The 121,896-nt window shown below is 43.2% G+C and overlaps 2 protein-coding genes and 1 long non-coding RNA gene across 18 annotated transcripts in view; 2 read left to right on the plus strand and 1 right to left on the minus strand.

Moving 5' to 3' along the window:
* The window catches only part of kmt5b (lysine methyltransferase 5B), a 10,496-nt gene extending 8,034 nt beyond the window's left edge, over window positions 1–2,462 (plus strand). For all 14 annotated transcript variants that reach the window (XM_061815825.1, XM_061815832.1, XM_061815835.1 and 11 more), the window contains one exon: window positions 1–2,462. This exon is cut by the window's left edge and continues 2,863 nt beyond it. The gene's annotated coding sequence lies outside the window, so the exon portion shown is untranslated.
* Window positions 2,463–38,382: 35,920 nt separating this feature from the next.
* Window positions 38,383–109,347, plus strand: LOC133498671 (CD82 antigen-like). Its single transcript, XM_061815841.1, is given in 10 exon segments — window positions 38,383–38,569; window positions 73,376–73,448; window positions 79,810–79,882; window positions 97,091–97,212; window positions 97,454–97,528; window positions 100,580–100,678; window positions 105,473–105,530; window positions 105,533–105,645; window positions 105,729–105,812; window positions 108,424–109,347. Coding segments are annotated over 9 exon segments (765 nt in total). The 5' UTR covers window positions 38,383–38,569; window positions 73,376–73,385; the 3' UTR covers window positions 108,502–109,347.
* On the minus strand, window positions 105,826–112,477 carry LOC133498672 (uncharacterized). Of its 3 annotated transcripts, none has more exons than XR_009794430.1 (4): window positions 112,324–112,477; window positions 111,479–111,607; window positions 111,062–111,217; window positions 105,826–106,228 (listed from the first exon to the last, which is right to left on the minus strand). It is a non-coding gene; the product is annotated as an uncharacterized LOC133498672 (long non-coding RNA). The 3 variants fall into 3 exon arrangements; XR_009794432.1 differs by having other exon boundaries at window positions 105,828–105,967; window positions 106,055–106,228; window positions 111,062–111,607; XR_009794431.1 differs by having other exon boundaries at window positions 111,062–111,607.
* Between the last annotated feature and the right edge of the window lie 9,419 nt (window positions 112,478–121,896).

The raw sequence follows: 121,896 nt of genomic DNA on the forward strand, positions 1-121,896 counted from the left end.
CTTAATCAAGCTACTTATACTTTAAAACCTCTAATTCTAAAAGTAATGTACAGAAAGACTGGCATATTTTGAATAATCATTTTTTTCCCCATTTTTTTCTGCACACCCTTAATTTTATTTTGCTTTCAGCCATTTTGCAGGCAAAAAATGTGATGTTCAATGGAGTTTGAGGAAGAAAGCTTATGATGTCAGACAAACCTGGCTTGGAATCATTTCTGTTCTCAGTGGTGCTACTAGTTTCATTGCATTCTTTTGTCCAATGGTGTGTTATATGTGGCAGCATAATGTCAGACTTTGAGTCCAAGTACTTATCCCTTTTATTTTGTTATTCATAGATTTTTGTTTTAAAATATATTCAGTCCAACATCAAGAGGTGCCTTAGCAATTTGATTACATTTTTAAAAATATTAAAAATGACTGGCTTCCCCCTTGAAATATCTGCATCTAACACTGTCAGTCTCTTTGTCTATTGTTTTTCTCCTCTGGAAGTTAACAACTACCCAGTAGATTGAGGGATCAACTTCAGTAGACGGTTACTTACTTTTCAAGTTATGTACTGTTCATATCACCAGCAGCTACTCAACATTCTAAAATGGGCTTTGTCTGTCTTTTCCTTTTGTCTTATTTTCTGCATCCTACTGCACTGTAAACTGTTCCAGATGTACCGTTTGTGTGCTGTTTGTCCAATAGACAGCTGTCAGTTTTTGCTAATGTTTCAAAAAGGAAAACATGTAAATAATTTGCAAACATTTAGCGTGTTACGTTGTTAGTGGGAAACCTGTAAAAATAAAACTGGGCAGTGAAGATATTGTCCAATATATAAATCACGTGAACACACCTTGTACTTATTTAACAATTTTGAATACTCTATTTGAACAAAGTTCCTTTGTGACTCATTTCCAAAGTTTCTCTTGTATTGAGAAATGTTGCGTCGCAGGAGTCAGAATTTATATTTAGGAATCCATTTTAGAATAAGGGGGTAGTTTTGCATTCACTTGACTCTCATTGTCACAATTTTACTTTCCCCCAAAACATTTGTTTTATACATTATGTGGACAAAAACTTTATTCGTATAAGGTGACGGGACTGTGTTTTGTGAGTGGGTTTTCACTTCACAAAGGTAATTGATGTTGGACCTGAGAGGTCTTGGTGGCTCACCATGTCTATATGTAGTTCGGCCCAACGGTGTTTCATGGGCTCGAGGTTGGGGTTCTGGGTGGGCTCTTCACTATAGTCAATAGAGCATGCCTTTCTGGACCTTAATTTATTTAGTTTATTTCCCCTCACCCACCCAGCATGGTGGTGCAGCTGTAAAGCGTTGTCTTCACAGTTCGCAAGTCCGGCGTTCACTCCTGGCCCCGCCTGTGTGAAGTTTGCATGTTCTCCCTGTGCCTGTGTGGATTTTCTCCGGGCACTCTGGTTTAACTCCCACATCCCAAAAACATGCAATATTAATTGGAGACTTTAAATTGCCCCGAGGTGTGATTGTGAGTGCGACTGTCTGTCTCCATGTTCCCTGTGATTGGCTGGCAACCAGTGTTGGGTGTACCCTGCCTTCTGCCCGTTGAGTGCTGGGATAGGCTCCAGTATTCCCGTGACCCTTCTGAGGATGAACGGTGAAGAAAATGGATGGATGGATGCATCCCCCACTGGGATATAGGTTTGATGGAACAGAAAGAGCCTTTTGCAAATTGTTCCCACAAAGTAGGATGCAACGTATATAATTGTTAAAAGTTCTCTAAGATAACGAAGTAAGATTGAGGGGTCTTGTCTGATTCCTGATGAGTGTGTCTGGATACCTATATATATATAGGTCATGCTAGAATTGGAGGACAGGCACAAACATTTTTGAGGAAAAAAAAAAAAGATGTTTTTGGTTTTTTTTTTTTCCCCAAGAAAGGCAGGGAATAAAAGGATATATAATTCTATATAACCCTAACTCTGTCACCTATGGACATGACCAAACTATCGAAGTCTGTTCTCTCGAACTTTGTCTACAAAACATCTAATTTGGCTGTCCCTCAAATGAGGTCTTTTCTAATCCTTTTCAACCTGCTCACTCCTAGAGAGAACCTCAACATCTTAATTTCTGCCAACTCCAGTTCTGCTTCCTGTTGTTTCTTCAGTGCCACCATCTCTAATCCGTACGTCAAGGCTTGGCTCTCCACTATTTTATAAACTTTGCTCTTTATCCTAGCAGAGACTCTTCTGTCACTTAACACCCCTGACACGTTCCGCCAGCTTTTCTAACCTGCTTGGACCTGTTTTTTCACTTTCTGAGCACATTCACCATTGCTCTGGATTGTTGAACCCTGTTCCACGATCGCCATTGTTGTAGCTTTGTTCCTTGTTTCAGAAAGGAAAGTGAAATGGCCATAAAATGCTGAGGAAAGGCAGCGGTCAATTACCTTTTCACAGAGGCTCAGAAAGGTATGTTTTTTTTTTTTTTTTTTTTTTTTTTTTTTTTTGTACCTCAATAAATTAAATTGTCATTTGGTAATTGCATTTTGTATTTCCTTGGGTTGTCTCTGAGTGATGATAAAATTGGTTTGCTGATTTGAAAACTGAGTAGTAGATACAGTTGTGTTCAAAACAGTCCAATGTGAATTACCGGATTAATCCACATTTTCAATATACAGGTATTTTTGTAATGTCAAAAAGTTACCAACAGGTGCAGTAGATTACCAGAAAAGTAACAACCCAGCATTCATTATATACGCATTCTTAAGGCTCTGCAATTAGGCAATTTGTTGAAAGGGGTGTTTTCAACCTATTTTTGGGACATCGTGATTTTCATGCATTATATCCTTCAGTATATCAAAATATTTAAGTGTTTTAATCTGATTCTGATTCTGTTTTTTGGGACGATCTACTAAGACAAGCCAAGTACCGTCTTGCAAGCAGCGCCCTATTTTTGGGACGAGATTATAAATTAGTAAAGTTATCATATAACTTAACCATAAATTAAAAAGAAGTATTTCCTTGATTGTGGACTGTTGGGAAAATTTTATCTCAGTTAGGCAAAATATTGCCACCCTGCCCATGAATGGGTTAAAAAAAAAAATAGCAATCTGTCATTGAGTGAACAAGCTCAAAACTATTTTGTACAAACATTTTTGTTTCTAAGATTTGCCAATCCTTTGAATCAGTAAACTATGACCACAGCTTTTTATAACTGCTTCACATCTATGTGACATGGAGTCAACCAAGATTGTGGCACTTTTCAGCTGTTATTCCACTCCAAGATTCCATAATGACATTCCACAATTCATTTACATTTCTTGGTTTTGCTCCAGAAACAACATTTTTGATTTGATTGGGCTAGCCACTCCACGACATAAACTTTGTTGGTTTGGAACCAAGACTTGCATGATTACAAGTGTGTTTGGGGTCATTGTCTTGTTGAAACCTACATTTCAAGGGCATGTCCTCTTCTGCATAAGGCAACATGATTTCTTCAAGTATTTTGGCAACCCTGTATCCAAAAAACAGAAATCAGGAGGGGGACAAATACAATTTCACGGCACTGTAAATCAAAATACTGCTGAAACTAAAAATTAATTCAATTGATGTGAATAAATGATTAACACAAATGTGAAAAGCAAAATATTTAACTTTTGTGAAATTGCGCAATCGACAACACTGAGAATAAAACCGTGATTTGTTTGTACTGTGTTAACAGTTTTGTTTCAAACAATGTTTTCAAAAACTCAAAGCAAATTTGTTGATATAGCACCTTTTATACGTTAAAAATGTAACAGCAAGTGTTTTATAGAAATTACAATAAGAGATACTTACCAGGTGGCGGGGTGGGGGTCACAGTGGTGCAGCTGTAAAATGTTGGCCTCACAGTTCTGAGGTCCAGGGTTCAATCCCTGCCCCACCCGTGTGGAGTTTGCCTGTTCTCTCTGTGCGGGCTCTCCGGTTTCCTTCCACATCCCCAAAACATGCAACATTAAGACTGTTGTTTTTCTCTATGTGCCCTCTGATTGGCTGGCAACCAGTTCAGGGTCTACCCTGCCTACTGCCTGTTGACAGCTTGGATAGGCTCCAGCACTCCCGCGACCCTTGTGAGGATAAGCAGCAAAAAAAAATTGACATCGATGGAATCTTCAAAGGTATTTGACACTTAAAGGAAGACCCGCCAAACCTAAACCCTCCAATGTGAAGTCATATTATTATTATTACTTATATTTTGGACAGAAATTGGAAAAAAAAAATTGAAAATTAAGAACATTTTTGAAATCCAAGTAAAATCTGGATATGTGCCAGCTTTCACAGATAAACACCGGAGAAACATCCTTTACCCCGCCCCTGACGTCGCTGGTGCATAGCATTACAGACCATTCGTTATAGCTAAGCTAAGATGCTGACGTGTTGTGCAACAAAATTGAGAAAACACCCAAATTTATCCTTCTTTAACCTCTCGTGGGGTTAACCTAACAGGATAAAGCTGTGGCTGTCACAGTTGAGGCTCGTTCACTAGCCGGGGAAATCTGCACACATATAATCATTACTGGTTATTAGCCGCTTAGTTATAGGCTCTCTTGCTGGTACTGTAAGGGCAACAACATACTTTGAGGCAGCACGGTGGCGCAGCTGTTCAATCCTGGTCCTCCGTGTGTGGAGTTTGCATTGGACTGTTATTGTTCGTCATCAGCACCACGTCCCTCCCAACATGTTGACTTGCGCCTGAATGTCTTTTGGCTCAAACGCATAAACATTGTACATTGTTGTTTTTGTTTTGTTTCTCTTAATGGCAGTTTGTTGGCTCTGAGCGCACAACACTTTCTGGTTAGTATTTACTGTGATCCGCGCGTGCAAAATCCCCCGCACCCCCGCCGCCGGTCGTTCGCGAGAAGCTGACTGCTTGAAAAGTAAAATTTTCGGGGGGGGGGGGGTGTAGTCTGGCCACACTTGCTGTATAATCTCTACATCGAAACCAACTCCTCAGAAAAGCATCAAATCTCCGCAGTCCATATAATAGGACTGTTATTGTTTGGTGTTAGTGCCACGCCCCCTCTCCAACATGTCAAGTTCTGGATGTGTGTATTCTGGCCAAACGCACAGGCTTGAGCATTGTACATCATGCTATTTTTGTTTTTTTTTGTAATTGTTTTTCACAAAAATCGGCCACAAAATGCCAGATAGTTGACGTTTTCTGTTCGGTGAAACGTATCCACAAGCAATGGGGGTTCAGAACAGGAAGCACTGCAGGCGTGGCAAACGCTGATTGGCTCATTGGAATGTCTGAGCGAGAGAGGAATTTTGATAATACTTTTCCAATTTAGAGATGTTTCTTGGTGAAATCTGTGGATAACTCTGGCATCAAAAGAAACACTGAACCCTCATCTACTAACTTTTAATGTGTGCTCCCATTCCTATTAGTTTGGACAAAGTGTTCCTTTAAGACAAGAATGACTAACTGACAAGACGTGTGTTCAATTTTCCGATAAGAACGAGTTGGTGAGTGACTGTTTGGTCTGCTCATTACTGCTGTGTTTATGTGTGTGGTGTTTGGAATCTTGGGCAAATGTTGAATGAAAGTGCATTGTTTTTCGCTATGGATAATTTTGTCGTGTCGTGTGCTGTTGTTGCGGGGAATATATGCTTTCTTTTTGAGGATTGGTGTTTAAACGTATTGGTGCTGTAATACAATGATATTAAAGGTCTTCTGACATGTAAAGCATGATTATTAGTATGTTTTTAATTGGGGAAAAAAAAAGTCACCCGGAATGGACCCATCTCTTTTTTTCACCGCACATCAGGATGTTGTTCTGAATGGATTTTTGCATCTCCCGCCATGAAAATCCTCTTGAGGCATTTGTGTTGGAGAGCAAGCAAGAAATTGTTTTTTGCAGTCGCGGGGTCGAGTGTTTATATTGGTTTATACCTATTGTACCATTGAAAAATTCCTTTTTTTTTTATCGTGTTAGCCAAAATGCCAGCTTGTCGTATTGCTGGATTTTGTCATGGTCCTGCTGGTCCAGCCCTGGCTGTGCGGGTTCCCACACGGCCACGCTGATTGGGAGGCGCCTCATGCTTGTCATGCCCCTGTCTTCCAGCCCAGGCTGGGCGTGGGCAGCTAATCAGGAGGCGCACACCTGCGCCTCATCGCGACTGATTGAAGCCGGTATATATAGGACCCCGGGGACGACTGGTCCTTCGCCAGATCGTTGCAACTCATGCCCCTTTTTTGCACTCCGTGTGTACCGACCTCCGCCTGTTCTCCGACCAACCCCGTAAGCCTGACTCCTTTGACACTCCTGCATTCTTTGATTGAGCTCCCGTGTACCGACTCCTGCCTGCCCGGGGACCCGCTCTCTACGCCCAACGTCCTGACTACCGCCACTGCATCTGATTGTTTGTTTGATTCCAGACCTTGGAACAATAAACGTTTTTCCCGAATTACCTCTGCATCTCCCGAGTCCTGCATTTGGGTCCTCCCTCCGTATCAATGGGTCGTGACAGATTTTGAACACTCGGGAGGATGTATTCACTCTTCACACTTTTCTAAAACACCCGGTTCATCGTGAAAAATGGATTGCACAGGTGCAAAGGACAAGAGCTTTGTTGGTTCTAAATGACAGGTCGGTGTGTATAGAGCTATTTAAAAAAAAAAACAATAGTTGTGGTGGACTAATTTGTCTCACAGTTTATTGCATATGTTAAGTGTGAATTGAGAATAAATCCCTTTGGTCAAACCGGCAACAAATAACAAAGCACTTGTATTGCGTTTAAAATAGTTTAATCACCCACATAATACAATACAACCCAAAACAATAAAATAAAAGTACAAAGACAGTTTGTTGTTCGTAACACAAGCTAACTACCTAACTAGATGTACAGTCACCAAACTCAAACAACTTCCCCAGCAATAATAAAAAGCTCCATTTGTGTCTGACGATTTAATCCTTCTCTCAGAACGTGACAAATGATGCACATTATATCGGTAGTGTCCGTGTACTTTTCCAATAGCAGCAGGATGAATAAAAAGCTTCGTCAGTGTCCAATGACATAATCCTTCTCTCGGAACGTAACAAAAGATCCGCGCCCTATCACTGGTGGCCGCAGCTATCCACTGTTTCACCTGAAGCGGAGGTGGGTCGTCCCGGGAAGCTGGCTTCCCTGTGCTGTTACATGTCTGATGGGTGAGGAGAAAGGAGTACTCTCCCCCACTGGCCACCAGTGTCTGGGTACCCCTGAAGTAGTTACTTCTCCCGGCATGGGTCCTCCTGAATATGCAACATACACAAGTCATTCTGAATATTTGATCGGGTTCCTCGTCCGCCTGTCATGGAGTCTGCTGTCAGTTAGAAGTGATCCGCATATTGTCTAATTTGGCTAAAAAAAAATAATGTAATATGGCCCCGGTCACTTTACTTGCTTCTGGGATGTTCTCTTCTTCAAAAAAGAGCTTCAGTCTCAGAAGGGGCGTCAGATAAAGCCAAAAAATTTTTTGTTCATCTGCCATCGCAGGTTGCACAGCGTCTTCTCAATGGCGACTGTCCCAGTGTGACATCTGCAAACGACGTTGCAGGCAATATGGCTACCACTGGGATGTCGAGTGGGACTTCCGCATCTTTGTGCATGAATGACACGCTCTCCGCTCATTTTTTTTTCGTATAGACGTTGATGTGAATAATATTATATGTAGTTTTCATAATATCTGTTTTAAAATCTATGTATGGATGGTAGTTGAGCTTTAATTTTGTATTATGTAGCTGTTTTGTTGTTTTTTTTGTTTGTTCATAAAGTAGCTTGAATGAGTCTCAGAGACGTGAAAGGGAGTAGCATACCCATAACAAGACAGTTTCCATCATGTGTATCATCATGTGTACCGCTGTGTGTGTGGAGGTGATGGTGGTATAAGTGAATGGGTGGCTGTCAAAGTCTTAGAATAGTGCAACTCAACGTTCACACAAAATCATGATGTTGATTGAAGTAAGTTATGAGATTGGATAACGGTCAGTGTGCATTTAAAGTGAAGTAATACAATTTAATAATTTCAACAAAGACGAATAATTAGGTCATCCTTAAAAGGATTTTTTTATGGCCATTTTGGTCTCATATGACAATAAAACTTCCTCCCATGACTCCTCTGTATTTTCAAATGGTCATTGGCCAACTTAAGACCGGCCTTGTAGGAATTTGCGAGTTTGTATGCGCGTGTACGCTGAGCGAGGAAGGGATGACCAATGATTAGACTAAGTTAACAGCAAATGGATTTATTACAAAGGAATGTGCAATACAGACGTCTGGGTCTTATCTCGGTATCTGCCACACACGAGGCGTGTGTCTTCTGGCAGGATAGCCCAAAGAAGACAAGAGCTGCCCAGTAACACAAGGTTTTTATATGTATAGGTCCATGGTAAAAGTGGTTGCGTCCCCGCAGTCTGGTCCTGGGCCGGGATGGTAACTTTCCGCTCCTTATTTGGTGTTGTTCGTCTCCACGGCAACGCCTGGGAGAGGAGGATGCCACCAGCCGGTTTTCTGCGTACAAAAATCAAGGACAACCATCGGCTCCACAACACATCCTTGTCTGATTAGCAAATGGACAACACTTTATCTGTTGATTAAATGTATAAGGTCATATTTAAGCAAATAATAAAAGTAAAATTTTCTTCAAGCTTGACATGTGCTTGTTTAAGCATGGGGAACCTTCTGTGCCATGCATGATTTTAAACCATGGTGTCTTAGTGTATTACCAACAGTCACCTTGGAAACGGTGGTCCCACCTCTTTTTTTTTTTTTTTTTGCTGATATATATATATATATATATATATATATATATATATATATATATATATATATATATATATATATATATATATATATTAGAAGCAGCCCCTCCTGGATATTTTTAAATCTGACTGTATTTTTCTTTTTTGTGAATAATCAGTGGTTTCATCATTAACGTCATCCTGCTAATTAGCACAAGCCTGGTGTTCGCAACAAGACCAGCCGTCAAGCTGCCTCCCTTCTCTAGAGGGTGTCAATTCTAGAATCAAAAATCTGCCATCTTGAAGTCTACGTGGATGTAAATGAACAGTCGGGAAATGAAACCACTCTACAGATTCCTCAAAATGGTGAGCAGAGGTGTGCGAACAGACAGACACCTAGCTCAACAACGAGGACTTGAAGTAAACTGTGGAAGGATAATGGACACCCCAGCAATTCTCCCTGGACTTTACGAGGAGCAAAACCCAAACATGTGGGACATTAAAAAAGGAAGGAGATTACCGAAGAATCTGGCTGGCCTGCGTTGCGGGCCGCCTCAACACCAAGTGAGCGGCCATGGACGGTCGTTACAGCGAAGAGCAAGATAAAAGAATGTGAGTCGCTGCAAAATATTGATGTCAGACTTACAAATAGATTTGAGGCACTCTTACAAGACCCAGGCCAAGAATGCTCATCCACCACCATCACTGAAAGGTATGAAATTAAATCATCGAAGAAAAAATTGGGACCCAAACATTAATAGTTTGTGATGGAGCCATCAAGGATGTGAAACACTTTTGCAGTGAGAAGAACACCAAAGTACTGTGTTTTACTCATGACACGGTGTCTGATCTCTCTCAAAAAAACAACAACCTGGATATCACTGATCAGCACCCAACTGTGAAATCTGTCATTATACACACAGGAGCCCTGGATCTTCTCAACCAGCAATCAGAGGTACTGATCTCCTCACAAAAGTGCAACGGATGGATGCTGAGGTTTTTTTTAAGGGGACCTCTCCCACTTGTACGATCTGGATATGAACGTTTCTTGAGGTTCCATCAATTGAATAGGTTGTTAGGAAAGGTGTGCACTACACTATCCGTGAGATTCATTGACAATTTCTGCCTTTTTTGGGAGCGTAAAAATTTTACAAAGCAGATGGTTTCTATCGAAATAGACATGGGGTTAAGTTATTAGCTGCCAACATTTTCTACTGTGTGGGTCATTCACCGCCCTGTAAAGAAAATGTTGACAAAAACCAAGGACAAAAGGATCCAGTTGTTTCCAAACAATTGGAGGAACAAGAGATAAGGCGAGACAAGGTGCACACAGATTCATTTGCGTCATCCAAACAATCTGATGAGCAAATGACAGATGGAATGTACCAGAACTTTAAATCTCCCATGTCTCATTACAACCCTGTACGTCTCTGTTCCCTCAGCCGACATACTCTACATCCGAGTTTCCCAGAACAATTTTAAAGTACAATCTACTGATTCACTATTGGTTCTGTGTCTCCTGCAGGTATCCTTGGCGCTCTCTCATTGGTCTCCTTTGGTCCGCCGGATGTTGGCCCGACTCCTCCCCTGCAGAATCGCGTGCTGGCTCCTCCTGGTGGTTTCCTGACAGTAGTTTTTCCACCAACTGCCTCTGAGTCCCCTAAATCACTAAATGTCCTGAATACGTGAAAGAAAAGCTTACGGAATAGAAAACCCAGTAGAGCTATGAGATCCTCTGACTCAGGTCAAATAGTGGAGCGCAGAGTCCAAAGCAAACATGGTGAAGCAGCATTTACTATTATGCAGCACACAAATGGAATACGTTGCCAACAGAGGTGAGGTCAGCCCCAAGTGTGAATGTTTTTAAATCCAGGTTGAAAACTCCTTTTTTTCTCATGCTTTTTAGAATATATCCACTTTTTGATCATATTACTTGCACTGTGTACAGTTTGATTGTCTTTTTTTTAATATTATGTTTGTAATTTTTATTGTTTATCCCATTTTACATGTTTAATCTCTTTGTTTTCAAATGCCTTGAATCATGTGAAGCACATTCAGTGACTTCGTTTATGAAATACACTATACAAATACACTTGCTTTGCTTTCACCAAGACCTGTCGTGCAGTCCTGGGCTGATTCCTCACCTTTCTCAGGATCATTGAGACCCCACAAGGTGATATCTTGCATGGGGCTCCACTCTGATTGAGATTGACCATCATGTTTAGCTTCTTCCATTTTCTAATGATTTCTCCAACATTGGACCTTTTTTCACCAAGCAGCTTGGTAATTTCTCCGTACCCCTTTCCAGCCATGTGGAGTTGTACAATTTTGTCTCTGGTGCCTTTGGACACCTCTTTGGTCTTGGCCATGTTATAAGTTTGAGTCTTACTGATTGTATGTAGTGGACAGGTGTCTTGATGTAGCTAATGACCTCACACAGGTGCATCTGATTCAGGATAATACATGGAGTGGAGGTGGACTTTTAAAGGCGGACTAACAAGTCTTTGAGGGTCAGAATTCTAGCTGATAGACAGGTGTTCAAATACTTATTTGCACCTGTATCACACAAATAAATAGAGAAAGAATCATACATTTGTGATTTCTGGATTTTTCTTTTGAGATTATCTCTCTCACCGTGGACCTGCACCTACAATGAAAATTTCAGACCCCTCCATGATTTATATGTAGGAGAACTTGCAGTACACACGCAGACATTTTTTCCATAACCAAGTGAAAAGTTCACCTTGAACAACTGATTATAAATTTGTCCAAATTGATTGAAGAAAAGAAAAACAATCGTGTGACAAAGCCTGAAGGAATTTTAATTATATGTATATATCGCATCCATTTTCTTAAACGCTTATGGTCGTGGGGAGTGCTGGAGCCCGTAACAGCTGTCAACTGGTTGCCACCCAATCGCAGGGCACATAGAGAAACTGCCGCACTCACAATCACACCTTGGGGCAATTTATGTGTGTGGATGTTTATATATATATATATATATATATATATATATATATATATATATATATATATATATATATATGTGTGAATAATGTTTTGGTTTTTTTCTCCAGGTCAAGCCAACTACATCAGCGAGGTTCATCTCCTGTCCTGTCATTGGTGAGCATAGGTATAGGTGCCTCTGTGAACAATAGAGTTGGTCCTGATGACCTCAAGAAGATCTAGAAGATTGTGATGAACAATCTGACTATGACACAGAAAATTATGATTTTGAAGACTTGTCCGATCAAGACTATGAGTCATCATCAGCAGAATCTGACCCTCCAGACAATAATATGCCCCGATGGGAGGACATGCCCCATGGAGAACCTCCAAAAGACACCAGTCCGGATCAACAGACAAAATTCATTGTTTTTGAAAATTGCCTAAAACAGCTTTTTGTGCAGGTGTATCGATTGTAGGGATAGAGATGTAAGATCTTTTGTGCATGACAAATGTGGTACTCTGCTGAAGGTAATCTACCGTTGTAGTGCGGGCCATGTTGGAGTGTGTTACTCTCAGCCTATGCACAATGGTACGGCTGCTGGAAACTTGCTGCTCGTAAATTCTACAGTTTTAAATGGACTGACATGTGAAAGAGTTTGGGAACTTTTTGACAGACTGTCTGTACCTATTATGTCAGAAAACCACTTCTACACACTCCAGAATTCCTACATAGTTCCACTCATTCACACAGAATACTTGCAACAGAAGGAAGCATTGATAGCGGCATGTGGCAAAGAAACTCTCACTTAAACTGGTGATGGTCGTTCCGACTCTCCCGGCTATTCCGCCAAGTATGGCATAAATTCTTTGATGGAAGTTACATCCGGGGCCATCCTAACCTTTGCTGTTGAACACGTTGGTCTTTCAACAACGTCATAAGCAATGGAACAAGATGGATGTTACAATGCCTTGAGAGACCTCGAGAGCCATGGCCTTCATGTTTCTGTCTTAGGTACAGATAGAGAAACATCAATTGTGAAACTGCTGCGTAGCTTTTTTCCTAAAATAACTCTCCAGTTTGATGTATATCAATGAGAAAAGTGTCAGGAAGATGTTGATAAAAAAAGGGCCAATCGCCGTGGATGCTTTGAGTTGCATGCATGGATCTGGTGTATCACCAACCATTTATGGTATTCTTGTCAGAACTGTGACCAGAGACCTGAACTGCTTCTTGAAAAGTGGTTGTCACTAGTTTACCATATTACAGACCAACATGAATGATTTGATCACTTCCACCATTGTGATCATGAGCAGATGGAAGAACAGAACAGACGAAAAAAAGTGGCTCAAACCCGGCACACTGGCCCACAATGCTGTCAGGGAAGTGGTTATGGACAAGTCACTGGTGAGAGACATACAGAAGCTCCATCTTGCAGTGCCCACTGGTGGATTGGAAGTGTTTCACTCACTGATCAACAAGTACTGTCCAAAGAGACAAAGCTTCTCTTACAAAGGAATGATAGCTAGAACAGAACTGGCAGCAATGGACCATAACAACAACCTCAGTCATGCTCAAACAAAAACTGCAGATGGAACCCCGTGATATAATACAGTGTTTCCAAAAGGCACGAAGGAGTGGGTGGCTAAACCAATCACAGAGCCAAAGTCCTACCAAATGGCGCCATCGACTGATGGAACGAGTTGTTCACCTCAGGAATGGTGAGCTTGAAGTTCAAGACATCTGCCTGCCTCAAAATATCCCACAGAACATAGCATTGAAAGAATGACAAGAAAAGTCCCTTGTTGTGCAAAAGCATTTGTCCCGGTTCACTGACAAAAATAGTAGATAATCGAACTGGCTTCTAGTATTCTTTCTGAAGTATTAATGTGGTTAAAGAAGTGTTGAATGTTGGTCAATAAAATATACGTCATTATGTCACCTGTGTACTTGTTTTGGACCAAACCATCAAAGGAGTCATGTATGTGCTACAAAACCAATATTCTTTGGACACGAATTGCATGTATGTAAAAGTTTGTTCATTCTAAAATAAACTTGAGCCACGAGTGTACTGGGATAGTTATGCTTGCTCATGCACACATTTTATTTACACGTTTATCACTAATCCAAGCGAAAACAAACATATCAAACTGGGTATTAGTCTTCATGTTTATACATAGTCAATATATGGCTTCGTGATATCCTTCATAAACACTATCTTCAGGGAACCTTCTTTGAATGCTCTAAACCGCACAAGATGGGATTGGGATCCTATTCTTTGGTCCAAGCTTTCTATATATCAAATAGGTAAACTGATAATATGCTGCCAGTCTGGTAGACCTGTCAATAGATTTAAATAAACATTTTTAGCTACTGACAGAAATCTTTCACACATACACGCTATGCGTACTTAAATTTAAAAATTGGTTTGCAATTTGAACCCCCCCCCCCCTTGATCTATCCATCCACTTTTATAGCCATCTATCCGCACGAGGATCACAGGGCTCTAGATAAATTGAAAATCTTCCATAAATAGGGTATAAATGAATTTGAAAAATGAGCTTGGTACTATAATTACATTTGAAGCTGTCGAGTTATAATGACTATTTGTAGTTGCTCCTTTTGGTTAAAAAAAAAAAAAAAACTGTAAAGTGTTGGCCTCACAGTTATGAGGACCCGGTTTCAATCCTATATCTCCCTGTGTGGAGTTTGCATGTCCTCCCCGTGTCTACGTGTGTGTACCCTGTCTCTTTCCCGTTGACAGGCTCCAGCACTCCTGCGACCTTCGTGCAGATAAGTGGCAAAGAAAATGGATGGATATATATGTGTAATCACTTTAGGAAGTCCCAATTTTTGTTTTGTTTTGCATTTCATATTCCAGATATATATAAACCATTCAATAGGCCGACGCTGTACTCATAAAATAAGATCGCGTTTTTGATCACTTTTGGACAATGCCCATAGCATTCATATAGCATTCACGTTGCATTGATATAGGATTCCAAGACCGTTAGAAATGTGTACTCACTGATTTTCCACTGGATGTACAAGTGGTCCTTTCATCAAACTGTCATGGATCGTAAGTAAATTGATAAGTAACAAACAACTTCGTATCTATCCTAAGAAGTTATGCAACTATATTGATTATGATCCAAGTTCATTCCAATACGCTCCATTTTTTTGTTCGACCTTTTCAAACTCACGACAACACTGGCATTCCGCCACAGTTGGGATTAGGTCACAAAGAGAACACGAACACCAGTCTTTCAAAACAAGCCTGTTTGGAACATCTCCGAGGTCCATGTTTTGTGTTTGTTCTGCTCCTCCATCAGCGTCAGGCTCCGTCTCCAAACTGCCGCACACTGCCTGTGTGTACTCTGGCTCAAACGCATAGACTTGAAGACGTACATTATGCTATTTTTGTTTTGTTTGTTTGTACTTATTTTTCACAAACATCGGCCACAAAATGCCAGATAGTGGACGTTCTCTGTTCTGTGAAACGTATCCACCAACAATGGGGTGTCACAACAGGAAGCACTGCAGGCGTAGGAAACGCTTATTGGCTGTCAGTTTTCTAGCTGGGCTCATTGAAATGTCTGAGTGAGAGAGGAATTTCGATAATGATTTTCCAATTTAGGTCAGTCAACATTGAATGGTGTCATCTGCTGAAGAACTTGCAGCATAATGTAATTGACAGAAAAAGTTTTTAATTTGGGGGCGGGGGGCATTGTTTATTCTTCATTTTATTGTAATTGTCTCATATGATTATCACTAGGTGGCACTGGTTTGCATAGCTCCCTCACAGTTCTGAGGACCAGGGTTCAAATTCACGCCTTGCCATGTGGAGTTTGCATCATCGACCTGTGCCTGTGTGGGTGTTCTCCGGGCACTCTGGTTTCCTCCCACATCCCTAAAAACATGCATTAATGGGAGACTCTAAATTGCCCCCAGGTGTGATTGTGAGTGTGAATGTTGTCTGTCTCTATGTGCCATGTGATTGGTTGGCAAGCAGTTCAAGGTGTACCCCACCTCCTACCCGATGACAGCTGAGATTGGCTTCAGCTCTCCTGCAACCCTCAGTCATGGCCTGTGTGAAAAAAGGCCCTGGTTAACAACGTCTGACCCAGCACTATTAATCTGTAAGGCACCGGTGGGAATTCAGCAACTGTGGGTTGAAGACAAGACTTGGGCAGAAAGGGAAGAGGAACGCACCGAGCCTAGGACTTAATGTGGGGACTTTGAATGTCGGGACTATGACAGGAACAGATGGTAGTTGGATCGACATGATGATGATTAGGAGAAATGTTGACACAGTATATTGCGTGTCCATTAGAGCAGGTAGAAAGGCAATAAAGCAAAAAATTTAGAGGCAGGTTTTAAATTATTTTACCATGATGTAGAAGAGAAGAACAGAATAAAAAATGGAAAGACAGTTGGTCCTGGTGACATACTAGTGGAGGTATGGAAGCAATTTGGAGAGGTGGCTGTGGAGTTTTTGACCAACTTATTCAATAGAATACTAGCGGGAGAGATGATGCCAGAAGAATGGAGGAAAAGTGTGCTAGTCCCCATTTTTAAAGGTCAAGTGTCATCCCGATAAACATTCTAAAATAGATATTGTAATGAAAAATACATATGACATTATTCACTTCAATGTCTATACGAAAAAATAAATATGAGCGGAGAACGCGTCATCCATGCGTAAAGTTGCGGAAATGTCATTTGACGACATCCAAGTGGTTGCCATATTGGCTGCATCCCCTGTCCGTGATATCACCCGGAAATTCGCCATTGAAAACACGCGATGGACCCTCCTATGGGAGACGAACACGCCCCTTCTGACACGGAAGCTCTTTTCGAAGAAGAGAACATCACACAACCGCGTGAAGTTACTGGGGCGATATTACCCTATTGTTTTGAGCCATATTCAGATCTTATGCGATCACGGCCAAACCGCCTCCCCGTCCGATCCACTTCCGCGGCGGTGATGAGCCATCGCGGCTTGTCGCAGCAGGTCGGGGTGGCTCATTTTCGGTGCCGAGGTGGCTTATCATGGCACCGAGCTGGGCCACTTTAGCCACCGTCAGCAATGAACACCACCGTCGAGCCGGGGCGCTTTACAGTGTTGCTGTCGCACGCGGCTAAGTGTGGCATTGTCAGCAGTGTTGTTCAGAGCCGCCGCAGTCTGCGAGCCCGACGTGCAGCCTTCGCCGAGGCCGTGAATGGCCTACACAGCGTCTGGCCGGGGTGGCTCATTTTCAGCGCGGAGGTGGCTTATCACGCAGCCGAGCCGGGCTGCTTTAAAGCGTTGTTCATAGCCGCCGTCCGTGATGAACAACACCGTCGAGCCGTGGTGCTTTATGGCGTTGCTGTTGCACGCGGCTAAGTACGCCATTGTCGGGAGCGTTCTTCAGAGCCGCTGCTGTCCACAAGCCCGACGCGCAGCCTTCGCTGAAGCTGTGAACAGCTTATGCGGCGTTCTTCAGAGCTGCCGCCGTCTGTGAGCCCAAAGGCTTGCCAAGGCGATGCAGCAGCTTTCGCCGACGAGCCCGACGCCGTCCGACGCGCACATCGACACATTATCACGCCTGTCATATGTACGCGGATCTTTTATTACGTTATGAGAGATGGATTATGTGGTCCGCCCCAAACTATTATTTTTTTAGTAGCTGGATACCTACCTGTCTTTGGAACAAAACAAAGCTCTCGTCCATTGCACCCATGCAATCCATTTTTCACAACAAACAGGGTCTCTTGCAAACTTATGAAGGGTAAATCCATTCTCCTGAGTGTTCAAACAATGGCCAGCAATGCAATGAGCCGGCATTTTGGCTAACACGAAGGAAGAATGAGCTACCTTCCCAGAGGTAAAACTAATAGAAACAAACAAGTCCACTTGAGGGCGGTCCTGCCATGTACGTCACTTCCTGCTCCTTCTCGAAAACAAATCATTCGAGAGGATTTTCATGGTGGGAGTTACAAAAAGCTGTATATGTCAAAATCATGTTTTGTGGTGAAGAAACACATGGGTCCATGTCGGCTGAAGTTTTTTCCTTAATAACATACTAAAAATCATCCATTTCATGACAGTGGTCCTTTAAGAAAAAAGACAATATCAGAACTGCAGAAACTACAGTGGATCAAAGATGATGAGCCACACAATGAAGTTATGGGAAAAGGTAGTGGAAGCTAGACTAAGGACAGAAGTAAGTATCTGCGAGCAACAGTATGGTTTCAGTAAGAGTACCACAGATGCATTATTTCCCTTGAGGATGCTCGTGGAAAAGTACAGAGAAGGTCAGAAGGAGCTACGTTGTGTTTTTGTAGACCGAGAGAAAGCCTATGAAAGAGTACCAAAAGACGAACTGTGGTAGTGCATGCGCAAGTCTGGTGTGGTGGAGAACTATGTTATAGGACATGTATGAGGGCAGCAGAACAACGACGAGATGTCCCGTACTGCATCAGGGATCCACGCTGAGCCCCTGTTTGCGATCGTAATGGATAGGCTGACAGACAAGGTTAGACTGGAATCCCCTATGACCATGATATTCGCGGATGATATTGGGATCTGAAAGCAGGGAGCAGACAGAGTAAATATTAGAAAGATGGAGGTACGCAATGAAAAGGAGAGGAATGAAGATTAGCCGAAGTAAAACAGAATATATGTGCGTGAATGAGAGGGGCGGAGGAGGAGGAAGATTGAAGCTCCAAGGTGGATGACTTCAAATACTTGGGGTCAACAATACAGAGCAAGGGAGAGTGTGGTAAGGAAGTGAAGAAACAGGTACAAGCGGGATGGAACAGTTGGCTAAAGGTGTCTGGTGTTCTATGTGACAGAAGAGTCTCTGCTAGGATGAAGGGCAAACTTTAGAACAAGGACAGCCAAAGTTGGATGTTTTAAGGTTAGAGAGAGCAGACTTGAATGGTTTGGATATGTTCAGAGGTGAGAGAGTGGGTATATTGGTAGAAGGGTGCTGAGGATGGGGCTGTCATGCAAAAGAGTGAGAGGAAGACCAAAGAAAAGATTGATAGATGTTTTGAGGGAGGACATGAGGATATTGGGTGTTAGAAAAGAGGATGCATGAGATAGGCTGAGATGGAAAAAGATGACACGGTGTGGCGACCCCTCACGGGATAAGCCAAAAGAAAAAGAAGAAGATGTCGATGAGAAGAGAAATGGAGTAGGGGTTATTTTAAAGGAAAAGTTAGCTCATGTAATGTTTGTGTTGTAATGTAGATCAAACGTCATGTCATGATCGTTACATTGCCCCCCCCCCCCTTTTTTAACACTCACTCAACAATGTAGTTCAACCTCACAAACATTAAAAGTTTCATAGCAGTGTTAAACACAAACGAATATTGGTCGAACAAAATATCAATAGTGAACTTAAAGAAAACAATCGAAAAACAGCAACACGAATAAGTCACAATTATAGTCCTGCAAGTAAGCTAGAGGGCGTCTCTTACAACCTGCAGGATACCTTTGTGCTTGTGGTGTGGTATGTTCTTGTGTTGATGTGTTGCTTGAAGAGGCATTATGATGGTTCTTCTAGCCACGATCGAGAAACATTGGGATGTGCAAAAGATCCGGAACCATCTTCCTGAAGAATGACACAATCCTAACGATGGAGTGCCCTTGTCTGGAAGCTGTCACCATAGAGCCTCCGATTTTCACATAGTGTATGGCATGTCGTTGTATGGTGAGGTGAACTTGTTCTGTTTGAACTGACAATACAGCACCGTGTCGCCAAGAGTGAGTGTGTGTGGTTTTGCATGACAATGAGAATCCGCACCTTCTTTCATTTGGGCTTTAGCCTTGTTATCTCTTGACTTAACTGTAGCATCTGAATTTTCACTTGCAGCATGCGTGAACGATGGAATCTTTGTAAACATCTTTTGTTGGATTCGCGGTTCAGCAGAGGAGCTCTCAGTTGTACTGTGAGGTGTAGATCTGTACTCATGTAGGAAGATATTGAGATGCCGTTTCCAGGGCAGTTCTTGACTGTTGGCAACACGAACATCTTTCCCCAGTGTTTGCGTGAATCTTTCAGCTGTAGCATTAGCTTGATTCCACAGAGGTGTGATCCTGTGATGTTGGAATCTGAGATAGACTACAAACTGGGAAAATTGGTCGCTGTTAAATGTGGGACCATTGACAGTTTTTAGAATTTGTGGAATCCCAAACATAGAGAAGACTATGTTCATGACAGGAAGGACCTTGTTGGCTGAAGTTGATCTCATAATCTCAACAACCGGGTATCATGTGTCATCATCAATGATGGCGAGAAGATACTCTCCAGTCGGAAGTGGTCCAAAGAAGTCTACACTACTACTACGCTGTGCCACGAATTTCTGGTAATGCTGACATCTTCAGTGGCTCAATGTGTGTAACCAGTGTGTTAACTTGACATGCAAGACAATTGTGGACTATTGCTTCTGCTTCGCGATCAATGTCAGGAAACCATGCCTTGGTTCTTAGCAATGCTTTTGTCTTGACAATGCCCTGGTGTCCTTCAAGCTCATCTGCTACGGTGGGCGAATCTTGTGGTGTACATTATTACACTGTCGTGACAATCTTGATCAGGCCCAGTGCTTTAGATGTCCTATAACTTAGAATATTGAAGCAGTCACTTTTAATCACATAGAATCTGCATTGTACCACCTTCTGTCCCTTTTCCAAATTGCACTTGAACGCACCGCTAACAAATAATGAGACATTAGAGCAAAAGGGGTATATTTTGATTATAGTGGGACTCAGTTGTGGATGTGGCATCAGTTTTTCAAAACCCGTCTCGCTTATGCAGTTTGCTGATTCACCGGAATCTATCAAACCAGACAATTTATTGCCATTCAGCATAATTTAATAATAGTCTGTGGTAGGTCAGAAGTCTTGTTGTCCACCACTGCAAATACATATGCATTTTCACTTTCACTGCTGGATGAGTTGTGCTCTGTGTGTTCATCTGCAGTCTTTGTTATGTGATGGACTTTTCTTGAGTCTGTCTTTGTGTTGGTTTTGTTTGATGTCTTGGATGGATGTTGAACGGCACTGTCTCTCAGGTGATTTAGTTTACCACAGCCTTTGCATTCCTTATTCTGAGCTCGGCATTCACTTTCATGGGATATTTACCTCCACAGTTTGTGGATTGAGTGGTGGAAGTGAAACGCTTTTCCAGCCATCTGTTATTCTTTTGAGGCTTACTTTTATCCAATGCATTGACTGAAGCTGCTGTGTCATTTTCTATGCCTGATGCTTGCATCTCAGACAGTTCCAGTGTTCTCCCATAGTCAAAATGCAATGCTAGTTTTAGGCCAGGTTCTCTCAGTGCTTTTCTGCATACACTGGATGATGTGCAGGTTTGTATAATTTGAGTTTTGATTTCTGCATCAATATCTGCAAACTCACAATTTTTGGCCAACATTCTTATTCTCCATTCTGGTCCTGGGCCGGCATGGTAAATTTCCGCTCCTTATCTGGTGTCGTTTGTCTCCACGGCAACGCCTGGGAGAGGAGGATGCCACCAGCCGGTTTTCTGCGTACAAAGATCAAGGACAGCCACCGCGTTCCACAACACATACTTGTCTGATTAGTAAATGGACAACACTTTATCTGTTGATTAAATGTATGAGGTCATATTTAAGAAAATAATGAAAGTGCAACAAAAGTAAAATAGTCTTCACTTTGAACCCATTTGGTCCAACGAGGTCCAACAGAGCCTGGATCTGTTGCTGTGCCGAATGGTAGGAGAGCTGTGTGCACCGGAAAAGACATGCTCTTTGACATCTTCGCTTTAGGGACCTGTGTTAGCTGTAGCGTCTTAGCCATTAGCTTTAGCGTCTCGATTGTTACTCTTTGTCCGTATTTTCCCCTAGTCCGTCTTTCTTCCTTTTTCCATTTTTTTTCGACAGTGGGCACAATTCCGTTTACTCCTCGTCGCCAAAGTAATGTTCGTGTTGTAAGGAATTCAGACTGAGAGCTTTTGAGGACATTACCTACTGCCTTTATTGATACATAACCACTGACTGCTGAATGCTGACTGTATCTTCTCTACATCCAAACCAATTCCTCGTATGTTCAGTAGATAGCAGAGTTACACATCAAATACATCGAAACATCATACACATCAAACATCATGTCATTATTGTTACAGCTCAGAATCTTTGGGCAAGTGAAAGAGTATCAGATTAAGTGATGAGGCTGAAATTTGAAAGTGAGGGTGTCATCTATAATGGGGTTAGTGTTGATGCCCCACAAGGACATTGTGACCTAGAGTTTAAAGAGAAATTCTGGAAGGCACTCAATAGTTGTGAGCATCCCAGACAGAGAGAGAGTCGTGATTGGTGCAGACTGTAATTGTAACAGTGTTGATGAAGGAAACATGGGTGATGAAGAAACAATGGGTGAGTCCAGCATCATGGAAAATAACTTTGAGGGACAGATGGTGGTAGACTTTGCAAACATGATGAAAATCGTTGTAAAACACTTTTATTTTTCCCCAGAAGAAGTGGAACATAGGGTGGCCTATGAGAGCAGAGGTGGAAGCACAGAGGTAGATTACAATTTGTTCAGACGATGTAATCTAAAGGAGGTTACTGCCTGTAAGGTATTGCTAGGGGACCGTGTGGAATGACAGCAAAGAATGATGCTGTGTAAAATGACTCTGGTCGTGGGGAGGAATATTGAGGAGACAAAGGCAGAGCAGAAAACTGAATCGTGGTAGCTAGAAAGGAAGAATGTCGTGCAGTTTTTTGGGAAGAGGCGAGACAGGCTCTTTGTGGTAAGTAGGAACTTCCAGAAGACTGGATCACTGCAGCCAAGGTAATCAGAGAAACAGGCAGGGTAATACTTGGTGTCTTTTTCTTCCGCAGTAAAGGATGGATTGAGACTTGGTGGTGGATTATCAAAGTACAGGAAAATGTACACGAGTTTACCGAAGAAGATGCGGGACACTTTGATGACCAAGATGCGTCATTGGGCAAAGGTAGAGTTAGATAATAAAAAAAGAGAACAGGTTCTGTACAGGTTGACCGGACAGAGTGATAGAGATGGGAAAGATGTGCAGCAGCTTAGGTTGATTGACAGCAGGGGTACCCATGCTAGGATCTTGTTCGTGAACTTCAACTCTGCGTTTACCACCATCATCCCTGAACTCCTCTCCTCCAAACCTCTCCAGCTCCCCGTCTCGCCTGCCATCTCCCGGTGGATGTCCAACTTCCTGACGGGCAGAACACACCAGGTGAGGCTGGGGGACACCACCTCATCCACGCGCACTATCAGCACCAGGGCACCCCAAGGTTGTGTCCTCTCCCCTCTGTTCATCTCGCTTTACGCAAACGACTGCACCTTGTGGAACCTGAATGTCAAACTCCTGGAGTACGCAGATGACGCCGCAGTCATCGGCCTCATCAAAGACGAGACTAAAGCTTTGGTGTAGTCAACACAACCTGCCGTTGAACACTCTAAAGACTGTAGAGATAATTGTGGACTTCATGAAGCATCCTTCACCACAGCTGCAGCTGACACTGTCCTACTGTCTTGTGTCAACCGTCAAGACCTTCAAGTTCTTGGGAATTACCGTCTCAGAGGACCTGAAGTGGGAGACGAATATCAACAAAAAAAAACCAGCAAACACTTCTTGCGGCTTATGAGGAAGCACGGCCTGTCACAAGACCTGCTGAGACAGTTCTACACAGCGGTCATCCAATCAGTACTGTGCACCTCCATCACCGTCTGCTTTGGGACCTTCGGCATCCTGGCCACCAGCTCTTCCAGCTCCTTCTGTTGGGAAAGCGCTACAGATCAATCCAAGTCAAAACTAGCAGGAATTCGAACATTTTTTCCCCTCTGGCAAATAAGTCAATAAATTCTTGATCACCGAACCCACTATTTTTTGGCTTCCGCCATTGTTGGGACACACACTCACCTCCTGCTGGTCCAATCAGTATTAGTATTTGTAATATATTTTGTGGACTATCGCACGATTCATCACTTTAAACAGCTCCCTTTGCACAGTTGTCGTTGCACTGGTTGAGAATGGGAACCGCGAATGGGGAAAGGGACTCTGTACAGGCTTAACACAATATGGGACGTTGACACACTCTTATCTCCTACCTGTTCTAAATTAAATAGACCTTACATCTTGCTCATTTGGAAAGGCAGTTTATCCTAATGACAGTTTATCCTAATGACTTTGCTGTGGTGGTAAGTACCTAGGAGAGGTGGCTGTGGAGTCTTGATTGTCAGATTGTTCAGCAGAATTCAATTGAGTGAGAAGATGCCTGAAGAGTGAAAGAAAAGTGTGCTGTGCTGGTGCTCATGCTTAAGAAAAATGGCAATGTGGACAGCTTGGGAAGAATAGAGGAATACAGTTGATGAGGCACACAATAAACTTGTGCAAAAGTGGTACCTGGAAAGAGTACCACAGATCCATTATTTCCCTTGAGGGTGTTGATGGAGAAGTATAGAGAAGGTGATAAGGACCGACATTATGTCATTGTGTCTTTGTAGATAGCCTATAACAGAGTACCCAGAAAGGAATTGTGCTACTGTACTTCATGCGGAGGTCTGGATTGGCAAAGGAAAAAACTTTTTTTTTTTAATATGTATCGCATCTTTTGCTGACCCAGCCTGTCTGTCAAATTTTAAGTCAATGTGGCCCCCGAGCTAAAAAGTTTTCCCACCCCTCCATTATACAGTACAGTACCTACAGTATGTAATGTATGCCAATCTGGCTTTTTTTTTCTCTGATTGGTCCATGTTGCACCGAGGATCATCACTCGCCATGTATCAATACACCTTCCCATAATGCAGTGCCTACAGTATTAATGTATGCTGGTCTGGCTTTTGTTTTTTGGGTGGGAGGGGGTGCGAAAAAGAAATGCAATGCACTGAAGCTGCAATAGGTGAAGCGGCAAGTAGAGAGAGATTACTTTATTGCTGTGTTCAAAAGGAATCATTCACTGGGCAAAGTCGTCTGGGTCAATGTTTGGCCAGTTTGTTCTGTCACAAGCAAGCGGCATGGGTTAGGACCTAAATGCAGGACTCCGAGGCAGTGGCATAATTTTTGAGGGTAGTTTAATTCAGGCAGCTATCATAGACAGGTAAGCAAATTCAGTGATTCAGTCACTGAACTGAATGCAAGATATCACTTCGTGCGGTCTCACTGATCCTTAGAAAGGTGAAGAATCAGCCAAGGACTACATGACAGGACTTCGCCAATGACCTGAAAAGAGCTGGGACCACCGTTTCCAAGGTGACTGTTGGTAATACACTACGTCATGGTTTCAAATCATGCATGGCATGGAAGGTTTCTGTGCTTAAACCAGCACATGTCAAGGCCTGTCCTAGGTTTGCCAATGACCATTTGGATGATACAGAGGAGTCATGGGAGAAAGTTTTGTGGTCAGATGAGACCAAAATGGAACTTTTTGGTTATAATTCCACTAACCGTGTTTGGAGGAAGATGAATGATGAGTTCCATCCCAAGAACACTACCCCTACTGTGAAGCATAAGGGTGATAGCATCATGCTTTGGGGGTGTTTTTCTGCACATGGGAAAGGACGACTGCACTGTATTAAGGAGAGGATGACCGCGGCCATGTATTGTGAGATTTTGGGGAACAACCTCGTTCCCTCAGTCAGAGCATTGAAGATGGGTCATGGCTGGGTCTTTCAACATGACAATGACCCTAAGCACACAGCAAGGAAAACCAAGGAGTAGCTCCATAAGAAGCATATCAAGGTTCTGGCGTAGCCTACCCAGTCTCCAGACCTAAATCCAACAGAAAAACTTTGGAGGGAGCTGAAACTCCATCTTTCTCACCGACAGCCCAGAAACTTGTCTGAGCTACAGAAAATCTGTGTGGAGGAGTGGGGCAAAATCCCTCCCGCAGTGTGTGCAAATTTGATCAACTACAGGAAACATTTGACCTCTGACATTGTAAACAAAGTCTACTGTACCAAATATTATATATTATTTTCTCAGGTGTTCAAATACTTATTTGCAGCTGTATCGCACAAATAAATAGTTAAACAATCATACATTGGAATTTCTGGATTTTTTCTATCTCTCTCATCGTGGACATCCACCTACGATGAAAATTTCAGACCCCTCCATGATTTCTAAGTGTGAGAATTTGCAATTTAGCAGGGTGTTCAAATAGTCATTTTCTTCACTGTATGTCTCGTGGCATGACTGGTGGACCACACCTGTAACTTTATATCTGCGGGCATGACTGACCACACCTGTACACCTGTCTCTAATGCAATAATTAAAACCCTTCATATTTCATAATAATGCATTAAATTTATATAACGCTTCTCAACACTCAAAGAGAGTTGCCACTAATCAGATGATTTAAAACAGTGTCGTGCAATGTTCCCTCTAATTTTTTAACGTGTTTGAGCAAACACACTAAGCCCATGAGCGCCCCCTTTGACCACTGTGAGCAACAGCAGACATATGCACTGTGGTCCATCTACGTCATCCATTGAAGTTACATGGCTCATTAAAAAATTCAGATTATATTCCCATCAGAAGATTTTTAAGAATAATTTCATTTTTGCTAACTTACACTGAAAATGTCAACAAACAGAAAAAATACATTACAATACAAATAGATACCAAGCCAACTATTAACTATACATATGAAATGTCGCCTCCAACTTTGTTTCATTTTTTTTTAACCCACAATGATATCCCCGTCTGTTTTTTCTTGGTGTAAAACTGAATTATTGCTTGCAGAATATCTTTCACAATGCATCTTGAAAGCTGAATGATGCTCCCAAACAGTTTTCGGGTTAATGTTAGGTTGCCTCCTATATTTAAATACAGAATTAGCTTTTTGTGCACTGTATCTAATCTGTGCTTTCATCCTTGATCCAGGTTGTGCCAAGGTGGAATTTTAACATACATCATCTTATCCTGTACTTTCTACTTTGGCTTCAGATCAGACATTTTTTTTTACTCAAAAAAAAGAAAATCTTGTCCGGTTTCACCACTTTTCTTCTATTATTTACATACCCCGTTGTTTGAAATTATGAGTGTAACCCTTTAAAAGGGAGGAGGCCTGTGTCAGGTAAACAAGGAAGTAGCGTGTGTGGCCCAGTGTGGCCGAACAGCAGCTCTTTGTGAGAGGCAGTGTGCTTCCGTGTTTAAAAGAAAAAAAAAAAAAAAAACACATCATGCTGTAGTTCACTGCTGGATCTGTTTTCCTCTGAGCTGAGAGTGTGCGACAAGTGTGCAAATGCGCAGTTGCGCAGCTTAGAAGGAACATTGGTGACATGAGTCTCTTGGTACCCTGTCATAGGCTTTGTCTGGATCCACAAAGACACAATGTGACCTTCTGACTGACCTTCTCTGTGCTTTTCCCACAAGCATCCTCAAGGCAAATAATGGGTCTGTGGTACTCTTTCTAGGCATTAAACCATACTGTTGCTTGTGTGGCCGGGGCAGTCGGCACACCCTGACCACACTGCGTTGTGTTCTGGTGTATAGAGGGAGACTGGACACAGAGAATGCTGTCCAGATGATGTTTTATCCCTGCATCATATGAAATTAATACAAAAGCAGAGTGTGAGCTTCATGCCATCCAAAAGGCCACCTCTCACAGTCACTCAAAGCAGACTCACTTTATGCTCTGCAACCTCACAATGTTATGAAAAATAAAACAATTAATGAATGAATAAATTCTCTATTAAATTAATAACAATTCATAAGACAGTGCTTAATGCACGGGATTAAAATAATAGAACCGGATCACCATGTGACTGGATTAGCATAAATAAAGAAAATACAAACAAAACTATCAAACCAAAATACATATGCATAAATAATAAAAAAATCAAATAGACATTTGTCACAGGAACACTTCCATGTTAGTCAGCAATAGATTTTAAATATTGAAGACTATTTTACTTTTATTGCACTTTCATGATTTGCTTAAATATGACCTTATACATTTAATCAACAGATAAAGTGTTGTCCATTTGCTAATCAGACCAGGATGTGTTGTGGAGCCGGTGGTTGTCCTTGATTTTTGTACGCAGAAAACCGGCTGGTGGCATCCTCCTCTCCCAGGCATTGCCGTGGAGACGAACAACACCCGATAAGGAGGGGAAAGTTACCATCCCGGCCCAGGACCAGACTGCGGGGAGGCAGCCACTTTTACCATGGACCCATACATATGAAAACCTTGTGTTACTCGTCAGCTTTTGTCTTCTTCTTATGCTATCCGGCCAGAAGACACACGTCTCGTGTCCGGCAGATACCTAGATAAGACCCAAACGTCTGTATGGCACATTCCTTTGAAATAAATCCATTTGCTGTTAACGTTTTGTAATCATTGGTCATATCTTCCTCGATTATCGAACACGCATAGGGTCCAAACTTGCAAATCCCTAAAATATGAACTCGAATTGTAATCTCGGAACCCAACCAACTGTGCACATACCTGCATCATATGAAATGAAATCAAAAGCAGAGTGTGAGCTTCATGCCATCCAAAAGGCCACCTATCATAAAAGTTACAGGAGAGGTGGATTAGCACCTGCGCCGGGGCGTACCCCTCCACACTGGTACAGAGAAAGCACACATCCTTTATCTTGTCAGAAGGGAGGACCATGGGTGGTATGAAACCTATGGCATGACATCGGGGCTTTCCACTTAGACAAAGGGTTTCTGTCTCATCCGGTTCAAGATGACAATGGATTATTACAAAGTGTCCTGTATGCAGTTCAGCAAGGTTAGCCTACGTGCAGAGATGCACTCAAGGACACATCTGGCTTCAGAGCAGAGCTCCACTGGGGACAAGAGGAAATGAAGCAGTCATGACAAAATATGGGCTTTGGGTGAGGGTTAGACATACTTCAACACCCACACTCACATACACACACATGCAGGATGCAGGAAAAGCTGCACGGGAAACCAGCTTGCTGCCTTACTCAAATACAACAATACAGTTCGTTATGTGAATTATAACTTTCACAACATGTCACCAAACAACGTTACTTGAACTTTTTGACATGAAATGATTAATAAAATTTATGAAAACAACTTTTTGTTACCTCAGTCTCAGGTACATACCACTCGCAGTCAGAATCAAAGCAGACTGACTAGACGGGCCTGACGTTACATCACTTCCACCGGTTTGCAAAATAAAAGCGCTGACTTTGCAAATAAAGAAAATATAAAGTAAAAGCCAAAATAAATAAACATGTCAGACTGAAGATAAAATTACAAGAGTGAAGATAATCCAAAACACAATGTGAGCAATTTTGGTGAAATTAAAAAAAAAAAAATTAACCAACTCACTTTTCTCTTGTATGTTACATTTGCAAATACTTACTTCTGTCTTGAGTCAAGCCTCAACTACTCTTTCCCATAACCTCATTGTGTGGCTCATCAACTTTATTCCTCTAAAGTTCCCACAACTCTGCAAATCGGCGTTGTTCTTAAAAATGGGAATCAGCACACTTTTCCTCCATTCTTCAGGCGTCTTCTTGCCCACAAGTATTCTGTTGAATAAGTTGGTCAAAGACTCCACAGCCACCTTTCCAAATTGCTTCCATACATCCATTGGGACAGTATGTCATCAGGACCAACTGCCTTTCCATTTTTCATCCTTCGTAGTGCCTTTCTAATGTCCCCCTTACTAATCATTGGCACTTCCTGGTCCTTCACACTTGCCTCTTCTACTCTTTCTTCGCTCTCATTTTCTTCATCAACTTCTCAAAGTATTCTTTCCATCTATTTAGTGCACTACTGGCAACAGTTATCACATTTCAATCGCTATCCTGAATCACATTTACCTGCTGCACATCCTTCTCATCTCTATCTCTCTTTCTGGCCAACCTGTAGAGATCCTTCTCTCCTTCTTTCGTGTCCAACCTGGTATGCATGTAGTCATATGCCTCTTGTTTATCTTTTGCCACCTTTACCTTTGCCCTAAGTCGCATCTCAATGTATTCTTTTTGCCTCTCTTCAATCCTCTCAGTGTCCCACTTCTTCTTCGCGAATCTCTTTCCTTGTATGACTTCTTTTATTTTGGGGTTCCACCACAAAGTCTGCTTCTCTCCTTTCCTCACAGAAGAAAAAAATCAAGTACTTTCCTGCCTGTCTCTCTGATCACCTTGTCTTTAGTAGTCCAGTCTTCAGGGAGCTCCTCCTGTCCATTGAGAGCCTGTCTCACCTCTTTCCGAAAGGCCGCACAACATTCTTTTTTTTCTCGGCTTCCACCACTCTACCTTTGTCTTCCTAATCTTGCTACCCACAACAAGAGTCATCCTACACACCACTATCATATGCTTGTGAGCTACACACTCCCCTACCACTAGTTTACAATCCATAACATCCTTTAGATTACATCGTCTGCACAAAATATACTCACTTGTATGCTTCTACCTCCACTCTTGTATGTCACTCTAGGTTCGTGCCTCTTCAGAAAAAAAGTGTTCACTACAGCCATTTCCATCCTTTTTTCAAAGTCCACCACCATCTGTCCCTCAAAGTTTCTTTCCTGGATGCCGTACTTACCCATCACTTCTTCATCACCCCTGTTTCCTTCACCAACATGTGCATTACAATCTCCACGAATCACAACTGTCTCTCTGTCTGGGATGCTCAGAACTACTTCATCTAGTTCCTTCCAGAATTTCTCTTTCAACTCTAGGTCACATCCTACCTGTGGGGCATAGCTGCTAATAACATTACACACAACACCCACAATTTCAAATTTCAGCCTCATCTCTCGATCTGATACTCTTTTCACCTCCAAGAGATTCTTATCCAGCTCTTCCTATAAAATCAAACTGATTCCATTTCTCTTCCCATCTACTCCATGGTAAAATAATTTAAAGCCCTCTCCAAAAGTTCTAGCCTTACAACCTTTCCACCTGCTCTTTTGGATGCACAGTATATCAACCTTGCTCCTAATCATCTTGTCAACTAACTCCTGAGCTTTTCCTGTCATAGTTCCAACATTCAAAGTCCCTATACTCAGTTGTAAGCTCTGTGCATTCCTCTTCTTCTTCTACCTTGCTTACCTTTCATGAACGGACTGGTTTTTCCCTTGAAGTTTAACATCCAGCTCGTTCATGTATGTCCACATCCATCCATCCATTTCCTTTGCCGCTTATCCTCACTAGGGTCATGGGGAGTGCTGGAGCCTATCCCAGCTGTCAATGGGCAGTAGGCGGGGTACACCCTGAACTGGTTGCCAGCCAATTACAGGGCACATTGTGACAAACAGTCACTCTCACAATCACACCTAGGGGCAATTTAGAGTGTCCAATTAATGTTGCATGTTTTGGGAGGAAACCGGAATACCCGGGGGAAACCCACGCAGGCACGGAGAGAACATGCAAACTCCATACAGGCAGGGCCAGGATCGAAACCGGGACCTCAGAACTGTGAGGCCAACTCTTTACCAACAGATCCACCATGCTGCCCATTATCAGTATCTATCTCAAGTAGCTCCAAAAAAAAATCTCCTGTTTGACCTCCCACACACGTTGACATACCTTCACTAAACTTAACCAGGGGACATTAGAGTGGTAAAGTAAGTCCGTGTCCACTCAAGGTCCCACCCCAAAAAAATAATAAATCAAATAAAATAAAAACAAAACAAATTGGATAACTACATACAAAAAAAAAACGTGTCCAAAAGATTGTAGTGTTTGCACAGATCCAGAGATAATACCAATGCTATTAATTGATAATGAATGCAAAAAAAAAAAAAGTTGGGGGATTCTGTGTATCCATTAACTTCTTTTGAAAAACTAAAAAAACATTGTTTTTTAATGGCGTGTCACTCAGAAATTTCACATGCATCAATTTGATAGGACTAGAAACAAATTGGGAATTTTATCAGCATTGATGTGTGAAGCCATTTTTGTGCCACTGTCATGGTGGTGCGGCAGTAACTGTCTTTTTGATTCTTTTTTTTTAACGCCGGATGCCTTTCCTGATGCAACCCTTCTGCATTTATTCGGAGAGAGAGCTGGAGCCAATCCCAGCTAACTTCGGCCAGCGGCAGACTACACCCCGAAATGGTCGCCAGCCAGTCGCAGTGCAGATGTCGACACCATCACTGAGCGGGAATCGATCTCACGCTGCCTTCACTCGAAATGTCCGACATCCCTGCACTACACCCCAAAAAAAAACAAAAAAAAAACAAGTTACTGTGCTTTAATAACCTTATTACTGCCATTTGTTTATTCAACCTATGTCTGTTTATGAATTAACATCTACTGTACACGCAGTTTTTTCTGAACACTGGCATAGACTGAGCAAGAGCTGAATGACATGGACAAAAATAGCAGAAAGAAACACGTGGATACACCTTACACACTGTAAAAGGTCATCTCATCTGAGTCACCTAAGGGGAAAGGTGAGCAAAGACCAGCATACGGTGGGTGCAGATTTATAGTATCTGAAAATACCTGAAAGCTGGTGAAGATTTAAAAGACACTTGACTCATTTCGGGTGACTTGGTCGACATGACTTCAAAATGGCTAAATAATATGATGGCATGTTGGGCTGCAACATTGACAGCCGGAATGATATTTTTGTTCATATGCTACTTCTGGACACCTGTAAAGCTGACAAAAATACATAACAACAGAACCAATAACTATACTCAGTCAACTATGCTTACCACACATAAGATAAAGAAGCGCAACCTCATTTCAAATAACATTGGTAAACAACTACGCGGGAGTCACCGAGGCATGAGAGGAGGACTCCATGTGTGCCTCCCAGTGAATCAGTTCAGCACTTTTTCAATTCCTTGGCAGAGTCTGATTGCAGCCATCTATGGGCTTATGCTAAAGGAAACCCCCACTTTCTTCTCACCATTTGCCAATTCAATGCTACCTTAAACCGGAATGCCATACAAAAGAGTACGTTTATTATAGAGGGAGTATTTTAAGCGAAAAAGCCTGAGGAACATTTTTTCATGATTATGATTATCTTTTTTTTACAAATGGGAAACAAAACTGGTTGTTATTAATGTACAATGCAGCTAACAAGGTAAACTATAGTTACATCACATGCATGGGCCCTAGGCAACTAATGTGTGTCATTCCAACAGAAATCCCAACATAATGTACCCTGGAGGTAATGACTAAAACAACTCCTAACACCACTTGTCAGAAATGGAAAAGTGTTTATCCAACAACTAAGGCAATAAATGATAAACTGATATTTTCTACTAATGTTGCATTGGCTAATTTCTCCTGTGTTAGGTTTACAGGGACAGATTTTAAGGTGGGAAGTCTCAATAAAACATGGTGTCATGATATCCATCTGCAAACTGCCCCACTCCTCCCATGCAGCGATTTGTTGTGGTGGTGTGTTGGTCAAAAGTTGTATAACACACTGATAAATGCAGCAGGAATGTGTGCACTGGTATCACTGCTCTTATCTGTGACTGTGTTTCCATCAAAAGCAGAGGATATACAATTGGCCCCATCCATCTTTGGACCTCCGCTTGGGTTCTCCCGAAGGCGAAGGTCCTCTTGGAAAGATGGAGATCTGACATACATTGATGCAAATGGCATCCCAACGGCATACCAGATGAGTATAAGTTGGTTAACGAGATTGCTGCAGGGTGGGAATCCATCTTGTTACGGATAACCCCGAATAAAAATGTTGACAGAATCAACTGCATTCATTACAATGTACAGAAACTAGGTAATTATACGGAAGCAGGCTTTCTTGCCATAAGGGAACAACCAACTGCAACCTCACTCATGACGTTCCAGCACCACATAGCAGTCGACATGCTCCTGGCTGAGAAGGGTGGTGACTGCTCAATGTTCGGTGACCAGTGTTGTTTATTCCAAATATCACAGCACCTGATGGGTCATGCACAAAGGCCATTCAAGGCCTCCACACCCTGAACCACAAGATGAAGGAGCACTCTGGTGTAAATACATCAGCCAGGTCTGAGTGGTGGAAGAAAAAAAAAAAAAAAAAAACTTTGGCAAATCTAAAAAATTGGTACTCTCTGTCTCAGTTTCTATAGCTGTTTGCAGCTATTCTTGCATTGTGTGGATGTTGTTGTATTCCCTGCATAAAGGCATCACTTAACCAACATATAACCACTGCTATTGCCCCGAGAAATTCAAAATTGGCACAAATATATCCATTATTGGCACAACAGAGTAATGACAGTGATATTCTTGACCACGATGATGACGTTATGACTTCTCTTCCAGACCTGTTCTCTGATCCAGAAGATTACAAGTAATTAGTGCTATATTTTCTTCTGGGTGTAAGCCGAAAGGGTGATCTATTAGATGATTTAAGGATTTGAGCAAATGTTGGATAAACAGGAGGATAATGTAGAAATAATTGTAAATAGTATTAAGTAACTGCTTCTGACTGCAAAGAAGAAATGCTTTGCTCCTCTCCAATTCAGTTACTGTTTCTGCCTGCAATGAAGAAATGCTTTGCTCTGCTCCAATTCAGTTACTGTTTCTGCCTGCAATAAAGAAATGCTTTGCTCTGCTCCAATTCAGTTACTGTCTCTGCCTGCAATGAGGAATGCTTTGCTCTGCTCTAGAAAATGTGGTAGCAAATGTAGGATAAACGGGGGGAAATGTAGGAATAATTGTGATCATAATTATCATACATTTGCTTCCAATAAAGAAATGCTTTGGTCTTCCCTAGATAACGTGGCAGCCTCCTAGCAGGAGATAGCAAGAACAAAAACATCTAATCATCAGAACTGTTAGAACTGCTGCCTGTTAAAGAAATGATGACCACACATGTATTCAGCAATCTTCCACACATGCACACGCACATGAACAAACATTTGTTTCAAACTGTTTTGCTTGTCGTCTCCTTTTTGTAACATCTATGTAAATAAGGGGCATCTTAAAACTAAATAAATAGAGGTGCTGAGGAGAGGATAATCAGAGAGTGCAGTGGTGAATTGTACGAGACAGTTCCTCTCCTCTCTCCTCGTGAGACATGAACTGGTGTCTTTGCCTCCTTTTTTGTCCTGTTTAATGAATGTCTGATTGGTGAACCTGACAGCGTCAGTTTCTTCAAGAAAATGAATAAACTGACGATGGTGAAGTCCTCTTGCTCGAATAAAGTTAACAAGTTTCACAACTGCCCTAAGTACGTGGTCAAGCTGCAACACAGATTTACACAGTGCTTCTTGGTGAATTATGTAGTGTAGAAAAGTCACCTACTGTTCAGGATTGTCCTCTTTCACCCTGTCCTGAATTCTTTTGAGCATCCCGTTTTTTCCCTTCAGATTTGGTTATCCATCAGTAGTAACGTTGGCGAGCGTACTCCAAGGTAACTTGTGCTCTGTATGACCGCTGACACACTTTTAAATAAATCCTCTCCACGTATTTTTCCATTGTTACAGATCCAAAACCTCCTCAGTTATCTTGAAATTCTCAATAGCAATCAAATAAATCAAAATACTTTAATGTCATTATATGACAAGATGACGAGTGCTTCTCCATAAAGTCCATGCGTGAATAAAATAGAATAAAAATAGAACATCTTAGGTAAAAATGACAGATAAAATATATACATCTTGGCACAGTGATTGCTTAAGTAAATAAATAAATAATTGCATAGTGTGTATTTTTCGGTTTTACACTCCCTATCCAGGTTTTGGTAAGATTATTAAAACCAAGAAGAGCAGACAAAAGTACAGTTCCATCATATTACACTACAGTACTGTTATGTTCAGTGTTTTTAAGCTCAAGGAGTTGATGGCTTTGGGGAAAAAGCTGTCTTTGAATCTGGTTCTCCATGTTTTGTGTTACCTGTATCGCCTGTAGGGGAGCAGGTTAAACAGGTGGTGACCAGGATGTGAAGAGTCCTTTACAATGTGCGTGGCTCTTTTGTGATAGCGGGAGTTGGCAATGTCCTCTCGGGAGCGCAGAGAGCAGTCAGTGATCTTCTGGGCACTATTGATCACTCTTACTCTTGCAGTATATGATGATGCTCTCCACCGTGGTTCTGTAGAAAGCCAGCAGTAGCTTAGTTTCCAAGTTGTTCTTCCTGAGCACTCTCAGGAAGTGGAGTCACTCCTGGGCCTTTTTCACCACCGCTGTGGTATTTACAGTCCAGTTGATTTTGTCTGTGATGTAGACTCCCAAGAAATCTGAAGGAGTGGACCCTCTCCACACACTCCCTATTGATGAGCAGTGGACCCGGGTCCATGCCGCACTTCCGGAAGTCCAAGATGATTTCCTTCGTCTTTGTGGTGTTTCGTGTGAGGTTGTTTGCACAACACCACTTTGACAATTTTCTAATCACGTCGCTGTTGGCAGACTCATCTCCTTTTGAGATGAGCCTGATCATGTTGATATCATCAGCAAATTAGATAATGGCGTTGCTGGGATGGGCTTGTTTGCAGTCATACGTGTACAGAGAGTATAACAGAGGACTCAGTACACAAACTTTGGGGGACCCAGTGCTGAGGATGATGGGTGAATTAATTAATCCCTCTGATAAAAATTAAAAGCTGTGGTGTTCTTTATCATTGCTTTCGTCGAGGGCCAAAGAAGATATCATTTTTTCAAATTTGTTCTTGCTCTCAGGACATAAAATGCTTGCTGTCTCTATCATGCATTCTTTAAGAAACCCCACTTCGGAGAAAGACGTGCTGGCTTTTGCTCGTTTGTATCCCAGTAAATAACTTGTCTTCATGCTTGATTCTTGGAAGATGTTCAAATAAAGGTGTTTTGCTGAGCCTGCAAGCTCGCTACCAACCTGTTAGTGGTAGCGGTACGTTCTTCAAGTGTCAATGTCTGTCATTACAAGTGAAAATGGAATGAATGCAATTATTCACATCACACCTTAATTCTCTAGCAATCTTTGGGGGGCCGGATTAAAAAGATCAACGTGCCGGATGTGGCCTGCGCACTGTAGTTTGCCCACCTCTAGGTAAAGATGGACGTAAGCGGACGGGGAAGGATGATCGGGAGCTAACCTTGCTCCATGCAAAGTTAAAATAAAAAAACAAATTATTGTCATTTATATCCTTGCCTTTTCTACTTCAAAATACACGACAACAGACAATGCACATAGGGCTTCAGTGAATATGTTCGGTGAACGTGAACCTCTGGGATGGATCATTCACAGAATGAAAAAGCACTTAAATGATTCTCCTTCATTTTATTTATTTATTTTTCGAGCCGCTTCTCCTCAAGAGGGTTACGGGAGTGCTATAGCCTTTACCAGCTCTCAATGGACAGGAGGCGTGGTACACCCTAAACTGGTTGACAGCCAATTGCAGGGCACATAGAGACAGACAACAACCGCACTCACAACCACACCAAGGGGCTATTTACAGTCTCCAAATAATGCATGTTTTGGGATGTGGGAGGAAATCGGCGTTTCCGTGAAAAACACATGCAGACATGGGGAGAACATTAAAAACTCCACATAGGTGGGGCTGGGATTTGAACCCCAGTCCTCACTACCGTGAGGCCCATCCTCTTACCACTTGCATCACCGTGCCGCCATTTTTATTATTTTCTAAAAACGAACTGAATGATTCCATGGTTAAAGCTTTCGAATCAATTTTTATAAGGAATTGGTTTGAGTGGTTCACTACACCCCCCCCCAAAAAAAAAAAAAAAAAAAAAAAAAACACTTAGGAAGACCGCAATACAGCAGTTGTCAGAATCCGGTGTTGTACCTAAAAGAGTTCAATGAACTAAAGATCACGAACTCATTTATATTTCAGAGGAAGGTAAACTGAACTTAGTTCTTTCCTGGCTGATGAAAGCAATTGAGAACACGCTCATTCTGTTACCGGTTAATGATTTTTGAACATGAGTTGATTTTCATTCAAGAGTGCCAGGGTTTTGTTTGGGAATTTGAGGACAAACCTGCCTGAATGCACACGAGCCTTCATGTGTTGTGTAAATGCGAGGTAAAGTGTTCCTTGTAATATAGCTCATACATACATACATACATATCCTCACAACGGTCACAGGAGTTCTGCAGCCTATCCCAGCTATCATCGGGCAGGCAGTGGGGTACACCCTGATCTGGTTGCCACCCAATCACAGGCCAAATAGAGACAAACAGTTGCACTTACAATCACACTGAAAGGCAAATTAGTCTCTAATCAATGCATGTTTTTTTTGGATATGAGAGGAAACTGGTGTGCCTTAAGAAAACCCACACAGACACAGGGAGAACATGCAAACTCCACAGGCAGGACCAGGATTTGAACCCCAGTTCTCAGAACTGTGAGGTCAAGGGTCTAACCAGTAGTGTCCATGGTGCCACCTCCAACTAATCCAGTTCTCCTAGAAACTGAATACAAGGAAAATTATTTGTCAGAATGCTTTAGTTAAAACTGTATGATCACACTGCGATAATATAAAATTTACATTTTGTAAAATAGGAATAGAAACAATATTTTGTCAATATACTCATCCAGAGTTAAAAAGAATAAAAAAGTTATTAGTCTTGTAATTTTTTCTGTTATACTGTCATTTTTTTTTTTAATTGTCAACTATCAATTTTTAGATTGTGAATTTTGACCTGAAGTTCACGGTTGAACTGAACTTTTAACTATAATTCACATAGAAAATGAATTTTCCCTAAACAGTATAAAAGTGTAGCTATTGTGTGCAAGTCCCCTATTTTGAATCCTCCTCGCGATGCGGGTATTCGGGGGTTCAAGGAGGATTGTAGTGGGATAGCTCATTCCCATATCTGCCACAAGGAGGAGATTCCCCTGGTGTCTCGGCATCTTGAGCCTCCCTGACTGCTGTTAGTGAACGGTTGTCGGCGTCCGTCGTCCTGTCTGGCCATCAGCCCCCTCAGACCAGACCCAAGCTATCGATCTCTCAGTTTCTCCACACTTCTCAAGCGCAACTACCTGTCTCAGCACTCCTTCTAAATCGGTAAGTAATCTAGTTTCTTCTCCGATTTTGTCTGAGTCTCGAACACGGTACAGCGTTATTTTTTAAACGGGTATTATTTATGAATACACGGGGGGCTTTGTACAGGTTGTTACATCTGGTTTATCAGCGCCCAATTAAAGTTTCTTGAAATAAGCTTAATCTTTCTTTCGCTTCACGGGATCTTAAAAAATGGCGATGTGGCGCTTGGAGACCAACTCTATCGCATCATCTGGTCTCGCCATAAGAACGCTTCCTCCATTTTAACTGAATTTTGAATTTTGGATGCAAAAATCCGAGTTGTTGACATCCTTAAAACAGACTTATGGAAGGTGGTAAGCAAAGGCAACAAAACAGTGAGACTTTAAGGCAGCATCACTTATCTTGAATGATACCTCCATGAATAGTTTTTTGATACTTGGGAGATACATGCACTAAATGGTCACATAAAAGCTACAAATGTTTAATCTTGAGTCTTTTGATTAAATAACTTGATGGATGGATGAATTGTACCTTGAAGAACAACTCGTACTATACTCTTGTTTCTCGATGGGGAATGACACCTTATTGTCTGAAATTTTAAGTTACTGTACGACATTTACAAGCAAAGCAAATGTCCATCTACACGCAGTATTTTTGCTCCTATTTACCTTCATGCTAGCATTAAAGAGATTGTGGTCTGCTGGGTGAAACAAAGAAAGATGGTATATTCTGGTTTGTCACCATTATCTACAATTTTCCAGAGACTCAATGCCCCAGAAGAAATTCAACTTAAAGAAACAGCGTGTGGCTCACTGTGACTTTGAGTGAATACAATTGCTAAAATATCTAATACTGATACAACTGGATGTCAAGACTGTTGTCATACCAACAGAGCTCTTAGTCCTATTGACTGATTTGGGTGCTGAGCTAACCAGCTGTGTACAGATGGAAATGTGGGTCAACATCGGGGATGATGGCACCAGAGTAAAGGCCAAATTTTTCTCTACAGCCCCGTGGGCCTCCCTGGCAAGTTTTCCACCACAGCATCCTTCTCTCTCAACATCTGAAGCGATAAATCAGTGTTGCCTTCCCCCGATGTGACCTTATTTACCTTTCCATATCCTGCAAACAAAGATATTGCGTGCATTATGCTGTGTGAGCGTTCATACTGTTACCAGTTAACTTTTTGAGGCAAGCAGCCACTAATCCTCTGTTCTAAAGAACCTGAACACAAGTTGAATCTGATTCCTTGTATAATGAAAAGTTAAACGCCATAGTCTACAAACTACTGTGCCCCAAAGCTGGAAAGAACAAGCGCCTTGACTGGCAATGGACAAGTACATAACCTGTTTCCCCTGTTAAGTGGAATTGGCCTGAAGCTGTTTGTAGATTTGGGGGCATGGTGGTGCAGTTGTACAGTGTTGACCTCACAGTTCTGAGGACCGGGGTTCAAATCCCGGCCCCGCCTGTGTGGTGTTTGCATGTTCTCCCCGTATCTGTGTGGGTTTTCTTTGGGGACTCCAGTTTCCTTCCACATCGGCAAAATATGCATTACTTGGAGACTCTAAATTGCCCCTAGGTATGATTGTGAGTGGAGCTGTTGTGTCTTCAAGTGCCCTACAATTGTCTTGCAACCAGTTCAGGGTGTACCCTGTCTCCTGCCTGATGACACCTAGGATAGGCTCCAGCATCCCTGCAACCTTCGTGAGGATAAGCAGCTCAGCGAATGGATGGATGTTTGCGGATTGAAAGTTCAAGATGCTCCTCACAGTTTTCTTCTCAGATTAACAGGGCAGATGTAAGCAGAGTATTGTCCTCGATTTTTGCTATCATTTATTTTTACACTAAAACTATTTGTTAATACAAATATGAAACAAATTTGACAACAGGTGGTGTTGTGATTATGAGCAAATCAATATTAATCATTAAGATATTTGTGAAGAGGGAAGAAAACACTTGATACCTCATGATTTGATTCATTATTTTGAATCAGTGCATAATTACTTATTGTGTGACTACTCAAACCATCCATCCGTTTTCTTAGCTGCTTATCCTCAAGTGGGGCGCGGGAGTGCCAAAGCCAATCCCAGCTGTCATAAACCAGGAGGCGGGGAACACCCTGAACTGGTTGCCAGCCAATCACAGGGTACATGAATACAGACAACAGTCTCACTCACACTCTAAATTGCCTATAGGTTCCGAGGACCAGGGTTCAAATCCTGGCTCCGCTTGTGTGGAGTTTGCCTCGTCCCATGCCTGCATGGGTTTTCTCCGGGCACTCTGGTTTTCTCCCACATCCCAAAAACCTGCAACATTAATTGGACACTCTAAATTGCCCCCATGTGTGATTGTGAGTGTGGCTGTTTGTCTCTACGTGCCCTGCGATTGGCTGGCAACCAATTCAGGGTGTACCCTGCCTCCTGCCCATTAACAGCTGGGATAGGCTCCAGCACTCCCCATGACCCTCGTGAGGATAAGCGACAAAGAAAATTGATGGTTGGATGGATAGATGGATATTACAATGAGAAAATTTTACACAGAATACAGTATTGCTGTGCATTGGTGTATATTATGTTTAAGGGTTTAAAAGGTGTTTACAAGTATGGTAGGTTTTTATAAGAGTATTATTAATGGTGAAATAAAAGATTACTAAGAGTTCTCAATGTTTCATACAACTATGAAATAAATATATGTACTCATGTATGTGTGTGTATATATATATATATATATATATATATATATATATATATATATACACATACACACACACAGTATATTAATAAAAATAGACTATATATTTGGACTCTACTTCAGCAATTTAACTTATTATAGGGGTGGTCTGGAACCTGACACCTCAGATAAACAAACAATCTGATTTATTACAAATAGTATACTGCACCTCAAGCAAAACTCCAGCTGTTATGTTCCATAAGCAATGTTCAGAGAATTCTCTTTATTGTCTCTAAGGGTTTATGATGTCTGTTAAAGCCCAAGTGTCATCCCTATAAGCATTCTAAAATAGATATTGTAATGAAAAATACTACTAATAATTATTCACTTTAATGTGTATACAAAAAAGAAATGTGAGCGGATTGCGTGTCATCCATGCCCAAAGTTGCAGAAGTGTCATTCTACGATATCCAAGTGGTCGCCATATTGGCTGCATCCTCTGTCCGTGACATCACCCGGACATTCGCCAATGAAAACACGCGGTGCACCCTAATTATGGGAGACAAACGCGCCCCTTCTGACATGGAAGCTCCTTTCGAAAAGGAGAACACAATACAACCGAGTGAAGTTACTGGGGCAATATTACACAATTGTTTCGAGCCCTTAGGGCAATATTACACTATTGTTTCGAGCCATATTAAGATGATATGCGATCACGGCCAAACCGCATCCCTGTCCGATTCACTTCCGCGGCGGAGATGAGCCATCGCGGATGAGCCGGCAGGTGTGACTTATGACAGAGCCGAGCCGTCCTGCTTTAGTGGGGTGTTCACAGACGCGCAGTACTGAGCAACACAGTCGAACCGGGGCGCTTTATGCGCGCACGCGGCTGAGTGAGGCATTCTCGGTTGGGTTCTTCAGAGCCGCTCCCGTCCGCAAAGCCCGATGCGCAGCCTACGCAGAAGCAGTGACCGCCGAACGCAGCGCCTTAGCTGGTGTGGCTGATTTTTGGCGCCATGGTGGCATATAATGGAGCCGAGCCGTGCTGCTTTTAGGGGGATGTTCAAAGCCGCCGCAGTACTTGTTGAACACCATCGAGCCGGGGCGCATCACTGCCTACCTGTTATTTGGAACCCATGAAGCTCTCGTCCTGTGCACCCGTGCAATCCATTTCTCACAACGAACCGGGTCTCTTGCAAACTTATGAAGGCTAAAACCATTCTCCCGAGTGTTCAAGCAATGTCCAGCAATGCTATGAGCCGGCATTTTGGCTAACACGAAGGAACAACAAGCTCCCTTTCCGGAAGTAAAACTAATAGAAACAAACGATTCCACTAGAGGGCGATCCTGACATGTACGTCACTTCCTGCTTCTTCTGAACACAAATCCCTCGAGAGGATTTTCACGGCGGGAGTTACAAAAGGCTGTATACGTCAAAATCATGTTTTGTGGTGGAAAAACGCATGGTCCCATATTGGCTGACGTTTTTTCATGAATAACATACTAAAAATCATCCATTTCATGACAGCAGCCCTTTAAATACTGTTTCAATATGTCTTCGTGTATCTTGGCTGCAAATCATTATATCCATCATTGGCATTGGAAAAAACCCTGGTATTTACCAAGAGAATATACCAGTTTAGGTATTGGCAAATCATCAGCAATGGAAGTTGCAGTGGAGCGTGTGATTTTCAACATCATCTTTCAGTTGTGGGAACCATTTGATTAAACTTAATTGAAGATTTGTTGGCGGGTAGAAGGGGTCCCCATCGACGGCTTCTTCGGCTGGACACCCATAATTTGATTCGTTTGTTTTGTTGTATTCTCAAATTATTTTAGGTTTTTTTTCTTCACCTCAAAACTTGCTTCTTTACACCACAAGACTGTCTATTCGCATACCTTATTGGCTGTCCATTATGTGCTGTGCTTCTATATTACTTTATTGGATAATTATTTATTGAAATGTATTCATTTAGATTCATTTTCAGATGCAATGCAGTTTTTTTTTAATCCTCCCAACCACCAAACAAGGTCTAAATAGTTTGCGTGGAAAATTCAGACAGATGTGTTGTTTTGGAGATGGAACATGTAATTTTCAACAAACACATACTTTTCAAATGTGTACATTTACTGTGACCATCAGTCATACATTACTCCCATTGTTCCTGTTCTCAACATCTACAGCATCATGTTTTGTTTGCATATCATTGTACTTTACCTCAGGTTTGAAATGACTGTACAAGTTGCAATAAGATGGTTTATACTGTACACGATACAATTACAGAAACAAAGCTGAAGTAGGCAACAGGGAGAAGAGATAGCGAGGGTGGACAACATCCAATACTTGGGGTCAACAATCCAGAGCAATAGTGAGTGTGGTAAGGTAGCGAAGAAGCGAGTCCAGGCAAGTTGGAACAGCTGGCGGAAAGTGTCTGCTGTGTTATGTGACAGAAGAGCCTCTGCTAGGATGAAGGGAAACGTTTATAAAACAGTAGTGAATATATTAAAATAGTACAGGACATGTATGAGGACAGCAGAACAGCGGGGAGATGTGCCATAGGTGTGTCAGAAGAATTTAAGGTAGAGGTGGGACTGCATCAGGGATCCTCCCTGAGCCTCGTTCTGTTTGCAGTAGTGATGGATAGGCTGACAAATGAGGTTAGACTGGATTCCCCTTGGACCATGATGTTTGCAGATGATATTGTGATCTGCAGTGAAAGCAAGGAGCAGGTGGAGAAACAATTTGAAAGATGGAGGCACACACTGCGAAGGAGAGGAATGAAGATTAGCCGAAGTAAAACAGAATATATGTGGATGAATGAGAGGGGCAGTGGAGGAAGAGTGAAGCTCCAGGGAGAAGAGATAGCAAGGGTGGACGACTTCAAATACTTGGGGTCAATACTACAGAGCAATGGAGAGTGTGGTAAGGAAGTGAAGAAATGGGTCCAAGCCGGTTGGAACAGTTGGCGGAAGGTGTCTGGTGTTCTATGTGACAAGGGTTAGGGTCTCCGCTAAGATGAAGGGCAAAGTCTATCAAACAGTGGTGAGGCCACCCATGATGTGTGGATTAGAGACAGTAGCACTGAAGAGATAACGGGAAGCAGAGGTGGAGGTGACAGAAATGAAGATGTTGAGGTTTCTGTCTAAGAGTGAACAGGTTCTTTAGGATTAAAAATGAGCTCATTAGAGGGATAGCCAAAGTTGGATGTTTTGGAGACAAGGTTTGAAAGAGCAGACTTCGTTGGTTTGGACATGTCCAGAGACGAGAGAGTGAGTATATTGGAAGAAGGGTGCTAAGGATGGAACTGCCAGGCAAAAGAGCGAGAGGGAGACCAAAGAAAAGGTTGATGGATGTGGTGAGGGAGGACATGAAGACTTTATGTGTTAATGAGAAAAATGCACGAGATAGGCTTAGATGGAAAAAGATGACACGCTGACGTGAGGACAATCCGAAAGGTAAGGAACAAAGAAGAAGATCCCTCAACTTCTCGCCTCCAAAGTTCTCCAGCTCAGCATCTTGCCTGCCTTCTCCCAGTGGATCTGCAACTTTCTGATCGGCAGGACACAGCAGGTGTGGCTGGGGGAGCACCGGGGCACCCCAAGGTTGTGTCCTCTCCCCTCTGCTCTTCTCGTGCTACACAAACAACTGCACCTTGAGGCACCCAGTTGTCAAACTTCTGAAGTTCACAGATGTCACCACAGTCATCGGCCTCATCAAAGATGTGATGAGTCTGCGTATCGACAGGAAATGGCAAGACTGGACCTTTGGTGTGTCTTACACAACCTGGCGTTGAACACTCTAAAGACTCACCCTCACATCCTGCTGGTCCATTACTATTAGTAATAAAATCTGTTCACTATCGCACGATTCGTCATCACCTTGTGCTCCCTTTGCACAATTGTCATTGCACTGGTCTATAACAGGAACCCCAAACGAGTAAGGGCACTCTGTACAAGATTAACATAATGTGGGGCATTGACACACTCTTTTCTCTTCTGAATGAAGAAGACTGCATCTTGCACATCTGTGACTCTTTTAGGAATAGTTCCTATTAACAATGTGTCTTGTTCTTTGTTCTTTTTACTTTGTTCTTTGTTCTGAATGTTGTACTAGGGCGGCACCGTCTGCCGGCATTTCGCACCTGACAGGACACACAAAAGCTTGGGCCACAACCGAATGGAGCCGTAACACTTACAGATGCTGGTCGTGGGTATTCTTTGTAAGGACAATGAAACAGGTATTACAGTACGCAACCCCGGAACGTGAGGCCATGAGGTCTCTGGTCACACGCCAGCAAGGCGAACGCATGGTGTAGGACTACACAATATCGTGTTCCGCATTCTAGCAGCCCGGAGTCTTTGGAATGACAGGCCGCAGCGAGATTCGTTTTTTCAAGGCCTCTCCCTCATTGTCAAGGACAAGCTTGCTTCCGATTGATTTGCTTGCAGACCAGGATAACCTCAATGACTTTTCTCTGAAAATAGACAAGTGCCTCATGGATGATGCACAAGACCATGTTCGATGGAGGTAGGCGACATCCTACGCTTGGACCTCTGACTTACCATGACTTCCGCGGCTACCACAGAGGAACCCATGAAGCTGGGCCATTTCCAACTCACCCCTGAGGAGCGTGTGCATCGGGAAAGGGAAGGATGTTTCTACTGCAGGCAGCAGGGTCATACGGTGGCTCGATGCCGCGCCAAGCCTGCTGGTCACCTGGACAAAATGCCAATAACGGTGAGTCTGAAGCTCACAGGCACCCTGCCCAGGCGGTACCTGAGGTCACTTTGGCTTCAAGTCTGAACAGACTCTGGCTCAAATGTCAATTTATTGAACACACTCTTGGTCAAGTGCTTGGGCCCCAGAATTGTTGAGGATCAACGCCCTCGCCACGCTTATGCAGCAGATGGAATATTCCAAGGCAAAATAATGTATCAAACCCAGACTCTCAACATGACATTTGCAGACTCTCATTCCAAACAAATTTGTTTCCGTGTATTTGACACCATTAATCATGATCTGATCTTAGGTGGCCCACATTTAAGGCTGCACAGCCTCCATATAGACTGGTCTTCAGGGCGAATCGAGTCTTCGAGTGCTAATTACACCAAAGCCCGTTTTAAATCGCGAAATATGGGACCCGGAGAGATGGCGGAGGGAAGGCTGCAATCCTTGATAGAGGACTCAGACCTGTCTTAGGGGCTTTCTTGTTATCATTACCTCAAGGTGTTTTTTTTCCAAGGCCAGGGCCAAATCTCTTTCTCCTCACAGACCGTACGATTTTGACATTAATTTTTTGCCCGGAACCTTGTTTGAAACTGTACTCTTTTTCAAGCCCGTAACACCTAACCATGAGGCAGTATGTGGATGTGTTACTGGCTGCCGGGCTCATCCGACCCTTGTCATCTCCTGCAGGAGTTTTTGGTTTTTTTTTGTGGTGAAGAAGGAGAAAACCCTGTGGACTCAACAGCATAACCGTCAAAAACGGGTACCCTCTCCCCCTCATTGCCACAGCTGTTGAACTTCGTGAGGGAGCCAAGAGATTTACCAGGCTGGACTTAAGGAGCGCTTTCCATCTCGTCCGGATTCTGGAGGCAAACGAGTGGAAAACCATGTTTATCACTCCTGGACATTACAGGGACTTGGTGAGCGCTTACCACTGCATCTGGATTCGTGAGGACGATGTTCAACACGTCTATTGAACATTTATGAGTACTTGGTGATGCCTTTCAGCATCACAAACACCCTGGGTGTATTTCAGAGTTTTGTCAGTGACGTGTTCCATAATTTGCTCAATATCTGTGTTTTCACTGATCTTGATGACATCTTGTTGTCTCCCACACCCCACCCCACACCCTCCCCCCGCCCACCGGAAGATAAGACTCACGTGGAACATGTCCACACAGTCCTCCAGCTGCTTTTGACATAAATGTGGAGAAATGCAAATTTCACTGTTCGTCCATGTCCTGCCTGTCATTCGTGTTATCTGAAGGGGAGATTAGAATGGACCCCAGTAATATTCAAGATGTCATCTAGTGGCCCACTCCTACATTGTGTAAGGAAATCCAACAAAAAGGTTTGTTGGGTTTGCTAACTTCTATCAAATGTTTCAGTTCAGTAACTTCACGCTTGCACAGCCTCTGAGCTCGCTTTTAAAAAACTCAAGACAAAATTTGTCTCACCCCCATCCATTCCTAATCCCAACCATCAGTTTCTGTCACGTCCCATCGGAAACGAGAGTAGGACCCAAATGCAGGAACTCGGAAGACGAATCCGTTTCCAGGGCAATGTGAACGAGAGTCGGCAGAGAGTCAGTCGAAACTGACACATGGGCGTGTCTCGGGAGCGGGTCAGTTCCGACTGCCGCGTGAACTCTGCTCGGAACAGCCAAAACTGCGACGTGCACTTGAGGTGGCGAGTCCGTTCCCACTGCAGCGTTCACTTGAGATGGCGAGTCCGTTCCCACTGCAGCGTTCACTTGGCAAGGGGGTGGGTCGGTCTCCACGGCAACATGAACCTGAGCAGGCGGAGAGTCAGTTGAAACTGACACGTGGGCGTGTCTCGGAAGCGGGTCAGTTCCAACTGCAACGTGAGCTTGCATCAGCAGCGAGTCCGTCGCCGTTGCGATGTCAGAGTAGCTCGGCTGCTTCGCCAATCCTTGCCGGACCTGGGCCGCGAGAGCCGCCAATTCCGCGCTCTGCCTCTCTATCTGCGCCCGCATTTCGCGACAGAACGCCTCGTGGTTTGGCGGCTCCTCCTCCCTCTGGGCTGGAAGCTTCGCACCAGCTGCGGGTCTGCCCGTCTCACCGTTGCTGGCGAGGAGTGGGAGGACGGTGTCTTCGTTGCCGTGCAGCGAGAGACACCAGGGAGCGCCCTGCCGGGGCGTCTCCTCTGGCCGCCACGCGGAGGTCCCGGGTAAATGGCCAAGCGGGTTCCCTTGTACCGATTGGTGTACTTGGATCTACCGGGCGAAGTCGCTCGGGTGCTGGAAACGCGGGGAGGTGGAGCAAACTGACTGAGATGAAAAGCCGGGCAAAGAGATTCAAAATCAAAGTCGTCGGAGTCGGACTCAGGCAGCCGGTCATACAAATCGCGGTCCTCCTCATATTCCGAAAAGTCAGAGTCCAGAAGAATATGAGGAGCCAGACGGGTCGTGTTCGGGACGTATTCATACCTCGCTGGCGGAGCGTAAGACACGGGAGCGGAGGATGTCAGAGAGCCTACCCGGATTGGACAGGCTTGGTCCTCCGGCAGACGGTCTACCTTGCGTCGGTCCCGGCGATGCCGGGTCTTTCCTGCTGGGTCCTGTATTGGCCAATTTGTTCTGTCACGTCCCATCGGAAACGAGAGTAGGACCCAAATGCAGGAACTCGGGAGACGCAAGGTAGTTCAAGAAGAGACACGTTTATTGTATGCAGAGGTCGGGGATCGAGCAGGCAGTCCGGTGCAGCAGCGGTAGTTCGGACGTCGGGCGAAGAGAGCAGATGAGCGGACAGGCAGGAGTCGGTACACGGGAGAACAATCAACGCAGGCAGAAGTATCGAAGGAGTCAGGCTTACGGGGTTGGTCGGAGAACGGACGAAGGTCGGTACACACAGGTTCAATCAGGGATACCGGAGCACACGAATGGGACATGAAGATCATACGAACTGGCGCCGGCCAGTTGTCATCGCGGTCATATAAATCCATAGCATAATCAGGCTGCATGAGGCGCAGGTGTGCACCTTCCAATCAGCGCAACCGCGGACACCCGCCCAGCCCAGGCTGGAGCGGCAGGATCATGACAGTTTCTGGTTGAGGTCGACACATCTATTTACGGGATTGGGCCGGTCCTCTTGCAGAGAAATCCCGCGGATGGCAAGTTATATCCTCACGCTTTGCTGTCAAAAAAACTCACTCCGGCAGAGCGAAATTCTGACATTGGAGGCCGCAAGTTGTTAGCAGTCAAGGTAGCTCTGTTGGAGTGGAGACATCGGCTTGAGGGGGCTCAGGCTCCCTCTCTTGTTTTGACCGACCACAAGAACCTAGAGTAGAGGTGGGCAAAATACGGCCCACGGGCGTCATCCAGCCCGTTGGTCTTTTTAATCTTGCCCGCCGAAGATTGGTAGAGAATTAAGATTTGATCTCATTCCATTTTCAATTGTAATGACAAGAATTTCAACACTAGGTGGCACAATAGGTGCCGTGTCTTGAGCCAGAGCCATTTCCTGTTATTGATCTTTTTCCTCTGGTCAGATCAGAACCCATCTACAACAATGTTAAAGAAAAGAAAAGTCAACAGTGAGTCCCGAGTGTTTAAGAAAGAATGGACACCTAAATACTTTTTTATTGAAGTTCGGTCCAAGGCTGGATGTCTAATTTGACAAGAAACCGTTAGTTTTAAAAGGATGCAACATCAGCCGTCACCTTTCTATGAGCATACTAATTACACCAGCAACATTTCCACACAAGAACGTATGGCTACCACTGACAGGTTGGTAGCTAGCTTGCAGGCACAGCAAAACACATCTATTCGAGAAAGAACGCATGAAAAACACCAAGCATATTATGTCCTGAGAGCAAGAACAAATTTGAAAAAAAATAGCTTTTCACGAAGGTCAGTGACTCGCCGAATTGAAGTAATTCATGAACACTGAGTTGGCAAGTGAAACAAAAAGAGCTGAGTTATGTACAGTGACGAAAATAAGCATTTGAACACCCTGCGATATTGCAAGTTCTCCCACTTAGAAGTCTTGGAGGGATTTTCATCAGAGCTGCGTGTCTACTGTGAGAGAAATAATCTAAAAAGAAAAATCCAGAAATCACAATGTATGATTTTTTTAATGATTTTTTTGTGTGATACAGCTGCAAATAAGTATTTGAACACCTGTCCATCAGCTAGAAATATAACCCTCAAAGACCTGTTAGTCCGCCTTTAGAAGTCCCCCTCCACTCCATGTATTACCCTGAATCAGATGCACCTGTGTGAGGTCGTCAGCTGCCTAAAGACACCTGTCCACCCCATACAATCAGTTAGACTCAAAATTGTAACATGGCAAAGAGCAAAGAACTGTCCAAAGACATCAAGACAAAGTTGTACAACTCCACGCGGCTGGAAAGGGCTACGGAGAAATTGCCAAACAGCTTGGTGAAAAAAGGTCCACTGTTAGAGCAATTATTAGAAAATGGAAGAAGCTAAACATGACAGTCAATCTCAATTGGAGTGGAGCCTCATCCAAGATATCACCTCGTGGGGTCTCAATGATCCTTAGAAAAGTGAGGAATCTGCCCAGGACTAAACGACAGGACTTGGTCAATGACCTGGAAAGAGCTGGGACCACCGTTTCCAAGGTCATACTAAGACATCATGGTTTGAAATCATGCATGGCACGGAAGGTTACCATGTTTAAATCAGCACATACAGGCCTGTCTTAAATTTGCCAATGACCGTTTGGATGATATAGAGGAGTAATGGGAAAAAGTTTTGTGGTCAGATGAGACCAAAATTGAACTTTTTTGTCATAATTCCAATAACCATATTTGGATGAAGACGAATGATGAGTTCCATCCAAGAACACCATTCCTACTGTGAAGCATGGGCATGGTAGCATCATACTTTGGGGGTGTTTTTCTGCACATGGGGCAGGGTGACTGCGGCCATGTATTGTGAGATTTGGGGCAACAACCTCTTTCCCTCAGTCAGAGCATTGTAGATGGGTTATGACTGGGTCTTTCAACATGACAATGACCCGAAGCACACAGCCAGGAAAACCAAGGAGTGGCTCCGTAAAATGCATATCAAGGTTCTGCTGTGGCCTAGCCAGTCTCCAGACCTAAACCCAATAGAAAAATCTTTGGAGGGAGCTGAAACTCTGTGTTTCTCAACGACAGTCCACAAACCTGTCTGATCTAGAGAAGATCTGTGTGGAGAAGTGAGCCAAAATCCCTCCTGCAGTGTGTGCAAAACTGGTGAACAACTTCAGGAAATGTTTGACCTCCGTAATTGCAAAGAAAGGCTACTGTACCAAATATTAACATTGTTTTTCTCAGGTGTTCAAATACTTATTTGCAGCTGTATCACACAAATAAATCATTAAAAAAAATCATACATTGTGATTTCTGGATGTTTCTTTTTAGATTATCTCTCTCACAGTGGGCATGCACCTACGATGAAAATTTCAGAACCCTCAATGATTTCTTAGTGGGAGAACTTGCAATATAGCAGGGTGTTCAAATACTTGTTTTCTTCACTGTAGATTGTATTCTTTGGCACTGGACGAAAGCAATGATATCAAGGACACCACTCAGCTTTTAATTTTTATCAGAGGGATTAATGAGAATTTCGAGAGAACAGATGAGTTTTTGGATATCAAATCCCTGAAAGGAAAACTACGTGGAGAGGATTTATTTAACAGTGTGTCAGGGGTCATACAGAAGGACAAGTTACCTTGGAGTACACTCACCAACATTACCACTGATAGATCGCCGAATCTAACAGGAAAAAATATTGGGATTCTTAAAAGAATTGAGGACAGGGTGAAAGAGGACAATCCTGAGCGGGAGGTGATTTATCTACACTGCATAATTCACCCAGAAGCACTGTGTAAATCCGTGTTGCAGCTTGACCACATAGTTAAGCCAGTTGTGAAACTTGTTAACTTTATTCGAGCAAGGGGCTTTACCATCGTCAGTTTATTCATTTTCTTGAAGAAACTGACGCTGACCACACAAACCTAACTTACCATTCTAATGTCCGCTGGTTCACACGGACCTAACTAACCATTCTAATGTCCGCTGGTTAAGTTTAGGAAAAGTATATCAACGTGTGTGGGAGCTCAAACAAAAGATTTCATTTTTGGAGCTACTTGAGAATACTGATATTTTTTCTGGGCTGGATGACAGAGATGAGCTTTGTGATTTGGCTTTTACTGTAGACATACTGACACATCAACGAGCTGAATGTTAAACTACAAGGGAAAAAACAGTTTGTTCATGAATGCAAGCAAATGCCAGAGCCTTCAAAACCAAGCTAGTTTTATTTTCAAAGTATAAATGTCAAACAAGTAATTTACTCATTTCCCCACACTGGCTACGTTAAAAGAGGCCACGCAACGTGAAAAAATATAGGAAAACAGTGGATGACCTGCATGAGGATTTCTGCTGTCATCTTTGTGATTTTGGAAAAATTGACAGGGCACTTCAACTGGTGTCATGTCCCTTCTCACACAACCCGGAACCAGTGCCACGGGAGTTGCAGTTGGAACTGATTGATCTCCAATGAGACATGGTGTTAAAGGATAAGTTCAACTCCCTGAAACTGGATGAGTTTTATGCTTCAGTAAGTGCAGCCAAATTTCCAAACATCCGGAAGATGGCACAGAGGATGCTGGTGTTGTTTGGCTCTACATGTGTTTGTGAACAGACTTTTAGTGTGATGAACACCTACAAAGCACCACATAGATCCCAGATGAGTGATGAACAGCTCAAATCTGTTCTGAGAATTGCCACAACAGAATTACCACCAGACTTCGATGCATTGGCTAAAATGGGTGAAAATAACACTGTTCTCATTAAAACGTACATATGTTAACACTTCAATACTTTTTTTCAGGGTATGTTTGATATGTACTGTAAAAAAAATGCATTTTTTTATATGCATCGTATTTTGGTCTGACCCGCCCCATCTGTTAAATTTTTAAAGGTTGATATGGCCCCCGAGCCAAAAAGTTTGTCCCCCCCAGACCTAGAGTATATAAAATCAGCAAAAAGGCTCAACCCGAGATGAGCTAGTTGATAAACTTGAGTATTTGCATTACTCCTCTTCCTTCGGCATCCACCAGTTTATCCCTGTTACATGTTGTGCATGGTTACCCACCATATTTTTATTCCCACTCTCGCCACTGAGTCTGCAGTTACGTCCGCATTGGCCCTGGTGTGACGTTGTAAGAGGACCTGGGAGCAGGCCTGGCATATGTAGTTGCACAAAGGGAGCTTCTATAAAGTTGGAGCTGACCGTAGGAGGGCCCCGGCCAGGGTGCGTCAGCGGGTCTGGCTCTCGACAAAACACCTTCCCCTTTGGGGGAAATCCTGTAAATTAGCTCCCAGGTTCGTGGGGCTGTTTCCGATTGCTAAGGTTGTCAACCCGGTGATTATGAAGCTGAGACTCCATCCAGGCCCACACTAGATTTCACATCAGTCTGCTCAAGCTTCCCGGGTCTGGAGGTCTGGTTTATTCAGGGGATCGTCTGCTGTCCTCGCGCCGTTGCGGGAGGGGGGTACAGTATCTTGTGGATTGAGAGTGCTATGGTCCCAAGGAGCGGGCATGGATCCCCTCGCATTTCATCGTTGATCCCACGCTTAGCCATAATTTCCATGCCACGCATCCTGAGACTCCTTGGCCATCAGGATTCAGGGGGTGTGGCGTAGAAGAGGCAAGTGTAATGGACCAGGAAGTGGCAATGATCAGTAAAGGAGAAGTTATAATGGCACTAAAGAGGATGAAAAATGTAAAGGCAGTTTGTCTTACCAATTTATAGAGGTGGCTGTGGAGTTTTTGACCAACTTATTCAACAGAATACTAGCGGGTGAGAAGATGTCTGAAGAATGGAGGAAAAGTGTGCTATTTCGCATTTTTTAAGAAAATGGGTGATGTGCAGAGCTGTGGGAACTATTGCATAATCAAGTTGATGAGTCACGCAATTAAGTTATAGGAAAGAGAGGTGGAGACTAGGCTCCAGACAGAAGTAAGTATCTACAAGCAACAGTGTTGAGAAAGATGCCGAGAAAGAGCACCACAGATGCATTATTTGCCTACAGGATGCCAGTAGAAAAGTACAGAGAAGTTCAGAAGGAGCTCCATTGTGTCTTTATGGATGTAGTGAAAGCCAATGACAGAGTACCAAAAGAGTAACTGTGGTACTGCATGTGTAAGTCTGGTGTGGCAGAGAAATATGTTTGAATCATACAGGACATGTATAAGGGCAGCAAAACAGTGGTGAGGTGTGCTGTATGTGTGACAGAAGAATTTAAGGTGGAGGTGGGACTGCATCAGGGATCAGCTCTGAGCCCCTTTCTGTTTGCTGTGGTAATGGATAGGCTGACAGATGATGATTGACTGGAATGATGTTCACAGATGACGTTGTGATCTGTAGTTAAAGTAGGGAGCAGGTTGAGGAATAATTAGAAAGATGGAGGCTTGCACTGGAATGGGGAAGAATGAAGATTAGCTGAAGTAAAACAGTATACTGTATGTGTGTGAATGTGAGGGGCCGAGGGAGAAAAGTGAGGCTACAGGGAGAGGAGATAAGGAGGGTAGAGTACTTCAAATGCTTGGAATCAACAATCCAGAGCAGTGTGGTAAGGAAGTGAAGAAATGGATCCAAGCCGGAACATGGAACATTTGGCGGAAGGTGTCTGGTGTGTTATGTGACAGAGGAGTCTCTGCTAGGATGAAAGGAAAAGTTCTCAAACAGTGGGGATGCCAGCCATGATGTATGGATTCAAGACTCTGGGAACGAAGAGAAAAGAAGCAGAGCTGGAGGTGGCAGAAATGAAGATGTTGAGGTTATCTCTCGGAGTGAGCAGGTTGGATAGGATTAGAAATGAGCTCTTGAGAGGGACCGCCAAAGTTGGATGTTTTGGAGACAAGGTTCGAGAAAGCAGACTTTGATGGTTTGGACATGTCCAGAGGCAAGAGACAAAGTGCTATGGTAGAAGGTGATGAACTCCCAGACAAAAGAGCGAGAGGAAGACCAAAGAGAGGTTGGATGGATGTTTTGAGGGAAGACATGAGGGCAGTTGTTGTTAGAGAAGACAATACAGGAGATTGGCATACCTGGGAAAAAGATGACATGCTCTGTCTGTGAAAAGCTAAAAGGAAAAGAAGAAGATTTACGATTTGCATGTGTGTTAGTTTTCCAGATCATTGAAACTCAATGTCACATTCCCACAGTTCCATGTTCATGTTTTTGATCCTTTGTGGACCAAACCCTGCCTCGTTGGCGACCTTGCATCTTCACCTTGTGATTCTGACACTGTTGCCTGTTTGGACTGCCTGTCTGTGTATCGACCTAGGGTGGAATAAATACTCTCCGAATTGTGCCTGCTTTCATGAGTCATGCATTCTGGGTCCACCCCCATGATCTGTTCCTGACACAAGGTTCATCAACACGTGGATGAGTTTGTTGTGGATGAACTTGAGTTTCTTGGACAAGCTTAACCGCAATGGGATAGAACACTTTTGAATGAATTAGAGTGCAGCCTGAGAGCAAGATCTTCTCGTCGAACAAGTGTTTACTCACAAATGTGTCTTTTGAAAATGGTCATAAATTCCCATGAACACACTCATAAACCTTGTGGAGAACCGTCTTTGAAAAAGCAGTTTTGAATCGGGGGGCGGTGTCATAGACAATCCTATGGTTTAAAAATAGGATCTCACTTCAATTTATATCTGAGTCATGGGGTTTGAACAAATAAGTAAGGAGAAACGGCTCTCCCTTGTGAGGAGCAGGCTTGTGCAGAGGTCCTCCTTTTTCTGAATGCTACCCAACAGTCTTGGAGATAGAAAAATATAGGAGGAAACCAGAATCAGAATCAGCTCTATTGGCTGTGTAAAAACACACAAGGAATTTTTCTCCAGCAGTTGGTGTTGCCCTGGTACAACATTCAGAAAAAAAGAACAAGACATTTCTGTTTATAGGAACTATTCCTTATAAGAGTCGTGCAAGATGTAAAATTTTGTTCATTTAGAACAGGAAAGAGATAAGTGTGTCAACGTCCCAAATTGTGTTAAGCTTGTACAGTCTGTTTTACTGTTTGTGGTTTTCGTAATAGACCAGTGCAATGACAATTGTGCAAAGGGAACAGTTTAAAGTGATGAATTGTGCGCTAGTCCACAAAATATATTGCTAATACTAATACTGATTGGACCACCAGGATTTGAGTGAGTGTCCTTGTATGGCACAAGGCACAAAAATAGTAGGTTCGCTGTTCAAGAATTTGATGACTTAATTGCCAGAAGGAAAAAAACTGTTCGAATGCCTACTAGTTTGGACTATCATTGATCTGTAGCATTTTCCCGATGAAAGGAGGTGGAAGAGCTAGTAGCCAAGATGTGGGAAATCCAAAAGGATCCTACCTGGACTGAACTTGGTTCGCGTTGCGTACAAGTCCTCAATAGTGGGTCGTTTGATGCCGACAATCCATTCAGCGGTTTTGATTGTCTGTTGCAGTTGGAGATTGTCCTTTTTTGTGACTGCTCCAAACCAGACTGTGATTGAGGTACACAGTACTGATTGGATGAGCGCTGTATAGAACTGTCTAGGGAGCTCTTGTGACAGGCTGTGCTTCCTCAGAAGCCGCAAGAAGTATATCCTTTGCTGGGCTTTTTTGAGGATGGAGTTGATGGTCGTCTCCCACTCCAGGTCCTCTGAGACTGTAATTCCCAAAAACATGAAGGTCTCGACGGTTGACACAAAACAGTTGGATAGAGTTGTCAGCTGTGGTGAAGGATGACTCCTGAAGCCCACAATCATCTCTAGAGTCTTTAAAGTGTTCAACACCTGGTTGTGTCGACCACACCAAACTCCAGTCTCGCCACTTCCTATCGATACACCGACTCGACGCCATCTTTGATGAGGCCAATGACCGACAGTCTGATGACACGAGGTACAGTCGTTCGTGTAGAGCGAGAAGAGCAGAGGGGAGAGGACACAACCTTAGGGTGCCCCGGTGCTAATTGTGTGCATGGATTAGGTGGTGTCCCCCAGCCTCACCTCCTGTGTCCTGCCTGTCAGGAAGTTGTCCATCCACCGGGAGATGGCCGGCGAGACGCTGAGCTGGAGAAGTTTGGAGGCGTGGAGATCAAGGATGATGGTGTTAAACGCAGAGCTGAAGTCCATGAACAGGATCCTCGCATAGGTACCCTCACTGTCAAGATATTCAAGGTTGAAGTGCAGAACAATGTTGATGGCATTATCCGCAGACCTGTTAGCTCATTAGGCAAACTGCAGTGAGTCCAGCTAGGGACCTGTGACGCTCTTGAGGTGAACCAGCTCAAGGGGTTCAAAGGACGTCATGACCACAGATCTCAAGGGATCAGGCCTGTAGTCATTCATACCTGAGACTGCTGCTTTTTTGGGGACTGGTATAATGGTGGAGCATTTGAAGCAGGTTGGTACTTCACACAGTTCTAGAGAGCTGTTGAAGATCTTTGTGAAGACAGGAGCAAGGTTGTCTGCGCAGACTTTGAGGCAGGATGGGGACACAAGGTCCGGCCCCGGCGGTTTGATAATCTTTTGTCGTTTGAAGATCTGTCTAACGTCACTTTCATGGATATTAAACGGTGGAGTGGAAGGTGGTACGCCTTGGTAGGTGCATGGTGTGGAAGTGTCTTTTTCAAATCTGCAGTAAAAGCTATTTAGGTCGTCGGCTAGCCCGCTCTTGTTTCCTACCAGGGAAGAATGTCGCTTGTAATTAGCAAGCGATTGTAATCCATGCCAAATTGATTTGGAGTCATTAGCACCGAGATGTTTTTCCAGTTTAACTGCATAGTCCCTCTTTGCAATGTTAATTTCTTTAGTCAGCTGGTTTCTAGTGCGACTGTAGATGGCCCTGTCCCCATTACGATACGCAATATCTTTAGCCTGGCGGAGTTTGCTCGGTCTAGCTGAAAACCACCTATTGTTGTTGTTGTTGAACGTGCGAAAAGTTTTTGTTAGTACTCACACCTCCTCACAGAAACTGACATAAGCAGTAATAATGTCCGTGAATTCATCTCGGCTGCGCGCCGAATTTTCAAATTCAAGACACTCCAGTCTATGCAGTCAAAGCAGCTCTGAAGTTCTAATTTTGCCTCGTTGGTCCAGTTTTTAACTGATTTTACGAAAAGCTTCACACATTTAAGTGCTTTCCTGTATGTAGATGTTAAGTAAATTAAGCAGTGATCAGAGGAGCCAATAGATGCATGGGGGATTGCACGATATGCGTTTTTGTAATGGCTGTGTAACTGTGGTCTAGAGTGTTATTTGCCCTCGTTTGACATTTCACGTGCTGCTTATATTTAGGGAGTTCGTGGTTAAGTTTAGCTGTGTTAAAATCTAGAATAATAAACTGTGAATCTGGGTGTTTTTTATCAATCTTATCTGCTCGGCGAGCATTAGCAGTGCTGCGTTCATGCTAGTTTGAGGTGGAATGTAAACACTGTCAAGAATGAAAGATGTGAACTCTTGTGGCGAATAAAACGAGATTTATTATGCCTTCCCCCTTAAGCTATATATAATTCACAGATCCGCGCAGGGCGGCTAAGCCACTCCTACTTAGATACTAGTGCTAAGCACCTCAAGCTACCAATCAAAATCACTTTTACAGTGCAGCCGAAGCATGCTGTGAGCGATTCATTAGAGTGAATTTCTGTTTCCTTTCTCCCCATGGTATCAGAAATATCAACAAAGAGTGTACAGAACGGCCTGAATTACTTTCAACAGGGATTGATTCATGATGTCAAGTTTTCGCAAACGGGAATGCCAGTTAAAGTTTCTGTAATCTGTTGGCCGTCCATGCAAAAGAATCAACCACCTCATAAACTAATGTTGGACATCGAATGTAATAAGATTCGTGATGCCTATTGTTCATGCAAAGCAGAGTAAGTTTGCATTTTTATGCTACATAAACATGTCGTATACGTGTCCTCAATTGGTCTGAACGTACGTACTGTACACGTAAATGTAGCCCCAAAATATTTGTATTCGCGCAATGTGTTTAATCATGGACAAGAATGCTTGAATATTATTCCCAAAGCTTGTCATACTGTTTCCTACTTGCACAGACAGCTCTTGTGTTGTCCACAGATAAATACATAGGTTGTTGACAGCCTGCAGGACAGAACTTAAAGTAGACATGCACATAAATGCCAACATTATTTATTTTACTGACATGTTTTCCTCATTTATTTCAGTCTGGGTGGAACGCGCTCCCATATTATTAGTTTGATTAAAATTCTACACGGGCTCAAACTCCATAACTTTTGTCACGTGTCCTACGTCCGACTTTCCATTTGGTTAACAGTTCCGGCCAGTTATTTAGCTTGCTAGCTCAACGTGCTTGCGCCACGACGTTGAAGCCATTGTTGTTCCTTGCCTTGGAACAGACGGCTTTGTGCTGATATATCTTCAATACCTTCAGCTGGTCGTGAGGTCGGCCACAAGCCTTAATCCACCGTTTGCATTTATCTAAATTACGCTTTGGGGTGGGAAAGCGCACCAGATATCCTCCCAGTAATCTCTCTGGATAGCGCTCATCTCCATTATACATTCCCCAGGCACATCGAAGCACCATATTTCCGAATCGGATATTCCGAATCTGATATAAACAGGACTATGCACTCACAATTCAGAGGCTTAAAGTAATAATAGTCAGACCTAATTTAACCACACGCTCTCTTTGTTTGGGGGTAAAAGATCGTGGCTGTGGATAGCAGGGCCGCAGTTCAGAAAATGACGCTCACTGATTGGTCAAAAGGGAGCTGTCAATCATTCGATCCGTGAATTGTCTCCAGGAGGTAGGAATCGGCGTAGGTAAGTCCAGTTCCCACCATATGGTTATGGTTAAGGCAGGGTCCACAGAGTGTGAAATTACTGCGTTTAAATTGTCATCATGTTCGTGAGTTTGAAGGATGACAAGTAATGTGAACTGTAATAAGTGGCAGAAGTTTGAATGGTTATCGACTATTCTGTTAATGCAAGTGAAACGTGGTTGCAACTAAGTGATTGCCAAGGCCCTAACTTGTTTCTTCATGCTGTGACTTTAAATAGTCAAATATACTTGGTTTAAATCTTAAACATATGCCATATCACATAGTTACTTTTCAAAAGATAATCATATGGTGCGTAGACGAAATACACCATGAGATGGTGTCTAATCTGACAGTGGAAAATTGTATCTTTAAACCTCTGCTGTTGTTCTCGGGAGGAGAAGTTGAAGGCCCTCGACGTCTCGGAATTCTTTCTTACGTTACTTGAGAGAGAATAGTGTGTGAAAGCTGCCTTTGTTTTGGTGACCAGTCAGGGTGGGCAGGAGACTGTGCTGTACTCTTGAAAGTGCGTAAGTGGGGTTGTCATCAGGTAGGGAGAAGACATGACATCTTTATTGTTATTCTTGCACACTGCCTTGTTCTCTCATCATAAATGAGCAGCAAATCCTGCCTATAGATGCTTCCCTGATCATACTTCCTACAATATTTTTTTCACTTGATTACACTTTATTAAGTACAAAGGCTGCCAAGATTTGTTGATGAGTCAGGTCTATGTGGGTGATCAAAATAAACAATTAACTTGATTGTTGTCATAGTTGTTTTTTCTTCTTCTTTTTTTAAGCTTAGTTTCACTCTCAAAAGTGCCTGAATCCTCCTGCAAATCCGTGTGTTCGCCTTTTGACAGGCCTTCTGGATGTGATACACGTGCAGTAGTGGTCCATTGTGGCGTAGGAGAAAAAGAAACAACGAGGAACTGTCATCTCGGTTCGCTGTTAATTTAGTTAGCGGCATGTATTAGGATCATGTGAGCTAATTGCTTACAGCTGAAAACTTTAACATTATCTTAAGGTTAATGATGACTTGATGATAAATAGAACATTGATACACCGTAGCCGCCCGGCTGTGTGATGTTCCTACTCGGTGGCCATATTGATGCATGTAAAATGCATGTACATTGAAAATGAATCTGAATGTTCTTATTTGTCGTCAAAGCATGTGCTATTAATACTGAAAATGTGGGGGGGGGGGGATCTGGAAAACAGAGATTAAACAAAATCTTTTGCCTTTTGCACAGTTCAAACTGCAAGGTAATGACATCTATGACAAGATGGCGCCTACCAGTGTGGTTACCTCTGGTACATGCTGTTTACATTTGTGTGTTTGTTTTTCGGTCATCTCCGGACTCAAGTACACAAGAAATGACTTGCTAACTATCAGAGAGCCTTCGCCGGACTTTTTTTTTTTTTCCGACAACTCTTGCCAATTTGTTGAATCTTTTTCCTGAGTTCCTCGTCAGCTCTCTCTACAAGGCTTTGTGTTGAAGATGGCGAAGAGGCTCGCGAGCTGGTACACAAGTTCAATTGCAAAAGAGGGGACACCAACTGGCGCTTGCGTCAAGTTATCTTGGGAATCTATGCTCCCTAGCCAACAAAATGGACGAACTTCAGTTTCTGATCAAAACCTGCAAAACTTTGGACATTCTGCTGCCCTGTGGCAGAGGTGAAACATTCGCCAGGAATGGTTTTCTCAATTCAAGTGACTCAAATTGAGGGACTCAAATTTTTCTGCCAATGGTGTATTGACAGTGGAAGAAAAAATGTTCTGATGTGGAAAATCATTGATGGCGCCGAAGTTGGATGTCTTCGTGAAGCATCAGCAGACAGCTCATCATAAGTTTTCTGCAGCTGCAAAGACGTACTGTAGTTGATGTAGAACGTGGCTTCAGCAGGCATAACATTGTAGACATCCCTATCTGGAACTGTCTCAAAACAAAGTGTAAATGAACTGTTGATCATTAAAATTAAAGGCCCTGAAGAAGAGTAGTTCGATTTTGATGAAAGTTTCTGTAAATGGATGAACAGTAAAAAGAACAAACTTGCAAAAACTTGGGATTGAACAGTGATGTTATTTTCTACAGTCAGGAGTACAGAAGAGGATTGAGAAACTTTATTTTTTTGACACATCTCTGTCATTTTTAATGTTTATTAGATTCAGTCACCAGTAAAAACACAATTCCTTGTATCACATTTACGTCGGAAAGTTATTTGTATGCATGTAACCGGAAGAACAAGAAAGAGTATTGGTCATGTTAGTAGACCGCAGTTTGACCATTTGAATGATGAAAAAAAGGCTTGTTCTGCCAAAAGCGCATGTTCAGAGCTTACCGTACGGCAAGCACATTTACGTTGAAAGTCATCACCATCATGAGCAATGTCAAAGGAAATTCAATTACACTGAAAACATTTGTGGGATATTACACAGGTAATGTTTCAGAATCTAACTATAATGAATATGAGATTGTGATTTACTTTGACTTGATCTAAATTCTAACATTAGTCTCGTCTGTCCATATGTCTAAATGTCATTTTCCCCGAAGTATGCGTTATCTTGAAGTTGAAAACTTTTCCCCTCTACATGCTTTAGGAAGATATAGATCATCTTCTGGTAGCTTTCATCAATGGATTGACAATAGATACCACCGTAAATTACACTAGATTATAACAGTACATCACGATTGCTGACAGGAATCTTTGTTACAATGTATCGCTAGACAAGACAATTTTTTTTTTTGTTCTCTAATATGGCAGTATTCTATTTGTGTACTTGTCATGTTGTAATGATGTTAGTCTAAAAAGTGATGTGTGAGTGAACAAAAACTATTCATCCATTCTTTTTCTAAGCCACTTACACTCACAAGGGTCGTGGAAGTGCTGAAGCCTATCCCAGCTAGCATCAGGCAGGAGGCGAACTGGTTGCCATACAATCGTAGGGCACATAAAGACAGATACGGTAAACGATATTATAGTAAAATTTCATTTTATTCAGAGACAGCTTTTTGCCAGCAAATCGCAGGGCACACAGAAATAAACAACCACGCCTACGGACCATTTAGAATCATTAATTAACCAAGCATGCATGTTTTTAAGATGTGGGAGGAAACTGGGGTGCCTGGAGAAAACCCACGCTGACATGGGTATAACAAGCAAACTCCACACAGGGATGGCCGGATATTGAACCCCGGTCCTCAAAACTGTGAGGCAGATGTGCTAAGCAGTTCGTCACTGTTCCACCAATCATTTGAATTTCTCAAGGTTATCTACGGCACGAGCGAAGATCTCTGCCAACCTCTCCGCTCCTGAGCCAACATTGTCAACATGACATACAAGTGGGCAAGTGTTAAGTTGTTTTTCTTCATGGAGGCAACAAAAAAGAGGAATGGAGTCTTAACCAAACATACACAAAAGCAAATACAAAACTGGGGCAAACGGAAGTAGCAGTGACATGGACCTTTTTTAAAATATTTTGTAGATCTCATGATTCATCACTTAAAACTGCTCCCTTTGCACAATTCACATTGTTAACACACTTACTTGAATAGATTTTCCATCTTGCACATTTTATAAGGAATAGTCCCTATGAACAGAAATGTCTCTTGTTATTTGTTCTTGTTGCAATGTTGTTCCTTGTTCTCTATGTCGGACCAGGGCAGCACCGACTGCCAGAGAAAAATTCCTTGTGTCTTTTTACAGACTTGGATTGTCTGATTCAGATTTTTTTCATTTTATTTTTTGATGAAAATAACACTTTTCTATGATGGCCGTATTCGTCTTTCTGTGGAGGTCCATCCTTTCATCCATTTCTACCGCTTTTCCAGGTCGGGTTGCGCGGAAAGTAGCTTCAGCAGGGATACCCAGACTTCCCTTTCCCCAGCAACTTCTTCCAGCTCTTCCGGAGGGATCCCGAGGCGCTCCCAAGCCAGTCAAGAGACATAGTCTCTCCAGCGTGTGCTTGGGTCGTTGCCGGGGTCTCTTTCCAGTGGGACATGCTTGGAAAACCTCACCAGGGAGGCATCCAAATCAGATGCCCCAGCCACCTGATCTGGCTCCTCTCAATGTGGAGGAGCAGCAGCTGGCCAACCTGTAGACCTCCTTTTCTCCTTCTTTCATATCCAACCTGGAGTACGTCGTCATATGCCTCTTGTTTAGCCTTTGCCACCTCTACCTTTTCCCTACAACGCATCTCAATGTATTCCTTACGCCTCTCCTTGTCCCACTTTTTCTTCGCTAATCTCTTACCTTGGATGACTTCTTGTATTTTGGGGTTCCACCACCAAGTCTCCTTATCCCCTTTCCTACCAGAAGACACCCCTAGTACTCTCCTACTTGCCTCTCTGAATACATTGGCAGCAGTATTCCAGTCTTCTGGGGGCTCTTCCTGTCCATCTATAGCCTATCTCACTTCTTTTCTGAAGGTCACACAACATTCTTCCTCTTTCAACTTCCACCACCTGATTCTCTGCTCTACTTTTATATTAAGTCTTTTTACCCACTACCAGAGTGGTCCTCCACACCACCATCCTATGCTGTTGAGCTACACTCTCCCCCACCACAACCTTACAGTCGGTAACCTTCAGATTACAATGTCTGCACAAAATATAATCCACCAGCGTGTTTCTACCTCCGCTCTTGTAGGTCACTCTATGTTCCTCTCGCTCCTGGAAATAAGTGTTCACCACTGCCAATTCCATCCTTTTTGTGAAGTCCACCACCATATGCCCCTCAAAGTTCCTTCGCTGAATGCCGTACTTACCCATCATTTCTTCATTGCCTCTGTTTCCTTCTCCAACATGTCCAATGAAATCTGCACCAACCACAACTCTCTCTCTCCCTCTCTCTCTCTCTGGGATGCTCAGGACTACTTCGTCTAGTTCCTTCCAGAATTTCTCTTTCCCAGAATTTCTCTTTCAACTCGAAGTCACATCCTACCTGTGGGGATAGCCGCTAATGACATTATACACAAAACCCTCAATTTCAAATTACAGCCTCATCACTCGATCTGATACTCTTTTCACCTCGAAGACATTCTTAGTGTCAGATTCCGCTTATCCGCAGGACTAATCGGGAGAAATGTCCTGACCGACTCTCCATTTAAAGGGTTAAGCTACCCCTTTACTCCAGCCGACACTAACGCCATCCATGCGGGACGGGAGCTTCTTAAGTCGGTGTCGAGATGAATTTGCCTAGGTGAACTAACTGCCTTTAGTTTTGCAGAGCCAATCCGATCTGCCCTCACTTATCAGCCTTTATCGAGTAACCTTACAGAGTAAAAGGGTGACAAAGTGATCGCTCCGCTTTTACAGCAGCTTAATTTCTTATTAATCGATTGCACTTGTCACTGACCTAGTAAATTTAACAATCCTTGTTAGGATCGTATGGATTTGTTTTTATATTACGATGGAGTTTGTCAATAAGTGACTAATTAAAATGGAATTCACGACTAGATGATGTTAATGTCATTGACGATCTATCTTTAATGAGGTTGAATGGTAAAAGATGAGACAACTCATAAGAATGACAACGATAGATGAAAATGGAATTTTTAGTATTTAATAGAATGATAAAAATTGTTCAGATAACATTCATTCCTTGACAGTTACTCCCGCCAGACGTGGGGTATGATTGCAATGTTAAGGCAAAATTAGATGTTAATTGAACATAAATCAATAAAAGGAAAAAATATTAATATGATGATACTGATGGTAAGTAGGATGAAATAAATGGTAAAAGTAGTAAAAAGTAATAAAAATGAAGTAAGTATTCAAAAGCATTAGAAAATCGGGAAGGTATACATTTTGAGTGAGCCTTTTAGGGGTGATCAAGTCATACGAAGCTCTAAATCTAATTTAGTAATAAAGAATTTTAGGATTAAGGATTAATTGTCAAGACAACTTGCCCTTCTTAGGTAACCACGTAATGTCGATGGTATTATCCTGCCATTACCTTATTATAGTAGTTGTTTTGCTCGTGCCCAATCGAAAAAGTCAAAAATAAGCATCCCAAGTTGCTCGAAGACTTCTCCCCGCCAGTTTGTCCTACAACTATTACTCCCTGCAGAAAGGCCCTTCTGTCTCCTTGTCAGTGTAAAACGAACAAAGAGTCTCGTATCCAAGGCTTTTATAGCTTTTGGGTGGAACATTTATGCCCCCCTTAGCTCACTCAAAATAGGGCAAGGCGCCCACAAACTCAACTGTCACTTAACATCCTGTAGATATAACCACTATCTTTCTTCTAGTTTCACTCTAGTTCTTAAGCAATAGTGATAAATGTATCAACATTCTTGTGAATACAATTCTCTCATGCATTCAACAGGCTTGATCTCGTTAGTCGCACATCGTGTGTTGCCTTGTCTGAGAGAGAGAGAGTCATACACAGGTTATATTCATTACACAAAGCAGTTTCAAAGCATCATATTCCTCACTAATGGCTGAATGGAAAAATAGTAATTAAAAAAATAAGATCAGTTGCTTGCAAACATCCTGTGTGGCAACTCAAGGGTGTCACAGGCTTCCTGTTCAGCAACCCAGATGCAAACATCCTGTTTGTCACTTGTAGGCAGCTTTGTTCCGCCGCTGAAAAACCGCAGGGTGTGAACAGCTGCTGAAACGCATCCTGTTGATGTCTTTATGTCAAAAACAAGATGTGAATACAAAGACATGAAAACAATTGGGGTTTTAAGGTTACTGACTTTGGTATATGTATGTAATGTGGTGAGATGCTAAGTGGGAAGGCTATATTAATTAGAGAGACCTTTCCCGTGCGGGCGATCCAATCAAGTATAATCAGGTTTGGCGACATCTGGTGTTCAAATTGAGAGTTGGTTCTAGGGCTCAGCTCAACACATGAACTCGAGCCGCCCAAGCCAATTACTATCAATTTACTCCATTGCTATACGTGGCATGGCAACCTACTTGACATTAGCCAGTTCTTCTTTTAAAATAACCCCTACTCTAGTTCTCTTCCCATCTACTCCATGATAAAATAATTTAAACCCTCCACCTAAACCTCTAGCCTTACTCCCTTTCCACTTGCTCTCTTGGATGCACAATATATAAACCTTTCTCCTAATCATCATCTCAACTAACTCCTGAGCTTTTCCTGTCATAGTCCCAACATTCAAAGTCCCGACACACATCTGTTGGATTTGTGCATTCCTCTTCTTCTTCTTCCGACGAAGCCGCTTTCCCCCTCTTTTTTTGTCTTCGACCTACATTATCTGAATTTCTACCTACGCCTTATAGATTAACATTTCCGGTGCAGGTGTAGGAACCCCGGGCCACGACCTAACTGTAGTATAATTCATACGATGAATGCTCATATGTTTTACGCCGGATGCCCTTCCTGACGTAACCCTCTGCATTTATCCGGGCTTGGGACCGGCTGACTGAGAGCACAATAATGTGGTGCCCAACGGGCTGCAGATAATCTCTCTTTGTGATGCTGTCTATTTAATGAAGCACAGTTCCTCTTGCAGCAAAACAGCCCCACATCATGATGGTGCCACCTGTATGCTTCACAGTTGCTATGGTGTTATCAGGTCCTCAAGCTTAACCCTTTTCCCCCAAGATGTAATATTGGTCATTACAGCCAAACAGCTGCATTTTAATTTCATCAGACCACAGGACATGTCTCCAGAAGATAAGATGTTTGTCCTGGTGTTATTTCAGAAACTGTAATATGGGAGTAATAGCTTCATTCTCAGTGACGGGAATAACGGCGTTTACATAAATTACTCACGCCATAACTTTTTTCAGTAACGGATAATCTAACTAATTAGTTAGTCAGTATAACCCTGTTACCGTTATCAACACCCCGTTACTGCACGTTACTGAAGCTGCCCATTAAAAAACATAAAAGCTGTCATCCGACTTCGACAACATACATAAAACTCAGGCTCAAGTGTATGTCTTGTCATGTGTGCGTGAGTGTTGCAGAGTGACAAGGGAGAGGAGGGTGAGATAATCGCCCAAGCAATGATGATTGCTAAGGTATAGTAAGATTATGTCTTCAGCCAATCAGAGAAATTAAGTGGGCTGGTGTTTAACGTGCATCCGTAGTGGTGGGTGTTTACGGCGGATAATGAGAGATGGCGAGTGAGGAGGACTCATGCAGATTCTGGAGGGAAGACGGTATTTGCCAAATGGAGATTCAGACACTACATTAACCTCATTGAGGTGAAAGGTAAAAATGGATTCACTCTTCATACTTTTCAAAAAGACCCAGTTAATCATGAAAAATGGATTGCACGGGTGCAACAGGAAGCAGAACTGGAGGTAGCAGAAATTAAGATGTTGAGGTTCTCGCTCGGAGTGAGCAGGTTGGAAAGGATTAGAAATGAGCTCATTAGAGGGACAGCCAAAGTTGGATGTTCGAGAGAGAGAGCAGACTTCGATGGTTTGGACATGTTCCAAGGCGAGAGAGTGAGTATATTGGTGGAAGGGTGCTGAGGATGGAGCTGCCAGGCAAAAGAGTGAGAGGAAGACCAAAGAGAAGGTTGATGGATGTGGTGAGGGAAGACATGAGGGCAGTTGGGGTTAGAGAGGAAGATGCAGGAGACAGGGTAAGATGGAAAAAGATGATATGCTGTGGCGACCCCTAACGGGACAAGCTGAAAGGAAAAGAAGAAGAAGATAGAAAGTACAAATACTGTTTACATATTTTAAATGTTCTGGTGTTTTTGTAGTGCACCGTGGATTCATTCACGCGATAATGGCGCATGACAAAAACTTAACTTCTGCCATCTTTGATCAGATCCAAAAGTTTTACTTTTTCGCTGATCGTCATCATCTTCCTCGTCTTGGGCTCCACGTCAACACAGTGCTTTGGTGGCATTGTGAACACGAGAGGATATCATGCAGACAGACAAAAGCATAGAAAATGGTGGAAAGGGTGGAACAGTAGTTACTAGGTGGGGCTTTGATGATGTGCAACCAATCGGTCGGATAAATCCACACATACTCTCATTGGATGATGTCTCGCCGGGGACAAATCACGTGCCTTGTATCAACGCGTCTTCCCGCAATACTGTATGCCGATCTGGCTTTTTTTTTTTGAGTGGGGTTTTAAAAAAAACGCCAACCACTGAAGCTGCAAAAAGTGAAGCACAAAGCAGCGAGGGAACCTTGTATACAAGTCTGGTCCATATTGCCCAACCCGAAACCATTGTTAGTTGGTCCACCTGTCAGGAACAGATTCACGGGGTTGGACCCAGAATGCATGACTCTTGAGAACTGGTACAGTTTGCGGAGAGTTTTTATCCAATTGATAGTCCATACCAGGGCTCAGCAACCTTTTTGAGGCTGAGGGCTACTTTGTGAGCACTGATTGTATGAAAGGCTACGCAAATTTCAGACTCTGTTCATTACACGTACATTTATTGTAGTAAATGACGTTACATGTATTTTAAAATTTTAAACCACGTAAACAAGTCAGTTTCAGAATTTAAAGCACAAATAATAGTAACAATTTGTGGTCTATGGTATATTTAGAACAGGCATGTCCAAAGTCCGGCCCCCGGGCCAATTGCGGCCCGTGGACAAATTTTGACCGGCCCGCGGCCTCTATCATGAAATCAATAATATGCGGCCCGCCAGCACTGTTGACCACAGTATAAAATACATGTGTACAAAAAGCTATTTTTCATTTCACCAGAAGATGGCAGTAGCCCTGTGGCCGCACTCTGGCCGCCGTGACCCTTGACCTTGCGTGATCGTTTCAGCCCAGCCCATTTCTAACATGGCGTCTGTAAACAAAAAAAGGAAAGTTGACCGCGAGGGCCGCCGCTTCCAGGACAAGTGGAAATTTGAGTATTTTTTCACTGAAATACGAAACAACTGTGTCTGCCTAATTTGCCAAGAGACTGTGGCTGTTTTCAAGGAATTCAACATCAAGGGGCACTACAGACGAAACATGCTGCTAGACGACAAGCTAACTGGGAACAAACGCGGTGAAAAAGTGAAGCAACTGGAAGCTGTTTTAACGGCACAGCAAAGCTTTTTCACAAGAGTCCGTGAGTCAAATGAAAATGCCACAAAGGCAAGCTACGAAGTGGCAACGCTGATTGCAAAGCACTGCAAACCTTTCACTGAGGGTGAATTTATTAAAGACTGTGTAATGAAAATGGTTGAGAAAATTTGTCCCGCGAGAAGAAGCAAGAGTTTGCCAATATTTGCCTGGCTCGTAATACTGTGGTACGGAGAATTGAAGACGTTTCATTAGATATTAAGAGACAGTTAGAGGCAAAGGAACTGAGTTTGACTTTTTCTCGTTAGCGTGCGATGAAAGCACGGATGCGTCCGACACCGCTCAGTTACTGATCTTTTTAAGAGGAGTGGACAATGACATGAACGTGAGTGAAGAGCTTCTGGACCTCCAGAGTCTGAAGGGCCAAACAAGAGGAACGGATTTATTTGTTTCTGTTTGTTCCACCGTAGATGACATGAAACTACAGTGGAATAAAGTCACCGGGATTATTACGGACGGCGCACCTGCCATGGCTGGCGAGCGGAGATGGAAAGTCAGCCTTGTCTGTAACAAAGTCACGAAGAAGGAGGCAGCGCTATTAAACTCCACTGTATTATTCATCAAGAAGTTCTCTGTGCCAAATATATGAAATATGATAATGTTATGAAACCGGTGATAAAGACTATTATTATATTCGCTCCAAAGCGCTGTGCCACCGCCAGTTTCAAACAGTTTCTTCTCGACATCCAGGCTGAATACGGAGATGTTTTGTATCACACCGACGTAAGGTGGCTCAGTCGGGGGTCTGCGCTGCAGCGCTTCTTCTCTCTCAGGGAGGGGAAATTGGACAATTCTTGACTAAAAAGGGACAACCCATGCCACAATTAAATGATCCTGTTTGGCTGGCTGATTTGGGATTTTTAGTTGACATAACGCGACATCTGAATGCGCTGAACACAAGCCTTGAAGGGCAAAATGCAGTGGTAAGCCAACTGTATTCACACATCAAAGCCTTTCGCGACCAAGCTGCTACTTTTCCAAAGACACATGTCACAGGCGCAGCCCAATACCGCACATTCCCGTCGCTGCAGGAAATTGTGACCAGTTTCCCACAGATCAATATCAGTGCGCAAATGACAAAGTATGCAGCAGACATCTCATCTCTGGTTGAGGAGTTTCAGCATCGCTTTCGGGACTTTGCAGCTATTGAAAAGGAGATCACGCTTTTTTCCTCTCCTTTCTCCGTGGACCCTGAAGACGCTCCAGACCACCTGCAACTGGAGCTCATTGAGCTGCAGTGTGACGCCGAGCATCGCAGTCGGCACCAACAGCTCCCTCTTGTCAACTTCTACCGCCAGCTGGATGAAGGCAGGTTCCAAGCAATTCGGACATTTGCTAAGAAAATGCTGAGCTTGTTTGGCTCCACATACATGTGCGAGAAGACATTCTCCGTTATGAACATTAACAAGAGCCGCATGAGGACGAGACTGAGTGACTCTCACCTGCGTGACGTCTTGCGCATCAAAACCACTGCTCTTGAGCCAGACATGGACTACATACTGCAGTCAAGATCCCAGTATCACCCTTCACATTAGTGCAGGCAAGACCTTTGTTAAGTCCTCTGAGTTGAATAAATTCTTAAATCTCAGTTAATTAATTTTTTTGTGATGGTCAAAATCAGTTTGAATATGCAGTGATCATTGTTTTGTTTTCAGCACTTTTCCTACAGTGAGCATATAATAGTGAATAATATGTAATGTTTCACATGAACTTAGATATCCTTTATAGTTTTCTTAATTTTTTGTGGTTTGTGATTTCGGTAAAAACCTAAATGTAAAAAAAAATGTAAAAGTAAAAGTATGCCATTTGTAATTAAATTAAAAAAAAATCCCAAAAAGTTAATTTGTATTTAATGTTAATGGTTCAAAGAATGTCAGGGTAAATAGTCGGCCCCCACACATTTTCACCTTACCAAATCTGGCCCTCTTTGCAAAAAGTTTGGACACCCCTGATTTAGAACATACCTCGTTGGGCGCCTTATATGGTCCTCGCGGGCTACCATTCGCCCACGGGCACCGCGTTGGTGACCCCTGGTCCATCATGAGGGGAAGAGGCAAGGTCGTCAACAAGGGAGGGATCAAAGACATGAACATGGGACAGCGGGAACGTGACATAAAGGTACAATAATCTGGCAAACTAAGGTAGACACACGTGAGGCTTAAATACATGGTCTACTTAGCCTGGACAAGGCAAAGCTGCTGCTGTAAGCAGCTGTGCCCGGGCCAGTGGCATGGGCATGCCCCTGACACCTTCATTTCTGTACTGATGCACAGACATATCAGAACATGGAGAGGCCCTCCTCAAACTGTTAGTCGTATATATATTGGTGCGTCGTCTTACGAAATAAATCCGTTCTGGAAGTCGTTTCGTAAAGTGAAACTTTCATAAATGTAATGATCCTGCCGCTCCAGCCCGGGCTGTGCGGGTGCCCGCGCGGTTGCGCTGATTGGGAGGCGCACACCTGAGCCTCACGCGGGCTGATTATCCCGTGTATTTATATGACCCCGATGACGACTGGTCCGCGCCAGATCATTGAGCTTCATGCCCCGTTCGAGTACTTCCGTATCCCTGATCGAATTGGCGGCTCTCACGGCCCAGGTCCGGCAAGGACTGGCGAACCAACCGAGCTAAGCTAATGTTGCAACGGCGACGGACTCGCTGCTGACGCAGATTCACGCTGCAGTGGGAACGAACCCGCCACCTCGCCAAGTGCACGTTGCAGTGGGAACGGACCCGCCGCCTCGTCAAGCGCACGTAGCGGTGGAAACTGATCCGCCTCCTCGTCGTTCCCACGTCGAAGTTTTGGCTGTTCCGAGCAGAGCTCACGCGGCAGTTGGAACTGACCCGCTCCCGAGACACGCCCACGTGTCAGTTTCGACGGACTCGTTACGGACTCATGCTCACGCGGCAGTTGGAACTGATCCGCTCCCGAGACACGCCCACGTGTCAGTTTATTTGCCCCCATAGGGTTCCATAAAACGCAACATAAATTGCAACAGCATTAGAATTTTTCAGATAGAGAAGACTGTGACGTAATTATGGTACTCCAAAGAACGCATGCGCAAAAGTGTCTTGTCTCCATCACATTCATGAAAAAAAGCAAGACACATGAATTGGAGGCAAATTCGCAACCTTGCTATAATGTGGACATGCACAGTCACATGTCAGAAAAGGCCAGGATTGGTCAAACCAAAGTCAATCGACGCAATGCAATCAACGTATTAACCACATTTGAATTAAGCAACAAAATGGATGATGGGCTGACTTTTTATTCGTCACTTGGTCACGCGATCAATAAAAACTGCCTTCACTCAATTGGGATCGACTCATTGAGCGACCCTGGTGTAAGGATTTATCATCCTGCATGTCTACTGCAAGTGTAACAAGCCCTCTCAAATTCATTTTACAACTATTTTACATGAATACCATGACTAGTGCAGATAAGGTCATAGAGAGAATGCGCTTGTATTTATCAGTGCAGGGTTTTCCACACTGCTCTGTACTCTTTATCAAAAAGCCAATGTTGGGCCACATTTTCATACTTACGCCCCCTTCTCTTCTCTTTACAGATAAAGCATCATGGGGAAGGGCTGCGTTACGTGGACCAAATACTTCCTGTTCCTCTTCAACCTTATTTTCTTTGTGAGTATTATTTTTTCAAATTTCACAGGATGCATTGATGGAGACACAATTACCACAAATGTAAACAGTGATGTCTAAATCGCTGTATCAATAGATCGACAGTAAATGAACTGCTAAGTATTATTCTACAAACTAGCTAATACTTCCTGAGAATGTAATTTACAGTAATCAGGAAAAACAGGAAAAATACGTCATGCTTTCTTAATAACTTCCATAACTGTCTACCTATTTAACTGCTAATTGAAAAGTGCCAAAACATACCCGGACGTAAAAAGAGGTTTTCAAATAAATGTTTTTGACATTTTTGGCCCGAATTCTTTCTTCTACTGGAGTTTAACAAGGCAGAGCAACAATAGTCTTGAATAAAGACAGCATGATTTTTATAATTTGTTGATTTATTGATATTGGTTCTGTGATAGTGAATATTCTTTCTGTTCACTTACAGTTAAATGCTCCTAGGCCACAGGTGTCAAACTCAAGGAATGAGGGCCAGATCTGGCCCCTTATTTTATTATATGTGACCCATCAAAGCTAATAATATGCATCTACTTTTTGTCTTGCAAAAATCTGAAATAGTAAATTGAATTGTTTTAGTAACTGAGATATTGCAAGAATTATTTTATTGAACACTTTTTATAAAATCACTTGTCCAACAATTAGTCAACAGAAGAAGAAGAGGAAGGCACAGAAGCTACAACTGAATGTAGCGACTTTGAATGTTGGGACAAGGACAGGAAAAGGTCAGGAGTTGGTTGACATGATGATTAGGAGAAAGGGTTATATATTGTGCATCCAAGAGACCAGGTGGAAAGGTAGTAATGCTAGAAGTTTAGGAGCAGGGTTTAAATTATATTACCTTAAAGTAGATGGAAAGAGGAAGAGGAAGAGCTGGCTAAGAACGTCTTGGAGGTGAAAAGAGTATTAGATAGAGTAATAAGGCTGAAGTTTGAAAGTGAGGGGATTATGTATAATGTGATTAGCGGCTATGCCCCACAGGTAGGATGGGACTGAGAGCTGAAAGAGAAATTCTGGAAGGAACTAGAAGTTTTTCTGAGCATCACAGACAGAGAGTGAGTTGTGATTGTGCAGATTATAATTGACATGTTGGTGAAGAAAACAGGGGTGATGAAAAAGTGATGGGTAAGTATAGAATCCAGGAAAGGAACTTTTAACTTTGAGGGACGGCTAGTGGTGGACTTTGCAAAAAGGATGGGAATGGCAGGAGTGCAAACTTTTTTTTTCCCAGAAGAGGCAGGAACATATAGTGACGTAGAAGAGCAAAGGTAGAAGCACGCAGGTGGATTATATTCTGTGCAGATGATGTAATGAAGGAGGTTACTGACTGTAAAGTAGTGGTAGGTGAGAGTGTAGCTCGACAACACAGGATGGTGGTGTGGAGGATGACTATCAATTAAGAAGACAAAGGTAGAGCAGAGAACCCGGTGGTGGAAGCTGAGAAAGGAAGAATGCTGTGTGGCATTCCGGAGAGACGTGAGACAGGCTCTTGATGGACAGGAAGAGCTCCCAGATGACTGGACTACTACAGCCAAGGTGATCAGAGAGACAGGCAGGAGAGTACTTACTGTGTCTTCTGGTAGGAAAGGTGAGAAAAAGACCTGGTTGTGGAACCCCAAAATAGAGGAAATCAAAAAGAGATTAGCAAAGAAGTGGGACAGTGAAGGACTGAGGAGAGGGGAACGGAATACGTTGAGATGTGTCGTAGGGCAAAGGTAGAGATGGCGAAGGCTAAAAAAGAGGCAGGGAGCAGGTGGAGGAACAATTAGAAAGAAGGAGGCATGCACTGGAAAGGAGAGGAATTAAGATTAGCCGAAGTAAAACAGAATATATGTGCGTGAATGAGAGGGGTGGAGAGGGAAGAGTGAGGCAACAGGGAGAAGAGATAGGAAGGGTGGAAAAATTCCAATACTTGGGGTCCACAATCAAGAGCAATAGTGAGTGTGGCAAGGTAGTGAAGAAGCGAGTCCAGGAAAATTGGAACAGCTGGCTGAAGGTGTCTGGTGTGTTATGTGACAGAAGAGCCTCTGCTACGATGAAGGACAACGTTTATAAAACAGTGGTGAGGCCCGAGCGAGATGTACGGATTTGAGATGGTGGCACTGAAGAGACAACAGGAAGCAGAGCTGGAGGTGGCAGAATTGAAGATGTTGAGGTTCTCGCTTGGAATGAGCAGATTGGATAGGATTAGAAATGAGCTAATGAGAGGGACAGCCAAAGTTGGATGTTTTAGAGACAAGGTTTTAGAGAGCAGACGTCGAGGATTTGGACATGTCCAGAGGCTAGAGAGTGAGTATTTTGGTAGAAGGGTGCTGAGGATGGAGCTGCCAGGCAAAATAGTGAGAGGAAGACCAAAGAAAAGGTTGATGGATGTTGTGAGGGAAGACATGAGGACAGTGGGTGTTCGAGAGGAAGATGCACGAGATTGGCTTAGATGGACAAACATGACACGCTGTGGCGACCCCTGATGGGACAAGCCGAAAAGAAAAGACGAAGAAGTTGTCCAACAATTGAACACAATCGTCCCTTTGCTTTCATAAGCAGCTGTCCATCAATTTTCTTTGTGTCTTCTTCTTCTTCTTTTCCTTTCGGCTTGTCCCGTTAGGGTTCGCCACAGCGTGTCATCTTTTGCCATCTTAGCCTATCTCCTGCATCTTCCTCTCTAACCCCAACTGCCCTCATGTCTTCCCTCACCACATCTATAAACCTTCTCTTTGGTCTTCCTCTCGCTCTTTTGCCTGGGAGCTCATCCTCAGCATCCTTCTACCAATATACTCACTCTCTCGCCTCTGAACATGTCCAAACCATCGAAGTCTGCTCTCTCGAATCTTGTCTCCAAAACATCCAGCTTTGGCTGTCCCTCTAATGAGCTCATTTCTAATCCTATCCAACCTGCTCACTCCGAGCGAGAACCTCAACATCTTCATTTCTACCACCTCCAGTTCAGCTTCCTGTTGTTTCTTCAGTGCCACCGTTTCTAATCCGTACATCATGGCCGGCCTCACCACTGTTTTGTAAACTTTGCCCTTCATCCTAGCAGAGACTCTTCTGTCACATAACACACCAGACACCTTTCGCCAGCTGTTCCAACCTGCTTGGACCCGTTTCTTCACTTCCTGACCACTTTCCATTGCTCTGTATTGTTGACCCCAAGTATTTGAAGTCGTCCACCCTCGCTATCTCTTCTCCCTGTAGCCTCACTCTTCCCCCTCCACTTTTCTCATTCACGCACATATATTCTGTTTTACTTCGGCTAATCTTCATTCCTCTCCTTTCCAGTGCATGTCTCCAGCTTTCTAATTGTTCCTCTGCATGATCCCTGCTTTCACTGCATATCACAATATCATCTGCGAACATCATGGTCCAAGGGGATTCCAGTCTAACCTCATCTGTAAGCCGATCCATTACCGCTGCAAACAGGAAGGGGCTCAGAGCTGATCCCTGATACAGTCCCACCTCCACCTTAAATTCCTCTGTCACACCTAAGGCACACCTCACCATTGTTCTGCTGCCATCATACATGTCCTGTACTATTTTAACATACTTCTCTGCCACACCAGACTTACGCATGCAGTACCACAGTTCCTCTCTTGGTACTCTGTCATAGGCTTTCTCTAGATCCACAAAGACACAATGTAGCTCCTTCTGACCTTCTCTGTACTTTTCCACGAGCATCCTCAAGGCAAATAATGCATCTGTGGTACTCATTCTAGGCATGAAACCATACTGTTGCTCGCAGATACTTACTTCTGTCCTGAGTCTAGCCTCCACTACTCTTTCCCATAACTTCATTGTGTGGCTCATCAACTTTATTCCTCTATAATTCCCACAGCTCTGAATATCCCCTTTGTTCTTAAAAACTTGAACACTTTTCCTCCATTCTTCAGGCATCTTTTCACCCGCTAGTATTCTGTTGAATAAGTTGGTCAAAAACTCCACAGCCATCTCTCCAAATTGCTTCCATACCTCTACCGGTATGTCATCAGGACCAACTGCCTTTCCATTTTTCATCCTTTGTAGTGCCTTTCTGACTTCCCCCTTAGTAATCATTTCCACTTCCTGGTCCTTCACTCTTGCCTCTTCAACTCTTCCTTCTCTCTCATTTTCTTCATTCATCAACTTCTCAAAGTATTCTTTCCATCTATTTAGCACACTACCGGCACCAGTCAACACATTTCCATCTCTACTCTTAATCACCCTAACCTTCTGCACATCCTTCCCATCTCTATCCCTCTGTCTGGCCAACCTATAGAGATCCTTTTCTCCTTCTTTCGTGTCCAACCTGGTGTACATGTCTTCATATGCCTCTTGTTTAGCCTTTGCCACCTCTACCTTTGTCCTATGTCGCATCTCGATGTACTCCTTTTGCCTCTCCTCAGTCCTCTCAGTGTCCCACGTCTTCTTCACTAATCTTCTTAGCCAGCTCTTCCTTTAAAATAACCCCTACTCCATTTCTCCTCCCATCTACTCCGTGGTAGAATAATTTAAACCCTGCTCCCAAACTTCTAGCCTCACTACCTTTCCACCTGCTCTCTTGGATGCACAGAATATCAACCTTTCTCCTAATCATCATGTCAACCAACTCCTGAGCTTTTCCTGTCATAGTCCCAACATTCAAAGTCCCTACACTCAGTTGTAGGCTCTGTGCATTCCTCTTTTTCTTCTGATGCTGGATCCGGTTTCCTCCTCTTCTTTGTCTTCGACCCACAGTAACTGAATTTCCACCGACGCCCTGCAGGTTAAGCAGTGCCGGGGGCGGGCGTTGTTAACCCGGGTCACGACCGATCTGGTATGGGATTCTTTAGATGAACGCTCATATTTGTTTGGCACACTTTTTACGCCGGATGCCCTTCCTGACGCAACCCTCTGCATTTATCCGGGCTTGGGACCGGCCTACAGATTGCACTGGTTTGTGCCCCCATAGGGCTGCATTCATCAATTTTCTTTGTGTATCGCAGTTCATTGTTTGTTCCTCCCACTATTGTGTAGATTTTTGTGTGCAAAGTATTTGTCGGGCAAGTCCTTACTGTACTGTAGATCTCCACTGTTGTTTTACAGTAAACCAACTTACTATAATCATAATGCAATAATTCTCCATCGGAAAGTTGCCAGTCCGCTTTTCAAATGTTTTTTTTAAATGGGAAAAACAGTAGCATACAGTAAAGTTTCAGCTTACCATTTTGTATATTAAAATAAGTTTGTGTCTCTAAATAGTGTTTTAATTTGATAAAATTTGTTTATGTGGGAGGGGTTAATTATCCAGCCATCCATCTTCTACCGCTTATCTGAAGTCAGGTCGCAGGGGCAGTAGCTTCACTCCTGGAGCCTTGCTACCAAGGAGCTTTTTACCTCCTCGATAACCTCAACCTGAAAAATAGGAAAGCCCACCTCAAAGAACTCTGCCTCTTCATGGTAAGGCATGTCTGTAGAATTGAGGAGGTGTTTTAAGTATTTTCCCCACTGACTGACAATGTCCCGAGTTGAGGTCAGCACCGCTCCATCCCCATTAAACACATTGTTGATGGTGCACTGCTTCGCCCTCCTGAGATTCCAGACGGTGGACTAAAATTTTCTCCAAGCTGTCCGGAAGTCTTTTTCCATGGCCTCACTGAACTCCAGAAGCCCAGCATACAGGCGCCGAGCCGGGTGGCAATAAGTATCCCCCATGCCCGCTTTGTGGGCAACAACAGAGTGGAGCACAACCCCAAGAGGACAAGTACCTGGTATTTAAAAAAAAAAAAAAAGGAATATAATTTGGGCAGGAAATTGTCAGGCTTAAATCTTGCTTCTATCCCTGTTGTGTGGCATTTGTGTAGGTTTTCTCTGCTTACCCAGGCTTCATCTCACATCTCTCAAAGATGCATTTTAGATTAATTTAAAACTACATTTTCATTGTGAGAATAAGCAGCTCAGAAAATTGATGCGTGGATTGATTTTCCAAAAGTGTAAATGTGGGTATAGTCTGTTTATCTCTCTGTTAACCAAGCAGGGTTCCAGGTTATCTGAAATTATGACCAGCTTGGCAAATGCCAAGTCGGTAAACTGGAAAAGGGGCCCTAATGTACCATGTGCAAAAATGTAACATGGGTCAACAGAGGGTTAAACTGCTCTGTGACTGACTGGTGACCGGACCACGGAGTAACCTGCCTCTCAACAAAAATCAGGAAAAAAATGAGAATGACAGTTCATCTTGGAATAGGTTGAAATTATTTCTGATTTCTTCGCGATAGCTACTATATTTGATCGAATATTCCAACAGACGTGAACAATCAATTGATGGGTTACATCTCCACTTGCCGCACATGTTCAACTCATATGCCTGACTAATGCTATTTTCCTCTTTAAGCTTCTTGGGGCTATCATCATGGGGTTTGGCTTGTGGCTCATCCTGGACAATCAGAGCTTCATCGTTGTTTTCAGTAAGTCCCAAATTAAAATATTTTTTTTTCAGAGAAACAGGCTCAAGTCATAGTGAAACTGAATGACTCGTTTATCTTCATTTAAAATAAAGTACCATATTCGAAAGTTGATTCAAAAGGTTAATTTGTTTTGTGTGTGTGTGTGTGTGTGGGTGAAATGTACTTGAGTCAGCAAGCAGTTCATGGTCAGTATCCAAAGTCAATATTTTGATTATCCATTCATCCATTTTCTTTGCCGCTTATCCTCACAAGGGTCACGGGGAGTGCTGGAGCCTATCCCAGCTGTCAATGGGCAGGAGGCGGGACTACACCCTGAACTGGTTGCCAGCCAATCGCAGGGCAGACTCATAATCACACCTAGGGGCAATTTAGTGTCCAGTTAATGTTACATGTTTTTGGGATGTGAGAGGAAACTGGTGTGCCCACGCAGGTACAGGGAGTACATGCAAACTCCATACAGACAGGGCCAGATCGAACCCGGGTCCTCAGAACTGTGAGGCCAGCGCTTTACCAGCTGATTGACCGTGTTTTCAGTATTTGGATTATTTAACGTCAAAGTGCAACATTACTGAGAAAGCTCAGACAAACACAGTGCAAGGTTCAAAGGGGCACAACGCTTAGAAATACATTTTCTTTTGGCGCTTATCATTAGGGTTGCGGGGAGTGCTGGAGCCTATCCCAGCTGTCAACGGGCAGGAGGCGGGGTACACCCTGAACTCATTGCCAGCCAATTGCAGGGCACATTGAGACAAACAGCCACACTCACATTCACACCTACGGGCAATTTAGAGTGTCCAATTAAGGTCGCATGTTTTTGGGATGTGGGAGGAAACCGGAGTACCCGGAGAAAACGCACGCAGGCACGGGGAGAACATGCAAACTCCATACAGGCAGGGCCAGGATCGAATCAGGGTCCTTTTGTGAATGTGAATTGTGAGGCCAATGCTTTACCAGCTGATTGACCGTGCCGCCCAATACTAAATAATCGAACAACTAAAATAATATATTCTTCCACGTTATGATTTTCACTGTTCCAATGAGATGTCATATTTGGAGTTCAGACCCAAAAGTAGATGTATCCATTTTTGTTGTTTCAATTTATATAATATATAAATCAAAAAATCTACAGAAACAACAAAAATGGATGTATCTGCATTTGCGTCTGAAATCTTCATATATATACTGTATATAAAAATATGCCAATACAAATGGAGCCCAGATTAACAGGATGAAAACAAGACAAGGTCTGGCTCTCGGGTCTTGGAATGTTACAGTATCGTTGAATATTTATAATACAAAATGGAAAATAAAAAACACTTTAGTTTTTTGTTTTTTTTACACATTTATCCAGACCTTCCATCTTACCCAATGATAATAAAAATGTTTACCACTGAAATAATTTCACAGAACACAATGTTTTATTGTGACTTGTAGTGTCATACAGAACTCCCACATCAAACATGTCTGACAGAATCTTTTTTTTTAATCATCCAGGTTCTATTTAACGTACACACATGAAAACCATAGAAAGTTTCCATTCTTCGATATCTGTCTCTAAAAATAACCATTCCCACTCTGGTTTACCTCCTATTTTAAAATTAGCAACAAAGCACAACTTGTACCGCCCTTGTGATGTAATGTTATGATTATATTGCACTTGTGTGTGCCATCTGACTGCAGTGTGTCTTTTTGCTGTGGTCAGTTTTTCTACTGTATAATCCCTTCATGACAAACGAAGAAAGTTGGTAGCATTACCACATGATTCACCATAACTTTGCTAGATCTCATTTGTTAGAAATGCTTACATTAGTGCGCTTTTAATAGTGTGGACTGTAGAATATGGCAATATACTGTAGAAAAAGAGCCAATGAAGATTATGTGCATACATACACACAGACACAGACTGTGCACAATACAGTGTGTGAGAGAGAGTGTTGTTGTCTTGGAGGAGATGACGACATTTGTCTCGTCAGTGGCCACGCTGCAGGTGTCATCCCCTGGGACACTGTGCTCTTTCTCTTCTGTCCACCTTCAACATGCATCACATCAGCCCAGTGCAGTCCCTGCTTGACTCACCACTGCAGACGTCACCACTTTGTTGAGGCCTTGCAGAGAGGCAGTGAGCATGAATTTGCCTATTTCTCGGCTGAGGTCTCCAATGCAGTCACACATGAGAAAGCACATACAACAAAGCACTAAACTACAATACACTGATTTGCTTTGTATGGGGCTGAGTGAAGAGATGCTCATTGGCACACTCCATATGAAGTCAGATGATTGCTATTGTTGCGAGTGGAAATCATTGTTGCGTGTGTGTGTGTGTGTGTGTGTGTGTGAGTGTGTATGTGTGTGTGTGTGGGTGTGCGTGCGCATCCGTGTGTGTGTGTGCGTGCGTAGGAGAGATGAAATCAGATTGATTCTAATCATAAGGATATGGACTGAACATATGTGTCAAGTTTATGCAAACTAGGATATTTAAAGTGCAATATTCAAGGAAGGAACTTTTGCTCACGAGGAGAATGTAGGGGATGTGTACAATTACAATCTCCTGCCCGTTTGGCCACATCTCCACGATTGTTTTTATTTCTTTTTTTTTTGAAAGAATAATCCAATTAATCCAACAATATGTATGTCCAGTCAAAAGTATTGACGCACAATTTAGATTTTGTCGGCACCGTGTTTTAAATTAATCCCAATGTAGGTTTTTGTTATTATTAATTAATATTATACAAACGGGGGCACTGTGGTGTGTGGTATTTTATCTGATTAATACTGTGACTTTAATTTAACTCATACCAATGATGTAGTTCTACGTCATTTAAAAACCCGATCAGGTGATCCCAATGACATAGAGTAGAGTTGGTCAACCCACGGCTCTCGAGCCGCAAGCGGCCCTTCGCCTACTTTCGTGCAGCTTTCGTGAAGGCACGGAAGTATATCGAAATTGCATGCACACACCCAAATAAGAGAAATGGAAAGTCGTGAACATGGAAAAACAAAGACAATTGACAATCCAGGAGTGTTTTGAGAAGAAATCTTCATCCTCAATGAAGGTAGACATGCACCACCACTGATCAAGCTTAACATTCCACCGGACGTGCGTCACAAAGGTTACTTTTCATACTTGCAAGGAGGACGAGATTGGTATAAGTGAGTGGGAGGTCAATCCAGATTCATCTGATTATTGGATACTGTCTGATTCTTAAAAAAAAAAAAAAAAAAGACAACACCTCAGTCTTGCTATTTTCAGCGAAAATGTGGCAAATATTGCCAACAATCATTCCGCTTTGTGAATGCTACTTCAGTAAACCAGCGATCACTGTTAACATATAAGATAGTGTACCAAATTGCTCAGTGCAAAAAAAAAAAAAACCACACTATAGCAGATTTATTCATTTTTGTTTTGTGAGTTAGAGTATTTTATATAATGTGCTCCTGAGTTAATGTTGCTGAACTGAATTTTAAGTTATTATTTATTGATTTTATTACATTTAATTTTTCACTATCAAATGGTGCAATAACAGACTTACTTTAAATTTGACGCCAATTGATGCGCTTAAAATATTTACAGAAACTGAATTTTTTTAAAATTTATTCTTTGATGTAGAACTATATTTTTCAAATGTATTTTTGTTTTCTTGAATGTTAATGTTAATAACAATACATTTTTATGCAGCGCCGCTCCTATATATATGGACTATATATAGTGACAGGAGAGAGTGGAAGGGGGCATGATTTGTTTTCTTCTTGCTAGGGGGGGCCTGACAGAAAATAATTGAGAAGCACTGTTGTAGACACACATGCACACACTCACAGTTCCAAAGCACATAGTTCAATTCCAAATGTCTACCCATCCATCCAAGGTCAGGCTGCAGAGGCTGCTGCTATTGCTCTTGTTGTTGAGTCACTCGAGGCACCAGAGGATGGTCCTCAGAAGCGCTAGACTGCCCGGAGAAAACCCATGCAGACATGGGGAGAACATGCAAAATCCACACAGGCGGGGCCAGGATTGAACCCTGGACCTCAGAAATATGAGGCTAATGTTTTACAGCTGCGCCACCGTGCCGCCTATTATTTTTTTATTTTTTATAATGTTAATTTTTAGTATATATATAGTTTTTTTCTAACTCAATATCCTACTATGAGATTAAGCCACTGATTAAAGGGTTGTTTGTTTTTCTCATTTGATAGAATTATTTTCTTAGCGATAGTTAGCGTGACGAGTGATGATTGTATATATTTGTCAGGAAGGTCGATTAGGCTTAAGTCGCCAAGTATAAACAATCTCGGCAGATGTTGAATCCAAAAGGTTAAAATATGTTGGGTAACCAAAGCCCAGAACCAGTGAATTTGTATTTATTCCCATATAGCATGAAAGTAAGTATCTGGGGTATTTTTGGTGCATTGTATACAAATACTGGATGGCGAAAACCACATTTTATGCATAGGGAACTGAATAAAATTTACTTGGAGTACTTAATATTGTATGAGCTGTAAATTTGTATTTTTTTACAAATGTATTGTTACATATCTCTATCCAGTAGTTATGGTCACAGACATGGAAAGATGCCACTCTGGTTCTAATCGGAGGGACATTCCTCCCAATCACGCCCTTAAGTTCTCACTGTCATTGCCCACGTGAGTATTGAAGTCCCCCAGCAGAACGATGGAGTCTCCAGCCCCATGTATGCCATGTCTGTATAGCCATAGAACACAATATTTAGTGTGACCGGAAAGATTGGTCAAAATCGTCTAAAATGGCTGAGAGCAAGGGGGTTTCTCTTTAGAAAAACAGATGAGATTGATTGAATAAATCCTATAAAGGGCCCGACGAAATGTAAACAATCTTCATATTAATTGGACTTAACGCTAATTTTATCTGAACGGAATCGTCGATAATTGGCATTTTAGGGTAAAAGGCTGATCGGTTTTAATGTCATAATTCACCACAAAACACACTTACTCTGTGTCGCCATTGTGCACAGCATATCTGAATCCAAAACTTATCTTATTTTTAGATAGTTGTATTTATGTATTTTTTTCACGTCTTTTGACATATTACTGTAAATATGACAAAGTTATTTAAAAAAAACATCAGAAGCACAAGCGAAAGAGAATGTCTTAGACAGGCAACGCATAATGAGTGGATTAGGCACAGGCCAAATTTGTTCTTTCACAATTGCACTGTCAGACTACTGCAATAAAATTCTGCATTCAAATACTACCGCATCCCATTTTTGACAGTTATTGGGGTTTATCTTGTCAACTCAAATGTGACTGGATACAGTTATTATTACTGTGGAGATGACAACACAAGTGGGACTCACCAACTGTATGATAAGAACAAAATGGGGGCATGTGTTGGTCACCAGTGCTCACAACAGGAGATGATGTTTGTGTAAGCCTTGCTTGTGGTATGTTCACATACTTATAATACAATATGGATCGCAAGCAGGCAACAAAACGTTCCGTAGCCTAGAAAACAAGTGCTCGGGGAGGAACCCAACGGCAAAGCAGGAACCAGAAAAAAGCATGCCACTGCTCTGGACACCGGCCTCACCAGAGACGGCCGCGAGACAACCGGGCATCGGTCGCCACCGAGGCTCGGTAGGAAAGTGGCCAGTGGCCGGTCGCCAAAGAGGCTCCATCATGAGGCGGCCGGGGATCAGTCGCTGCCAAGGCTAGGTCATGAAGTTGTTGGGAAACATCAGGAGTGAGGAGGACGACGGAGAGAAGGACCAAAGCCATGACCGCCACGATCATCATCATAGCCATCCTGATGCCCTTCCAGTTCCGGGGTGGCCCATCTGAACTCCCCAGCTCCTGTCGCCGTCGAGACAGGGGCGTGGGACGGCCGCGGACCGGTCGCCGCCGGGACTGGAACGAAGAGGACTGTGGTACCGTCGCCGTCTGCTGGACAGGAACGTGAGGATGCCGATGAGCCGTCACCATCCTCTGTTGCCGTCGAGACAGGGGCGTGGAACGACAACGTGCCAGTCGCCGTCGAAGCAGCAGCGTAGGATGGCAGCGGACTGGTCGCCATCGGAGCAGGAGCGTGGGGCGGCCGCGGTCCGGTTGCCGTCTAAGCAGGAGTGTGGGGCAGCCGCGGTCCGGTTGCCATCGAAGCAGGAGCGTGGGGCGGCCGCGCACTGGTCACCACTGAGACAGGGGCGAGGGATGGCCGCAGACCGGTCACCGCCAGGACTGGAACGAAGGGGACTGTGACGCTGCTGCCGTCTGCTGGACAGGGGCTCGAGAATGCCGACGACCCGTCGCCACCTCCTGGACCGGAACGTGAGGCAGCTGTGGAACCATTGTGGGATTTGGCGATTGGCTCCTGAAACCCCACAGGCGGCAGAACGCTGCATTGTTGCTTTCGATGTTTGCCTTGGCACTCCTGAACCTGGGCAGTTGTTCATGAATGAGAGTCAGCTCCTTCAGACGGAGTCCGACTGGCTCATCGTCAGGGATCCCGGAGGAGAACTGGCAGACACTAGAGGGAGTGAATAGATTATTCTTGGGCACGACACGGAGAGACGGGAATGATAAAGTCCTCCCCCTCTTAACTAGAGGAAAATAGTTCGCCTCGTCTGTATTTGAATTCACTCCAGCCTCTGAACTTAAGCGCTGTGCAGTTTGCTTCTGGGTCTTGTTCCTTGGGAACACACACGATGAAGGCGCTCTGGCAGGCTCATCCTCAATTGCCAATTCCACCCTTTTCCTATGACGGTCGCCCAGACGCCTGTCACCACCGCGACGTAGGTGTGACGCGGCAGTGAATCTGTTGCCACACGCGACGTGAGCTCGGTTCGAAAAGGGGTTGATGGATACTGTGGCATGAGAATGGATCAGCAGCGTGTCTGTTGAAGCCGAGACGTGAGCATGGCGAGGCGGCGGATCAGTTTCCATTGCAACGTGAGCTCGGCTCGGTAGCGGATCAGTGGCTATCGCAGCGTGCTCTTGCAGTGAATCTGTTGTCACAGCAACGTGGGAATGGCGTGGCAGTGGATCCCTTGCTACTGCGGTGTGAACGTGATTTGTCAGCAAGTCTGTCGCCACCGCGAGGTGGGCGTGTCTCAGGAGCGGGTCAGTTGCAACCACAGCATGAGTGTGAGTCAGCAGCGAGTCTGTTGCAACCGCGACGTCGGCTGGTTATTTAATCCTCACCGAACCTGGGCCATGAGGACCGCTAGTTTGGCGCTCTGCCGCTCTGTTTCTGCCCGCATTTTGCGATAGAAGACCTCGTGATTCTCGAGTCACTGCACCTCGGGATTTGCGGACCCCTCCTCCCTCTGAGCTGGAAGTTTCACCACCAGCTCTGGATCTGCTGGTTTGGCCATTGCCGGTGGGGAGTGGATGGACGAGGATGGTGTCTTTGTCGCCGCGCAGCGGGAGGCACAAGGGAGCACCCGGCCTGGGCGTCTCCTCTGGCCGCCACGCGGAGGATGCTAGATGGCCAATCGGGTTCCCAAAAACGGATTGGAGGACTTGGACCTACCTGGTGAGCGGGTCGTGGTCGGGACGCAATCATGACACGCAGACGGTGGGTGTGACAGGGAAGATGCAAACAACATCATGGAGCCTACCCAAATAGGACAGGCTTGGTCCTTCGGCAGTCGGTTTGCCCCGCATCGGTCCCAGCGACGCCAGGTCTTTCCTGGGTCCTGGTCTGGCCAGATCGTTCTGTCATGACCCATTGATGTGGGAGAGGACCCAAATGCAGGACTCCGGAGACGCTGAGGCAGTTTGGGAAAAGTGTTTATTCGGTCCAAAGTCGGGGATCAGGCAGACAGTTAAGTGGAGCAGCGGTAATCAGGACGTCGGGTGTGGAGAGCAGGTCCGCGTGCAGGCAGGGGTTGGTACACGGGAGATCGATCAGAGAAGGCAGGAGTATCAAAGATGTCAAGCTTACGGGATCGGTCGGAGGACAGGCGGAGGTCGGTACACCAGGGTTCACAATCAAGAATACGGGAATACGGGGCATGAGTTGCGACGATCTGGCGAAGACCAGTCGTCCCCTGGGTCCTATAAAAACAGGGGTTAATCAACGAGGATGAGGCACAGGTGTGCGCCTCCTAATCAGCGCCGGTGTGCTGTGTCCCGCCCAGCCAGGTCTGGACCGGCAGGACATTGACAATCTTGTGATCGGATCGGTTATCATTTGTTTAAACTCAATAATTGGCCTCAAAAATCATGATCGCGTAAAGCTTAATATTGATGACATTTTATGTGTAAGGCACTTTACATTAATAATACACTACACTAATTAAATAAAAGTGCGACACGCCACACGATTTAAAATAAATAAAATGAAAATTACTGGATATATGAGAAACAGTAAAATAGGTGTAAAATATAGTTCATTATATCATTTTTGATTGAATAACATCATTATTATCCTTACTCGAGATGTTAGATACCATATTTCTGGATGACACCACAACAGTATGTTTACATCCTTGAAAGAGTACCACAGATGCATTATTTGCCTTGAGGATGCTCGCGGAAAAGTACAGAGAAGGTCAGAAGCAACTACATTGTGTCTTTGTAGACCTAGAGAAAGCCTATAACAGAGTACCAAAAGAGGAACTATGGTACTCCATGCGCAAATATGGTGTGGGGGAGAAATATGTTAGGATAGTACAGGACATGGCTTCCGTTTTCAAGATGGGAGCAGCTTAAACAGAAGGTTCTGACCAGCCCGATCGTAATTCAAGAAATCCTGCTCATTTTGGACCGAATGTTGTGAATACTCGACGTGGGACGTTCCTGGCCACGACTTCAGTGGACTAAAACCACCATCTGTGCAACCTTAGTACCAAAATTGGAGTCGTATCGTTCGCGTCAAAGCAACTTGGCCTAAGTTAGGCAAGCTGAGGCGCTAAGAACAAAAGCGTCTGTTTTCCAATATTTACTGAGGAGAAAAACATCAAACGATAGTATCTACAAGTCCTGCAAAACCTAAGTGTCATATACAACGAGGATAGTGAGTACCAGTAAGAAGTTGGGTGAGTGGAAATGCCAACTTAAACTTGCTTATCGGCCTAGTATTCCTGAGCTTAGGTTGCTAACAACGAGACGCGTTTGTGATCAATTTGTGGATGTTGAAGAAACATTGAACGTCAGTAACTTCATGACTTGTACGATGAGGAACGTGAGGACTTAGGAAATTCAAAGGGCCACTGACATTAAATGCATGATTTTTAGTGTATTATTAATGAAACATGATTTTGACGTACACAGCTTATTGTAACTCCCGCCATGAAAATCCTCTCAAGGGATTTATTTTCGAGAAGAAGCAGGAAGTGACGTACATGGCAGGACCGCCCTCTAGTGGAATCGTTTGTTTCTATTAGTTTTACCTCCGGAAAGGGAGTTCGTTGTTCCTTCGTGTTAGCCAAAATGTCGGCTCGTTGCATTGCTGGACATTGCTTGAACACTCAGGAGGATGGATTTACCTTTCATAAGTGAAACTGCACGGGCGCAATGGACGGGAACTTGAACGTGGGTTCCAAATGGACGGGTAAGTGTGTATACAGCTACTAAAAAAAAAATAACAGTTTGGGGCAGACCACGTAATCGGTCTCGCATAACGAAACAAAAGATCCGCATACATATGACAGACGTGCTAAATGTGTCGATGTGCGCGTCGGGACAGCGTCAAGCTCGCTGGCGAAGGTTGCTGCGTTGCCTCGCCAGCGAAGGCTGCGAGTCACCTTGCGGACGGCGGCAGCTCTGAAAAACGCTGCCGAAAATGTTGCACTCAGCCATGAGCGATGACAACGCCGTAAAGCAGCCTGGCTCAGCTCCGTAATAAGCAACCTCGACGGCGAAAAGGAGCCACCCTTGCCGAGGCGCCGCGTCCGCCAGTCACGGCTTTGGCGAAGGCTGCGCGTCGGGCACGCGAACGGCGGCGGCTCTGAACAATGCTGCCGACGATGCCGCACTCAACGACGACAACACCGTAAAGCGCCCCGGCTCAGCGGTGGTGGCTATTAACACCGCCGTAAAGCGGCCTGGCTCGGCGCCATGATAAGCCACCTCTGCGCCGAAAATGAGCGCCTTGTCGGCCGGGGAGGCTCGTTGCAGCCGGCCGCCGGTCTTGTCGGCCGGGGTGGCTTGCTGCGGTGCCGGGCCGCGATGGCGCATCTCTGCCGCGGAAGTGGATCGGACAGGGAGGAGGTTTGGACGTGATCGCATATCATTTAAATATGGCTCGAAACAATAGGGTAATATTGCCCTGGTAACTTCACTCGGTTGTGTGATGTTCTCTTCTTTGAAAAGAGCTTCCGTGTCAGAAGGGGCATGTTTGTCTCCCATAGTAGGGTCCACCGTGTGTTTTCAATGGTGAATGTCCGGGGTGACGTAGGGGATGCAGCCAACATGGCGACTACTTGGATGTTGTCAAATGATACTTCCGCAACTTTGCGCATGGATGACGCGCTCTCCGCTCATATTTGTTTGTTCGTTTGGGCAGCAGATTATTGTGCTACCTCTCGGTCCCGAGCCCAGATAAATGCAGAGGGTTGCGTCAGGAAGGGCATCCGGCATAAAACTGCGCCAAACATATATGAGCATTCATCATACAAATTCTACAGTTAGGTTGTGTCCCGAGCTTCCTACACCCGCACCCAGAAATGTTAATCTACAAGGTGTAGGTAGAAATTCAGATAATGTAGGTCCAAGACAAAAAAGAGGACGAAAGGGGCTTGGTCAGAAGAAGAAGAGGAATGCACAAATCCAACAGCTGTGTGTCGGGACTTTGAATGTTGGGACTATGACAGGAAAAGCTCAGAAGTTAGTTGACATGATGATTAGGAGAAAGGTTAATATATTGTGCATTCAAGAGAGCAAGTGGAAAGGATGTAAGGCTAGAAGTTTAGGTGCAGGGTTTAAATTATTTTACCATGCAGTAGATGGGAATAGAAATGGAGTAGGGGTTATTTTAAAAGAAGAGCTGGCTAAGAATGTCTTGGAGGTGAAAAGAGTATCAGATCGAGTGATGAGGCTGAAATTTGAAATTGAGGGTTTTGTGTATAATGTGATTAGCGACTATGCCCCATAGGTAGGATCCAACCTCGAGTTGAAAGAGAAATTCTGGAAGGAACTAGACGAAGTAGTCCTGATCTTCCCACACAGAGACAGAGTTGTGATAGGTGCCGATTTCAATGGACATGCATTTCCTTGCAGATGGAGTTGGTGAAGGAAACAGGGGCAATGAAGAAATGATGGGTATTCAGCAAGTGAACTTTGAGGGGCAGAAGGTGGTGGACTTTGCAAAAAGGATGGAATTGCCAGTGGTGAACACTTATTTCAAGAAGAGAGTGGAACATAGAGTGACCGAAGGTAGAAGCACGCAGGTGGATTATATTTTGTGCAGACGGTGTAATCTGAAGGAGGTAACTGACTAAGGTTGTGGTGGGGTAGAGTGTATCTTGACAGCATAGGATAGTGGTGTGTAGGATGACTCTGGTAGTGGGTAGGAAGACTAAGAAAACAAAGGTCGAGCAGAGAATCAAGTGGAGGAATTTAAGAAAGGAAGAATGTTGTGTAGCCTTCTGGAAAGAGGTGAGACAGGCTCTAGACAGACAGGAAGAGCTCCCAGAAGACTGCAATACTATTGCCAATGTATTCAGAGAGGCAGGCAGGAGAATACTTTGGGTGTCTTCTGGTAGGAAAGGGGTGAAGGAGACCTGGTGGTGGAACCCTAAAATCTAAAGCGAAAAACAAGTGGGACACGAAGAAGACTGAAGAGAGGCGTAAGGAATACATTGAGATGCGTCGTAGGGCAAAGTACTTTGAGAAGTTAATGAATGAAGAATGGAGGAAAAGTGTGCTCATTCCCATTTTTAAGAACAACGACGATGTTCGGAAATTGGAAACTAGAGAGGAATAAAGATAATGAGCCACACAATGAAGCTATGGGAAAGAGTAGTGGAGGTTAGACTCAGGAAAGAAGTAAGTATCTGTGAGCAACAGTATGGTTTCATGCCTAGAAAGAGTACCACAAATCCATTATTTGCCTTGAGGATGCTCGTGGAAAAGTACAGAGAAAGTTAGAAGGAGCTACATTGCATCTTTGTAGACCTGGAGAAAGGCAATGACAGTGTACCAAGAGAGGAACTGTGGTACTGCATGCGTAGGTCTGGTGTGGCAGAGAAGTATGTTAAAATAGTACAGGACATGTATGATGGCAGCAGAACAATAGTGACGTGTGCCTTGGTGTGTCAGAAAAATTTAAGGTGGAGGTGGGACGGCATCAGGGATCACCACTGAGCCCCTTCCTGTTTGCTGTGGTCATGGATAGGCTGACAGATGTGGTTAGACTGGATTCTCCTTGGACCATGATGTTCGCAGATGATATTGTAATCTACAGTGAAAGCAGCGAACAGGCGGAGGAACAGTTAGAAAGTTAGATAAAAAGAAAGTTAGAAAGGAGAGGAGTGAAGATTAGCCGAAGTAAAACAGAATATATGTGCATGAATGAGAGGGCCAGACAGGGAAAAGTGAAGCTCCAGGTAGAAAAGAGAGCGAGGGTGGACGACTTCAAATACTTGAGGTCAACAATCTAGAGCGATTGTGCGTGTAGTAAAGAACTGAAGAAATGAGTCCCAGCAGGTTGGAACAGTTGGCGGAAGTTGTGTGGTGTTTTATGTGACAGAAGAGTCTCAACTTGGATGAAGGGCAAAGTTTATAAAACAGTGGTGATGTACAAATTAGAGACGGTGGCACTGAAGAAACAACAGGAAACTGAACTGGAGGTATTAGAAATGAAGATGCCGAGGTTCTCGCTTGGAGTGAGCAGGTTGAATAGGATTAGAAATTAGCTCATTAGAGCTACTGCCAAAGTTGGACGTTTTGGAGACAAGGTTAGAGAGAGCAGACTTCGGTGGTTTGGACATGTTCAGAGACGAGAGAGTGAGTATATTGGTAGTAGTGTGCTGAGGATGGAGCTGCCAGGCAAAAGAGCGAGAAGAAGAACAAAAAAAAGGTTGATGGATGTTGTGAGGGAGGATACACGAGATCGGCTTAGATGGAAAAAGATGACACACGGTGATGACTCCTAACGGGACAAGCCAAAAGGAAAAGAAGAAGAATGCACCGGTTAAGAGGTCGCGCCTGCACGTGTCTGCTCCTGGCAGCAGCCTCCTCACCTGTGCCTGGTTAATGTTAATTATGCTATGCATATAAGCCTTGTGTATCATGTCATTTGCTGCCAGTTTTTTGCATGAATACACGGGCTTCTTGTGAGTGTATATGCCACGTTACCACGTCACAGTGTTCCTGTGCCCCAAAGTCAAGTTTAGTTTTGTTCATGTGCCATGGTTTTTGAATTGTAGTTTTCTGACCTTGATTACGCATTTTTGAACTGTGTACTGACCCCTTCCTGGAATTAAAGGTCCCTTATAAATCCATGTCCTTGCCTTGGAGTCTTCCATCTGGGTCCTACCTGTTGTCCTTTGTTCCAAAGGGAGCAGCTCGCGGTCTCCTACGTCGTAGTTCCGTTCTGCTGGGGTCAGGTTCCTTGACAGGAAGGCGCATGGGTGGATCCTTCCGTCCTTGGGGCTCCTTTGCGATAAGATGGCTCCTATCCCTGAGTCCGATGTATCTACCTCGACCACGAATTGGTGATCCGGGTCCGTCACTATGAGGATAGGCGCAGTTGTGAAACTTGCCTTGAGCTTGTCGAAAGCCTTCTGACAGGTCCTGGTCCACTCGAAGGTGTTGTGTGGGGATGTAAGAGCGTGCAGAGGGGCAGCAACGGAACTAAAGTTTCGTATAAACTTCCTGTAGAAGTTCACAAAGCCGATGAACCTCTGCACGTCCTTCCTGCTGGCGGGAGTGGGCCACTGCAGCGCCGCGTCAACCTTCCCGGGTTTCATTTGTATCTCCCCCTCCGCCAGGATGAAGCCCAGGAAGGACACGGAAGCTCAATAGAATTCGCATTTTTCCATTTTAACAAACAGCTGATGCTGAAACAGACGCTGGAGCACTTCTCTAACCTGTTGGATGTGGGAGGTCATTTCTGACGAAAAGATCAGAATGTTATCAAGGTACACAAATACACTACACACAATACAATAATATACACACACAAACTCCCGAAGTACGTCGTTGATCAAGTTCTGGAAGACGGGAGGGGCATTCGTTAGTCCGAATGGCATCACCAGATACTCATAGTGTCCAGTGGGGGTGTTGAACGCCATCTTCCATTCGTCTCCCTCCCGGATCCGCACCAGATGGTAAGCACTGCGCAGGTCCAACTTGGTGAAGATCCGGGCTCCCTGAAGAAGTTCAAATGCCGTAGCGATCAGAGGCAGAGGATACCTGTTTTTAACTGTGATGTAATTAAATCCTCGGTCGTCGATGCAGGGCCGTAGCGTAGTGTCCTTTTTCTTGACGAAGAAGAACCCTGGTGAGGACGACGGGCGAATGAGACCAGCGGCCAGCGACTCCTCGACGTACTCCCTCATGTCCTGGTGCTCCAGTCCTGTTAACGAAAATAATTTCCCTCGAGGAGGTGAAGTGCTTGGGCGAAACTCAATGGCGCAGTCATACGGCCGATGCGGCGGCAGGGATTTCGCCTTAGTTTCCGAGAACACCTCCTTCAAGTCATGATAGCAGTAGGGCACCGCGGTTATCTCCGAGACGGTACTCAGTTCTTCTAGCCGTACCGGCGCGACTTGGATCCTCCTGTCCTCCCGGGCAGTGAAGCACCGCTTGTGGCAACCTTCACCCCATGCCTTTATCTATGGCCCAATCAATATGCAAATTGTGATCTTTGAGCCACGGGCTCCCCAAGATAATGTCACTGCTACATGCATTGAAAACGTGAAAGCTAATGCGCTCCATATGAGCGTCCGGAAAGCCCAGTCGCAAAGTCTGTGTGCGGTGCATTACTCGGCAGAGGAAGTTGCCGTTAGCGGCGTAGGCGTTACGGAGCTGCTGCGTCACCGGAGTGGAGATCCTGAGGTCGGGGCGCTTCGGTCGAACTGGGCAGTGGGTGATTAAGTGTCCTAGACAACCGCAGTAGAAACAGTGCGCCTCTCGTCAGCGGCGCAGACGCTCCTCTGCTGGTCCGTCGAGACCCTCCACCTGCATGGGTTCTGTCGTGGAGGGAAGAGTGAGCGGCCGGTAAGAGGCCGGACTGGGCACCTCCATCTCTCCCTCGGTCATCGTGTCCATTTGCCCCTGCATGACCAGTCGCTGGTCGACCTTGAGGGCCAACGCCATGAAGGCGTCCAGCGAAGGAGGGAGGTCCACGACGATGAGGAGGCTGCGGATCTGCGGAGAGAGTCCCTGGAAGAAGGCGTCGTGGAGGGCTTCCTCGTTCCATCGGCTCCCGGCGGCCCGGATCCGAAACTCGATTGCATATTCCGAGACGCGACGACGGCCTTGGCGAAGCGTCATGAATGAAGCCGCCTTGCGTTCCGGCGCCCCATACTGGAACACTTGGGTAAGAGCACAAACGAATGCCGTCCAGGAACGACACGTCTCCGAGTTACGATTCCATTCTGCCGTGTCCCATGCCTCCGCCCCTCCCGTCAAGTGGGAAATGATGAACCAGGAGAGCAGGCGTCTGCCCTGAACTTGCAAGCAACGGCGGATGGCTTCCGAGTCGGCTGGGTCCATGTTGTGGCCAGATCGTTCTGTCACAACCAAGAGTCGAGGGCGGACCCAAATGCACGACTCCAGAGGCAAGCAGGCTGTACAGAGGAAGCCTTTATTCGTTCCAAGGACGGTAATCAGTGAGTCAGTCCAAACAAGCAGGGGTAGCAGTAGCAGCTGGCTTATGAGGTTGGTCGGGGAACAGGCGTGGGTCGGTACACGGAAGGTAGACATAGGCAAGCATACGGTAGTGCGGGAACGAGGCATGAGAGGCAACAATCTGGCGAAGGACTAGTCGTCCCCCGGGTCCTTTATGTACTGGGTCCAATCGGTAGTCATGTGACCTCAGTAGACCCGAAAACGCAGTGCAGCAGCCAGGAAGTGAGCGTCAAGTGAGCGACCCAAGAGAGCATCCAGGAGAGGGGGCGAAAGAGGGAGCCAAGTGTGGTGTTGACCTTTTCTATCCATGGAGAAGGAACAAATGGATATTTTCACACCCAAGCTCGAACGGGGGGCCAGACCATGCCTCTTTCTTAAGTTTCATTTTGATATTAATTTGGTTTGAACCAGTAGATTTATATAACGCTTGGAACATTGCAAGGGCCAAAAAGAAGGGGAATTTATGTTTTTAAAAATACCTCAGTGACATTACTGAAATCCTATGTCCTGAAAACAACAATTTTAAACAAATGTTATCAGACCTTCATGTTTACTGTTAGGTCCAAAGCACGGACTTCTCACTCAATGTGGACCCAGAGGCTCCAGCACCAGGATAGAATGATTGAGACAGAGGCAGAGTTATTTTTTACCAAACTGCAGTTTGGGGAGAGCTTAGGAGAGAAGAACATATCCTCCACACCCGCACGTAAGACTCTCTCCGAGCCCCTCCAAAACCACACATTTTATTGAGCTTCACACATAGGGTGGGGGAGAGCAGGTTTCACAAGACAAGTAAAGTTGTTATACAGAGACAGTTAATCTTCTCAAGGCCGGGTGTCCTCTGATTAGACAGTTCTTCCTGTTACAAAAACCCACAAGAATGCAGCTATCATAAATTTGCAGTCACCTTGAGCTCTTAAACTTCCCATAGACAAACAGTACACACACGCATCCCTGCACAGCAACAGAGTCATTAAAAGAGATTTATGACACATGAGGTGATACATTTCACAGGCCTCTGTGAAATGTGTAAGCTTATCTTACATTTACCTTGTTTTTTTTCAACACAAGCAAATAACTGATCAGAGATCCTCCATACTGTTTATCCTCACTTGGGTCGCTTGCAAGCTGGAGCCTAGCCCAGCTTATCTGGGCGGGAGGAAGGGTATACCCTGAATTGGTTTCCAGCCAATCACAGCACACAGATAAACAACCGTTAACCAATCCATCAATAAAATAAGTTTACCTCCTGGCAAAGATCTATCTGCCAACATGTATCATTCTGTTTTGTACCATTGTAAGTTTGCAGACATACACTGTAATACATATAGTGAATGTATGGTAAAGGTTGGAGTCTAAGCAATTATAGTGATTTCAGATTCAGACTTTATTAGTATTGGTTTGTAACTTCTGACGTGTGTGCTTGTCCTTTCCTTGCAGATGACTCCATTGCTGTCAAAGCTGCGTGCTACATCCTGATTGGAGTTGGCACATTCTCCATGCTTATGGGTTTCCTCGGATGTTTAGGAGCCATTTATGAGATCCTCTGTCTGCTTGGCCTAGTGAGTGAAAAGTTGAATTCATATGAATTGGGATGTTCACATATTGTTCTGTTGATAAGTCAGAGCAGAAAACACAGATATGCACAGATATTAAAATTAAATAATTTCATGGTCAACTTTAAGATCTTGAAGTTGATAATGAAATATGGTCTGACTTGTAATCTAAGTTATTAGTTTGATTCCTTCAAATAGATTTAATTTGCTGAATGCTATTTTGTATTCATTCCTCCCTTCAATTCAGTACTTCACCTGCCTCTTGTTGATCCTCATTGCTGAGATTGTAGCTGGTGCCCTCATCTACTTCCAGAACGGTGTGGTAAGCAACATATTTTTATGTGGTGTTCACACCCATCTACAAACAATAATGCTGTTAATAACAAGCAAAACCAACCCATCTCAAAAGTACATCTTTTGAAGTCAAATTTAGTTGTCCAACAATTTGACACTGTAATTGAAATACATTTCAATTGGTTTGCTGCGCCCCCTGGTGTAATGTGAAGCATTTTCAAATTACATTTGCATGTTCCATACATACATCTGCAAATTTTTGTTCAACAATAACATCACGTTTAACTCTGTATGCAACACACTATTATATATTCCAGGAACGTTTTGGTTGTTATTTTTGTAGCTCTCTCTCACATGACTTGAATGGGAAATGGTAGCTGTTGTTTAGTGACATTGTTCTTGTATTAGTATTGTTTATATGCAAGCATAAACATTATCAAAGCAAAAGTGATTCATACTCCTCAGAACAAGTTTAATACAATGCTGTGAAAAAGTATTCGCCACCTTCCTGATCTATTTTTTTTTTATCACGCACAAAGGTTTCAAATCAAACCAATTTTAATATCACACAGAGACAACCCAAGAAAATACAAAATGCAGTTTTCAAATCCATCCATCCATCCATCCATCATCCATCCATCCATCCATCCATCTATCCATCAATCCATTTTCGACCACTTTTCTGGGTCGGGCTGCGGGGGCAGTAGCTTCAGCAGGGATACCCAGACTTCCCTCTCTTCAGCCATTTCTTCCAGTTCTTCCGGAGGTATCCCGTGGCGTCCCCAAGACATCTGAGAGACATAGTCTGTCTAGCATGTCCTGGGTCATCCCCGGGGTCTCTTCCCAGTGGGACATGCCCGGAACACCTCACCAGGGAGACATCCGAATCTGATGACCCAGCCACCTCATCATGGTCCTCTCACTGCGGAGGAGCAGCCACTCGACACTGAGCCCCTCCTGGATGACTGAGCTTATCACCTCATCAGTAAGGGAGAGCCCGGACACCCTGCGAAGGAAACTCATCACGGTCGCTTGTATCTGGGATCTTGTTCTTTCGGTCACGACCCACAGTTCGTGCCAATAGGTGAGGCTCAGATCCCTCTTTACTACAACAGATCACTCCAGACACTGCACTGACCCCAAGATACTTGAACTCCTCCACTTGGGGCAGGATATCATCCCCAACCCAGAGAGGGCATGCCACCCGTTTCCGACTGAGGACCATGATCTCAGATTTGGAGGTGCTGATTCTTATCCCAGCCGCTTCACACTCTGCTGTGAACCGCTCCAGTGAGGGTTGGAGATCACGGCTTGCTAAAGCCGACAGAACCACATCATCATCAAAGAGCAGAGATGCGATGCTGAGGCGACCAAACGAGACACACTCTATGCCTCGGCTGTGCCTAGAGATTCTGTCCATAAAAATTATGAAAATTGGTGACAAAGGGCAGCATTGGTTGAGTCCAACTCTCACCGGAAACGAGTCTGACTTATTGCTAGCACTGCGGACCAAACTTTGACAGCGGTCGTACAGGGACCGAATATCTCGTATCACGGGGTTCGGTACCCCATGCTCCCGAAGAACCCCCCACAAGACTCTGCTACTGCTGACCTCAACTCGGGATGTTGTGAGTCGGTGGGGAGAATACTTTGAAGACCAATCCCACCAACACACCTTCCCATGAGGAAGCTTAGTCTGGGTGCTCTGAGGCAGCCTCTTCTATATATGTTGAGGTCACCGAAGTGGTTAAAAAGCCCCTTGCTGGCAGGGCCCTTGGCGAGGATGAGATTCACCCTGAGTTTGCCTGGATGTTGTGGGGCTGTCCTGGTTTACACGCCTCTGTAACATCGCAGGGACATCAGGGACAGTGCCTCTGGATCGATAGACTGGGGTGGTGGTCCCCATTTTTCAGAAGGGGTACTGGAGGGTGTGTTCCACTTATCGGGGATCATACTTCTTAGCCTCCCTGGTAAGGTCTATTCAGGGGTGCTGGAGAGGAGGGTCCGTCGGGGAGTCGAATCTCTGATGCAGGAGGAACAATGTGCTTTTCGTCGTAGCCGTTGAACAGTGGACCTACTCTACACCCTTGGCAGGGTCCTCAAGGGTGCATGGGAGTTCGCCCAACCAGTCTACATGTGTTTTGTGGAGATGGAGAAGGCGTTCGACCGTGTCCCTCAGTTTTGTGACAATTCAATTTATCATTTATCAAGGCACATAAAAAAATCCTAAACTTTCTGACCCTCTGTGAAGATGTAATTGCCTCCTGAACCTAAAAATCACCCTTGGCAGCAATAACTGAAATCCAGAAATTGGCGTTGAGTCTTTCATATTCCCAGTGTCTCCATTTGTGGATAACGACTCTGACAGTGGTTCACTGGAGCCCTTGGAAATGACTTTTAACCTTTTCCAGACTGATGGATTTCAATCACATTTTTTTCTCATTTATTCTTGAAGTTCTTTGGATCATGACATGACGCATTGGTTTTTGAGATCTTGTAGCCACACTCAAACCTAATTAGCACCATACTTGTTGAATGAAAACTTTGATCACATTTTGTATTTGCTTGGGTTCCTTCTGAGTGATATTGAAATTGGTTTGATGATTTGAAACCTTTGTGTATGATAGATATGCAAAAAAAAAAAAACTTACTAAAAAATTTACTAAACTGTAAATTCTGTCTTCTGTTTGCAAGACGCAGCTAGCTCTGTCTATGTGACTTTTGAGGCCCTGGTTTGTAAATTTGAAAAATCGTTCCCTCCTTCTAGAGCTATTTTTGTTTGAGACCTTCATTCTCTCAGTTCACATCTGGATTATCAGGGAAATAATATTTTGTAATAGGCCCTCAAATTTCCTTTCACTCCTAAAACAGAAACTAATACAAGTAGTTTTTAAAATTGCTCTATACTGTTTGAGACTTTCTTACAACCTAATGGTATGTGTGCTCTACTAAGATGACAAACACATGAATCAGCGAGCGCGAGAGTCAAGAGAAAGAGCGAGACATTTTTTGACACATTATTCCATGTACAGCATATTGTCCCTGACAATATATATTAATGCAAGCTGTCTCCCCACAGTTAAAAGAAGAGATGTCTAAGATTGTATCAAACGTCTTGGACAATTATCCAGGCAACAACTCAACCACAGAGCAGGCATGGGACTTCATTCAGAGAAACGTAAGTGATTGTCAGCTATATTTCCCTCAAATTTTACCTGGTTCAACTCCATTATTTTTGCCGTTCCTCCCAACATATTTAGAATTATGTATAGTGTAATAAAATAGTTTCCTCATTCTGTTATATCTGTAATCATCAGGCTGAAGTCAATTACATGCTGTTTACTTATGGTGCCAGGTGAAAACTCGTGAGATTTTTTATTTTTTTTTTTTGCAAGGTTTCATGGGGCCTTGGGTGTCACATTAAAAAAAAACAACCATCCAAATCGTCTTTATTCATGAAGTATGTTAGAAACATACAAGTAATTTTTTTCCGGGAACTGCTCTTGTAAAAGATACCATAATTTCTCAAAAATAATATTTATTTTTAGGAGAATAAATTCCAACAATTTATATTTTCAAAAAGTCAATAGCGCGCATTATATTTATGTATGGATGAAAAATAAAGAATACAGTCACATTGTATAGTTGTATACAGGTATTTAGAGTGGTAAAAAAAGGTATACATATACATTTCGAAATGATATTCGACGTCTTATGTTACATATTTATATATATTACGGTAATGTGCGCCACCAACCTCATCTCTGAACTCTGACCTCCTCGAAGGGGCGGGGTGGGGGAAGCTTTGCATTGATTGATCGTTAGCGTAGCATATTTGTTGCTAATGTGTCAGAAATGACTGCCCGTGAGTTTGTTTTCACTTAAACAGAGACAAAAAATGTCAACTATAAGGGCTAGTTGTACAGCCGCTATTAAAAGAAATGTTTCACCAAACCGAAGCAAAACAACGTAAGCTGAAACAACTGAATACAATTGACCCCTCCGTAGAAATTGCGTCATTCGCGTCGCTGACCAATCAGAGGCCAGACATCTGCATAAATGTTGGCGTCCGCCATTACCTCTGACAAAGTCGCATGGTCCAGTATAGCTTTTGTTAGCGTTTTATCACGTATTTGGGTTCCTTAACAATAGATATGGTTAAGAGGTGTAGTCACGGACTTTGTAATAGTGACGACAGGTATCCTGATAGGCTAGTTGGATGAGTTCAATTCGTACCCTTTCCAAAACCGAAGACCGAGTACGAAAAATGTCTTCGATGGATCAAACTTTGTGGAAGACAGCATGATCAACTGAATCCATCTAGAATCAACTGGAACAGAAGACCGAGTACGAAAAATGTCTTCGATGGATCAAACTTTGTGGAAGATCGCATGATCAACTGAATCCATCTAAAATCAACCTGAACAGATATGTTTGCACGAAGGTAAGCCCTATATTTGATTTTCAATACATGTCTCATATAAATGAATTAGCAGTTCTTCGCTTGCATAACATAGCTACGTGTGAATGATTGACAGACTTGATCTGTGTTGAGCGATATTTTGCGATGATCTGACTGCACAAATGTGTCTCTTTGTTGCCGGCTAGCGAGCTAAGATAAACCGGACTATGTTTGCATGAAGGTATGCCCTATATTTGATTTTCAATACATGTCTCATATAAATGAATTAGCAGTTCTTTGCTTGCATAACATAGCTACGTGTGAATGATTGACAGACTTGATCTGTGTTGAGCGATATTTTGCGATGATCTGACTGTACAAACCTGTCTCTTTGTTGCCGGCTAGCGAGCTAAGATAAACCGGACTATGTTTCCATGAAGGTATGCCCTATATTTGATTTTCAATACATGTCTCATATAAATGAATTCGCAGTTCTTCGCTTGCATAACATACCTACGTGTGAATGATTGACACACTTGATCTGTGTTGAGCGATACTTTGCGAGGACCTGACTGCACAAACGTGTCTCTTTGTTGGTGGCTAATGAGCTAAGCTAAACCGGACTAGCGAGTCCTAAAAGCCTTCGACGTGCACCGAGACACCAACACTGAAGGAATGATGTTTGAGGACACTAAAGTAGTGATTGTCGTATTCGGTCGGGACTTACGTCGGTTTGGCACTAATTCAAGAATAATTATTGAGGGGAGCGCGTGACGTTACACAAAGAAAATGAGAGACACAACTCATAAATCAAGCCTCGCCTTCTTCTTTTCCTTCATACGGTGGTTCACAAATGGCTATACAGATACACGTACAGATTCTGCACACAAGTGTGATGGGTAACACGAAAATAGGAAACTGTCAATGACGAATTGGTCTTTGGGTTATAATATATTATATTATGTGGCTTCTCGGTCTTCCTCTGACTCCGGAAAGATCTTGCGCTAATATCGATGGTTTCTCCGTCGATATGCATGGAAATACCATTGAAATACCCCTCACTGAAATACTTGAAGCCCTGCTGTCTGCTTTTCAACGATATTTCACTATTTGCTAAGAATGCGAGTGAGAAATCAGCTGGTAAATCGGACAATTTCGCTCTAGTCTTTTCTTCCTGCGCCGCCATTTTTGCTAATTGTTTGTCTGAGGTTAGCACACGTGGGGTGACGTAACTTCAGGAGGCGTGGTTAAGTGCCCTGTATGGAGGGGTCAATTGTACGGTCATTTAAAAAAAAAACAGACAGCGCACACGATGGGTGGTTTTTACTAACGTCACATTTTTTGCTGAATTACCCATACACCACTGCGTGCCACCATTGAATTTCTCTACCTAACGCTCACCAGTGTTGTAGCTCTCTGTTACTGTTTCTGTTTCACGGGCGTCTCGGGACTCAAGTACACAAGTAATCATCAGAGAGCCTTCTGACTTTTTTTTCGATAACTCTTGCCAATTCGCTGAAGCTTTTTCCAGAGTTGCTAGTCGGCGCGCTCTTCAAAGCCTCGTGATGAAGAGGCTCGCGATCCGGTATACAAGTCCGGCTGTGAAAGTGGGGACATCGTCTAACCTTCCGATAAAAGACTTTAGACGTTCTGCGGCTCTGTGCTTCACGGATACTTGCCTTTGTGGATGAGTGCCCGACGCTGGTATCACGCTGCCTGGCTTCAACCTCCTTGTATCGATCGTGTCGAGCTAACAAGCTTAATTGATACTCTATTTCAGAAGGCCAACATTACAGTTAAAATCCTTTTTTTATTAGTCCCTTGAAAGATTTGAGAATTTTGTGAAATACTGGATTTGTTTATTCTTTTGTCTTTCTGCCATTGTCATCAAATTTAAAGAAATAATAAACATTTCGCTTTGCTTGTGGTGAACTAATATACAGGTTTTACTCATTGAAAAATAATTGAATAAATGAAGTTTGCCTCGATATTAAAAAAATAATATTCCACCGCCTTTCGGAATACGGAAAAGGAAAGGCGGTGGAATATGCTTTTATATCAACGAGGAATGGTGCACGGACGTTAAAGAGCTGAGCACACACTGCAGCAATTTTCATTAGCTAAAACAACCTAACTATAAAAAATAAGACTGAACTAACAATTTACAAAGTGTCTTGAGCAGACAAGTATCAGATCCCACTGCTCCACGTTCGTGATTTCTGTCACATAGAGTAAAAGCTCAACGGTACGATACTGCGCTTTTGTGACACAGTCCTGATCCCATGTGTGTATGCCAGGTAGCCTAGCAGTCAGTCTGGGTTTGATGTGCTGTCGGTCGCATCTTCAATAAATGCAGTTATAAATATAATTTTGTCCACCTTGGTATGCATCAGTAACGGAGCTCAGGGATTTAAAAAAATGGCCACCGTTCGAGGCAACACAACGGGTGACGTCACGTGAAAACAACCCATTGAAATGCTCGCTTTTATAAAAGTGCCCATTACGCTCATTTCTACGTAGTTTGAGCTCTCGTTTTGATAGCGACCTGACGCTATGAATAGCTGCTACAGATAGTCGAACGGGGGCAAGAGGCTGCGTTATTAGCACGGTGGACCTTCCCCTCAAAACGTGGACAATAATGAGGAAAAAAAGGAAACCAAGACTCTTAGGATTCAAAAAATGTTTCCTCACAAACGCTATGGATGGCACAGAGGATGACATGGTGTAGGAGCAAGATGGGATCACTGTTCATGAATGCAGGAGGCACCAGAACTAAACCAATTCATTAATGATGAGTTTGACAGCAATGCACCAAAGGTAGGTATGATGGATATTTTTCAGATTGGAGATGAGTCAGATGCTTTTTTAGAAGGCTTGGCCAAGGATGTGTAATGTAGTAGATAAACTGCACTCTGCACAAACGTTTTATTGCAATATTTAATGCAAAAATGTTTCAGTTAAACAGTGTTAAATAGTTTATTTATTTAAGAATGTAATATGTGTTATCAACAGTATTAATAAAATGTTGAGCTATCGTTGAACATTTATTTGAGTTGGTTGAGGGATTCTGTTCTGACAACTGCAGGGACCAGGAGAATTGTGTTGTGTGGCCTGTCCCGGGATATATATTACCGCTGCATCAGTACATGGACAATGATTACCATTATTGATTGTTGTACAGATGTTTTTTTTTTAAAACATTGCTAGTACAAACAATAAAAATACATACCCATCAAAATAGAAATACAGATGATTCCTAATATTTTGAGCATATAGATACCAGCAAATTGGTGGTGCACATTGTACATTGGTAGAAGGGGTTTCCTGATTTTTTTTTTCTTTTTTTTTAAGGTCAACTCTGGGGGTGCGCATTGTACTTCAGGACGCATTATACTTGAGAAATTACATTGAAAAAATTTTCGTGCCAATACAAAAAAAAAACCAGATGTGAAATGTCTTCTTTGAACTTTACTGTCAGCCATATAACCTACATGAGACTAAATTTTATAGCACATAAAGAGAATCTTGGAAATGTTTTTTGACGCAGATTTCTTTTCCTGCTACCTGCAGATGGAATGTTGCGGCTGGAATGGTCAAGGTGACTGGAATGGAAACGTGGTGATCATCAACATTCTCAGCTTCTATTTCCCTGCTCATGCCACAACATCTCCCTTGTGACTGGAAACATCTCCGAGAGTGGATTCTGTGAGGCTCTGACACCTGACTGGCCCGTATATGACAAGGTAACATATTTTTGGGTATTCTCACTTGAAATAATAGCGGGGGTGAAATTCATAGTGAACTCATCTTGGGGTGTTCTCTTCAGGGTTGTGCTCGGAGCGTGGAAAATTGGCTCCTCACTAACATTGGGGTTGTGCTGGGAATCTCCATTGCAGTTGCTTTTATTGAGGTACACATGACCACTCACCTTTTCAATGATCTGTTCTTCACTGTTCATTTGTTCTTGGGGTTGCATTAGCATAATGCATCTGGGCTTAGCTTGGGGACAGGATCATTGACTCCTGCATAGGCAAAGCCCCAAACTTTCCAAGTCCTCTCTCCATTCTTCAGTCGTGTACACAAACAAGAAAAGGAAAATTAACTCATATAATCAGTATTGCTTACAATGTTTTTATGAAATAGTGGTGGTACATTGAAGTGGAACAGCTTTTAAGAATAGGATTTATTCTTTGGCGGCACGGTGGAGCAGCTGGAATGCGTTGGCCTCACAGTTCTGAGGTCCCGGGTTCAATCCTGGACCCGCCTGTGTGGAGTTTGCAGGTTGTCCCAATGCCTGTGTGGGTTTTCTCCGGGCACTCCAGTTTCCTCCCACATCCCAGAAACATGCAACATTAATTGGACACTCTAAATTGGTTGCCCCTAGGCGTGATTGTGAGTGCGGCTGTTAGTCTGGATGTGCCTTGTGATTGGGTGGAAACCAGTTCAGGGTGTACCCCACCTCCTGGCCGTTGAAAGCTGGGATGGGCTCCAGCACGCCCCACGACCCTTGTGAGGATAAGCAGCTAAGAAAATGGATGGATGGATTTATTTTTTTGTCTAACATCATACCATTCTGAAAGTGTTGTAAATTTGAGCTATCAGTGGCTTTTTCCAGTGGTTCCCAACCTTTTTTTTTGTGTACCTCTGAACAATTTTGTCATATCATGAGTACCCCCTCACTCATACGTGTTGAAGTAGAACTGAAAGCCAATGATTATTGAATCAAAACTTTTCTTTTTAATATAAATTTTTAATTCTCATCTTAAAATATTCTTAAGTCAAACACAAAAGTAAAAAAAATCTTCTTAAAATAAAAAAATAATCAAATGAAAATCAATTATAAATCTGCCTTTGTTATATAAAATATAACTGTTATAACATTTACTGAGTGTTATATAAACCCTCTCCTGAACCTTGATTGAGTTAGATTTTTTTAGACTGGTCCTGTTCAGCTACAGTACATTCCTTCGGCAAACCCTGCTCTAGATTAACCAATTTTGTGCTTGAATCGGATCAGCAACCACAAATCGCTTTTAAAACAAATTGTTTCATCCTTACATAAAAGTGATTTGTTTTTTTCCTGAAATTTTCATTTTTTGAAGTTTAAATATTTGTCTGAAGGTTTGTGTTTAAAAAAAAAAGTTTATTTAGAACTAGGCCTCTTCCTCTCAGCCATTTTGGGAATGCAAGGCTCAAATTAAGTGGTCTTACATCGCTCTTTGCGGATCGAAATTTGCTATTTTCCCATCATAGAACACGTTGAAAAACCAAATTGCACATCACAAATGGTTAGCAGTCCTCGACTTATGCAGGGATGCGACAATGTCATTGTTGAAGCGAAGATTGATTGCTTGCGCAACAAGGGCAGAGCTTAATTGATGAGAAAAATACAAGCATAAAAGACAGAAAAGAGCAATAGTGTGGTAGCATTTCATAGTGTAATCGAAGGTGGGCAGCCGTGATATGTAAGGTTTTAACAAGGACCTTTTTCTTTGCTGAAGATGTCAAGTTCAACTCCTGAATTGCAGCAAAACACACTATATAGGGGAGTTTATATTTGAAAACTTTCCTCCCCCGATGTATAAATGCTCGGCTACGGTGTGTTCAACCATCATACTATCCATCTTTGTTTATTATAAACAAATAATTCATTGGCTGCTGCCCCCACTCATGTTTACATCGCAGGTGGTGAGTGCGCAAGGTTCATTCAGGCATAAATGGGAGTGAATGTTCTTTTGTACTACAGTACCTAACTGTGTAATTAATTGGAAAATTATTTGTATTATAATAGCTAATTCAGAACACTGTCCAATCATATGGTTTTAAAATTAATTGATTTTATTCAGTTATACAAGGATAGAATAAATACTTTGTTGATATAGTCAGCCACAGCTGCAAGGAATGTTCCGTTGTTCCTTTCACCATCATTCCTGTCATACTGTATTCCATGTTTTTATTTGGACACGAAGGACAAAAATCTGTTTTTTGTTTTGTCTCATCTAAAAAAAAAAAAAAGTTTTTCCTAATTTTTTTCTTTTCTTTTAGATGATAGGGACAAAACTGCAGCTTGCTACTTGTGTGCAGTGAATGAGTGGCAATATGGGGACATAGAAAGCCAGTAATTTGAGGATGATATGCTGTCAGCAGCACACATACATCAATTATCCAAACCGCTTATCCTCACAATGGTTGCGGGAGTGCTGGAGTCTATCCCAGCTATCTTCGAGGGGCAGGTGGGGTACATCCAGAACTGTTTCCTAGCCAATCGCAGGACATATTGAGACAAACAATCATTTGCACTCTCAGATCTACAGATGACAGGGTAGAGTCTTCCTACTCTCTACAGTAAATAACTTCACCAGCGATTATATGACAGAACTGCCATATTCAGATTCAAGCTCCTTCCTGTAACAGAAAACTCTAAGTATTTAATGAGTTTCAAGCGAGGGGGATCTGCTGTCCTAGATGTCATCAACGCCAACAGATTTCTTCACGTGATTACTTATTTTGTTTTTTGACAGCTGCTGGGCATGATTCTGGTCATCTGCTTGTGCAAAAGCATTCAGAGGGAAGACTACACCAAAGTGCCAAAGTACTAAAGTTCACCACACTCAGTTTTAAGCTAATACACAATTTTTCCACTCAATTCTAGGTTAAATGTTTGGTTCAAATGTAAAATGATGTTGGAATATTTAGTTGAATACTTCTTATGAGGTATATTTTTCTCAGACCAGTCTTGCTTGAAGCACTTTAAAAAGTTTTTGCTTTTTAAAGTTTTGATCGAAGAGTAATGTTGCAAATGTTTTGACTGGTTTAGTGGAACCTGGAGGAGTTGGAAGGGTGACATTGCAGAATTATGTAGTAAAGTAATGTCAGTGATTGATCCTGTTCATTGCTGAAAGGAGTGTTAATTAGTGATGCTTCCCATAACCGTTGAATACCCGAATGTATTGTATCTCACTTGTTTTATCTGGTTCAAAGACAACATTGTTTTGGGATATCTTGACTGTTATCTCACTTGTTTTTCTAGTCAAGAGGTCTCGACCGTTTCACACTCACTTGTTATCTGGTTCAAAGACGAACATTGTTGTGGGATATCTTGATTGTTATGTTTCTCAGAGCCTGAAAGACACACTTAGGTGTCAAATGTAAATTGACTACAATTGTTGCGGCGCCAGGTGGGACGGGTAGGCCACCCGCCCTTTCTTTCGCACGCAACTGAAAAGTATAATAGAGAGATGCAGAGTACAAACAGGTAGAGTCTGCTGCGGGTTTCGTACGAACGCCCAGCTGGTTGACAAAGCGGACCTCTATCTGGGTGACGGCTCTCCACCTTCTCGGCATAGGTCAGGGGCTCATATGATTGATTTCACGCAATGTCAACCGTGTTTTGAGAACTTGCATTTGGTCAAAATAAATATGCCAGTTATTGAGGCTAAATAGCATTTGGGAACGTTGGTCTTTTGTTGAGTGTCATCTTTGTCTCCTGAGCGCCGACCAGCACCGATCCTTTCAATAAAACAATTGCCTTTTTAAGGTTTGTTTTAGCTTTTTCACATTTTTATTTTGGAAGATTCAGCAGTTGATTTACACAGCTATCATATTCCACAATTTGGATTTTTTTTTTAATATACGTAAACCAGCTTTGTGTATGATTATTTTATTAGTTTGTATATATTTTGATTTATTTCTTTTTGTTTACTTTACTCTAAGTTCTTCCGTGTTTATCAATGCAAGCTGGTTACTTGTACTTTCAAAAATGTATTTTCATTCTTTTATACTGAAACGTTTTTGGCTATTGCAGAAGTAATGTGATACTAAAGAGAAACATTTGTAATTCTTTTCCAATGATATGACTCAATTTGTCTTGGGTGAAGAAGAATATTTTTAAACAGAATTTTTGACTGGAAAATGTTAGGAGACAAAATATGCTTTTAATCTTGCCACAAGGAAAGTATGCAGAAAAGATTTATCTCTTTTTAAACTTTCTTTTGGCTTGTCCCGTTATGGGTAGGTATGAGATGAGATGAATGCTCATATTTGTTTGTCATAGATTTTACGACAGATGCCCTTCCTGACACAACCCCTCTTGGGGAGTGGAGGTCCCAGTGAGAAAGGAACTCACAACCCCTGGTTTACCAAACCAATGCTCTAACCACTGAGCTATTTTGAAATTCTTCAACACTGAAGTTTTTTGCAATCCGATTTCAACTTTCATGTGAGAATGTGTTTATATGTAAACATTTTTGTCATTAAATACTTGACTTTGTACAGCAAGTATATAAAATAAAAGCCTTTATCAAACCTGTAATGTTTTGCTTAAAGGTATGTGTATTTTGTAACAATGTGGACAGCTAAATAAGCGTATCTTGGTAAATTTGAACTCACAACATCCATTGTATTCTGTTTCTTTTGCCAATAAAGTAATTATAATTGGATGAAGTCAAACATTCGCTACTTTGTAATGTGTCCAACATAAATGAATGGTTTTCCCGAGACATCACACACTGCCATGTTGTGAAGGTTGACACATTTTGTTCTGGACCGGTGATAATCGAGTGTTTGAATAGAAAAGCCTCCTGATCTCAACTGCCAAAATGGTGGAGAAACAACAACTTATGATGTGATCAAAAACTACAATTATTTTTCTTTTGAGAAAAACACCGCATTCACCATGATGGAAACTTCTCTTTATAAACAGGACAACTGCCCACAATTGAGCAATTTCTTTCCAAAATCTATACCAAATGTTTTTTGTGAAACATGTTTTCTACGTCATTGGTTGTTCAAGTAAAAGAATGGGGGTGGGGATGTGAACCCTTTGGAATTTGTTAAATTTTTTTCATAAATTGGTCATAAAATGTGGTCTCTTCATTTCACATTTTCAGTGGATCGGTCATGCCAAGAGGTATCAAGTACCCATTTATCAATCCATCCATCCATTTTCTTAGCCGCTTATCCTCACAAGCCTATCCCTGCTGTCGACGGGCAGGAAGCAGTGTCCCCCCCAACCCTAGTCTGTCTGGTGACCTTTTCTCGGTTTTATAGACTAATTTCTCTATTCAATAGGGACTAGTATTCTCGAGGTTTGGTTCTTCCACAGTCATCCAGACCCGCAAATTCACTCATTCCTCATGAGTGTGTGAGTTTCCTACTTACCAGAGATGTCTTTACTTCCTTGTTTTGGCTTCTCATCAAACCTCAGCCTCCAGACACAAAGCTGAGACCCAGTCCCGGAAAGGTTCACAAATGCCGTGGCCATGGTCTTTGCCTGGACGTCGACTCAGCCCCTGGAAACCTCTGGTATGTTGAGGCCTGGCTCGAAGGACCAAGTAAATGTTAGGTTTACCAATTTACCAATTAGACATTCATTAAACAGGACAAAAAAGGAAGCAAAGACACCAGTTCAAGTCTCTCGATGAGAGATGAGAGGAACTGTCTCATACAATTCACTACTGCATTCTTTGATTATTCCCTCCTCAGCACCTGTATTTATTTAGTTTCAAAAGGCCCCTTATTTACATGGATGTTACAAAAAGGAGACAGGCGAGCAAAACAGTTGGAAACAAAGTGTACTTGTTGTTCATCTGTGTGTGTCCATGTGTGGTCATCATTTCTTGAACAGACAACAGGTGTTCCTGGTTCTAACAGTTCTGATGATTAGATGTTCTTGTGCTAGCTCCTGTTAAGCGTCTGCCGTGTTATCTAAAGCAGAGAAAAGACATTTCTTTATTTGAAGCAGATGTATGATAATTATATTCACAATTATTCCTCCACATGGGTGACCCTACCAAGGGCTTGAAGTCCCAGACAACTTAGCCCTGGCTACAGAAACTACCTCGATGATCCTAGGATCCTCAGGACACACAAACCTCTCCACCACGATAAGGTGACAGCTTCAGGAGCGGATTAATATTAATATTATTATTATTATCCATCTATCCATCTTCTGAGCCACTTACCTTCACGAGGGTCGCGGGAGTGCTGGAGCCAATCCCAGCTGTCATCAGGCAGGAGGCAGGGTACACTCTGAACTGGTCGCCAGCCAATAGCAGGGCCATGGAAACCGAAAACAGTCACACTCACAAACACACATAGGGGAAATTTCGAGTCTCCAATTAATGCATGTTTTGAGGGATGTTGGAGGAAACCGGAGTGCCTGGAGAAAACCCACGCAGCATGGGGAGAACATGCAAACTCCACACAGGAGGGGCTGAGTTTGAACCCCGGTCCTCAGAATTGTGAGGCCAACACTTTACACTGCTCCACTATGCAACTGTCACGGACGAGACTCGGGGGTGGACCCAAATGCACGACTCAGGTGAGAGGTAAGCAGTGCGGAATAAGCCTTTATTCGTTCCAATGTCGGTTACCAGGGAGTCAGTCCAAACAAGCAGCAAGATCAGTAACGGCAGGCTTACGGGGTAGGTCGGGAGACAGGCGTTGGTCGGTACACGGGAGGTAGACGTTAGGAGTACGGTAGTGCGGGAACGAGGCATGAGAGGCAACGATCTAGCAGAGTAATAGTCGTCCCCCGGGTCCTATATGTACTGGGTCTTAATCAAAGGTCATGAGGCGCAGGTGTGCACCTTCAGATTAGCTGGCCACGCCCAGCCCTGGCTGGAATCCAGGAGCATGACAGCAACATATATATAGTATTTAAAATGAAAAGTGACAACTTTCAGCTTCATTGTAGACCAGACTGTGAGATGGTTTACCGCATTGCACGGCTGACGTCATACAAGTAAATGCTTCTTCCCGCCCTTCAATCACCCACAGTTTACCATTTAAACTGTTGTGTAATCTTGCCACTTTTTCTTGGTCTTCACATCCATATTATGGTGGTGGGTGCAATGATGTGTCTATTTGTATGTACGCAATATCAAATAGCCACAGCTATCCATCCATCCTTCCATCCATCCATCCATCCATCCCTCAAGAATCTTTAGAGAAGTGTACTGGAAATGTACTGCTGCCCCATTGTGCTGTCTATTATTATGATTGTTTTATATACACAACCCACTGAGATCACATAATAGCATAATAATTATAATCACATTTATCATCACTCTAAGGCAGGGGTATGGAACCTATGGCTCGCGAGCCATATCTGACTCTTTTGATGGTTGCATATGGCTCACAGAGCTGTCATAACGACATACTATACATGTCATTTCTGTCACGTTGGCAACACAAATGAGTCAGAGACAGTTTGTCCCAGTGGGGTTTCCGTAGTTTGCAATACCAATGGAAGTTGATATGGGAAGGCACAATATATTTTATAAACTTTATCCTTCATCCTAGTGGAGATTCTTCTGTCACATAGAACACCAGACACCTTCCGCCAACTGTTCCATCCTGCTTGAACCCGTTTCTTCACTTCCTTACCACACTCACCATTGGTCTGTATTGTTGACCCTAAGTATTTGTAGTCGTCCACCCTCGCTATTTCTTCTCCCTGGAGCTTCACTCTTCCTCCTCCACCCCTCTCATCCACGCACATATAGTCTGTTTTACTTCGGCTAATCTTCATTCCTGTCCTTTCCAGTGCATACCTCCATCTTTCTAATTGTTCCTGTGCCTGCTCCCTGATTTCACTGCAGATCACAATATCATCTACGAACATCATGATAAATTGTAAATTTCTAAAGATATTCTGCGAGTAATAATTCAGTTTTACACCAAGAAAAACAAACGGGATTTCAGTCTGGATTAAAAAAAAAATGAACAAAACAAAGTTGGAAGCAAAACAAATTTATTTGTGTAGCGCATTTCATACACGAAGTAACTCAATGTGCTTTACATGATTAAAGGCATTTGAAAACAAAGAGATAAAACATTTAAAACGGGATAAAAACAATAAAAATGACAAAATATTTTTTTAAAAGACAATTAAAACCACATTCAGTGCAAGTATTATGATCCAAAAGTGGATATATTCTAAAAAGCATGAGAAAAAAGAAGAGTTTTCAACCTGGATTTAAAAACATTCACACTTGGAGCTAACCTAACCTCTGTTGGCAACTTATTCCATTTGTGTGCAGCATAATAGCTGAATGCTGCTTCACCATGTTTGCTTTTGACTCTGCGCTCCACTATTTGACCTGAGTCAGTCGATCGCAGAGCTCTACTGGGTTTGTATTCCATAAGCATTTCTTTCATGTATTCAGGACCTAAATCTTTGATGGATTTATCGACCAGTAGCAGAACTTTAAAATCCATTCCTAAGCTGACTGGAAGCCAGTGCAAGGACGTTAGGATTGGTGTTATATGGTCTGACCGCTTTGTTTTGGTCAGAACGCAAGCTTCAGCATTTTGAATGAGCTGCAGCTTGTTTAATATTCTTTTTGGGGAGTCCAGTCAGAAGACCATGACAGTCGTCAATTCTACTTGAGATAAAAGCATGGATGAGCTTATCCTGGTCTGCTTGACACAGACAAGACCTGACTGTATATATGTTTTTCAGATAGTAGAAGGCAGTTTTTGTGATTCATTTGATATGATTGTTGAAAGTCAGGTCGTAATCAATGAGAACACCAAGGTTTCGGACTTGGTCTTTGGTTTAAATATGATAGAGAGTCCAGGTGTTTAATAACAGCAATTCTCTTTTTTTTATTGCCAAAAACAATTGTCTCAGTTTTGTTGTGATTTTGTTGAAGAAAATTTTGGCTCATCCAGTTATTTATCTGATTTAGACAGAGGCACAATACATCAATTGAACTGTAGTCATCTGGAGACACTGCTAAATATAACTCTGTGTCATCTGCATAGCTATGGTAGTCAAAATTAAAGTTTTGAAGAATTTGACCCAAGGGTAGCATATACAGGCTGAACAGGAGAGGTCCAAGAACTCACCTTTGAGGGACACCATAGGTCATTGCCATTTGCCGAGACCGAGCACCTCCAATGGTCACAAAGAAGCTCCTTTCCTCCAGGTAGGACCTAAACCATTCAAGGACCGTTCCATTTAGCCCTACCCATGTTTCCAACCTGTTTAGCAGTATATTGTGATCTACCGTATCAAAAGCCGCGCTGAGATCAAACAAGACCAAAATTGACACCTTTCCTAAGTCAGTATTCAACCTCATATCATTTAGCACTTTGATAAGAGCAGATTCTGTCCTGATTCTGTGATGAGTTCGGAAACCTGATTGAAATTTGTCAAAAAGTCCATTTAAATTCAAGAAATTCAGCAGAGTTGATTCAAATTAACTTTCTCAAGAATCTTGGCTACGAATAGGAGATTTGAGATTGGGCCATAGCTTGCTAACATGGAATCGTCCAGTGCTCTGTTTTTTAGAAGAGCCTTGACAGCAGCTACTTTGAGAGTTTTGGGAAACTCGCCAGACTGAAATGAACAATTGATTATTTGCTGCAAATCAGGACACACTGACTTCACAATAGTTTTGAATAAGTCAGATGGTATTGAGTCGAGACAGCTCGTTGATGGTTTCAACTGCTGAACAGTTTTCTCTACAGTTTTTTGGTTAACTGTATCAAATTCTGACAAGTTAATAGCTTTCTTTGGGTAGCTTCAAATGTGAGATCATTCTATCTTTTTGCTGATTTGTGCTGGAATTTGACCTGATGGATTGTATTTTTTCACTAAAATAACTGGCAAACTCATTGCATTTGTCAGCTGTTACGAGTTCTGGATCAATCTGATTTGGGGGTGGGTGGGTGTAAGCTTCAACCACAGCAAATAGAGCACAAGTATTGTTGAGGTTCTTGCTGATGATTTCAGAAAAGTGTTGCTGTCTAACTCTTGGTTAAAGTTGTTGACCAAGCAGAGGCCACAGATCTTGGAGGAAGTCGAAAAGTTGCTTCTTATTTTTGAAAAGAGCAGTAGTTAGCTGGGGATAGTGTTGGCGAGGAATGGAGATTTCATCTGATGAGGCTGAAGGTAGGAAGGATGTCTTAAGTGCCCATATTAAAGCTATCTGCGCTAAATGGAACGACATCCATAATTTTGTACAACTTCATCACCTGAGTAAAGCTGAATGTTGCAGAGCACTGCAAAATTTTAATAATGTTTTTATGAGCCACTTCAGAAAAGTGCTTAAAAGATGGCAGAAACAAACATTATATATGTTCTTTGTGAAAAAGGGGCGAGTCACCCACCGAAGACATTTCAAACTGTTGTTTTGCATTGCTTTTTTTCTTTTGTTCCATTAACCCTACCTCTAGTTGCATTTTTTTAACGTTACATACTTTCTGTGCAAATAAAAAACATTTTTTTCCCCCATCAATATTGCTTGTTTAAAGTTATTCTACACTTTTGTTAATAATTTTTTAAAAAAGGGTTTACAAGGCCGAGTTGCAACAGATATGGCAATGCATTCCCGGCCTGGCATACTCTACTACGCTTAAGCAAACATTTTAAGCAAAATTTTTTAAAAAAATATATTTATTTATTATTTATTTAACATATTTCTGAAATTATTTAATTATATAAAGTATATCAACTATACATGTATTTCTACTATCCAGTTTATTAGCAGGAAATGCTAAAAAAAAATCGCTTAAAAATGATTTTTTTTTTAGGCTTAGAACGCATTACTTCATTTTCCATTCATTGTAATGGTTAAACGTGCTTTGGTTTTCGAAAGTTTTGGTTTTTAACCAGCCTTCTGGAATGGATTCTGTTCGAGAACCAGGGCACCACTGTAGTAGTCAATGGCAAGCTGAGGGATGGCGGAGACAAATTTTGTGAAAAATAAAGAAATGAGGACGGACTCGTGTGCACAGGAAGGGGCTCAGAGCGGATCCCTGATGCAGTCCCACCTCCACCTTAAATTCTTCTGTCACACCTACGGCACTCTACATCACTGTTTTGCTGCACTCATTCATGTCCAGTACTATTCTAACATATTTCTCCATCACATCAGACTTCCACATGCAGTTCCTCTCCACAGTTCCTCTCTCGGTACTCTGTCATAGGCTCCATAGATCCACAAAAACAATATACGGTGAAGAAAATAAGTATTTGAACACCCTGCTATATTGCAAGTTCTCCCACTTAGAAATCATGGAGGGTTCTGAAATTGTCATTGTAGGTGCATGTCCACTGTGAGAGAGATAATCTAAAAAGAAAAATCCAGAAATCACAATGTATGATTTTTAATGATTTACTTGTATGATACAGCTGCAAATAAGTATTTTAACACCTGAGAAAACCAATGTTAATATTTGTTACACTAACCTTTGTTTGCAATTACAGAGGTCAAACGTTTCCTGTAGTTGTTCACCAGGTTTGCACACACTACAAGAGGGATTTTGGCCCACTCCTCCACACAGATCTTCTCCAGATCAAACAGGTTTCTGGGGTGTCGTTGAGAAACACGTAAATCCAAAGATTTTCTATTGGGTTATGGTCTGGAGACTGGCTCGGCCACGCCAGAACCTTAATATGCTTCTTACGGGGCCACTCCTTGGTTTTCCTGGCTGTGTGCTTCGGGTCATTGTCATGTTGAAACACCCAGCCATGACACATCTTCAATGCACTGATGAGGAAAGAGGTTGTTCGCCAAAATCTCACAATACATGGCCGCAGTCATCCTCTCATTAATACAGTGCAGTCGTCCTGTCCCATGTGCAGAAAAAAAAACCCATAGCATGATGCGACCACCCTCATGCTTCAAAGTAGGGATGGTGTTCTTGGGATGGAACTCATCATTCTTCCTCCAAACATGGATAGTGGAATTATGACCAAAAAGTTCCAATTTGGTTTCATCTGACCACAAAAGTTCCTCCCATGAGTCCTCTGTATCATCCAAAAGGTCATTGTCAAACTTTAGACAGGCCTTGACATGTGCTGGTTTAAGCAGGGGAACCTTCCGTGCCATGCATGATTGTAAACCATGACATCTTAGTGTATTACCAAAAGTCACCTTAGAAACGGTGGTTCCAACTCTTTTCAGGTCATTGACGAAGTCCTGTCATGTAGTCCTTTGCTGATTCCTCACCTTTCTAAGGATCATTGAGATCCCACGAGGTAATATCTTGCATGGGGCTCCACTCCGATTGAGATTGACCGTCATGTTTAGCTTCTTCCAGTTTCTGATGATTGCTCAAACAGTGGACATTTTTTCACCAAGCTGCTTGGCAATTTCTCCAAAGCCCTTTTGAGCTGTGTAGAGTTGAACAACATTGTCTCTGGTGTCTTTGGACAGCTTATTTTCTTGGCCATGTTACATGTTTGAGTCTTACTGATTGTATGGGGTGGACAGGTGTCTTTATGCAGCTAACGACCTGACACAGGTGCATCTGATTCAAGATAATACATGGGGTGGAGGTGGACTTTTAAAAGCGGACTAACAGGTTTTTGAGGCTCAGAATTCTAGTTGATAGACAGGTGTTGAAATACTTATTTGCAGTTGTATCACAAAAATAAATTGTAAAAAATTGCTGGATGTGATTGTGATTTCTTGATTTTTCTTTTTAGATTATCTCTCTCACAGTGGACATGCACCTACGATGAAAATTTCAGACCTCTCTATGATTTCTAAGTGGTAGAACATGCATTATAGCAGGGTGTCCACATAGTTATTTTCTTTACTGTAGCTCCTTCTGACCTTCTCTGTACTTTTCAATTAGCATCCTCAAGGCAAATAATCAAACCATACTGTTGCTCGCAGATACTGACTTCTAACCTGACAGCCACCTCTCCAAATTGCTTCCATACCTCCACCAGTAAGTCATCAGGACCAATTGCCTTTCCATTTTTCGTCCTTTGTCGTGCCTTTCGAACTTACTCCTTGCTAATCATTGCCTCTTCCTGGTCCTTCACACTTGACTCTTCTACTCTTCTTTCTCTCTCATTTTCTTCATTTATCAACTTCTCAATGTATTCTTTTCATCTATTCAGCACTCTACTGGTACCAGTCAACACATTTCCATCTCTATCCTTAGTTACCCTTACTTGCTGCACATCCTTCCCATCGTTATCCCTCTGTCTGCCCAACCTGTTGAGATCCTTTTCTCCCTATTTTGTGTCCAACCTGATGTACATGTCGTCATATACCTATTGTTGAGCGTTCTCCACCTCTACCTTTGCCCTACGTCACATGTCAATGTATTCTTTTTGCTACTCCTCTGTCCTCTCACTGTTCCACTTCTTCATCGCTAATCTCTTTCCTTGTATGACTTCTTATATTTTGGGGTTTCACCACCAGGTCTCCTTCTCCCCTTTCCTGCCAGAAGACACACCAATTACTCTCCTGCCTGTCTCTCTGATAACCTTGGGGGCAGTGGTTCAGTCTTCCCGGAGCTCCTCCTGTCCATCGAGAACCTATCTCACCACTTTCCAGAAGGCCGCACAGCATTCTTCATTTCTCAGCTTCCAACAACTGGTTCTCTGTTCTACTTTTGTCTTCTTAGATTTCCTACCCACCACCAGAGTCGTCCTACACACCACCATCCTGTGTTGTTGAGTACACCCTTCCCTACCACTATTTCACAGTCAGTAACCTCCTTCAGATTACGTCGTCTACACAGAATATAATCCACCTGCGTGCTTTTACCTCCACTCTTGTAGGTCACTATATGTCCACTACCTTCATATTATGAGACAACACCACACAGAATGACTAGATCAGACGGGACTGCCTTGAAATGGTGCCGACTCGACTATTTTAGTGTATAGGGCTTTGACTATGGATGTGTGGAAGTTATTACTTCACATAAAGCAGACATAAATCAATGTGTCGTAAATTTTAAAATTCAGAGAGCAACCAAGCGTTTTAGACATCGAGCAAATTAAGCAAATTAAATAAGAAGATCAAAACAAAAGAATGATTAACCTTTTGAGGAATACAGAGTGAAAATGACAAATATATTCAAGACTAACAGTGGGTGGCAGGAAGATAAAGATGCAAATGGACTTTTCAACAGCAGTTGAAGAATGCACTCCGGGTCCAAAAGATGCAATTCGCAGCTAAGTAAACAAACATTACAGTCACTGTGATTTGACGACTGCAATCGCGCTCGCGCTGTCACACTCGCAAATCTGCACAGTCGAGGATAAAGAATCACATGTGTAAAATTTGTTACGAGTCGAAAAAATTGATTTTGAAAGACATCGCTTATTTTACATAGTCTTGACATTAATTTACGTGTTTATTTAATAGACGTTGTTTACTAAACAAGCCTACTCCTAAACAATCAGTATTCACCCGGAAACAGGAAATGCAAGTTAACCGTACCGAGGAGTGATGCTAAAAGCACCTTCCAAACTGCTTCACGTACTGCGAGCGCATTTACATCGAAAGTCATCAACATCATCAGCCATGTCAAAGGAAATTCAGTTTCACGAGGGGTGCTCAATGCGTCGATCACGAGGCAGTTTTGGTTGGTCTTCTCACGATGTGCCCAAAAAAAAAAAAAAAAGACGTGAGACTATTTTCCAGATTGTCACTTGATTCAGGTGTGGCAAATACCTGAAGCGCACGCACATAAAGGTACATTCTAGCAAGCCAGCCTCCTATTTACAGCGGTTGCAGCGATGCGCGTGTGCAACCCCCAGAATCTCTCGACGCAGCTGAGGCGTAGAGTGTGTCCAGTTTGGTGGCCTCAGCATCGCATCTCTGCTCTTTGCAGATGATGTGGTTCTGTTGACTTCAGCAAGCCATGATCTCCAACTCTCACCGGAGCGGTTCACATCAGAGTGTGAAGCGGATGGGATGAGAATCAGCACCTCCAAATTCGAGACTATGGTCCTCAGTCGGAAAAGGGTGGCGTGCTCTCTCCAGGTCGGGTATGAGTTCCTTCCCCAAGTGGAGGAGTTCAAGTATCTTGGGGTGTTGTTCACGAGTGAGGAAATGATGGAGCGCTAGATTGACAGATGGATTGGTGCAGCGTCTGGTGTGATGCGGACTTTGTATCGGCCCGTTGCGGTGAAGAGGGCGCTAAGTCAAAACGTGAAGCTCTCAATTTCCCAGTCGATCTACGTTCCTACCCTTACCTATGGGCATGAGGTCTGGGTCGTGACCGAAAGAACAAGATCCCGGATACAAGCACCCGAAATGAGTTTCCTCCGCAGGGTGTCCGGGCTCACCCTTCGAGATAGGGTGAGAAGCTCAGTCATCCGGAGGGGCCCAGTGTTGAGCTGCTACTCGTCCGCATTGAGAGGAGCCGGATGAGGTGGCTGGGGCATCTGATTCAGATGCCTCCTGGACGTCTCCCTGGTGAAGTGTTCCAGGCATGTCCCACTGGAAAGAGACCCCGAGGACAACCCAGGACACGCTGGAGAGACTATGTCTCTAGGCTGGCTTGGGAATGCCTCGAGATCCCTCTTGAAGAGCTGGAAGAAGTGGCTAAGGAAATGGAAGTCTGGGTATCCCTGCTAAAACTACTTTCCCCGCGACCTGACTCTGAAAACCAGTAGATAATGGATGGATGGATATAACAATACATCACGATTGACAACAGGAATGCTTGGTCCAATGTATCGCTAGCGTGTTGCCACTAACGCCTATTATGTTGAACTAAAATTTCAGCATTTTCAAAACATTGTGGGGATAGACAGTTTGTGTTTATTCCTTGACAGGCCAGTGCATTTTGTTTGTCAGATCAATAATTTTTATTGATGAAAATTTTTAAAAACCTTTTCATATCATGTTCTACTAATATCAGTTGAAAATGGAAATGGTTATTTCTGAGTTGGAAATTTTAGGTATTTGTTTATTTTATTTTTAATATACGGTTATGTGATATTAATCAATTAAGTTATTTTAAGGTCTTGAGATTCCATCCCTAATCACACCTGCAACTTTATCTGCGGGGATGACTGGTGGACCACACTCGTAACTTCATACCTGCGAGCATGACTGACCACACCTGTACATTTTTCATATGTGAGTGACTGCATTACATGGGTCTTTCCACAGGCATCTTGGCGGAGTATTTAAATCACATCCAGCAAACTAAAAGAAAAAAAAGTAAAATAATATCTGTCCATCCATCCATTTTCTCCACCGCTTATCCTCACGAGGGTC

This window comes from Syngnathoides biaculeatus, chromosome 3 (genome assembly GCF_019802595.1).
Source record: "Syngnathoides biaculeatus isolate LvHL_M chromosome 3, ASM1980259v1, whole genome shotgun sequence".
Classification (NCBI taxonomy): Eukaryota; Metazoa; Chordata; class Actinopteri; order Syngnathiformes; family Syngnathidae; genus Syngnathoides; species Syngnathoides biaculeatus.